The sequence below is a fragment of the Perna viridis genome, chromosome 2, assembly GCF_037379345.1.
Source record: "Perna viridis isolate PV_CMFRI_1.1 ecotype Kerala chromosome 2, ASM3737934v1, whole genome shotgun sequence".
In the NCBI taxonomy this organism is placed as follows: domain Eukaryota; kingdom Metazoa; phylum Mollusca; class Bivalvia; order Mytilida; family Mytilidae; genus Perna; species Perna viridis.
The window spans coordinates 32,930,105-33,067,391 of record NC_142446.1 but is presented as its reverse complement, the minus strand read 5'-3'; the positions used below and the strand labels follow the sequence as shown (position 1 = coordinate 33,067,391).

At 33.7% G+C, this 137,287-nt stretch overlaps 2 protein-coding genes, 2 long non-coding RNA genes and 1 pseudogene across 10 annotated transcripts; 2 read left to right on the top strand and 3 right to left on the bottom strand.

The window, feature by feature from the left end:
* The first annotated feature begins 38,523 nt into the window (after positions 1 to 38,523).
* Positions 38,524 to 101,040, top strand: LOC148624702 (uncharacterized). 6 transcript variants are annotated; one of them, XM_088567543.1, is made up of 7 exons: positions 38,524 to 38,652; positions 84,458 to 84,590; positions 86,163 to 86,319; positions 87,168 to 87,377; positions 99,331 to 99,431; positions 100,256 to 100,399; positions 100,864 to 101,040. In XM_088567543.1, exons 2-7 carry the CDS (start codon positions 84,462 to 84,464, stop codon positions 100,936 to 100,938), a joined length of 816 nt encoding a protein of 271 aa, XP_088423669.1. In that variant the 5' UTR covers positions 38,524 to 38,652; positions 84,458 to 84,461; the 3' UTR covers positions 100,939 to 101,040. The 6 variants fall into 6 exon arrangements, with proteins under 6 accessions (XP_088423669.1, XP_088423672.1, XP_088423670.1 ...); XM_088567546.1 differs by lacking the exon at positions 38,524 to 38,652 and adding an exon at positions 70,290 to 70,443; XM_088567544.1 differs by lacking the exon at positions 38,524 to 38,652 and adding an exon at positions 70,294 to 70,461.
* On the bottom strand, positions 41,402 to 45,424 carry LOC148624705 (uncharacterized; annotated as a pseudogene).
* Positions 56,596 to 75,268, bottom strand: LOC148624703 (uncharacterized). Of its 2 annotated transcripts, XR_015919739.1 has the most exons (5): positions 75,130 to 75,268; positions 67,280 to 67,332; positions 65,243 to 65,335; positions 63,015 to 63,185; positions 56,596 to 57,758 (listed from the first exon to the last, which is right to left on the bottom strand). It is a non-coding gene; the product is annotated as an uncharacterized LOC148624703 (long non-coding RNA). The 2 variants fall into 2 exon arrangements; XR_015919740.1 differs by lacking the exon at positions 63,015 to 63,185.
* Positions 73,214 to 75,116, bottom strand: LOC148624704 (uncharacterized). Its single transcript, XR_015919741.1, has 2 exons — positions 74,266 to 75,116; positions 73,214 to 73,970 (listed from the first exon to the last, which is right to left on the bottom strand). It is a non-coding gene; the product is annotated as an uncharacterized LOC148624704 (long non-coding RNA).
* A 19,310-nt stretch (positions 101,041 to 120,350) lies between the features above and the next one.
* Positions 120,351 to 131,092, top strand: LOC148624701 (uncharacterized). The gene is made up of 6 exons (XM_088567540.1): positions 120,351 to 120,710; positions 120,995 to 121,151; positions 124,747 to 124,956; positions 127,572 to 127,672; positions 128,638 to 128,781; positions 129,553 to 131,092. Exons 1-6 carry the CDS (start codon positions 120,582 to 120,584, stop codon positions 129,625 to 129,627), a joined length of 816 nt encoding a protein of 271 aa, XP_088423666.1. The 5' UTR covers positions 120,351 to 120,581; the 3' UTR covers positions 129,628 to 131,092.
* Positions 131,093 to 137,287: the final 6,195 nt, after the last annotated feature.

The following is a 137,287-nucleotide window of genomic DNA, read 5'->3' as shown; positions in this document are numbered from 1 at the left end:
TTTTTCACAGATTGATTTAGACAATGTCAAAGTTTCTCATTGTCTTTAATTTGCATTATTTCAAATTGTGTATTAATAACATATACATCAATACAACAACTGTTATTGGGTAAAAATAAAGATGGCATAAAGCATCATTAGAAGTATTGTAAAAGTGGAGTAGTGTTATGCATTATTATAAAAAAAAATGAATAAGCTATATATTTACGCATTTTTCTTTACATATAAGGAAGGTCATCGCAGAGACAAAATTGCAGTTCGAGCTATATGACGCTATTGAATGAATTAGAGAAAATTAATCGTACACAGCGTATTGGTGAATTGGTGAATATAGAATTTCTTTATTATGACGCTTCTGGCATTGATGTTTCATAGTATTTCGGACCTTCTTCGTTATTTTAGTTTTAAGACACCTTTATTGTAATAATAATTTAATAGACTATCATCATTTTACTGTGAATAAAAACTAATCTTTTTATAGGTTATATTAATACTTATGAGCAAACATTTATTACAAAAATCATTCAATTCAGGTAGAATAAAAAGTTTACAATGTGACATTTCCTTGTTTACTCTCACTTATCGAAAAGCGTTTTATAAATCCTTCTAGGATTCTTATCCATCTTTTTTTTTCTTTTAAATGAAATGATTTTTCAAAGAAATTTAAACGGATTATCGATATAGCGACCGATATTTATATATAGACAATAACAGCGTTTTAATTTTATAGGTAATCTTAATCTGGAATAGAACAATTAATCGGAGTATAAATTGTGATACATGATTTTTTAATATATATATATTTCACAAGCATGACAAATACAAAATTTGGAAACACCCCCAAAGGAATACATTATCAGTTTTTGATAGAGGGATACTGTGGAAGAAAGAACAACATCGATATTGGAAAGAAAATGAGTTACAGTAATAAAAAAACAATATAACATAAATAACAAATATTAGATAGCAACACGAAATACAAATAAGGAAGGTCCTTATTCAGGTCAACACCGAGAACTGCTTTAGGACAACTAACGAAGAACATTCTCAACAACACAAATGAACCTATAAGCAGACAAAAAGAACAAATATATAAACGAACAGCAAGAACACAACTGAAATCAAAGATGAACGCAATTTCTCCGGAAGTGTGAACAGTTCCTACTTCCTGCAAAAACCATGTAGTGTTCCTTTTTAGAAGTCGACTCCGGTAAAAAGAGAAGGGACATTTACATCAGCTGGAGGTCGTTGATCGTTATGAAAATAAACTCTCCGTATAGATTATACAGCTGACGGTGACGATGAAATAAGGCGTGGGATAGTTTGAAAACATAAAATCGGCTTTGATACCTTGTGCTAAGGAAGAGTAGGCATTTCCTCCTTCACCAGCGGCACCCGCATTATTGCAAGTGGGTGTATCTTGTTTTGTTTTTTCCTTTTGAAATTAAAAAAAAAACAGCAATGTTAAATGTGACTTCAGATGGAAGTGATATGTAATATTCGATGGGTAATTATTATTTTAATTATTATTTATGGATAGCACATATCGCAATGCACTCTGGGTGATACAAAAAGATTTTAGCATTAAACACACTTTGTTCGCAGCATTATCCACTTTTTTATGAAACATATGTATAGATCAAGAAAAAAATCCGAAATTTCCTAATTAAGCTGCTTATTATGTCAGATTGAGACATTTACTGCATAATCTTTCTTATATTTCAAAATGTGATCCCTTACATCTAAAGCTTGTTGGCGTATAAACTAATAAATTTCGTAGTAAAATTTATATCATCGAGATAATATCGTTAAACGGAAGCAGTTAAGATTAGACTAGAGACAAGATGCAGTACTTTTGTTATTATTATATTGGATTGTTACGAGTTAGGATCAGGTAATGGTTTACATTAGAGTCATTTAAATATCATTTAGATCTTCCAATTCGTATTGTTGACATAAAAGCTAGAAAAAGTGAGAAATGTATGATCACTTTTATGTATGAGTTATTATATTTTTCTCTAATGTATACCGATTTCGATTTTATATTGTCTGATGTTGATAATTAAAGTTTCCCGTATGTGCATTTGCACTTCTTGGTTTTCAACTGGCCGAAGTCGTATTTCCGTTGTTGCAATCTCGGAGAAATCCAAACAAACTAATACTATTTTTGTTACTCGTTATTTTTCTTTTTGTTGCGTGTGTGTCTCGATAGCATATATTCACTGTTTTGCCACCCAGCACGCTGTATACATAAGAATTAAAACGGCTTGGCTTTTGGTTGCAACAATTTGTCGAAGTGGTGTTACATGACGGTCTATGGCGGTTGCTTCCTTGAACAAACACAATAAAATTAAAGTTTGTTTTTGTCTGCCCCCAGTCCCGCAAACTGGATCCACTTGCAGTATCCATCGCGTCCACAGAACAGTTTCATAAACTTCTGTTGAGAGGCTACAGAGAAGTCAGGCTTACCGGTTGATTAGTTCCAGAGAATTTAAACTGACAAGGTAATTATGATAATTTTTGACAAATTTCTAAATTCAAAGAGCACGCAAATTTCTAAGTACAAAAGGTTATGACTCCCACAAAAATAGGGGATCAAAATTCCATAGTAATATGCACAATAACATATGATGTTCTTGCAACATACCACGTTTCGTTAAATTCGGTTCAAAAGTTTCAGAAAGGTTGCGCAGAAAAGGTTATTTATGAGGATTTTTGGCAAATTTTTTAAGATCAAAGAGCATTTCTCCTACAAAAATTAAGGAATCATAATTTCCTGATGATATGCACAATTACATATGATGTTCTTGCTAAATACCAAGTTTCATAAAATTCGGTTTTTTAGTTTCAGAGGAGTTGCGCTGACAAACTTTGTGACGGACAGACGGACAGGCCAAAAACAATATCTCTCTTCACTAAAGTGGGGGATACATAAATCTGACTGAAATAATAAGCTAGTACAAAGCAGGGTAAAATTCATGAAATATCAACCATGGACGACAAATGTATATTCAATCAATTAATTTGATATTGTTGATGAAAATTGCACAAGATTTTTAAGCGAATTTTAAAGGACTTATTGATAATTTGAAGTCATTAACCTCGAAAGTTTAATGGAACAATTTTCAATATCTTGCTGGCTTAAGTTCGAATAACGTACTTTAACTACCACAACTGACGAAATCCGATAAACTAATAATGCTAAATTTTTAATCGTACACATTCGTTTTGCAGCTTTTATTATAGCAGTGATAAGACCTATCCTGCTACCACACTATCCAAAGAAGAGATTGTGGAAAACCATAAATCTGTGCTATCCTCTTTTGGTCTCTCAACCAAGGAAGATGATTGTGATTTACCGTCTATGTACTAAACTCCACAAGAATCCATACAAACAACGTTAAATAGCTGGATCTGCAAAATGTACCACCAAACCTCTTTCAAAGCTTTTAACTTCTATACTCACAACTGTCAAAGAGGGTCTGCAGTCCTACCATAATACTTGTTACTTACGTATTTGTATTAATTCATTGTGGATCCTAAAAAATTCGAAAGATCTTTTGGAGACAATCAGTTCAAGACTATTATCTGAATATAATAGCATTAAACCTATAATTGTTCAATACTGTATACTTCTATTCCCCATCTTCAGTTAAACTCCCGACTTAAAAACATTATACATCGTTGTTTTTCAAAAACAAGATGGTACACCTAGATACAAATATATAGTTCTTGGTAGAGATTCCTCATACTTTGTAAGAAATAATTCCAGATCATCTTCCAAATATACAGAGAAAGATGTTTACAAAATACTGGAATTTTTAATCAAAACATATTTTTCCAGTGTGGTGGACGTGTTTTTCAACAAATGGTCGGACAGGAACAAATTGTGCTCCTTTACTTGCTGACCTTTTCCTTCACATTTATGAGGCTGACTTTATCGCTGATCTGATCCGAAAGAAAGAATATCGTTTAGCTAGATCCTTTAATCTCAGTTTCCGCTAAAGAGATGACGTATTATCTTTAAACAATCCTAATTTCGGGGATTTGATACATGGCATCTACACCAAAGAACTTGAGATAAAGGATACTACAGACACTGTGAAGTCAGCCTCATGGTCGGAGTAGACAAACGAGGAAAGGAAAAGTATGACCAGTTGAATACATCAGTTTTCATGGTGCTGATGGATACACGAAAACGATCCACAAGTTCATGATGACGACCATAAAACCTCTGTAGTGATGACTTCATTATTGTAGCAACATAACCCTGCTACAGAAGCCTGAAAATAATAAACTGATGACTTCGAATTTAATGTGACGTTTAACCTTTCTTTCACTTGATAGCTTAACAGGTCTAGCATAGTTAACAAATAAATACCACAACTTTTCTCTTTTGTGTTTTTTTATGAATATGAATAATATAAAATTATACCGTTGCTCTGAAGGGACTTTTGAACATAAATGTGGTAAATTTTTGTCATTCGTTAAGACTAAGCCGCATGCCAGACAATATATTTGGAATAAACTCCCAGAAGTCATAACAAAAATTTGTGTTCTCCATGACATTTGACAAATTCCACATTATTAAATTTGATTTTATGGTAATAACTAGACAGACAAAAAATATATTGTTTTAGTAATGGGCCAATGGAAAAAATAATCGACACGGTGAATGTCTTTGCAGTTTATAATACATTTGTCCGAAAATAAAAGCATAGAGAGGTTGCACTTTCAAGCATACATTTAAAAATAAAATGCAAGGACACCAGATTAGAACAAAAGATACGGTTATTTATAGGCGAGTGAGTTCCAAGGTAAATTGTTATTTTTAATGCACCAACATAGCATATTCCTATAGTGTACATTAATTGAAAGCTGATGAATTAAGTTTTTCGAAAATGTTGGTCGCATTAATCAATTTTACTAGGAAAAGTTCTTTATATGGGGTCAAATTTACTTAACGATAATTACGTTGAATTTTAAACTATTATGGCAGATTTCGACAAAAAGTTTTAAAATGCAAAACATTGAAACACAAAACACTTCTCGCCATTTGTGATATGAAATTTGTTTTATAGAAATGCCATTTAGTCATTGAAAATGACTATTTTATGAGAAAAAGCAAAATTTAAATGACTAAATGGTTCATATCGTTGATTTTTTTTTCTTGACAAACGAAGTAACTAACAAAAGACAAGGTGGCCCCTGCATACATGGAACATTTTTTTGTCTTGCATACATTAAGCGCTGTATGGAAACGGATGGTAATATGTCTTTTTAGCGAAGGTGTTAAATAACATCTTTGAAAAAAAAATAACAAAGAAACTTTATTTTCAATTTAAATTCCATATACTTTGCTAATGCCGTTGTACATAATATTGTAATATAGTTGATCTTTATATACATATATATAGACTGTCTGATTTATTTACCATACCTTAATAATTATGGTGTTACCACCTAATAAGAGACTTTTAAATATAATCAACAACCAACATAAAGTGATGGTTAATGTCTAAGACTGAAAGAAACTCATATTGCTGAAATGACGACATTTCAGGCCGTCATAAATATTAATGGATATCATTTCATGCGCACGTTTGATGCTAATCCTGCATTTTGTATTTGCTCATAAAATATGGCAAAATAGTTTCCTGTAACAGTCGCCAAGGCTTCAAAATCCTTCAAAATATTGTGGAAGACAAGCACGTTAAAGTGGCTACCACCTTTCTTATTTTTATAGATCCTTTTATTTCACATATCGATAGATTGACGATGTTCTCTCCGTTGATTATAAAAAAATTTGGCTACCGTTTATTTATCCACCTGAACTAGAAATTAAAAAGACTAATGACGCAGCTTCCTCCGTGTCATTAAAGACCTTAATTTCGAGTGTGACAACAATACTCACCTCCTTACAACACAAATATGACAATCAGGACGATTTTGACCTTAAACCTTAAAATTATTAGTTATTCCTTTCTTGTACTGTAATATGTCAGCCTGCATATGGCGTTAATATTTCTCTGTTGTTTAGGTATGTCAGAGCTATTAGCGACTATCGGATATTCTTACTTCTAAAACGTCTGCCTAAAACGTTTCAATTCTGATATCCATAGATAATGTTTATTTTCATAATGTCTAGTTACTAATTTTCTGTAGCTTTTACTTGTATATTAATGTATCATCTAGACGACGCATATTTCTACAAAGTTGAAGACTTTTGAAACTCGTCCCTTGGATTTATTTAATTTTTGGTTGCATGTAGTTCTTTTTTATTTTCTCTTGTTTATTGTTCTTATATTCTGTATTGTATTGATTACTGGTTTTACCAATATTTGAAATATACCGGGAGGTTTAGTGCGCGTAAAAACCTGGTTTAAGTTTAACCGAATTAACATTTTGAAATACCTGTACCAAGTCATTTGGACCGTTACTGTGGTGGTCCCACTTTCCTGTTTTTTACCCTGATATTGCTATACGGACTTTGTTTTTGGCTATTCTTTCAGTCTATTGACTAGATATAATCAGTTCGATTATTTTGTAATTATCCTTCATCAAAGTAACAGAAAAGTTTTAATATATGAAAACATATAAATGATTAATTTACATACGTAAAACTCTGTGCGGCGAATGCATAAAACTGTGTATAAATGAAGACTTTGCTTTCAAATACTTTTCAAAGCTTTTGTACTAAAATTTCAGCAATTGTTTGTCTACCGTTTTCATCTTGATGTCGTCTGTACTGTACATTTCCTAAGTTCATAATAGTACTTTATATCAGTATAAGCCTATGTATAAAAATATATAGATGAATAGCTGAAAACACAAAATCACACATTTAACGGATTTTTTGTCAAAGTAATATGATACACGTTATACATTTATTTCAGCTCTTTGGGTACAACAATAGCATTTGCCTATGAAAAGGAATAAAAACAGCTAAATAATCCGTATAGCTTAAATGTTGATAATCAAATTACGCCATCCCGAGTATTGGGGAAGCGGAAAACAGGGGAAAACACCAAGAAACTAAGCGACCCAATTTACAACAACATTATACATCGTTGTTACTCAAAAAAGATGGTACACCTAGATACAAATATATAGTTCTTGGTAAAGATTACTCATACTTTGTAAAAAATAATTCCAAATCATCTTCCAAATATACCAAAGAAGTTTCCAAATCAGTTAATATTAAATATGCATCAAAGTGTTTACTTTTGTTAACTTGTGTTCAAGTAAAATAACGTCATAAAAATGCACCATCAGGCATTTCTGTCTATGTATCGATGATTTACATGTATATCCTTTGAGGGTCATGATGATATTAAAGTGTGGCAGTAGTTGTAAATGATTAGATTCATTATCACAAAAGCTTTTTCGACAGTAGTGGAATTTTCAAAAAAACAGAATTGTCAACTTTCCTTTCATCTGTGGCAACATCCCTTCGGCCCCTGCGTATGGAGTTTTCATATCACAACTCATACATTATGCCAGACTTTTTGTATCGCGCTAGAACTCTAACAAATAGGTTTCTGGAACAGGGTTATCTTGCTACAAGATTAAAGTCATCATTACAGAAGTTTTATGGTCGTCATCATGAACTCGTGGGTCGTTACGGTGTATCCATCTGCACCATGAAAACTGACCTATTCAACTGGTCATAGTTTTCCTTTCCTCGTTTGTCTACCCCGGACTTGAATTTTTATGAGCAACTCGGTGGATGTTTCTAGACGCCTACCCTACCGGTGCACCTGGTCCATGCTCCCAGTTTTTAGTGGATTCCGAGTTGCTCATTTGCTTTTGTTACTTTGTATGTATGATTTTAGTTACTTTATGTTCTTTGTTGTGTATGTCTGTTTTCCATGTCTGGTCTTTGTCCCTGGATTACATTCTTTTGATTACCGCATAACCTTGGTTTACTTGATTACTCTTTTAAACAGTCACTTGCCTATTAAGTTTGGGGGACGAACAATAGACCATTAAAATCGACAAAACAATACAAATTAACACACACACAAATTAAAGAACTATTAAGATTCCCGAATCACACTTAAACCTATGACACCTATGCATAACGTGTCATATTCATCTTGTACTTAACTGAAAATCTACTACTAGACTTAGCAAATTCAAAACGCCAAACCTTTGACATGATGTACAACTCTACCCATTTTTATTTTATATTTTAAAATTTAATAAACAATGGAAGAGCACTTTGTGCAGAAATAGCAAACAATCAGCTGCTATATTTAAGCAAATTCTCAAATGAAACTATTTAAGAAAAACAAATTGTTTTGTTTATTTTTGGATAGTCTTATTTCGACTCTTTAGAAAATAAATTGAATGATGTTATACGATTTTCGAATTGACATTAAACGAGTTAATAAGCAATTTTGAATTACGCAATGATAAAGTTTATTTTGTCAAATTCAAACCTACCACTCATATTAATATTGCAAATTCCGATATACTATAAAGGTATTCATGAAATAACCTCTCATCAGCAGCATTTGAATCAAATACAAAGGAACAAGAAAAACTCAAAACCAAAGTTATATTGAAGTGGGAAACACAATAGTTACTCTAAATACTTTTAGATAAAGATTGCCTCCAGGAAGGCGGCACCTATTTTGTACTTTATATATAGAAGAAAAGTATTTAAGCTGTTTTGATGTACATTTGTTCAGTGCATGACACCTTTTGGTATCGAAAATGAATTGCATGTACAGATAGTATTCAACTGGTCGGAAGGTTAGAAGCAACAGGCTCAATTTGTAAATGAATATTAATATTTCACAATTGCAATTGTCCATCGCATTGCTAGACTATACTTCAGTTATTAACTAGAAGTTGTCAATTTCAACCATTACTCTAAATGTGTAATCTCAATATCTCAAAATTGATATATGGTCTTAGCATTCTTCTGGTGGAACATTTGTCATTGATTTTTTTTTTATATAAATGGAATAATGATGCGTAATTATATGTTTAAGCTTTAAAAACAAGGAGAGGAATACATTAACATTATGTTAAAAATAAACATTCTTTACTTTAAAGATAAAAAGGGTATATTATAAAACGGAAATTTGTACAATATAAATAGATTTCATAACTTTTTATGGACACTTTGTGGGAGATGAGGTCGGAGCAAACATAAAACATGCACTCAAAATCAAGAAATATTGGGTATACTATTATGTTTCCTACCATAAGACGAAAGTCTAGTTTAAGCAAGTACACCATTACTAAACATCCGTTATCCAATGACTATATGTCGCTTTTAGAAATGTCAATCACATAACGTTGTGATTTATTTCCTATCTGGTTCCCTTATCTATCGAAATTATTGCATTATTTCTAGGACACTAGACAGCTCCAATCATATTTGCACTTAATAGTTATTGACCATTTCCGGTCATTTGCAAAAAACTAGAATTAACATTTTTTCTTTGGTAAGATTTTTCCGATTTATTGTATGAGCACATACAGTGGTATCTGAAAAGTATTTACTGTTGTCATTTAGTTCGTAAATGATGTGATGAACTAGACTATGTATTTGTCTCATGATATGTATACAGTAACTTAATAACTATTATAATTAACTAAATCAATCAAATCATAAATATTTCCTCTTTATGCCATTTGTATGTGTAAAAAATACTATTTTACATTGTACAATGTTGTTCTCAGAAAGTTCGTCGTTTAATTTTTAATGTGCTTTCGTATAGTGTGTTCTTTCTATTACCTTTTTTGAGACAAAACAAAACTCAGTCTTATTTTAGACATAATTCAACCAGTCAGTCTGTCATTTTTTTTTAATCTACACTTTCATGTATATTTACATATTTTCAAACAGATAATGCTGAACCCCCGTCTGGTATTATTTGCATTCTGTGAAGAAATGGTGATGTTTATAATTGTATCTAACTCAGAGACTTTTTTAAAAACTGTAACACGTAAAAAACAACATTTAATGAATACACACTTTCTTCCAAAACTCCGATAATAAATCTTGATCCTTTTCTACTCGTAATTTTTTTTCTAAAAACACTTGATACAGATTTAAATAATAGATTAAATAACACAACCACTAAGCGCGGCTAAAGAGAGTAATATTTAGAGTCGGACCAGACGCGTTTACTATAAATCTTTACTCAATTCTTCGTTTGAAAACTTTAATTTTGCATATGACCAAAGAGATTAAAAGTACATATATCACTTCCTTCTAACAAACTAAACGATAAAAAAATAAGTAAAATCAACACAATGACAAAAAGAATGTCTTTATTCAAAACTACGGTCTAAAGGAGATTAAAAATGCATTTTTCTTCAGAGTGAGTCCCTGTAGTATTAAGTTGACTTGTCATGTCTTATAACAATTTATTGCACTGCAATTCCAGATCCTAAAATCCCATATATTTCAAAGACGGAAGTAATTGAATTGCCAAATTATACCTTTTGTTCTAAAATCAATAAATTGTCTTTCAGTACTGACGAATTTAGTAAGTATATACATAAAATTCACGACACAAAAAGGCAATAAACAGAATTTGAACAACGTTAATGATATACAGATCTAGTATCTAACGATTTACAATAATCATGAGCACAAACAAACCTTGAAATGATAAAATTATACTTAAAGAAATAAATTCCAACACAAACTTCTGTGATGGAGACACCGTATTTTCGCAAATTTGCAATATATCAAAAGTACGAAAACAATGTACGTATTATAATTGTTATTTCACGTTCTTTGTTTTGTGTGTCTATGCTCACTGTCTACTCTTTTTCCTTGAAATATATTCTGTTGATTTCCATTAGAATCTTGGTATCCTTACTATTACACAGTCGGTTTATTTTTCAAGAGAGTGTTGTTTTGTTCATGAAAAACATTTATGGGAACTTCGTCTTATTTAAACATTTTAAAGAAGTTCTATTACCACTTCTTTAACATCTAGTTACTTTGGTGATTTTTTGGTATGTGTTTTAATGTTTCAGATATATACATAGAAATCAAAAAGGTTGTGTGCCATTATTTCCAGTCCAATATATACATCTTTCCACAAGAAAGGCAGAGGCAATAAAAGTTTATTGCACCTCTCTTGAAACCAAGGTTTCGATGCATTTTGCATTTTCTATTTTGTCATACTATAGCCATGGTTAATTTATATCTCGCTTTTTATCGCACTGTAACATACTTTAGTAATTAAATCCGTCAATATCCCTAGTTTGATTGCAATCCGTGTATTTCACAAAACATGTATGTTGACCGAAAATCTTGAATCTCATTTATATAGAGATTGCTCATTTAGTGACATTCCTTTTTTTGTACGAAACGACTTTTACTAATGAATGACTAGGTATCTAATGCATTTCCCTTCTTCTTAAGAATGAATGGAGCCAACGATTCATGGTTCTCAACGTTTATTGTATCATAAGTTTAATTACGTCTCTAATGAATACGTTGAATACATCTAATCACAATTCATACTTACATTATCTATCAAAGTGGAACAAGCTCTCCAATAAGGCAATAAGGTTAGAACTTTCAATCACCCAAATAGCTTACATCTCCAGGCAACATAAGCATATATCAAAGTCTTTTTCGGAAGTATAAGTCTCTTTTCAACTAGATTTTAACAGACTAATTACAAATTGTTAAAACAAATACATGATAGACTATTCCTTCCATACGAGGAAGTAGTTAGTAAACATACATGATCTTTAGTGAGTTAAATTGCACGATAATTCAAATGAGTCAACATTAATTAAATTTGAATTCTTTACTTTAAAACTAAATGGATTTAAATACAAAAGCGTGTGTTGGAATTAGGTACTTGAAGTTCTAAGGAAAGAAATGAATTATAACATGAAATACAATAAAAATGTTCAGAATAACTTTCCGATTTTGTAATTTTGTATCGCAAACTATATGCACCAGGTAATTGTTTTTTTTCTCTTAGTTGACTCCATGAACAATCATTATATCAACTGTGAAATACGGTAAGCGAAAAGTTACCTGAAATCTGACGATTTTCTAAGTTCCATACACAAGATCTACAATGCATAGATAGACACATTCCAAAGCTTTTTTTTATAGGAAACATAAAAATACTGAATGCATTTACACTTAAAATAAGTTAACGCAAAAAGTAAGCTTATCAGAATCTAGATGATATATTTCAAAATCATAAAACTACTATGATAAATTAACGTGCTTCTTACCTTAAAGCAAACATTTGTAACGTATCAAAAGAAGGACACCGACGAGTTGAATTATCGTCATACAAAGCAGGTAAATTAAAAGTCAATTTGATTTGTGGTGATAACAAAATATGTTTCAAATGCGATATGCATTTACTAACAGTTTTCTCAACCAGTATTGTGCTTATTCTACAGATAAGTAAAACGATACAATCATCTTCCCCCAAATTAAATAATACAAAAAATAATTATATATATATGTTACAAGCCAAATTAGAATCCAGAATCTTCTTAGGGCAAATTTGAATTCTGATTTTTCATAGGACAAATCGGGATATCTGGATTTCCCTTAGAAGGATTCCTGATCCTACTGAATTGAGTAGGATCTGGAATCACACTAGATTTCATGGCCAGGGAGACTCCAGATATTACTGAATATTTTGAAAGTAAGATACACTATGCTTGTGATTTATAAAAAAAATAATAATTATGTTGGACCTAAAACATTTTGGACATATTTTATTCAATGAACTTTAATTTATTACATCAAGCTAAAATATTTTATTATGAAAATTAAAACAATAAAATAACAGAAGATTGATATCTCATTTATTACAACATTTCTTTGATAATGTGTAGAGCAGGTGTTTTTGGATCTTTTATGCAAGATCAATTTAAGATTAGACAATGTCCGTTACAGCTGTAAACAGATGCAGGCTGGCAGTCTTGGTTTAAGGACCGATTTTTCTGAATATGCGTCATTTCATCAAATGACTTTTGATCTATGTCCCAAATGTCAAAACATACAATAAGATTTAATTGGTTTAAAACCGTTCTATTTTTAAATACACAAAAATCGTCAATTTGACTCTCTAATTAATAAAATCAAGAAAAAGGAAATAAGATTTTGAATAACAGGTATTCTAATTTACCAGGAAATTGTCCTAAGCACATAAAGTACTTTGGTGTTATCAAACTTAAAATCAGAACTATTCAGAATCCCCGTAGTGTAAATTGGAATTGTAATTTTTTCCTAGGACAAATTAGAATTCTTATTTGAACTAGTTAAAATCCAAGGCAAATTGGAATTCCAAATTGTCCCATAGAAATAAGAATTCCAATTTGCCTTAGAATGATTCCGGATCGTACTGGATTCCAATCTACCCTGTAACATATATTAGTCAAACTTTTGATAGATGCTCTCTCCGTACGCACATGGAATGTTTTGAACTAAACAACGACTAACGGAATGTTTCAAAAGCTCTCTCCCATTAATGTTCATTGGATTCCGATATTTTAGAAAGGGGGGACACTGTATTTTGTGATGACATATACACAAAAATAAAACAAAAACAAGTGGTTGTTTTCGTTTTATTTATTTTTTATTTTATTTTTCGCAGTGATTTCAAATGCGACGATTCCGTTTTTGTTTAAAAGTGAATAATTGTCAAAGTATCAAATGCTATCAAATACATGAATCCAAAAAATACAGAAACATATATATAGCAACAGACGAAATAACAAATAACAATTGATTTACAGATACTTCACATTCATAAATGCAAGGCAATAGAAACCCAATATTATGACGATGGATTCAATAGTTGAATACAGAGAATAATGTCAAACTGAAGATGTTAAAACTTATTTGAAACATTCATACAACAAAAATAAAACACAAAATGTTTGTTTACAAATTTGTCCTCGCTCAATTTAATATATCATCTATAGGTATTCTTATCCAATAAAAGTTGATTATTGTCACACATTGTTGGTGAAATGGTTTTACAGCAGCGTGATGCTATACAATTATAATCGGTAGGGATGGTTTCAAGGTTTGTTTTTGTAGTAAAATTTTGTATTTAGACATGATTTCTCTGTTGGATTCTCATACAACCATAACTTTTTTATTAACGCGTGGTCCTTGTCATCTCGTCAAGCTAAATTAATGATACAATTTGACAAAAAGTACATGAGATTGTTTAAGTACGGGTTGCAGTAACGTACATTGCTTTTAAATCTTGAGAAATATCAAAGATCAACACATGCATGTACGTCAGCTAAAAATGATTTTAGTAATTTTTATGAATCTATATGTAGTGATTCATGAGTAAAAAATTACTCATTACTCTTGAAAGGATTAAACTCGAAAGGTGTGCACAGTTTCTTTTTTCCATTAGTTTGTAATGATACATCTATATAATGTTCGATGTTTGTTTGTTTGTTTGTTGGGGTTTAACGTCCGAGCAGCAATATTTCAGCTATATTCAGACGATGAACATGAAATTTATGATAAAATGAAAAAGAGATGGGACACAAGGACAATGGGGTCGACAAATTTTGATTGCCACTGGAAATAGGGAGAGTTGGGTAGGGTCGGGCAATTTAGCCTCCTGTGGCGGAGCCCTATGGTTCCTACTCCGGGAAAATACCACAGTAGGGTTCTTTAACGTGCGAGGAACGTGGCATCTTTCCCAACACGGTGCACCACTATGGTTTGCGGTCAGGTTTTCCGTATTATAGCCTGACAACCCCAGCATGTAACACGCCAGGGGTACCCCATTCCAACACCTGGGGCACACATCCCAGTTGTTCTGTGGGCAGAGCTCCCTAGCCCCCGGCTAGGGTTCTGAGCACTATTTAGTCGCCTTTTACGACAAGCTTAGGGCTGCTGCAGGCCTATTCTTTTAACACCCGGACCTGCATGAGGCTATAATGTTCGAAACTTGTTCCCCAGTGCCTTGTCCCCATTCTTTACATTAACTCATATTAGTTATGTTTCGTATACAGTGTTTGAGCTTGTATGAGATTTTCGTGTGTTATTAGTCTTCAAGTTGAAAGAAGATTATACCCGCTTGTTACTATTCAGCTTATTTTTTTTCTGTTTAAAATTAGTCTAAGCGTTGCGAAAAATGTGTTTCTCTTAATGCTCATAATTAATCATTATTATTTATTAATCAAGTTTATTCATATTAAAAAAAATATACGCATAATAAAATAGGAAATAATTTTTTTTTTAAATTGAGAATGAGAAAACCGATGTTCAACAGAAAAAGTGAAAATTCCGAAAATCTTTTTCACAGTTAACCTATTAGTGCCGTCTACTCAGATAAATACGAATAATCTGCTATTTTATTCATCATCAATTAATTTTGCAAATAAATATGCATTTTTCATTTGATCTAACAATCCAATATTCAACTTAACCTATGCACGTTTATACCCCATGGTCTTTCATAAAATGTGATGTTATTCCTTGATGTTGGCGATCAGAAAATAAATCGATTATTTTCAATAGAAGTAGGTCATGGTTTATCATCAGAATATTAATGTTATTACATGGCTTTAACTCCACCCGTAACAAAGAAAAAACTTTCTCTTGATTCCATTTTATGGACGATTGATGCTCTCACAAAAAAGCAATGTAGGGTGCATTCGTCGAGGAACGCGGTATACATTGTATTCTATACAATAATGAAATGAAATAAGGGTAATAACAAAATTACAAAACTTATAAATGGAAAGTCAAAAAAAAAATTTTAAAAAGACAGTTTGCAAAAAAATGGCAATATCACGGCAAAACACATTAATGTGGAAATAACCGGAGGGTCAAAACTTGGTACAGGCATATCCGATAGAAATGGTACACTTAACTAGGTTTTATAGCGAACTCACTACCACCTCCTCGTTTCCACTACGGTTAATTGTTTTTTGGTATAATGCAATAGAAAAAGGCAGCATAACATTTCTACCGTACTAAGAAAGTTAAATTAGTAGTACAAAAAGTACGGAAGAAAGATTTATTATCTTAGTAATATTCAAATGCGTCATCTTCAATCGTCTAAAAAGAAGTATTTTTCAAATAGATAGGGCTATAAATTTACGCGTAAACAGAGTGGTAGTGAAGTGAAATATGCCAGGTTTTGCTGTAATTTAGTTACTAATAGCTTGACAGGGAATGTTAGACCATATCCCCATAAGGAGATATTGGACCATATCCCTATAGTAGACCCGATGAGTAACATCTCGGCAGAGAGTGGAAAAGAAATGATTTTCAAACCAAAATTATGTTGAAAGTGTACGTCTATTTGAATAAGAATATGAGAATATCTAAAAAAAATAACGTTTTTCTTACATCATGTTATCTTGATACATAACGTCATATACGACATGCGTATTTGAAGTTGATGGCATGAACCGATTCGTAAGAAATACAAAAAGAATTTACTTTACATGTAAGAGATAAAACTTATTTGAAGACACACCAGTATAATATATTTTTGTTCGGGACGTTCAAAAGGATATTTGTCTCATAATTCCTGTGAAGATCATGAATAACTTATAATCTACTTATACATTGATATAAAAACAAGGATATTATACACGGGTATGATATTCACAGCTGTAGAAACTGCAATGAGATATTGCTATCCCGGAGCTATGACAATGGTAATTAGTAATTCTTCGAACATTTTAAAACATTCATGTCATGTTAATGAAAGCTAAAGAGTAATTAGAGTTCGTTCTGTTCGTTCAATTTTCATCCAAGTTCAATACAGTAATGCCAAAATTAACAATTATTGTAATTTCCTGTTTGAAGATTTATCCCTGGAAAAACAGTATAGCTCGAATGTATTGTAACAATAAGAGGGTCTTTATAATATGTTTTTTAATTAAACACAATGATTTTGTAACTTGATTGCTTGGATGCACTGTTGTTAACAGTAGGACAGGTTAAGTTATTCATAATCTTTACTTAATGAATTTTAACGAAATTTAATTTTACGTACGTTGATGGTCCATATTTATTTTCATTAAGCTTTTTTCAGTTACAAGTCAACTGTTTCCTCTACGGTAAATGTTGATATTATCTACATCACTAATGCCTACTTATACTAAACTATCTAATTGTTTAGTTTCGTGATCTTTATCTTAATCAATGCTATCATTGTCTTGAGATCCAGAACAGCATAAACATTGTACAAAAGTGATTATATTCAGATGCTATTTAAGTGAAATTTGTACCGTAAGAGTTTTAATATTTATAGACAATCGGAAGCAAAATGTTATCTTCCCGTTATTACATTCCGGAAGCAACAAGTTCCTTTTCAGTTTTATTAGTTTATACAATGTTATTATTTTAAAGTTCGGTCACGCGTGTGTTTTCATCTAAACGATTGATGGAATATTAAACGAACTATACACCAAAAAAGATATCAAATTTTGTTTTTTTTTCTAAGGCAGTAGGACAAATGGATCGAAATTCGATTTTCTCTATCAGAATCTAAACTTAATCTTGAAATGGATAGAATGAAACTATGCAAGAAATTACAATCATCAATGAGCTGATTTCTACTTAACGGTTTAACATCTTTTCTATAAAGCAGGAAAAGGTTGATTATCTTCGAGCATTGCTTCTTCGAGTCTTGTTCTTTGTATGCTAATGACAATTTACACAAGACTAGGTACAGACATTGATGTTTTGGTTAAATATAGAACGTGCATCTCATGATCTGTTTATACATGGATAAAGGTCATTCAAGGTGCGCTCGATTAATCATATCTTGTTTTCAGTATCAATTTACATGTAAGTGGTAACTGTTTTATGTTATATTTATCTGCCATTTGTTTTTTTAAATGAAATGGGTGTAACGAAAAGATAGAATTACGTAATAGTCAGATGTGCTTTATACTGCATGACATTCAGGTAAATTTGAGACACCTTATATTACACAGATCAACATATATTCACAGATTTTGAATGTTGAATACGGTTATATTGTACAAGAGCGCACTTGCGTAGTATCACAATTAAGCACAATTTTTACTGCAACAATATGTCAGTTAAAAAATTAAGATACATTTAGAATTGATGAATGAACTAAATACCTTTTTTTTTGTACTTTTGTATGAGTAAACAGGGTGCTCTTTTGAGTTTGGCCTACAGAAACAACGAGATAGGTGCAGCTTGTTGTCTTTTGTCCTATTTGTTAATGTGTTTGTATTCTGTATCTATCTTAAGGATTTAAGTCCGAATTCGATAGATATTTACTGTTGTTTTTCCCTCAGTTTTCAAGGTCAGGGAAGGGTGGAGCGTTAACAAACATGTTTAACCCAGCAATGTATTTACGTGCTTGTCACAGTCCATGAACCTGCAATCCAGTGTTTGTCGTATTTTTTTCTATGTTCATTGTTATTCTTTTTGTGTATTTTTTCTACTAGATAAGGTCGATTGTCGTCTTTTATAAATAGCTTCATATCATTGAATTTGGGGTCTTTTACAGCGTGCTTTATGGTATGGTTTTGCACGTTATTGAAGACCTTGTGCTGACGTTTTCAAGTTTGATTGTTCGTTAGCCATTTGTTGGATGACTATCTCATTGACAATCATTCCACATTTAGTCTTTTATACTTGTAGTAAGGAACTCAAAATATTCATTTTTATTTAATATATTTAAGTTCCCTGACCGTATCGTTGACGGATAACATAATATAAGGCTAAGGGCACATGTGACTGAATGAATATCCTCCTTTATTAGCCTAAATTAACAAACTGAAACGCTAAATGACATGGCTTAACCAAGTTCTCGTCACTATACGCGTTACTTAACAGCTTCTGTAAACCACAAACTGTTCATATTTTATACAAAGCTTCATATGGGTGTATTGAATCGTGAATTGCGTTTTCTTACTCGTGTAACGTCTATTTCCTGTTTCAAAGGGGAAAAAGGACTTTTTTATAGTGTCAATTTTTATCACATTTTTCTCGGCTACTTTTAAACAAAGTTGATGATATATTGAACTGAGCTTCCTTTAGGAGTTTTGTATCGTATGTTGAGTTCTTATACTCATATGCCATCTACTCTCCTCTGTTTATCAACAACAAAAAACGAATTTTCCTTATATTATAATGGATGGCGGGATGTTATGAGGGACAGCCGGGGTATCACTAGTGAGCCGTCAGTCATTGATTTCTGGTTTTATCTACGCCGTTGCAAGTAAACTTGCTTTAAAACCTGTTATATACGAAAACTATACCAGTGAGTATTTTACTTTTTATTTAAATAAAAATAATAAATATAAAGACTTACATAAATGAACCTTTTTACATAACAAAGACATTTGTGAACTCAACTGGATAACTGAACCTGTTTTCTCATCCAATTAATCACAACTGTTATTTGCCTCTCTGAGTACAGCTGCTAACTAATAAGTCATGCATTTTTATATGAAAAAAAATAAGACAATTAAAATCAGTTTGTCACAGTTTTTCGCTTCCTCGTGTATTTAATTTACTAGTAAATTAGGACATAAAATAATCTGTATAAAAGTTAAGCCATATGGTGTCGCAAAGCCTAATGCACTTATAGAAAGGTGAGATGCACTAATATTTAAAATTCTTGAAATGTGGTGAAATAATTAAGGAAATATTTTAAACATGTTTTTTTTTAATACAAATTGGTTAATAATTATGATACTTTGTCTTATCTTCGAAATCAAAGAGCAAAAATCTAGAATTAAGATTTTGAAATGACAAAAACGTTATGGTAATGAATTCTTAACTCGGAGGTAAATAGACTTTGATAAAATTAATTTTCAATGACTGAAGAACAACCCTCGAACAAACAAGCATAACAACCTACAATAAAGAAATGATACAATTCAAAGAATGAATAAATGAACTGAAATGAATAAAAATCAGAACAACCACAAAATAAATAGAAAACAATGGTTATACAATTAAAAACCTGAAATTAAAAGACAAATATTTGTGATCCAAATAAAAGGGAATCTGGAATCAAATAATTATGCTAAAGAATTACAAGAATACATCGTAGATCAAACGAAAAGTACACGAAACAAATGGCACAACAACAAAAAGGCAAACCAATAAATCCACACATACACAATTATATATAGAATTTATTCCCAGGCGCCCTGGAAGGTTAAGTAATTCTTGCGTCTTGAAACAAAAATCACCAAACTGCCCGATGAAAGTAAATATTAAAGGACTTTTACATTAATTCCAATTGAAGACCTTTTAAGGGTTTTGGCGATTTCGTCATTATCACGGCTTTACCATAATAAATTTCTCTCGCGAGAGATTGTATCAAAAATGCCGCCTTTTCATAGGCCATCTACCTATAAATAAGAACACATTCGTTTTAACGTCGTTCTTGCTATTGTAAAAAATCATCTATGACTTTTATGAAATACACATGCAAGACAAGGCCACAAAAAGCTCGTTTGATGAATTACTTGGCATGGCATGCAAATGAAACAGAAAAAAGCCACGCATTAGAAGTCTTAAGTTTACATTCTGTTAATTAAATAAAAAAAAATATGTGCACATACATTAATTTGGTTTACAATAAAATGATTTAAAAAATTTTTTTTTTCATTCTATGGTTAAAGGCGATGCGACAAGTTTCTCATAAAAAATGCGATTTTGTAATTGGCTATGGCCTACATAAACTCAACACAACTAGAAAATTATATTTGTAAAGATGATAGCGTTATTACACTAAGGCAATGGTATTGAGAGATATTTTAACTGATTATATAAAACAAATAATTGGTGGAAAATATGGTAGTGCAATCAGAGCCAGTTTTCAAATATTACTAATTCTATCTGGATTGCTTCAGATGATATTTTGCCAATTGCTATCAATATCCGTTTTTTTTTTTTTTTTGGTACTTAGTATTTTGCGCGCTGTCTTCTTCTTCTGATCATAAGTTTTTTTTATATGTAATTGCATTTCATTCTGTTATCTATAATGTGCATGAGGATAGTCTCTGTTTATTGTCTAGGTCTTTGGATTTAGTGTTTCGATATTTCCGCCGATATAATAACCGCTCAATATGCCATGCTCGATCGTCGGCAGAAATTATCAATTAATAAACATGTTAATTTTTAACTTCTGAAATATATGTATGTTAAATGAAAATACAAAATAAAAATCACTTTGTTATGGCAAACTTGGAAAGTTATTTGTCTGTTAACACAAGATGCCCTTGATATCATAAATGCACATTCCTTTTGAAATTCTAATATCTAAAATTATCAATTTATGACAGAAGTGTTATGACGAAACACAACAAAGTTATATATACAAAAAAAAACCAGTAGAATGAGTTGATTTTGTTCTCTCGGTAAATTTTATTAATCAATTTGTATAATAAAGTTGACAATGATTTATTATTACACTGAGGGAAAATTAATTTGATATGTTACTGTGTGATAAATCAATTTTGTAAGCTGAACCATGTGCGTTTTAATATGATCCCATGAAAACCAAAATAAAAATTGTGTCATGCTAAGTTTTTATCTCAAATGACGTTTTTTCTCTAGTCATAAAAGACAAGCAAGTAATTTCTCATTAAAAAGACGTTAACGATTCTTATCTTAGCTGTGCAAGTGTACGAGATTTATTATCATATTTTTGTCCACATTGGCCAGTTTTAAAAGGGGTTGTGATCACACCAAAGTACTTACAGCCTTTGTGCCTGTTCCTAGTTAGTAATTTAAAACCTCTGTATGTCTTGTTTCGTGTTCCATTTAAGTTTACCTTGATATTACTGGAGTCTATAAGGACATATTTTCACTGAACCTGTGTATAATTTCGTTTTAAGGCAAACTGTAGCCTACCCTGTGGTGTAAGGGTTTCCTTCATGGTAGACCCATGAGTCGACTTAAGCCAACATTGTGCATTCTTGGGGTTGTTGTCTTTTAACCTACCGGTGCACCTGGTCCATGCTCCCAGTTTTTAGTAGCGTCCGAGTTGTTTATTTACTTTTGTTACTTTGTATTTATTAGTTTAGTTACTTTATGTTCTTTGTTGTGTTTGTCTGTTTTCAATGTCTGGTCTTTGTCCCTGGATTACATTCTTTTGATTTCCGCTAGAATCTTGGTTTCCTTGATCCTTCTTTATCATATTTTCCATGCCCATTCACATTATAGTATAATGCTATGCCAGGCCATATATCCTTTCTCATCAACAAAGTTAGATAGAACACATGGGCTTTCGAGTACGAATACGCCAAAAACAATTAAAAGATTACAAACATATAGCAGAGTGTATGATGTATCAATATTTGGTACGAGGATAACTAGTAAATGATTCTTCTAATTTTTTTGTGCTAACAAACTGTTTCATGGTGACAAACACTCTACAGTTGGCCATGACGTGTCAAATCAATAAATTGAAATATATCACAATCAGCTGTAAATGTAAAATGATTTAAAAACTGGTTTACAGGAACGGAAAATGAAAAAAAAAACGAATTACAGATCAGGTATGCTCGAGCCATGGTGAGTGAGAACTTCATGCACCTTTGGATAAGACAACCTATTTTTTAACAATACCATTAAGTATCACTGTTGAGTATTGAGATCCGCTTTCAAAATTTCGATTTTTTTCATCAGACTTTTACACAGAGGACAGGTTTGTAATAAAGTCAACAATAATCATTTTATAGAAATATATGAAGAAAATTTGTAATCTTATCGTTGTTCATAAATACAACATACTACATGTAAACATGGTTTCCTCATATTTGTTATGTAACAAAAAGAAATAATTTGCCTGTAGAGCAAAAATATTTATCTAATAACTATAATGGTCTTGCCATTTGAAGTCAAAGTGAAAAGGGTTTAGTTTCCTGTTGCATGATAACCTGACATAACTAATAATGTGTCAGAAGTGCATGTATTCATAAGATTTCTCATCTAAATGTCTGAACTTTGTTAATTGTTATCTATCCTTGATGAGTTTTTTGCATGTTTGAAAGTTGTATATGGAATGTTTTCGAGTGATCGCCAGCCAGGTTTAAGAAGAAATGTAAAAATGTGATGTTGAATGAAATTAGGTAAATTTGAAAGATAATCATTCTGATAAAGTTTTCATTTGCTTAATCATGATAAAATTCATCCCGACATATGAAAAAAAATGACAAAAGCATGAAAGTGAATAAATTGTAGATACTGGTCTAGACAAACGTAAATGCAGATTTTTTTCTTGGACTGCAAGGCTTTTATGGTAGCATTAATATTGACTTAATTAGTACTGAATGAACAGATGACAACACAACTTAATGTTAGAATATAGGAAGTAACTAATTATTGTCTTGGTTGTAGTGTTAATCAGTTTATTTATATGTTTGTTTTTCTCCTTGTTATACTTGCGACAACCAATTTTTGTCTGCAACTTGGCTAATAAGGGCCTTATTTTTTATCAAATTTTAATCCCTTTTCACTATGATCTAATCGACGTTTCTTTGAAAGTATATGTTATTTAACAAGTTATCAAGTGCACCTGGTCCATGCTCCCAGTTTTTAGTGGAATCCGAGTTGCTCATTTGATTGTGTTACTTTGTATGTATGATTTTAGTTACTTTATGTTCTTTGTTGTGTAATTCTGGTTTAAATGTCTGGTCTTTGTCCCTGGATTACATTCTTTTGATTACCGCTATAACCTTGGTTCCCTTGATTACTCTTTTGATTACCGCTATAACCTTGGTTCCCTTTATTTCTCTTTTGATTACTGCTATAACCTTGGTTCCCTTGATTACTCTTTGATTACCGCTATAACCTTGGTTCCCTTGATTACTCTTATCAATGGACGACTTTTTATGTTTAATAGATAAATTTAATACCTTACGTGTTACAAGTCAACATAAGCGTTTTGAGGAGGGTTACATACCAGCGATACTGGGAAATATGGCCGTTTAGCACTCACTGCTGAAAAAAAATGGCGAACAGGCGTGAGCTAATATACGATTAGAAATCTCGGAACTTCTCATAAGTAAAAAAAAACAAAAAAAACAAAAAAAAACAGAATTATCTTTTGCGATTTAAGAAGTTCTAAAATAACAAACGATGTATATGGTTTCCCTTGAGATTCAATACTTTGAACATTCGTTATAAGAAATCTTCTGAATGATACTTTCTCTTTCGACAATCCAAATTATTTTGTTACACAAGGGTTGATAGTATAGTATCCAAATAGAAGTATGACATATAATTGGACATATTTCATAATACAATTTTCGACAAATTTCGTCATGATTCAGTTGTTATTTTTGTGAGTGTCCATGCTTATATAATACATTGCATAAAATAATAAATAAATATCATATTTATGGACCAAAATAGAGTTCCACCTGAATGATGTCTCAGCAATCATTTACGAAATGTCAGCTGACATTATTTCTGCATTGCAAGCACCAAGACACATTAAAACATTTAAGGTTTTTATTCCATCATCATTAAATTTTAAAGCATTGTAAAATGACAATAGTTCATGTCTGCATTGTCAAAAAGACATCTTTTAATGAGCTTTAGATATCGAATCCGCCGATTAATACGACATGTCCTCTTCTGTATATTCTTATAAGGAGACAAATGTCTGCCGTTTGTTCTAAAATAGAGAAAACTTAAGGAAACTAAATCACTTAACAATGACATTCCATTCTGGTACAATGCAGACAGCATGCATTTAAGTAAATATTTTAAGTTCATGTGAAAAAAAGTACATTTTGTCTTTTGAGAACATGTCGTCGTTGTAGATTCACGGAACGCCAATTACTGCTTTGATATTGTCATTCGTTACATAGACTTTCCTTATTTTGACTTTTCCTTTGACTACAGCCTGGAGTTTTTCCTATTATTTGGATAATTTATGGCATGTTCTTGACTTAAAAAAAAAAACATATTTGAAAAGCACTAGTTTACCGTTTTTTTAAATGAAAGTTAATTATAAGGAATCACAATTATTGTAAAGATTTGTATTACACAGACAAATGGTTTGCCAAATAATACAATTATATTATAATGCACATGATGTGACGTTAATCCGTAGTGGATTTTGAAAAATTCTAATTTTAAAATGATTTTTAAACCAAACAGATAGTCTAAGATCAAACCCACTTGCTCTAGGTAGCAGCTTAAATCATAAACATTAACCCTTCTTTTTACCACCATCCCACATCTGCAAGTTAGTTTAATTTAATATTACTTTTTATAAAGACAGGTAACGCAGATATACGTGACTTGTCATAGGCAAGGAGAAGTATTTTTGTGTAAAACAATTATAGTTTTAGCTCCGAATATACAGATGATAATACAATTAAAATGATGGCCAGTCTTGATTATCATTATATTTCAGAGTTTATAAGTGAAGTGTAAGGTTTGTATCAGGCAAAATGGACAAAACATTCACAAACCCACCGATCTGATAATATAATTGCACTCATATAATTGCTTTCTCTATTCGGAAAGACCATAATTTGATCTCTAAATCACAAGATTTACTCAATAGAATGTTAGAAAATGAGGATTTTGCCAGAGTTATCTGCTCCTGAAATATTCATTTTCAGTGCATTTAAAAAAAATTATAACTCAATTTACCAAAAGGATATATAAAAATCTTGTCTTTTTCCCTTGATTCTAATGGTGCAAATAGTCAGACTAAACTTTCAAAGTGATGAGCGTTTTCATACAATGTATTACCCACAGCCCTTTAATCAATTCTATTATAGCTACAGTTACCACGATATTCTCGGGTCCTCCTCGTGAATAAGTACAACATCTCCTATTCTCATTATCATATCCTGATCGTTCTTCCCGGCTGAGGCGGTTTTATATTCCTTCAATAACGTTAATTATTCCATCTTCCAACGCCAACATAAGTGATTCAGAATAAACTGTTGCGTGCGAAAACGTTGATTTCAGCTATGATGTGTTACGTTTTCACCATTTTTAATATTGTTCATGTTCAATGTTGGTAAAGTAAAGTTGTCAATTTCGTCCCTTGAAGTAAGTGTGATGTTGGATGTTGTCAAGGGTTCTGATTTATTTAAATTTGACATAACGAACGTAATCGGTCTACCATTTAATTTTACTCGATTTCTGTAATGATTGTTTGCAATTTATCATTGTTTATACAATTTGCATCAAACACTTCCTGAGGCATGTTTCTGTAGGATTGACTATACGTTCCCACCTTCCGCCATACCATGGCACTCTACGTGGAATAAATTTCCATTCGATTTCATAGTGTCTTGGTTTCTCCTGAATGTCCTTTGGTTTGGTTTCGTACAGCAAGAATGAATAACTCTTCTTTAAGACTCGTGATGATTTTTAAGTGGATAGCTCTAGAAGGAGCGCAGACAGGTGAATAGGCTTATGTATACTTCAGCCTTTGTAATGCCTGTTTTTAACACAAAGTGGTCCTGCAAATTCCACTCCTTTGACTGAGAACGGGACAGATTCTTGTAAAAGACCGCTAGGGAAAAAGGAGGTGATTCCGCTTGTTGGTAAGTACGCCCTGATATTTTCCGACAAGAAACACATTTACGTAGCTCAACTTTCACTCACTGACGTATCTTGTAATGATTAATCAAATACTCCACACATGAACCAGCAAGACAAAAACTATGCAGCTAATTATTAACTTGTCTGCAGTTTTTAGACTTTCCCTTTCTATAGGCAGTAACTGGAAGCGAATCAATGAATACTGACGACATGTATTTGTCTCTAAGAACTACGGAGTTAAAGTTGCGAATCCACATGTTCAGCATTGTGAGGATGATATGTTAAGACCAAAGGAACACGGTCACTTGTGTTTTTTATCCTCTTTTCCATAGACTCAGATCTTTTAACTTGGGAAACTGACATGATCACTCGATCCAGAACTTTGTTCCGATAGTCTCTCTAGAAAAAAAGATTTCATCGTATTCCATTGGGCCATAAAATATTGGTCATCGCTGCAAATACGGCGAAGTCTCAAAAATTGTGACTTGGGAATTGCATATTGGAAAGACTCAGGATGACAGAACTGATAGTTTAAGTCACAATATGCTTACCTGGGTTCGTAAAAAAAACTGAGATTAAAATTTTTCATCTTTAATTTTACAATTATACAAAAAAAGAATTTATTGCTAAAATCATGTGTACCAATGTGAATTGAAAGTTTGAAACTTTCTGGATTTTTTGTAATGGAAAACTCAAAGAAAAAATTTGTTTCCTATCTACTATCTGCTGTCAAGGAAACATATCTCATTTTTGTTGAATTCTGATGGTATTTTTTGAATTTTTAAGTAACCCATTTATAAAAATAGTTACTAAGTTTCTTGTCAATTTCTAATTTTTCTAAAATATTAGTTTTTATTTCATCAAAATTTGCCTTTCTTTGTACTAATTTTTCCCAAACTTTCTGGGATTGAGGAGATTATGCCATAATATAACTCATTCAATAAAGTTTGTTGATATACTTCTATTGGTATTGATCCGAAAACTCTTCATATGTGAGATCTGACACTGAATCTCTAATAAGATATATGTTTTTTGACAATACAGTCTTTCTCGTTGTTATTTGAATTAAACCATATAGGCTGACTCAATTCTCATTCACCTTCATCAACGTCCGAGGATTGCTGTTACATTCCCAGTACCTCTTTGAGATTTGTTTAAAACGTCCCCCCTAAAACGGTTCATTCCCCCCGAGGTGCTCTAGACCCCCGCTCGGTATTAAATAAACAATTTTGTCACCAGCATATCTTCGATATCACTTAATAATAATCCTTTCAAAATGGGTGGGGGGGGTGAATAATTGGGTTTGAAATTTTCAGAAACCAAGACATCTTCAAGGATTTAAGAAAGCAGTTTATGGAAAATTTAATCCACCATTTTCGAAATAAAAAAAATACGTTTCTCTAGATTTTATCTAGTTTTCCATCCCAAATGAATTGAAAAAAGTCTTTTATAATTTTAGGAGATGGATTTGGTAGTACAGTGAAAACTTATACTAATATTGGGAGGGTTAAAGTCTTGATGACAGGTATCCTTCCAATATTTGTAAGTTCCCTTCCACACAAACAATTCAAAATGTTTTGTACTTTTTCAATTTATCTTTAAAGTTGCGATATTCCTTGTCATCATCCATAGTGGTTAAGAAATTTCATGCATCCTTAATTTACAAGATGTATTCCAAACTAAAGGTTTCCATGTAGGAAATTTGTTTTTAACACTCCCTTTTCTTAAGTCAATCTACATTGCTTACATTTTTTTTCTCTCAGCCCAGCACAAATAGAAAAGCAATTCAATGTGTGTATTGCCCTTTCTAATGATCTATGGGTTTCATCCAAAATTAAAGTGGAGTCATCTTCATATTGACTTAGAAAATATTCAGAACCATCAATTGCAACACCAGTTACTTATGCTCCTTTTTAGGGCTAAAAGAAGTTCAAATATAAGGATGAATAAGTCAGGGGATAACGGATCTGTCACCTCCTTTCGTATTAAAAAAATGCTGATAAGTGACCATTATTTACCACAAAACAGGTATCTCTGAATAGAAACTTTTAATTCACTGACATAATATTTGACCAAAGCCATATAAATTTAGTGTCTTTTCGTTGAACGTCCAACATTGTCGAACTCTTTTTCATAGTCTAGTCTATGAATAAGAGAAGTTATGATATGCTTTCCTCCTCTAGATTGTTTACATTTTCACTAACAAGTCTGATACATTATCATATATACAATGTACCTACCTTTCAAAACAACCCTTTTGGGTTTCACAAATAATATTTTCAAGACCGGTTATGACCTATTTGCAAGGCATGTAGAAGCTTATTTATAACCCACACAAAGTAGAGTGATTGGTCGCCAGCTTTTAATGGAATGACTTTACTCACCTTCCTTGGTAAACAAGTTATCAGGCCTTGTCCTTGACTGACTGAAAACTTCTCCTGACTAAAACCTTCGTTAAGACTGTTTAGCAGTTGATGTTTTCTTTCATTCCAACTCCACAGTAACACCATGTAGTCCTGGTTACTTTTTGCATGTTTTAGGCTGTCTAACTTCACTCAATATGATTTCCCCTTCACATGAATCAACAATATCTATATCAGGTTTGTTAATGAATATATTTTCAGACAAATCTGCCATTTCTGTGTTTGAGCTCCTGTATAATTATTTGTAAAAGAATTTTTGTTCATTCAAAATAGCTTTTGTATATTGAAAAATTAGGTTGTTTTCTGTAACCAACTGTGAAATTACATATCAGTGTAGTTCTCCTTTTTCATATTGCAGGAATTTTTGTATTATGTTCACCTTCTACCTGCCATTTAGTCTTCGCTCTTGTCATCATGCAGAATACGCAATCCATTTTCATTCTTGTCAATGTTCTGTCCATTTTCTTGAGAATTCAATTTCGTGCATTTTATGATGTAGCTTTTTCAATTTTTTCAAAAACTCTTTTTCCACTTTATCTTTGGTCATCTTATTTTTGTGAGGTACAGTTTACACCAATCGTCTTACCTTAAACTTATTTGTTTTCCAAAGTAACTGTTCATCAATAGGCAACCTTTTATTTGGATTATCAAGATTCTCATTTTTATGGTCAAGTCCACCCTGCTTTTTGTAGGCCCCATACGTGAAAAAAAATGCTTCAAGTCAGGGTGTTGCACTCTCAAAATATAACAAAATATCTCAGGTATCATATCCCCCCCCCCAAAAAAAAAAAAATCAACAATTGTTGTTATTGTAGGATTACAATAATATATCTTTGAGAAATGTCATTATTGTGGAGAGAAAGCATTTTCACATGTGGATGGTTATCACACTTCCCATTTCACTTATATATATGAGTTGTTTCTTGACGTATTTTGATAAAACATTTTTTTCTGGACAGATCAGTTTTTGTTACAAATGGTGTCATATTTGTCATGACCTAATGAGATCAATACACACTACACAAATGTATCCCCTTTGATGTGGACATTGCATAAAAGGAATGAAACTGATTTCAAGAAAAAATGTTAGACATTTTTTGAAGAAAGTTGTGCAAACCGCATTTTTTGAATCGGGACTTTTATTAACTATATTGAAAATATATTACGTGTCCCCAATGACATTTTATATAAAATATTCAATCGGTCCTTTTATTAAAAGCCTCTTTGTCCGCATTTCAATTATGTCACAAATCTAATTTTTTCGACGTTGGCCATTGGCTACTTACTTGCTTACGGTTGTAGAATGTAACAACGAATCGTATTTTTAATCAAAGTGTATTCAAACCTGACGGACTGTATAGATATTCTGAATGTCACTTTTATTCTATACAATATTGAGTGTTTTTGTCTAATAGTAGATAAATAGTAGTGTAGTGAACTTTGTGAGAAGATGTTTCAGTTGTTTCGACTTTTCAGTAAATCCGCGTTTCTCTCGATCAAAAATAATATATCCGAAGACGCGTAACATATCTCGTTCTTTGCTTAGGCGATCGTTTGTGTTTTAAGTTCTACGTCTTGTGATACTGTAGTTAGTGCGTAATTCTTCCAACTCTTTTTTCTGCGACAATTACGCTGTAAAACGATTGTCATTATCGAGATAAATTTGTCTTCATAATCCTCGCAGAAATATTTTGTTTCTATGTTTTTGGCTTTATCTATCGGCTAACTTAAATCCCATTGATTCGAATTCCCAAAATCGGTCAAGCTTGTATTCCTCATCTTTATGCTGAATTAACACATTAAGCAATGACATTGAAATGTTTTTCTCGGTTGTAAAAGATGGGTGCGCTGGTCCAGAGAGCAAATATCTAAACTTGGATTTCACGGCAGTCAGTCCTTTTCCGCGAATTGTATGGTCTTATACTACGTCCCAATAATAATAATCAGCACCAATTAACATAGAAATCCGGGATTCGTTGTCGTTGCATATGGGATGTGCTAGTTTCAATTCTCTCAAGTATGAAGTGTCGAGGCTTTGAAATCGATTTAGTTACTCAGCAGTGCGGAGCAGAGATGATGCAGGAGACAAGCAATACTTCCATGGGAATTCTGAATTCTTGCGTTAGCCCTCATGAAGGAGTATATTTGAAGATGCGGAAATTCCTCCTGACCATACGGGTGAAATAGCTCTTTTCAAAAGTACGTCGATTCATGGGTACATTGATGAGAAAAATGTAGTTGTAGGCTAATCGCTTTCTATGCTTTTAACTGTATTAACGGTCGCTTTATTGACTGAGATTGTTTCTCCGTGATTTGCAGTTCCGGTTTGTCATTGTTTTTTACATTAACTAGTGTGGGGTTTTCTGTTAAATGTAAGACACAAACACTTTTATTTGCACTCTGAAACTTTATAATTCCCCAAAAGATTTGTAGCAATTTTACTTTCCCTTAATTATGGCATATCGGTTCCCACTTGTAACATTCGTTTTACAGTCAGGTGCAGACTGAAGACTCTTTGCAAAATATGCAGAAAAAAAATTGTGTCTAGCTTGGTTACCTCCCTTGTGATTTTTTTCATTGAATGTTTCAGCTTATTGTACGTTTGTTTTCTTATCTATAGCTTCTCTCAATAACTTGATGTCCCAACTATGTTGACCAATTTCTCCTGTCATATTCTGGTAGACAATTTTTTCCATTATAAGAGGAACTAGTAATGCACCAAATGTATTTTTTCTGCTTCTAAGCCTCTAATATTGGTTTCAATTTTGTCATAATAGTTTCTTAGACTTTTAGGTGAGTGCTAGGGACTTGAAGGCTCTCATAAAGTGTTAATGTATGCTTCGATTTGTTGTTCTTGCTCATTCAGTAGATATATGGCTTGGTTGTAGTGTATTAATGACAGTCCGACAATGAATTGTTCTGTTTTTTTGTGTTACATACGATTTCAAGTAAATCAATCTTTGAATGTTCGTTAATAATGAGTTGGTATGTATTGTAATTTCAAATCAGTCCCAAAATGGTTGCCATTCTGTTACGTTTCCAGGAAACGACGGTATTTCTAACCACATTCATTTTCTCCTTCTGTCTTTTCTAACTTCTGGTCATCGTGAGTCTGTAAAAAAAACTTTCTGTTTCTTGGTAAGGGTATCAATGATCGCCGGCAGTTCTGCTGTGCTAATATCATCGTTCCGAATTTTCTCTTCTGTTTTGTTGATAAGTTTAGTAACGGCACCTCTGTGGCCTCGTCTCACGTTTTTGAATTTCATTTCTCCTGGTCACGGCACCAATATCTGGGATTGGGTTGCTTAGCACTTTAGTATAATGAATCATTCGCTTGATTCCACTTGTATTCAGTTTCAACGCATGTATACAATCTGATGTTACAATAGTCAGACATTTTACAATAATTACGTTATTTAGTAACGTCGGTAACAATTGTCCATTGTGATATATTTTTGACACGTACTATAAAATTCAGTAGTAGAACAGCATTAGTACTGTATGTAACAGTACCTTTACCTTTCTGTAAATTACAGTACTGAAACGTCACTGTAAAATACAGCACTGTACTGTTTCAGTAGCCATTTCAACAGTACAGTATCCTTGATACTTAGACAGTTTGCATCATGATTGGCTACCATATGCATCTTTGTTAATCTTTCACTATACTATTATGAGACCGATTTGAACTCATTCCGGAATGTGGAACACAGGTTCAGGATAAAATTTATGCATTTTGTTAAGTATGGTGATTTGCAAGAGGCGATCGTTACGGTGTATTCATCTGCGCCATTAAAACTGATTTGTTGGACGTGTCATAGTTTTCCTTTCCTTTTTCGTCCATCATGGACTTGACTTCTTTATAAGAAACTCGGCGGGTGTTACTAGAACAGCAGAGGACGCTTACCCTACCGGTGCACCAGGTCCATGCTCCAAATCATCATTTTTAGTGGAGTCCGAGTTGTTCATTTGCTTTTGTTACTTTGTATGTATGATTTTAGTTACTTTATGTTCTTTATTGTGTGTGCCTGTTTTCCATGTCTGGTCCTTGTCCCTGGATTACATTCTTTTAATTACCACTATAACCTTGGTTCCCTTGATTACTCTTTGATATTTAGTATATGATTTAATTATTTGTATGTAGGCATTAACTTTGATTTATACAGTTATTACTCTGGATATTATCTTTGGTCTTTATTCCCTTTTAAAATATAATCAAGTGGTGGTTTTTATTTATTTTGACACATGAACGTGTTTGCTTAAATTCATTTAACAACTAGTGCATATAAGATGTAGTTCTGTGAATTTAAAAATTAAATAATCTAATGTTATAATAACACATTATATCAATTATGCACAAAAGTGGATTTTTGCTTGTATTTTTAGCAATAACACAAAGCATGTAGGAAACAATGTCACTCATATTCTATGTTTGGTCATTTTGACATTACAACTCACCAGGGTACAGAGTGTAAATAATATTTTACAAATCAGTAAGGAAAAGCTATCATAGTATAAATTTTATTCACGTCGAAAAAAGCTTCGTAAAACGAGCCTTAAGTTTGTATGACAAAAATAGAAAAAATACTGCAAACAAATAGAAATCGCAGTGATTTATGTAAATTTGATATTCTATTGCGAATCTTACGAGTCTGCATCTTACAAATATATACGAGGATTAACTGAATATTTGTTTTTGTTTTGGACGGTAGATTAAACATAAAGTTGATTCACACTCAAGAACTACTTGTAGCCTTTTTTATACAGCATGTTTAACACGTTTAATTATTAAATAATTGATATTATTGAATAACGTTCGAATATTAGCCTAAAACTGAAAACTGTCAGTAGAAAACAAACACAAAAGTGCGCCAATGCAGAATTTAGCTGTTCAATACGGATGATTTAGCTGTCCAATACGTCATATTGGCCTGGTTTAACTCCGAATTGGCCTAAGGCAATATGACGTATAAAGGTTTAATTGCGTAAAGTTTTCCATATCTGCTGGATTATTGGTCCTCGGCTGGCAATATTGAACTTCGGTTATGCCTCGGACCAATAACTAAGCCAATATGGAAAACCCTACGCAATGATACTATATAATTGTATGACCAATCAAATAGATATAATACGTGTTGAGAAAACAATGCATGATTTAGGCTATAGCATTTGTATCATGTTTTTTTTTTCGCAAACATTTGTTTACCATAAGATAGCAAGTCATTAGTAACTTTCGGAAGTCATAGAAGAATCATATGACTATCATATGTAACTTATAATATGACTATCCTATGTAACTTATAATATGACTATCATATGTAACTTATAATATGACTATCAAATGTAAATTATGACTATCAAATGGTTTTAATGCTTGTTTGATTAAGAAGAATCAAACAAACATATATAAATATCAAATATGAAATGTTTGGCTTTGTACAATTAAGCGGTACTGAGTTATCTGTGATCATTTCTCTATTGGTAAAAAGCCTGAAAATCTGAAAAAGTTCTTTAGTCTGAGAATGTTGGTTACTAGTTTAGATATCATTATACCACTATAATACACACACTTAGATTGGAGAAACCATGATGGTTAATTGTACAATAATTGCTTTGTAGATGAAATTATGACGACAATTTGACTGTCCAAAAAGGTCAGTACTAGTGGTTTTGTTTATTGTGTGAAAATTTGATAACGTCTAGAGCCATAGTCTAGGTCATTTCCGAAATGTTTCTAATTTTCGAGCAGGTTATACGAAATAACCTGGATTACCGCATTTACATTTGTATTCCGCGAATCAGTTTATTAAAAGTGTAACTTGGCATAGGTTATTCACTATAACCTGTTAAAACAGATACATGTTTTAAATTTTTATTTCTAATGAATGACAGTACAAATATTAACAATTGGTTTCTCCGTGCAGGTCCGGGTGTTAAAAGAATAGGCCTGCAGCAGCCCTAAGCTTGTTGTAAAAGGCGACTAAATAGTGCTCAGAACCCTAGCCGGGGGCTAGGGCGCTCTGCCCACAGAGCAACTGGGATGTGTGCCCCAGGCGGTGGAATGGGGTACCCCTGGCGAGTTACATGCTGGGGTTGTCAGGCTATAATACGGAAAACCTGACGGCAAACCATAGTGGTGCACCGTGTTGGGAAAGATGCCACGTGCCTCGCACGTTAAAGAACCCTACTGTGGTATTCTCCCGGAGTAGGAACCATAGGGCTCCGCTACAGGAGGCTAAATTGCCCGACCCTACCCACCTCTCCCTATTTCCAGTGGCAATCAAATTTTGTCATCCCCATTGTCCTTGTGTCCCATCCCTTTTTTATTTCATCCCCATTGTCCTTGTGTTCCATCCCTTTTTCATTTCATCATCATGTCATGTTCATTTTATCATCAATTTCATGTTCATCGTCTGAATATAGCTGAAATATTGCTGCTCGGACGTTAAATTCCACCACCTGGGGCACACAACCCAGTTGCTCCGTGGGCAGAGCGCCCTACCCCCACGCTAAGGTTCTGAGCACTATTTAGTCGCCTTTTACGACAAGCTTAGCGCTGCTGCAGGCCTATTCTTTTGACACCCGGACCTGCACGGGGCGCGTGTGCCCCAGGTAGTGAAATGGGGTGCCCCTGGCGTGTTACATGCTGGGGTTGTCAGGCTATCATACGGTATACCTGATCACAAACCCGATGTATTATAACCTTGTATTTGCTGTAAACATTTTCAGAAAAGGACCGATATACTCCGAAATTGACTCCAACAATACTTCATGGTTGTCACCTTTAAAACCAAATGGTCGTTACTGATCATGTATGTTTTCGTTTACGAAACTGCCGGATGGAAGTTACTCATATTAGATTAAAAGATTGTGAAGTCCTTATATCATCTAGTCTATCGGATTAGCCTATGACATGAGAATTACCCGGGTCTGATTTCAGCATGAGGTACAGGAAGTTATCTTTTAATTAAACAAATTCTTAAATATCACGTGGTACAAATTTTCAATTGCAATTTAAATTAATACATGAATGGTGCATTAATGTCAAACAATTACCTTATATCAAGATAAATAAGATTAATTTATATATCAATTGCATTAAATGAACGTTTAAGATAATTGGTACACGGCATACTGCATGAGACCATCAATCCAGACTTGAACAAAGAGAGATAATGAGTCTTTCTATGCACTATATTTCGATGCTGTAACAATCGTTTACTAAGTTTTAATCTTCTAATTTAAATACGAAATCAAATACAAATCATACATTTGTAAATAGTGATATTTAAGGATGCTGTACAGTCACGTGTTTGAAGGAATGACTTTTCATATGCATTTTAGAACAAATAAATATAAATCTAATATCAAGTTATGATGATGCATGATTTTCATTTCATGCATATTCTTGCTCAGTTACTGAGGGTGTAAGAGTGTCTTTTATTTGTTTTATAATTTGTCGTATGGACACAGGTTAGCAATGTAATACCGTTTATACGTGATTTAAATTCCATTTGATAATTAAAGTGAATTAAGTAGTAACAGGAAAAATAACCTTTGACCTTTAGTCGAATTATATTTTTTAATGTTTTTAGTTTACAATTTCTTGTAGCTGTGGTGTCGTATTTGTTCCTTGACTTTTAGGTCAGAATTTTATTTAACTGAGATTCATTGCTCTCATTTTTTTTGTGCTTATCAAAATGTGATATCTTATTCATTTTGTCTTCTTGGGTGTAATGTTATATTAAGTATACTTTTCAAATAAGCGAGAATTATTAAATGGTTTATACATCCTTTCAGTGGATGACCTTGAGTTTACATTATTTACCATGTTAGGGTTGTTGTCTTCTTGACATATTCACTATATCAACCTCGTTATATTACATAAAATATACATGTAGATAAAATAATAATAATGTGATAATACCATAATATGGAATTAAATTCTGATAACATTCCACATATACATTAAACAAAATATGATACTAGAAATAAAGCCTGTAAAAGAAAAAAATCAGTTTAAGAAATTTCATGCAAAAATGGTTATTACTATTATTCATGGATTTAGTGAATAGCATAAACGACAGGGAAACGCACTCAACACATGCAAATTGTGTACATATATAGCACACACTATGCAAAGAGGGCATAAGCTGTGCCATTCAAACAATAAGGTTAGAAATACCGCTTAACTTCAATGCAAAGCTCTCAGTACCGCGTTTAAGGACTTTATAATTAAGATAACCATGTAGAAAGATATATCTTGACACTATTTATTTGTTCAGTGAATATTAAATTGTTTGCGCTGTGTAAGGAATAATTTATCATTATAAGATTGAATGGGAATTTCCTGAACGAAAAATATGTATGAAAGGAGACTTGTATATTAAAATATTGTTCCAATAGATAGTATATTATATAAAATAATATTCATGTTGAAATACTATTTTATATAAAATAAATAATCATGTTGACATGTTAAATCAAAAAAACAAAAACAAAAATTCTTGTTTATATCTATAATCGAGGTCTGGTCATAGATATTAGATTTGTTGGGTTGTATCAATGGACTGAATACTGTTGTACTATTGTTTTGTATTAAGGTGTACATATGAATTATATTATATGTATTTTATGTATTTTAAATATTCAAATTCGAAACATGTTTTGTAACACATCATCAGTTTTATTTTATATCTCTAATGTGGCATTCTGAAAGAGGGCTTCAAAAAAAAAGGCACAGTCTTCTCGCATTTGAAGGTGAGGATAAAGGGTGTTAAAAGCTCTTATTGGACTAAATTACAATAAAAATAATCATGAAGTGTTAATTCTGTATGTGGTGACCTGATAAACAAATGTATTGCTTTGATCAATACCTCGATATTCTAGACCTTAATCCCTTATCAAATATTCAACCTGGTCCCACTTTCAAAGGCGTACTTCCCTCCTCCTTAAAAATTCAAACTCCTTTTTCCAAATCCGATGAATCGTCATAAAATTTAATAAAAATTTATCAGAAATAGTATGAAAGTGTATATAAAGAGTTTCATTGTTGTAGCTTTTCCAGCATTTGTGATGTCAACGTTTATACACTGCCGTCGACTGCGGTTACCCTCCTCATTTAAAATTTAAACTCCTTCTTGTAAACCCGATCTATCATCGTAAAATTTATTTCAATTTGATCAGAAACGGTCCGATGGTGTGTATAAGAAATTTGTAGCTGTAGCCTTACATTCTTGCGTGATGTTCACATTTTTATTTCACCGACTGTTGATTTATAAAAAAAATGGCGGCCGGGGTCACGCCCTCGTGAAAGGCATTTCCTCCGAAATTAAAGTTCTAACTCCTTCTTCAAAGCCCAAACGATCATCATAAATTTGGTTTTAAATTGATAAAAAAAAATGGTCTGACGGTGTATATAAGGATGTTTATAGCTGTAGCTTCCCCTGCTTTTGTGATATCAATGTTTTTTATGACCTAATGTTGACTGTATAGACAGCAAGTAGCTGTAGCTAGTATACTGAATATCTCGCCACGCGAGATATTGCGATAATTTACGCGATGCGAATCCTATATTTAAGTCCTTGTTTAAACCCTTAAAATGATATCGAAATCTATACACTGTTCGACAAACGGTTATGTGTGTCTAGATTAAATAATAACTAAACGAAAGCGACTTAAATATATTCGTACAGCAAGGTAAGTCTTGGTTCTCGTTGTGTGATAGGATATTTTCTCTACATCTGCATTTTCCTTTAAATGGGAACAGAAAAAAGAATATGCATTTCAATAATAAGTTGAAATATGCCATATTAAAAGTGATTATTTCTTTTACCAGACCAATTAATCATTTCGTTTGATATTTGTTTTGTTTTCATTTGTTTTTATTTATGATATTTTTATTGGATGTCAAAGAGACAACAATCCCACCGGCCAAACCAAAAATAAATTCAAATGAACCACACAAGAAATCATTCAAAACTAGCAAATTGTAGAGTTATTGCAATGAGTTAATTGTGATTTATTCAATGGCTCATGCCAAGGTTATTTGAGTTATTGCCATTGAAAATTTATGACAAATGAGTTCAGTACAATTTATTATCTGACCTGACCAAACAAAAATGATCTTATTTTGATGTGTAGCCTCTGTCTTAGATGTGTAAAAAGGAAGTTTTTTGTCAGGCCGGTATTAAAATCCAATATTCAAGCGGATCATTCGTGATGAAAGATCAAACTTAATTTTATGGGACTATACATGTGTTGATAGTTATCTTAGTAAATTTTAACACTTATGTTTTAATGAACTTGATGGTTATATAAAATTGAGACTTGCATATGTATACAAATGTATCTGTATGATGAGCATTCAACTGCGTAGGTCTGTTAGTCAGATCAGAGATTGACCAGATATAAAACCCTTATAAGAAATTCAACTTAAAATTTAATCATTTTCTTGAATTTTGTGCTTAAAATGTAATGCATTAAGTTAAACATTTTTAGAGTATGGTTTTTGTTCGAGAAAAAAAGTTTTGTTAAAACTGAATTGGTATGAGTTATTCAGGATTTATTTTACAGTTCTGTTATTTGTTCAAGTTTCTTGTGATCTTCCTTCGATTTTTATACGATTTATTTCTGTTGGAGTTATTAGCTCATTTGCATGCGAAATTTTTCACATGAAACACATACAGAAACCATAAGATATGATATGAGTTAATACATGATTTATATTTGTTTGGTCCGGAATGTAAAATGTCAGCTTAATATAAATCTAGCAATTACCTCACTACTAAGGGATGAGGGTAAAATTGGCTCTGTAGAGCGTACTGGAATTGAAATTATCCCCCATTTGTGTATGACAGTTACATCTTTGTTTCATGTTAGTTTTGGCTAGACACATAGATATCATATGGTGTCTTGGGAGTTCCTGTCCGTGCGAGACCCAGTTTAAAAATGTAGTCTTTGATGATTAAAAGTAATCAAGGAAACCAATGTTATAGCGGTAATCAAAAGAATGTTATCCAGGGACTGAGACTAGACATGGAAAACAGACATACACAACAAAGAACATAAAGTAACTAAAATCACACATATAAAGTAACAAAAGCAAATGAGCAACTCGGACTCCTCTAAAAACTGGGAGCATGGACCAGGTGCACCGGTAGGGTAAGCGTCCTCTGCTTTTGAAAACCTTCGTTCAGTGTCTTTGATGAACATTATTGAAATCTGATCAGATGTGCATTTTGTTTCTTTTCGTTATTTGAAAATAATTTATAATTCCAGAAGTAACACGCATGATTGGATGAAAAAATTGTCCATCACCTCGTAGGCCAAAGTTTAGAATGTGAATATAACGCCATCAATACCTTTTTTAATGATTTACACAAGCTGGATTTTGATGCTAAAATTAAATGATAACTATGTGTATTTAATTGACTATCATTATTTACACAAGATGTTTAACCCAAAACTTGTTTTGCTAAATTTGAGTTATCTTTAATTAAAAAAGAATTGTCAACGTTTACTTATTTCTTTTTCGGTTTTATGGAGGCTAGATAAAATCATAGACCTGTTATTAAAAAGATAATTTAAGCAACACATCAAAATTGCTCTTTTTCTCGCTGCTTGGGAAGATTGACACTTGATTACTTACCAGATTTGTTATGAAGAGTAATAAAATATAGATCATAATATCGCAATATCTAAGGGTCACAGACCCGTTAATAAAATATCATTTCTGTTGTTATAAAATAGTGAATTCTTCACTTCTTTCTTGAAAAAAAATATCAAATTAAGTATTTTTTTGGGAGATTAAATTTCACTTTCACAAATGTAAAGATGACACCATTTCTGTGACGACTTATGACAAACATATGAATAAATTTTAACTTCAAACCCATGATTTCCTATTTGTAAGCTTAACTGCAACATTTTTAAACCCATATATGAATGCTTCCTTGAAAGTTGTAATGGTTTATTATACGTAAGTTGATGGACAAGCGAAAAGCGGTCGGCATTTACTTGCTAATGAATGTTTTTGCCTTAAAGTTAAAGTGCAGTGAACAAAACTATCCAAATTTCGATATTTCAAAAACAGTTGCGTTGGTTGGACTATGATAATTTGAATAACTAGACTTGGAATATGAATAGGTGAAATTATTTTTCTGTACTTGTATCAGCTTCATTTTGTATGTGCACGTGTCTATTTCCCCAATCGATGTAGGTGTAGCTCAGACTTCTGCGTGATGTTTTTGTGTCTTACGTTTTTTTGTTTTTGTTTTTGTTTTTTTTGTTTCTGTCTCCGTATTTTTCTCTTCTTCCGTTTACATACATTTTATTTCTTCCTGTATATCACCCCTGTTTGTGTGAAAACAGATAATACTCAAAACTAGAATAATAAAATAGAGAGTTAATATAGATGAGTAAAAAGAAAGAAACTGCAACATCGAAATCGTGTAAATGTGTACATCTTAATATTTGAAATTAATGCAAATAGGTACATAATTAATGAACTGATGGCGTGATAGTATGAACACATATTAAATGAACACAGAGAAATTATCTTCGTGTAGTCTTATACGTGTACTTATAAACATTATCATTAATATCACTAACATTCATGACCTATCACTTGAAGCGTCTTTTAAAAGTCGTATCAGTCTGTCTTGCTTCCGGATTTTAGTCACAATACCATGTTTCCTGAACTCGAACTTCAGTTCAGCTCCTGTCATGTCGCCATAATTTAGTTGTTTTTCCTCCGATTTCTGAACCGACGACTCTGCCGCCGTTCGAATTTCCGGAGAATGTGGTCTTTTTTTCTAGACCTCACGCCACTGATAGTTTCTTCCCAGTAATCTGCATCTTTCTTTTCATGTCGTTTAGACCTAGAATGTTCGGAATTAGTTTCTAACCTCTTTTGCACTTTCAACGCATCCATCGCACAATCCGAAAAGTTAGTTTTTGTGTGATGAATTGACTTAATGTGATCATTAATTTTTTCGGTTGGCTGACTGCTAAATTGTTTTAAATTTCCGTAGTTAACTACAATGAAAGGGGCGTTGTACAACAAGCAGTGATTATAAGGCGTGATATTCTTTGCTCCATGACCCTTTCGTTTTGCACTAAAACTTAAGAACAATTCTACCCAACTCTTAATTTTAAAGAAAGTTTGTTCTGTATTTCTTTCACACTCTGGGGAACATATGTATTTGTAAATTTTATAAAACTTCTTCCAAATTTATACAGTGGCGTCGTGGGTTCCGTTATGCAATACAAACATACGCTTATCTGGCAAACACGTTATTTTCTTCATGTCACCCGCGCACAACGATGTTCAGTCTAAATCACCGCGACCCTTGGATTTCACAATGTCAAATCCGACGCCACAGTCTCTTATCATTGCGACTAGCGATTCTAAATAATCAACTTTTTGTTCTTGAATTCTTGCTTCGTCGTCTTAGTCTTTAACATCTTCTATCAAATGGCGTAAAAATACGTCAAAAATACGCATAAAGAGGTGTAGTTCATCTGGAACGCAATGATTGGGTTCGAAATTCATTAGCGGTTTGTGTTTTACACCGAACTCACTATTTTTGAGGAACGTGCAAGTTGCGTTGTTTCACTAATCGCACGTCACTTAAAATAATTCCAAATAAAAATTCCAAGGTTTGCTAATGTCACCGCCATCGCTTTCTGAAATTTTACACCACGGACAAGCAAATTCTCCGGTTGATGATCCTAGTCCTAAGCAAATCTGTAAAAACTTCATATCGCTTCCGAAGAAAAGTTCTGTATTGTATGCGATTTCGCCTATTTTTATTTGTCTCGCTGGGTAAATTTCGTTTATTTCAGTAAACACTGGATGCAGAGCTGATGACAAATTTTCATATTTTTCTGAAGATTTGATAATAGCTAGAACAGTTTGTTCGTCTGCCGACAATTTCATATCTTCAGTCAATATCGAAAATGACCACCACAAAAGTTGAAATTCTTGTCTCTTTCGTTCCATCACCAGCAATCTTGATTTGCAGTTTCACTGGAGGTCGTATATTATTTTTTACTATGAAGTGTTTAACTTAAGTCTTAAGTATGCCCCTGGAATGTTACCAAGCGTTCGAAAGATTTCGAATGAACTATTCGTCTTTTCTAGTAGCCGCACAATTTAGTTTCGGCAAATCAGCAGTATGTGTAACTATCTCGTGGTAGGCCTGGTCACTAATTTTGAATTTGTCCAATATATAAAGTATGTCTTTCATACGTTCAATGTCAGACTCTTTATCTGCGTTTTGGTTTAGATCAACAGTCACATACTCTCCAGTGGTAGACTTCAACTTGATACTGCAGGGCGCAAGTCCGTATGATTCAGTGAACCATAGAGCTTTGTCTACATGGGTTTGTAAAGTTTTTATCTTTTCGTACGGCTGTGTCCGCTTTGCGTGTTCAAAACTTTTCCCAACATTGATAAACTCGGAACATTCCGACAGAACACTTTCTCTATCTTGTTTTTTGTATTCACTAATGTCTCTCGCAAGCAACAGACATTTTTCGGTTAGTGCAACGCTTTCTTCAGAAAAAATGTATGAGCGATATACTTAGTTCATTAATCAATTTGATTTAGTTTTCAAAAACGGCTATCTTTGAAACTCGCAAATCGAGCTTTGATTTCTGTCTTCCGCCATTATTTTTTTCTGTACAAACTAATCACAGCGTTGCATATCTGTTTAAATCGCAATTCGAGTCTGTCCGATTGTTTTTAACACATAGTTTTTAACTGACAATTTATTATATACATGAATGTCAAATTCTGGTACGAATGTTTCGAAGAAGACAGTTTTCGGATAAATGGATATTTGATGACTAATGTCAATACAATCTTGTTATTTGATTTAAACGTTTTGGTAAGCTTTGTCACTCCAATGCTTACTTTTGAAATTTTGTCAAATCTGCTTAAGTCAAATGGTCAGACATTTTGTCTCAATGTACATGTAACTAATGAGCACAAAACAATCCAGATTTTACAATATGGTGCATGCTCCCAACATGCTTTTGTTGCTGAGATTATCCGAACGAACTAAAATGGTCTCTGTTTTAGTTCAATTTCATTAACAGACCGCACATATACTTTTCTCATCTGTAATTTCGGAGTTAAGCGAATTGGGAAGTTGATATAGACCGTCCGTGTACATTCCTGTCAATCTTATAAAACCAACTTTCGCTCAACGGCAGTCTGGGCAGATCTTTAATATCTGTGATTAATGTGGAACTCTCGCTGTTGAAGCAGTAACGAAATATGTCCAAATCAAAACGTATATTGTTTGTCTCATTTCTGTTGTTCTGGTTTAACCTTTGTTGTACTGCCTCATGAAAAACCCTGGCTGCACTTTGTAATCTGTCCTTGCTTATTGCTTCCGGAAAGTAAGTATTCAACGAATCCCTATTTAGATGAGACTGGTTCCGAGGTACATTCCTCGTAAGTGTAATTATTCCATTTGACGAGATATAGTGTTCCCTGAAATGACAAAAAAAAATTCACTGTCTTTTATAAAGGGACATAATTATAGCTTTTACTTAAATACAACAAAGCGCGTTATTTTTTTTAACTATATATAAGTACAATTTTACTTGACTTATAAACAAATCACAAAATGATAATAATCTCAATATCCTTTATCAAGGAACTTTGAAAAGACATATATGTGTGCATACAATAACATGGCTAAAATTATTTGCAGCCTCTACATGTATATTAAAATATTCTCAAATTATACATATAATTAACGAATAAGTTTTAAACTTACTTCTTTTTGGAAGTTTTTCCTGCCAATTATTCTTTCAATGGTGTATTCACCCTGTACAGTATTGCGTTGTGATGATTTTTCTCTATTGATATTTGGCAATGGATCGCCGTAACAAAGTTTTTTCCAGACTTGCAGACTTCGGATGAAGATTAGTAGTATACTAGGAGTTCTAGCATTAGCATTTTCAGGAAGATTAGGGGATTAGCCCCAATGCGCATGCGCATGACGTAACATCCGGTGGTCATGGACCGCAAGTGACCGGTAGTGGGAGGGAACCGGAAGTGGACCTTGGGTGACCGGAAGTGGACCAATAAAGGGAACATGGGGACCTTTTGATGTAGGAAGGGGGGCTTAAAGGTTAGGAGGGGGAAACGACCCCCATAGGTATCCTCATTAAGTGTCCTACTTAGTGTCATTATATAGTATACTATAAATAGGTAAGTATGGAACGCCTAAACTGTCTGATGAGATACACATCGAGATACTGATGTGATTACGTGTTGTCAATTTTACTTGCTTTTGTTTTATAATTACATATGGTCATTTTGTATTTACGTTATGTAGGAACATCTTTACATTATGTCGTTTTGTCTTTACGTTCTGCAATTTCGTCTTTACGTTCTGTAATTTTGTCTTAACGTTCTGTCGTTTTATGATTACGTTATGTCAGCATACATTTCCGTTATGTGGAAGAGTAATCAAGGGAACCAAGGCTATAACGGTGATCAAAAGAATGTAATCCAGGGACAAAGGCCAGATAATGGAAAACAGACATACACAACAAAGAACATACAGTAACTAAAATCATACATACAAAGTAACAAAAGCAAATGAGCAACTCGGACTCCACTAAAACCTGGGAGCATGGACCAGGTGCACCGGTAGGGTAAGCGTCCTCTGCTATTCTAGAAACACCCGCCGAATTGCTCATAAAAAGTCAAGTCCGGGGTAGACAAACGAGGATTTATCTTTACTTGCAGTGGTTTTCTTATAACGTCGTTTCAACCTTACGTTATGTCGATCTCGTAATACTTTATGTGCATTTTCTTTTCTTTACGTGCAGTGATTTCTTCTTTACGTGATGTGGTTTCTTCTTTACGTTTATTTGTTTGTTTGTTGGGGTTTAACGTCCGAGCAGCAATATTTCAGCTATATTCAGACAATGAACATGAAATGGATGATAAAATGAACATGAAATGAAAAAAAAGGATGGGTCACAAGGATAATAGGGTCGACAAATTTTGATTGCCACTGGAAAAAGGGGGATGGGTAAGGTCGGGCAATTTAGCCTCCTGTGGCGGAGCGCAAAGGTTCCTACTCCTATCGAATACCACAGCAGGGTTCTTTAACGTGCGAGGAACGTGGCATCTTTCCCAACACGGTGCACCACTATGGTTTGCGGTCAGGTTTTCCGTATTATAGCCTGACAACCCCAGCATGTAACACGCCAGGGGTACCCCATTCCACCACCTGGGGCACACATCCCAGTTGCTCTGCGGGCAAAGCGCCTAGCCCCCGGCTAGGTTTCTGAGCACTATTTAGTCGCCTTTTACGACAAGCTTAGCGCTGCTGCAGGCCTATTCTTTTAACACCCGGACCTGCACGGGGCTTCTTCTTTACGTGATGTGGACAAAAATTTTATGATGACGTGTGACCCCGGAACTTTTCGATCGTGTAAACTTCAAATCAGTCCGTAAAAGGCAAAATAGACGTCACAACGCCGATTAGAAAAATGCTGAACGACATACACTAGGTAAGTCTATCCAGTTACCCTAGAGTATTTATTCCATAGTAAAAAAAATAGTTTATTTGTTATTTACGTTCAATATTATCACAATTGATACACCTGGGACTCTGTTGATGACTTTTGGCGATTTTCGTAGTCAGAATATATTTGCATAAATTCGACTCTACAAGTTATTGCGTGACTAAATTAATTTAATTTTCTACAATAATAAATCACCAAAACTATATTTTCAAGAAAGAATTTTCAAAAAATGTTAAAAATATTACCCCTACCCCTAGAAAACTGGTCTCAGTATCAAACATAATTCTCATCACAGCATACTGACATTGTGATACTCATATTTTAGGTATTCATAATTAAGTTAATGATTTACTCAACATATCTGATCAATTCAAAACAAAAAAAACTTTTGTGTATTTTTGGCTACTTTTTATACCTCGTTGAGGCAAAAATCATTTTTAATGTTTAAATTATTTCTTTCCAAAATTTTCCCCTCTGACACTACTTGACCAATTGCAACCAAACTTAGTATGAATGTTCCTTGTGGTATCTTGTGAGGAGTTTTGATTTGTTGAAAAACATGAACGCCGTTACTAAAAATAGAGCATAGGGGTCGGACAATAGTTTTTGCATATATCTCCAAAACCGTTAGGTTTTGCCAAATTCTTTATATTGCTGAAATGATCCTTATTATAAGGCTTACTAAAGTCTCCAGGGAGAAAAAGTTGTCAGACGTTTCCTTGTAAGAGCTATTGCACTTGAAAGGTGAAAAATGATTTTTTTTTAAAGATTTTAGCAAATATCTTGAAAACTATGATATATAATATAAAACTTTAAATTGTTGAAATGATCCTTATGATACGACCTACAAATGTTTGTGGGGATCAAACTTGTTGGACAACTCCTTGTTAAATTTTTTGCCCTTGAAAGACAAAAAAATATGTTTATAGCAGTTTCCAGCCACTATCTTGAAAATTATAATAGATAGAATGAAACGTTCAATTGATAAAAGGATCCTTATGATAAGTCCTACCAAAGTGTTCATTGAGTCAAAATTGTTGGACAGCTCCTTGTTAGAGTTGTCCTTGAAAAAACAAATAACTAGGTGAGCTATTTAGGGTCATTGGAACATCTTGTGTACGTTTTTTATACTTCTAACTTCTGTTTTTTCTGCAAAACGAAGTAAATTCACACATGTATGTATTATGCTGTGAACTGGTCTTTCCAGGAGATGTAACCGATTTATCCGTGTTTGATTCTTTTCCGTTTTATTTCATTTTTGCGGGGAAACTCGCTTGATTTTAATTGTGCGATTTCTAAGGGACTCGGCGGACACACATCTTAGCGGGACCTTACAAGTAGATGCTTTCGTTTTATTTATTAAACATAGTGCAAGGACCTAAATTCAATATGATAATTTCCAATTTCAAATATAAAATAAGGAAGCTTCATCTCAAAACTTGAAAGAAAAATACTCTAAACAAAAATCTATTCTAATCGAAATCAGTCACAATTTTACAAACCTTAAAATAGACAAGGTTCAACCTATATACATTTTATTTCCACATAGTCAAGTGAGGAAAGTAAAATGTGCATGGCTTATAAAGGAACCTCATCAGGCTTGACATTTTTAATTCAATTAGCTCAAAACTACAATGTTTCCGTATGAAAAATTTCCGACAAATAAGTACCCAAGCTCGGGCGCGGGATAAGTAATCCTTTAATTGACTTTGGCGACTAATTAGACAAAGAACTTTTACCTGCAAAAGAATCATACTCGACTCAAATATGCCATATATAAATTAACAAAATTAACTTATTTACACCTTTCAATTTTTAAAATCATTTCTCTAATTTTAAATGACATTTTAAGAAGTTATTCCAATAATAAAAATGCGAATACCAAAAATAAAGACAAACCTTCCACTGAAAATGCAAACTCTAAAAATGAATTTTACGCAATTTTGCTCTTTTTTACAGCGTTATTTATGTATCAATATGCTGCCAAATGCCTCATCTTTACAATGATACCAATAAAGTTGTGGTAGCACTTTGGTTTTGTATCAAAATGAATACAATGTCTCATAGAAATCGCTTAAATTAACATATTTTAATGTCAAAAACCCAAAGAGTATTTATTCTTCAGTAAAAAAAAAGGCTTACTAGTATCTGTTATTTATGTTCGGGATATTCACAACTGATACTTATACTGATTCTGGGGTGACTTGTGGCGATTTTCGTAGTCATAATTTATAAATCAAAAAAATAATAATAATAATAAAAATAAAAAATGCAAAAAATGGGAATTTCAATTTTCTCGTAAAAACTCGCATAGCTTCGACTCTACAAGATATTACTCGACTAAAAAGTCTAAAAGTTTGAATCATTCGATAGAAATTAAATTTCCTGACTTAATAAACCAACATTAACTGATTTTCAAGAAAGATTTTTTTTAAATGTTTAAAAATTTAACCCCTTCCCCGAGGAAACTGGTCTCAGTATCAAACATAATTCTCATTCACAGCATACCGAATGTGAAACTCATATTTTAGGCATTCATAATTCAAAAGATAATTATTTACCCAAAATATATGAACCGTTCAGGCGTGTGATTTTTTATAGCGTTACAATTACTATAAAATCGTAAAAAGTGGAATTTACAGAATTTCAGAATTTCTTCTATATCATCCGTTATCATCTTTTTTTGAAAATACCGTAGTTTAAACAAGCTTTTGTGTGATACAGTAGATTTGTACAGTGTCTAAGCTTTCAAATCGGCCAGGAAATTAATATTTGAACTTTTCAAAGTCAATTTGGTGCAAAAATTACCACCCCTACCCATAGAAAAATACCTCAACATGAACCAAAATGTTATTTTTTTAATATATAAACGGTGTGCACTGGGCATGTTGCGGGCGATTGCTTTCATTATCGATGCATCCAACATATTTGCTTATTTCAGGAGCGTAGGCGACAATAATGTGTTTCTTTAAAAAAAAAAGGAAAATTCCGAAATTTCATTTTTCTTCCATTTCACCGTTAATCGGTGTATTTGTTTTCAAATACCGCAATTCAAAAGAGCTTTTGTATATTAAAATACAACTATATAGTGTAGTAGCTTTGTAATGAGCCCAAGATATATAAGTACTTGAACTTTTCCAAGTTAAGTTAGTGCAATAATTGTCCCTACCCATGATAAAAATACCTTAATACGGCCCATTGCCTATGCCTTTAGAAAGCTAAGATGCTAAATAAAGGCATGTTTGAAGTACGGTACTTAAAAAATGCACATAACGAGTTTTAAAATGAAAGAAAATATGAAATTAAAGAAAAATCCTAGTAGCCAGCATGTCTTTTTAACATCCATTCTATGCTAAAATTTCATGATGACGTGTGACCTTGGAATATGTTGATCGTGTAAACTTAAAATCAGTCCGTAAAAGGCAAAATAGACATCGCAACGCCGATTAGAAAATATGCTGAACAAACTACACTTGGGTACTCTATCCAAATTATTTTTTGTAAATTATTTGTAATTTCATTGTCTTTGTGTAATAATTGAATGGGCACTTTGAATAGATTTTAAATTTTGATTTGTTTTCCTCCTTGCGATGTTGAATTGATTGTGTAATTTGAATAAAAGTCTCACGGATTAGACAGATGTTTGAAACTTTCCATTTCACTGGTGATTTCAATAGATCATGTATTGATTTTTAACAGTTTTTATTCTGCTTTAAGAATACATTACTGGTGTAAGGACGTGTTGTGCAATGTTTACCACTAAGAAATAAATTTTTATCATTTTTTTTTTTTGTTTAGTTATGTTTAATATTTTTTGTATTCAGTTTGAATAATTAATGTTTCTATTTTGACTAACGTCTAAAGATTATACTGGCTATCGTAAGGTTTACAATTGATGTTTACAATCGGCACATTAAGAGCTTTTGAATGGTGTATTGTCTTTCATTCTTATTATAATTATATTTATATAGTCGACTTATTCATCACCTATAACAGACGAATTCTACCTTTTCATTTTTATCGGGCTCTAGTGGGTGAACTCCTTTTTTCATATTTTCAATGTTTACATGTCGCGTTTACTTGATTTGATCCGTTATGGGGTTGTTTCGGGTAAAGCATTGATTTGTTGTTGTTTAGTTCTCAATCCATATTTTCATTCGTACTTTGTTTGTCACGCCCTTTTTTTGTTTGAGACTTGTGTGCTCGTTTAATGTTTTTCTTTTTTTATTATAAGGAGATTGAACTTTTTACTGCAATAGTATATTTTCAAGTTACTTATACTTTGAACGTGTTATGGGGATCTATCGGGTAAACCGGTTTCTTTTTCATACTTTCAATGTTTACATGTCGCGTGTACTAGATTTGACCAGTCATGAGGGTAAGCCATTCACAAATTAAAATTTCTCTCCATATTTTCATTCATACTTTGTTTCTTACGCCCTTTTTTGTTTAAGTATTGTATGATGGGATCTTTTTAAGGAGAATGAACCTTTTCCTGCTAAAGTATGTTTTCAAGTTACTTACACTCAAACTTTGACCCGTGTTATGAGGCTCTGATAGTAAATATGTTTGTTATCCTGTCGCCAACGGTTTTTGTACTCCCCCACCCTCTTTATGTAAGGAGAGTTATTATCAATTTTATTTACGATTTCATCGTCCAACCTTTTTGATGTTATTCCAAGACACATAATCGGAAGTGGACCACCGACCCTTTGGACTTTGACAGTTCTAACCACTGATCTTTGACCCTTTCCACCCCTTGCTAAAGTGTATTTGTCCGACGCCGTCAAGTTCAAAATGAGATCCGCCTCCTTATTAGGTCGTCCTATGGATTCAAATGATTTTGATTGCGATCAATGAAATTCATATGTGTCAATTGCGACCAATGAAATTCAAACGTGTGAGATCCAATCGCGTGCGGTCGCGGGGAGGACATTTTCGAAATCGTCATTCTCTTGCAGACCTCCAGCAGAGAAAAGGTATGAATCTTAACCTCGAAGTTAGCTTTTGATGCATGGTTTCTTCCGGGGGTTGGGTTCGTTGTAGTATTTGTTTGTGTTGAAACCAAGCCTCGAATTAAGTTGCTTACTTCCAACCAGGGGCTCTTTTAGGTAAAGTTCGATCAATTATGCCACTGTTGTTTCTCTTTTTGTTATTTCACAAAGCCAAGTCATACCATATATTACACGATAAATCTATCTTTGGAACACTTGCTTCGGCAAACATCGGTCATTGACCTCGTAGGTAGTGATGGATATAATCGTGTATGAAACAAACATAGCATTTGTTTGAAAACAAACAGAATTTTATCCATCACCACAGAATTTTCCACGACCTTCCATCCTATTCCTGTCGTATATGCGGAATTATACACGCAATTATAACAGAACACGACATGAAGGCAAAATTCATGTGGAACGTTCAACAAGGAAATTGTGTTCAAGTGTGAATATATCCAATATGACTCTAAACCAAAGGTTTCCTTGTTCTCGCTGTTCTAAAATATTGAGTCGGAAAGACAGCTTAAAGAGGCACAACCGGTTGGTTCACGAAAACCAGAAGAATATTCATCAGAGCATCACCTTGCCATCCAGAAAAATGCAAATAAACGTAAAATCAGTACACAGAGATGCTATCATAGGGTCGATTACAAACCGTTCGTCCATATGTGAAACACAGAACACTGTTACATTACAACCGTATTTGTACTCGGTCTCCAGTTGTTGTCATGGATAAAGACCGTTTCATGAATATTTTTGTACACATATATAACTCAATTACTTCGATCAGCTATGAACATTTTAATATTTTTCTCGTATTTGATAATTGATGGATTAATTGTTGTAGGTTGATATATTGGTATTCTTTCTATATATAACTAAGGACAGTTTCCCTAATGGAATCAATCGTGCGTAATTTACATCTTGGCACCTCTACTGATATGTTCCTTTCGCCATCGGCGATAATCGTTAAATTCCACTCCATTTCTGGGCAAGTATTGCAGGATGGGAAAAAACTGTATCATTTAAAGTTATGGCACAACAATGTATCTGCCTTTTCGATACCGCATCTTCATAAGTCTTCTGTTGCATCTTCTCCCTTCATATTTACTTTAGTTTTATTTTTCACAGTTGTCACAGGGACTCTCTGGATTGCCGTCTTTCTCTTGGTATACTGTGCTAACTATTTTGTACGACACACAAGTTTGATCAATGTTCGATAGCTCCAAACGTCTTTGTAAGACAGTTATAACCATCTCCATGGGGTCGAGTCTTCTTGTATCTGTCTTCCTTTATCGGAGGAAATCCATGTTGATCAACCTTGGCTTTGGTCGTTATCAGGGAAATAAGGCTTCAGATACCAGAAAAATTAAGTGTTTTTAATAGAATTGAAAGTTTTACGATATCATCTTTTATAACTCTATTAGGGTATCTTGCACTTTATGTCCTTGTTTTCAGGTCCAGCCCTTCAATTTTGGTCCTAATTGTTTATTGAGGTCATCTTGTACAACACATTTGGTGTAGACTATACTTGTGACTATGTATATACTTTTCTTTTGTGTTGTATGTTATTTGTAATAAAAAATATGGACACATATTTCTTCTTGTTTCTTAACATCATACAAACTGATTAAGAATAACAAAGTGCAACATCATAACAAAACCCGAGAAAACAAAGGAAGCCTTTATTTTAAAGCAGGAATATCTACAACTAAGAGAAAACATTCATTTTACTTTAAAAGTTGCATGAACATCTTGATATGACACTAAATGCAGTTGAAAAACATCTCTCGAAAATACCACAAGTTACTGGAAAACCTCAATGAACCTCGCGAATAACACACAAACTTGCAGCTACAACAAAAAGCAGTAGCCTTTCGCCCATATTCGAGCAGTAGCGGATTGAAGCAGCAGCAACGATACCTCCAATATACAACCAGCAGCAGGACGGATGACCCCAAAGACGACCACCAGCAGCAGAAATACCTCATATACAAGTAGCAGCAGGAAGGATGACCCCGAATACGAGCAGAAACAGCAGCAGAAATATCCCTTAACGTATAAGCACAGCTGCTTCAGCAGCATTGAAAAGTGGCTTAACACTAGAAGGTTCTTGCTTTAACAATAACATTCATAACACAAAGCCTTAACCATTACAAAACCCGCGATAGACGCAAGTAACCCAGCACGATTCTGAAGTTCTGAAGATTCAAACCCAACTCTACCCTTAACCATTTCCTTTCAACTAACTTTATTCGACCGCAAGTGTATCTCCTTCTCCAACCGTAACCTAATCGATAAACTATTTCTCACATTTGTCGGCCATAGCCCTAAACGTAACCCTAGACAAATACCATGGCTTGACACCAACCCTAAACAGAAACCTAAGCCTAACCCGTCACTTAACCATACCCCTAAGCCTAACTTGAACCTAGATCTAACGTTTAACTCTTAACAACTTCCTTGACACTGGACCTTATCCGATACTCTAACCCTAACCCTAGTTTTTTTACCCGTACGCTAACTTTCTAACTGTTTCCCTAACACTGATCCATGTCATAAACCTGAACCTAAACAAGTAACGAGACCTGACCCTAACCCCATAACAAACTCTAGGTCTGACTTTCATAATGACCTAACTATAGACTTAACCATAACCCTAGACAAACAGCAACATCTGACCCCAACCTTAAACATAACCCAAGGCCTAACTCTACACATAACCATAAACGTAATCCTTACCATAACCGTAGATCTAACGGTTGACTCTAACAACTTTCTTGATACTAGACCTTATATGAAATTCAGTCCCTAAACCTAGCTCTAACTTTATCACTACAGTTTCTTTCACATTAAAGCAAACACTTTATCTCTATTCCGAACACTAACCTTAAACATAACCCAGAACCGAAACAAGTACCTTTATCTTACCCTTACCCCATAAATAACTCTAGATCTAACTTTAATCAAAGGCCTCAAGCTTGACAAACACCAGACACAAGACCTAACCCTAATATAACTTTAACCGAAACCTATCCTTGATCTATCTCTAGACCTAATCCTAACCCTAACCCCTGGTCCCAACCGTACACTAATCATAACCGTAGACCTAACCCTAGACTAAACTATAGATTTAACTGTAATCAAGCGAAGACCTAATCCTAGATCTAACCGTATCCAAGACGACGACTTTACCCGAAATCAAACACTAATCTTATCCTAATCCGTGACCTATAACCCTCAATATAACACTTATCCTAGCGTTTATCTTAACTCCTTTTTTTCTGTGTTTACTCAATCTTTACCGTGACCCTATCCCAACATATTATCTAATTCAAACATTGTGACTTTGTTTAGTCTGTCTTTTTAGGTCTAGTCCTTACTTTTGTTCTGACACTTTTATTCTATAATTTTCTTAAGACTTGGCTTTTTTATGTAAAACCTTACACCCCCTCAACCCTAACCCTAAGTCATGTGACTACGTATAATGTGTTCTTTAGATCTATGCTGTATAATTGTGCTGACTGTTTTCTCTTGTGTTAACTCTTACCCCAAGGCTTACCGTAACCTTACACCCGACTCCTACCCTCACCTTAATCCTTTTTCTGTTTGCTTCTTCTATCATCTAATTCTAACCCTTGACCCTAACTCTTACCCTAATCTTTGTTGTGGTTTTTTCTTCTATTGTTTTAACACTAACCCTAACCTTGATTCTTAACCTAACCCTAATTGTAACCCTAGCCCTAACCCTAACTTTAGTCCTAACCCTAGCCCTAACCCTTACCCAGACTCTAACCCTAGCCCTAAACTTATCTCTAGCCCTAATCCTAACTCTAACCCAAATCTTTGTTTTGGTAGTTTTTCTAATGTCTGAACACTAACCCTAATCCCAAGTCTATAGTCTTTTGATCCGTGTTGATATGATTCACAATGAACCTAACCCCTGGAGGAAACCATGCATCAAAAGCTAACTTCCAGGTTAAGATTCATACCTTTTCTCTTCTGGAGATCTGCAAGAGAATGACTATTTCGAAAATGTCCGGAGTGTTTATCTTCCCCGCGACCGCACGCGATTGGATCTCACACGTTTGAATTTCATTGGTCGCAATTCACATATTTTAATTTCATTGGTGGCAATCAAAATCATTTGAATCCATAGGACGACGCAAATAAGGAGGCGGATTTCATCTTGAACTCGATGGCGTCGGACAAATACACTTTAGCAATGGGTGGAAAGGGTCAAAGATCAATGGTTCGAATGGTTAAAGTCCAAAGGGTCAGTGGTCCACTTCCGATTATGAATGTCCATATCTGTCTTGGATAAACATCAAGAAGGTAGGACGATGAAATCGTAAATAAAATAGATAAAAATAGGTGTATCTAGTTGTATAGTACAACTACACTAAAGAAAAGAGAAAGAGACACCCTCCTTACAAAAAGAGGGTGGGGAGTACAAAAACTGTTAGCGACAGCATTACAAACATGTTTACTATCAGAGCCTCAAAACACGAGTCAAAGTTTGAGTGTAAGTAACTTGAAAACATATTTTAGCAGAAAAAAGTTCATTCTCCTCAGAAAGATCCCATCATACAATACTTAAACAAAAAAGGGCGTAAGAAACAAAGTACGAATGAAAATATGGAGAGAAATTTAAAATTTGTCAATGGCTTACCCTCATGACTGGTCAAATCTAGTACACGCGACATGTAAACATTGAAAGTATGAAAATAAACCGGTTTACCCGATAGAGCCCCATAACACGTTCAAAGTATAAGTAACTTGAAAATATACTATTGCAGTAAAAAGTTCAATCTCCTTATAATAACAAAAGAAAAACATTCAACGAGCACACAAGTCTCAAACAAAAAAGGGTGTGACAAACAAAGTACGAATGAAAATATGGAGAGAGAACAAAACAACAACAAATCAATGCTTTACCCAAAACAATCCCATAACGGATCAAATCAAGTAAACGCGACATGTAAACATTGAAAATATGAAAAAAGGAATTTACCCACCAGAGCCCGATAATAATGAAAAGGTAGAATTCATCTGTTATAGGTGATGAATAAGTCGACTATATAAATCTAATTATAATAAGAATGAAAGACAATACACCATTCAAAAGCTCTTAACGTTCCGATTGTAAACATCAATTGTAAACCTTACGATAGCCAGTATAATCTTTAGACGTTAGTCAAAATAGAAACATTAATTATTCAAACTGAATATAAAAAAATATTAACACATATTAGAACTACACAAAACAAATAAATAAAAAATTATTTCTTAGTGGTAAACATTGCACAACACGTCCTTACACCTGTAATGAATTCATGAAGCAGAATAAAAACGGTTAAAAATCAATACATGAGCTATTGAAATCACCAGTAAAATGGAAAGTTTCAAACATCTGTCTAATCCGTGAGACTTCTATTAAAATTACACAATCAATTCAACATCGCAAGGAGGAAAACAAATCAAAATTTAAAATCTATTCAAAGTGCCCATTCAATTATTACACAAAGACAATGAAATAACAAATAATTTACAAAAATAATTTGGATAGAGTACCCAAGTGTATTTTGTTAAAAAATAATTCAAAAAAAAATTAACGTTAATGAAAATGTAAAAATAAAAAAGCAATGTAAACAAAGAAATATAACTCTTGTCATAATACACCCCTCTTTTTATATTTACCTGTTTATAGTATACTATATAATGACACTAATTAGGACACTTAATGAGGATACCTATGGTGGTCGTTTCCCCTCCTAACCTTTAAGACCCCCCTTCCTACATCAAAAGGTCCCCATGTTCTCTTTATTGGTCCCCCATCAGTCCACTTCCGGTCACCCAGGTCCACTTCCGGTCCCCCTTCCTCTACCGGTCACTTCCGGCCCATGACCACCGGATGTGACGTCATGCGCATGCGCACTGGGGTTAATCCCCCTAATCCCCCTGAAAAATGCTATTATAAGATAATACTTGGTTTGTTGTTGGAAATGTATTTAAATTGCTTGTTTTATTGTTCTGAATTCACCGGTCGAGATACTTTCATGCTGCTATATCATTCTGTGTTAATTGTCTTTCAAGCAGGTATTGTCAATTATTCTACAACCATAATCCATCATGGGACAAAATGTAATATAGTTGCGACATTTATGGCGCCTCAACAGCGTTCTTCCTGTTTCAAGTTTCATGTAGACAATTTTACCATAATTACCGACAGTATGTTATTAACTAAAAAAAAAAACAAAAATGAAATTTATGATATTTCACTGAAACATATTTGATTGTGTTGATAAAAGCAAAATTTGTATAACACTCCAATTTAATGACAAGAATAGAACCACACTATTTTCCAAATGTGTATTGCGTTAAAAGTACGTGTAACACCAAATTATAATAAAGTTTAAAGTAACGTCTAGTTAAAAATGTGTATATGCAATGTAGATGCATAATAATACTAGTTATAGCGTAGTTTAAAGTATTTATAATCAATGAAAAACAGTTTTCTAAACTTTATTTCCAGTTATTTTGTGTATTTGATAAACATCAAATGTATTGTTTTCTTCTTTAATAGAGGCTAACAAAACTGGATTCTTTACAAGTATGAGATAAGAAATTTATTGTGCTCATGTAATATGATGAAGGTACAACCTTGAAGAAACATTATTATAACAATTTTTTTGTCAGCTCATATTTGATATGTTATACCTTCAAGTATGGTAAATTTTGTAATGATATATATCTGCCCTAACGCATTATTCTAATTGTCATGGTCTGATATGTCTATTGGCCGAAATGTCCGGCATTCATAACGACTTATTGGTTTTCGTGGTCCGAAATGTCTTTGGGTCGAATTGTCCGGCACTGGTTAACATTATGGATCTTAGAATTTGCGAAACGTCTTAAAAGATTTCTTTTATTGTATTTAGTTTTGCTGCATTCTGTTTCACTTAGTATAGTTTAATTATGTTTTTATTACGATTTGATTCATTTTATCGAATTGTTTCGTTTCAATTCTTTCTTTTATTGACTATGTTCGTTTCGTTTTGGTTCGTTTTCGTTTCGCAATTTTTATGACCCGGGAATAATGGGTAATATTGATGACATAATTTTCGTAAAAATCCGGGAGCCACACTGCAGACTATGAGGCCAACCCTATCTTGGAAAAAACTATGATTCGATTTGTATTTAATTATCGAAACTAGCAAATATTTTCCGAGACGGGTTTGGCGCTCAATCGCACATACGCAAGTATACGCAAATGAAGCTGCCATTATGATGTTTGTCAGCTCCAGAAAATGCAGGTACAAACCGGATATTGATGCTTTTTCTTGCCATAAGTATACAGAAACAAACGTATTACGTAATGACAACACGTTCCTATGTCTAAAAATAAAAATTGCAAAACTTAATGTGTTAAAAGACGGGATTTCCCATTAGCTCATTAAACAAAATTAATTAAAATCATCAATACATAAGGAATACAAATATATCCACTTTGTATCTTTCAATCATTTATAAATATTTTTTTTTACTCTTTTGTACACGCAACTTTCAGTTTTTTTTCGAAAATTTACTTACATTGTGTGAGACAATTTAGGACAAAATGGTGCCATTTTAAAACGAAAAAAGACGGATTTTCTAAATAACTTAAGTTTAATTAAAAAACTTCCTTGTATAGATAAATAATTGAACAAAATGGAAAGATGCACTTTGTAACTAAATAGTACGGGAAATGCATTTAATTGCCATTTAACAACAACAACAAAAGACCATCCCTATACAATTCATGTAAAATCTTATCGGTGAAAGCTAGCGCATGCGCGTCAGAACCGAACAGATTGTTGGACATGCATAGTCAAAATAAGGCACATCTAAAATTTAGCGATCATCGACAGTATGTTCCGATGAAACCGGAATCAATCGAGATAAGACAAATATAATATAGCATATGATATAACATATATTACCGTTGCTGCTTCAAATACAGGGTACCACAGCATGAAAGACTTTATATCTTTACAAAAAAAATCTGAAATGACTGGTTAGTGTTTTTAGCTTAGTTTACGATAAAAGAAAATTTACGTCTTTACATGCGACGAGATATTCCATAATGTCCTGAAATGTATTCATTTCCGGAAATGTCTATACCTACTTATACATAGGTTTGAACTCACCCACAACGCACGTATAGTATAAAAATCCTAGTGTGATTCAGTTTGTTAAAGCAACATAACAATACAGTATTCAAGTTATTCATGCACACAGTAAACTAGTTTAAAAACAATACTCGCCTACAGTTTTTCGGTTTGCAACTTAAGTTTTCTTGCTGATACGTTCATTTCGGTTCCAAAACCTTATCCTTAACCTTATTCTAACCCTCTTTAGACCAAAAATTACCCTTGTTTTCTCTGATATCAGAGAAAGTAATCAAGGGAACCAAGATTCTAATGGAAATCTAAAGAATGTAATCCACGGATGAAGGCCAGACGGGGAAAACAGACACGCACACATCAAAGAACATTAAATAGCCAAAAGTATGCATAAAAAACAACGAAAGTAAAAGAACAACGCGGATTTCACTAAAACCTTGGAGGATGAACCAGGTGCACCAGTAGGGTAAGCGTCCTCTGCTTTTCTGACTTAACCGAAAGAAAAAAAGAAACTCATCAATTATATGAACCAATGTCTTCAATCAGTTAAATACATGTCCAAGATCTTTAACATAATACTACTACTCAAACTAACATTCACGCACAACTTTGACCATGTTGATTTTTTTTGGTGGTACAGTCGTGTATCTCAAAGCAAAAACTTGACAAGCGCCAGATCACATGCAAAGATCTGTAAACTCACAACTTAGTAAGTTTGTGGATAACAGCGATATCGAATAAATCTCGTTTCATTTAAATTTTCGCACCGAACAAAATCAGCAAAACAACAGGATGAATATCATAGTTTCGAACTTGTATACAAAAAATGCATAAAGATGATCAGAATATGGCAGCGCGTGTTGTATCATTCTTGAGCTAATTTCTGCGGTTGAAAATTAAATGTAATGCGTACTCTCATTTCGGATTTTATCAACACATAGATCGATCAATCGAAGTGGAAAGGTCAGAAACAAAAGGTCTTTCCACTCAAATATATAATAGGATACATTACTATATTTTCAACTCAGGTTAAAAATTACTATCATATACACGTACGTGTATGTCACGTGGATATTCTTATCACATTACATGTACCTTAAATGGTTTGCGGACAGACCTTGCTAATATAACTTGACAACAAATACAGTATTTTCGCAACCTCCTGTTCACCACCCTGGACCACGCAGAACAAAAGTAGGGACATTATTGAATACAAACAAAGCAAATGGCTTTTGATTTTCCCATGTTCAAAATAGGAAATTTTTTGTCATGAAAAAGTTCTGTTTTATGAATGCAATGTAAAATATACCATTTCCGCAACTAAAAGATTCTATATATAATTTCATTTAGCGGTGTAGGAGGAGTAAATGTAAGATATGGGAATTCCTCTGCGAAACGGAAGGAGGGAAGAATCGACGGACACCTTTATCACTATAAACCTCCACCGAAATAAGAGGGTGAAATAATTCAGGATATTTGCTGTACTGTAGGTTTACATATCATAAAACCAATCATATAAATCTATACATTACATATCTTCTTTCCTGAGAATGTACTTGCACGGATGTGTTGAACGTTGATTTGTGATGTTTAGGATTGATCTCTTAATTTAGGTTAGCTTGGTAAAATTTGTTGCTCTAAATCTGGACTCTCAGTATTTTTGGAGTTTGACAGAAACCTACTGTGTGGTATCTATCAGTAACATGGAATAAGGGTATTTCGGTACTGTCGTTTTCAAGTCCCACAACTCTGAAAGGAATCTACATAGTTGTTATAAAATAAGATTAAACGAAGTTACATGTATTAGAACTTTTCTTGCATTCTTGTGTAAAAATTCTACTTCTAATATGACGTCCTTAAAGGCTTTGAGACCACTACTGTGCTTGATTTTTCGATTGCTATATGAGCAGCATGCGACTGATTAGGCGTGCTTCGTGAATGTGTAAATTACTGCCCACCGTACATGTGTAAATCATGTAAACAAACACACGAAACAATCTGATGTGTATCGGCAGTTTTCATTCATTTTAGTAGAGTGGATGAAAATTAAATTCATATTTAATTAAAATATTACACGTTATGTTCTAGAGAATTTATTTTATATTCCGTAAAAATCACTTTTACACATACACGGTAACACTCGCTACGCACACCATCATGTATAAAAAAAAACAATAGTATTCGTTAATGAATGCAACATTGTACCTGTCCATGTGTGAACAATGTGGCTTTATAAAGTAAACAACTGTTACCATATCTAACATCGTTCTACTTAATATGCTCTTTCCTTCATTATAAATAATACAAAGCACTATATAAGTCATTAGCAACCATTTCAACTTACAGTGTAAAAGTCTCAGTCTTGTATTCTTTGCCACATAGGTTTCAATATTTTATTTTAAATTTTCATGATTTTTTTCAAAAATAGAGGAGTTTCAATCTAACTTTTTACTATGTTTTTCCTTAAAGGAAATATCAAAAATAATTAGTCGAACTAAAAATAGACTTTTTGTACTTTCACTTTTATTTTGAGTTCATAAAATAGACCTCTTTTCTGAAGCATTACTTTCATGAAAATACATGTTTTTTGTGTCATAGCTTGATATTTACCTTGTACTTTTGATGAAAAATGATAATCATTTGCCAAGAAACAAAAACAGGAAAATGCAAAGAGGAAGCGCACGATATTTCAGCCTCCATGTTTTGAGCTCAGGTATATGTAATATAAGACTAATACCAGAAGTGTATACAGCCAAATAGGGGAAAATATGGCGTCGAAGATTACCGTGATAGGTCACGAAAATGTAAAAAGAATTACCGTAATTGTCTTATTAGAATCGAAATAAATCTGGAGTTTCCGTGATTTATTTCTTAAGCAATAAATTTGCACTTTCCTGACTTCTTGTATCTTTAAGAGAAGAAATACAAAGAAACACTTGTGAAGCAATAATTAATTTCAAGCAACAATATCCGGTGCATTTCATCAGTATTGGCTCTTCAGAGTCTTCAAAAATAAATATGATACATTGTTCTTAAACAAATGAAAATGCAAACTTTTGGAACATTTGTGTTATAAATTCCCCACAATATCAGTGCCTATTGGACTATCGGTAGTAATACTATGCATGGAATAAACGAAAAATATTTTGATTTATATGTGATATATAGTTAAAATTATAATTTGGATTATGTAGTTAAATTTAGTTTTAAATTTAATTCAATTCAAATGATTGAAAATATGAAGCCGTCCTGGTTTAATAAGAAACAAATCTCTGTAGGGCTATATGTCAGAATCAATTTCTATGAAGCCGCCATCGTTTACTAAGAAACAAACCTCTGTAGGGATCTATGTCAGAATCAACTTCTATGATGCCGCCCTGGTTTGATAAGGAACAAATCTCTGTAGGGCTATATGTCAGAATCAATTTCTATGAAGCCGCCATCGTTTACTAAGAAACAAACCTCTGTAGGGATCTATGTCAGAATCAACTTCTATGATGCCGCCCTGGTTTGATAAGAAACAAATCTCTGTAGGGCTATATGTCAGAAGCAATTTCTATGAAGCCGCCATCGTTTACTAAGAAACAAACCTCTGTAGGGCTCTATGTCAGAATCAACTTCTATGAAACCGCCCTGGTTTAGTAAGAAACACACCTCTGTAGGGCTATATGCCAGAATCAATTTATATGAAGCCGCCATCGTTTACTAAGAAACAAACCTCTGTAGGGCTATATATCAGAATCAATTTCTATGAAGCCGCCCTGGTTTTTTCAATAAGAAACAAACCTCTGTAGGGCTATATATCAGAATCAACTTCTATGAAGCCGTCCTGGTTTAATTAGAAACAAACCTCTGTAAGGCTATATGTCAGAATCAATTACAGACCTACTCTTACCAATGACCTGGTTACACAATGATAACCATACTATAATTCCATGCAAAAAAAAAATAAAAATAAAATAAAATAACACATCTACACAGTGTATGTCACACAGTTAAATCATTATACTTAAAATTCTAAAATGTAGAATTCCATAACCCAGTGAAATGCTTTCTCTGGGACAGCTTAATATGACTGTTGAACCTTGGAAAAGTAGGGGCAAGTATGGACAGACTATTCAAGGTTGATAGTAACTTGATAAAGATTTGAATTTTGAATGTATTTAGACAGGACGAGAACTTCACCATAATCAATGTGGCCCTTTTTGGCCGTCGTTTGGTTCAAATCAATCTAAACTTTCTTATGGAGATAAATAATTTCTCCAGAATCAATCTGGCCCATTTTTGGACCTCATTTGATTCAAATCAGTCTGAACTAAAAGGTACGTTGGTGTACAATTTTAAAGAGATCAGTTCTGTTTTACTCAATTTATAATCTCAGAGATCAAATTACTTGTTCCTGGTTCTGAACTTTTGAGAAATCAGGGCAATGCTTGTTTCTAGTCATTTTTGGCCGTTCATTCTCCTAGGGTTTAAATCTTAAACATAAATACAAGTCAAACCTTAGTGGTATAAAGAATTGTGGAGCAATATCAGAGACATTCATTTGTTTTACTTGAGTTACATGCTATGGAATGCGTTTGGCCCTTAGTTCCCTAACAGGTAAGGGTATTTCTCCTAAGATCAATACCAAACTTCCAATTTAATTAAAAACTTTAGCAACCAACTAAATACTTAATTATCGCATGAAACTAAGTGTCTATGGACATGCGTCGACAACAGGGAAGACAGTGCCAAATCATTACGTGACAGCAAATTTTCTTAATCGAACAAATACACAATTAGACAGATTTATTACAATTGGTGGAAGAGTTTTCAAACTATTGTGTGTAGTGTGAACAAAGAGTAACTCTTTAACTTTTTACCTTGAAAACCATTCATAACACATGTTAGTACATGTTTAACTGTCATAGATAGAAACCCCTTTCAATTGATATGATTCCAATGAAAGGGCAATATTGATATGGATATTATAAGAATTCTAGTGCCTATCCAACTTAAAGATAAATCATATGTCTCTTGACTACATCAACAAAAACACAAATAATATGGCATACATGTAATTGACATTATATCCTCAAGTGACCTTTAATTGTGCCCTCCTAGGAAACTAAATTGTGTAGTATAGGTACTGAAAATCAGTAAAATTTACGCTGCATAAAAAACTTACATATACATGCACATTATGTATATTATCGTAATAAAATTAACTGAGAAATGTAGATTGATAAAACTGTATTTTAAAGTCTTGAACATTCGGAGCAAGTATAGAGTAGGAATTATTGACAGTGTATCTAAACTTAATTATAACAAATCTTTTAATATGGATCATAATCGCATGTATATGTTTTAGGCAGCATAAATATCTGGCAAGTGACTTAAAACAGAAAATTAAAACTTAGATGTCTTTCGTCTACATATGCACAGAAACCCTAAAAAAATTAAAAATTAAACATTAAAAAAAAAGAAAGAAAAAAAAAACAGATTGTCAAGATTAGACTTTGTCCATGTTTATATCTTGGCGTTTTGATTAAACACTTAATAGAATAGCATAAAACATACCTGATTTAACAAAGTAAAATTAAAGTATAACAGATTATTCTCTAGCCACATAACTAAAAAATTCAGGTACTTCATCTTCTAGAGGAACCATGTCTGGAAATAAAAGACTATCAAGTGTGCATAAAAGATCTTTGTGGCGTTTTGGTTATTTTCAATTATTCTACACAGTACCAAGGTACACCATGTACATATAAAAATAACAAATTCAAAGATCAAGATGCAAGTATCATAAGATATATATACATGTATAAGAGGGTGGCTGAAATTGCATTTTCATGTGAATGTAGTGTACATATTCGAAATAAGATGCATTGAACTTTGTTGACAATTGGCAGCATACATGCATTCTAGCATATGCAAATACAGCATGAAATATAAATCTTTGGTGTTCCTTACATGTACCTCTAAATGTACATGCATATAAACCGTAGACGTACAAAAATACTCAATAACTGTTGATAACGCAGGGACTTTATATAACGTTACTGGCAGTATAGATGGGACCAGACCAACTAAAAGATAATTTCCATGAAACAAAACATAGAGTTACAATGTAGCTACATGTACAGTATACATGTATATACATGATTACAGATACTATATATTTACATTTTGCATTTGACATCAAACCGTAAGGGACAGACCCAGAGATTTATAAAAGTAGGCCCTATACATGTACATATATATCCAATGATAACAGAAGGGCCCTATACATGTACATATATATCCAATGATAAAAGTAGGGCCCTATATACATGTACATATATACCCAATGATAAAAGTAGGGTCATATTAATGTACATATATAATCCAATGATAACAGTAGGGCCCTATACATGTACATATATATCCAATGATAAAATCAGGGCCCTATATGCATGTACAAATATATCCAGTGATAAAAGCAGGGCCCTATATACATTTTCATGTATATCCAATGATATAACAGTAGGGCTCTATACATGTTCATATATATATGTGTGTGTGTGTGTGTGTGTGTGTGTGTGTGTGTGTGTGTGTGTGTGTGTGTGTGTGTTGCCATAGATGTCACAGCGGTACGAGTTCGAGTCCCGCAGAGGGAACTACCAAAAATTTGCTTCGCAAATTTGACAGTTCTAACATCGTTGGGATTTTTTCAGACCCTTCTATACGTTTACGTTATCTTCCCTGTATCAATTTGATCCGATGGAGCAGTGTAGCGAATAGAGTCGTCACGTAAACGTATAGAAAGGTCTGAAAAATTCCCAACGATGTTAGAATATATAATGATAAAAGTAGGGCCATATATACATATACAAATATATCCAATGGTAAAAGTAGGGTCCTATATACATGCACATATATATCCAATGGTAAAAGTAGGGTCCTATATACATGTACATATATATATCCAATGGTAAAAGTAGGGCCCTATATACATGTACATATATATCCAATGGTAAAAGTAGGGCCCTATATACATGTACATATATATATATATACAATGATAAAAGCAGGGCCCTATATACATGTACATATATATCCAATGATAACAGTAGGGCCCTGTATACATGTACATATATATATCCAATGGTAAAAGTAGGGCCCTATATACATGTACATATATATATCCAATGATAACAGTAGGGCCCTATATACATGTACATATATATCCAATGGTATAAGCAGGGCCCTATATACATGTACATATATATCCAATGATAACAGTAGGGCCCTATATACATGTACATATATATCCAATGACTCCAAAATCTGAAGATATGTGTTTTCACATTTTTTATAATTGTTGTTTATACTGAAATAGATTGCTTAGTGAGTTTCAATGTTATACATAGAATGTTTATCGTGTTGGGGAATAACCATTTGATTGTTATAGGGACTAGAATCAAATTCAGAATAAAAAGACAGGACAATAATGTATGGTTATAAAAAATCCAGCATGAACACATGGGTAAATCCGTGATAGGCTTGTAAAAATAAAAAGTCAGATCAGAAATTATACCCAAAAATCCAGGACAAAAAAATGATTATACCCACCTTCCCTCTTTTCATCCTTTATATTAAATGGTTGCAGCACTTTCTCCCCTAACCTGAAAAAAAAAAGATAAATACATGGCCTACATCTCCTACACAATGAATAAATTTTCTGACATCAGTCAAGATACTTCATACAGTGGAATGGAAATAAGTAATCTTGCCTTTACGTGGTTGAAAATAAATTTTCGGGCCCACCAAGTTTCAAACTTATAATAAGATAAATATTCTGACATCCGAACGGATATACATATTCAATTTGTAATATTACAAAATGTGTGATATTTTACAATATCACTAAATCAACAATTTGTAATATTACAAAATTAATTTTTAATATTAAAAAATCTGTCCTAATATTAAAAAAATGATTTTGTAATATTAAAAATTCATTTTCTAATATTACAAAATATTGATTTTTGTCCACTTTGGCTTGCCATAAAAACCAAACCATAACAATCGCCAATGAATGAAACATTGTACCTGTCCATCTGTGAACACTGTGACCTTATAATGCAAACGGGAATTGCCATATCTAATATAGATCTACTTAATTCGCCCTTTCCTTCTTTATAAAAAAGCAAAGTTTCACTAGCGACTGTTTCAACTAACATACCTAACGTAAAGTGTATTAGCCAAATATGCAAAAATATGGCGGGTCTAAGGTTGCCGTAATAGGTCACAAATGTGTAAAAAAGGACCGTTATTGTCCTGTTAGAATCCATATAAATCACAGAAACTCCATTTTATCATTGTTTTACTACAGGCTGATCATTTATGTCCACAGATTTTACCCCGAGCGATGGTCAGCCCGTGGTAAAACAATGTTACCGTACCGTAGATCTTTACGATGTAGAATTAACAACAAAAACGAAAAAAGGTAGATCATTAATGCAGTGTATAAAAATTGAACAACAATGACATAAATTCTCATTTGAACACTATTTGTTTCCAGTTCCAGCCTAAATCACTTTTTAATTTGACAAAACAATTAGAAATGTTTTGGTACAAATTCGTAGTAGATTTGGCATCATAACAACATCAAAAATAAATAATAATAATAATAATATTAATCGATGTACCTATTTTCACTGAAATCATATTAGCTTTTCACAAAGAGTAATAGAGTCAAGACCGTAAAAACTACGGGGCGCTGAATGGGACTTGATCTTTCTGTAATCAAAATCAATTTTGTGTACACAAAACTGAATTCCGTCACTTGTGACAACAAAATCATTTTTATAGTACAAAACTATGTTACACAGACTTGTTTTATGATCACTTTAATTGTGTAATGACGAAATTCATTTTTGAGACATGATAATTCACTTTGGTGAGACAAAATTTAATTCTGTGTCACAAAACTCAATTCTGCGACTCAGTGAGACAAAATTCAATTTTGTGTCACAAAAGTCAATTCTGTGTGCAAATTAGTTACAGAATCCTTTGGATATGCAAATGAATTCAAAATGTGCAGCATCATGTACACGTGTAATACAAACTTAAAGCATTCACTGCAATACTGTGGATAATGTACGATTGTGCACGGTTATAATAAAGCACATAAGTGAAAGACATATCGGATATCGTAATCGTATAACCCCCCTGCATCACTTAATCTTGAATCTAAAGAAAGATCATTTGAGCATTTGTTAACAAAAGGGAAACGAAAGTTAGACACGTACAGTACCTATGTCGGTTTTTCATCTCGCCCGGCCTGTTCCACTCAACCGAATTTCTTGTGTCATACATCAATAGAATCGGAATGAAAAAAGAAATCTATCTGTATCTAGTAAAAAATCGTGAGGGATAGTAGAAAAAAATAATCTTTCGCCGACTTTAACAAATTTCACCGCACAATATATTTCTAATATGATTTTCTTGGCTAATCTGACGATTCATTTCTTTTTCCTGCAAAACTTGGGACAAATACATTATTACAATTTATCTTGTCAAATTTAAACAAATTTGGTCGCGATTAACAGGTCGGGCAAAAGCATTTTATAGTTGAGTCGAAAGATGTCACGTGATTCACCAGAGAAAATCCCAAAAAATCGACAGAAGAAAAATCGCGTATTTTAAAACCTGTTTGATCAAACAAACCTCATAGAAAACGTATAATAGCAATTTTAGTCATTTCAAAACAGTATTACTGTAGAATGCAACTTAAAAGATTTTTTTAAAACTTTTACTTAAAACCGCCTTAACCGTCATGCGTTGCTCGAAATAATCGGAAACCTGTGTCTGCAAGACCCGCAGTTACTATATCCAATGAGAAACCTTCTTACAAAATCGTGATGAGAGAATTCATTTGCATATCCAAAGGATTCTGTAAACTAACTTGCATACAAAATCGACTTTTGTGACACCAAATTGAATTTTGTCTCATAAAAATGAATTTTGTCGTACAAAATTGAATTTTGTGAAACAAAATTTACTTTTGTGACACAAAATAGACTGTTGTCTCACAAAATTGATTTCTGTGACACAAAACTGAATTTGTCTGCACAAAATTGAATTTTGAGTACAAAACCAAGAGTCTCATTCGGCGCCCCGTAAAAACCACCAATCGAAATAAAGAAGCTATTTTAAGTTTGATTTTGAACGTTATTTTAATTAGATTTAGGCATTGCCTATTAGGCATGGAGCTATATTGTATTTGTATTGAATAATATTTGACTGTTGATAATGCATCGCTATGAAAAGAATATTGGATACTTCCTATAGCAGACGCCGTGCGTCTGCATTAGAAGTTCAAACAATTATTTCATACATTGTTACTGCATACATCATTATAGGATTGAACATCAATTTTCGGTCGTTCATGCATGTATGAACGGATCTCGTTTGGGAGTAGAGAGATCCGTTCATACATGCATGAACGACCGAAAATAGCTGTCCAAGCCTTATAATTCTATCCGACAGTCAAAGGTACCCTCTGAGAGCCTCAGTCGGTTATATAGATGTGCTTTTACGCTCCAATACACACACATTCCTTTGTACACGTATGGTAGCGGGGACGCATATTTACACATAATCGGCTACATAACGACAGTGAAGGCGACATGGACAAAGTGATAGTTGGCATTGAAAAATACGAGATATAAATAATTCAACAAGAGTATAATTATTAAGGAAATACAAGGAAGAAGGAAAATTATAACAAGGTGTTTTCAAGGGTTCAGGTAGTCCGAATTTCCTCTGACCCTGCAACCCTCCGCTTTTTTATTTTGATATTGATATGTCGGGTTGGGGTCAGAACGATGTGCCATACAAAAAGTTGGAGATTCAGCGGTACCGCGGAGTATCGCCTTTCACGCGCTTCTTACGACTTTCATGTTGAAATCGTGTAGGTGGTGCATACCTAGTTCGATTCGGGATTCATTTTTCTTTATGCTGATGTAAGTTTTATTGGCTATTTGTCATCAAATCTCGGTAAAAAGAAGTTTGAAAGCCTTAACCCAGGGTCAGCAGCCATTTACTTTCGATTTCCAACTTCGCGTGACGCAAGCGAGATTTGGTCGTATGCAAATGAGATTCCGTTAAACACAGATGGTCACGTGAGATCAACAAACACCGCCTTCTTTGTGTGTCTAAACAAGCGTGTGTACTGGAACAACATATTTTTCCTTTCCTCGTTTGTCTACCCCGGACTTGACTTTTTATGAGCAACTCGGCAGGTGTTTCTAGAAAAGCAGAGGACGCTTACCCTACCGGTGCACCTGGTCCATGCTCCCAGTTTTTAGTGGAGTCCGAGTTGCTCATTTACTTTTGTTACTTTGTATGTATGATTTTAGTTACTTTATGTTCTTTGTTGTGAATGTCTGTTTTCCATGTCTGGTCTTTGTCCCTGGATTACATTCTTTAGATTACCGCTATAACCTTGGTTCCCTTGATTACTCTTTGAAAACACCTGGTTGGATCCAACTTACCATTGTTTGGTGATCCTGCTGCAATACTTTTGGTTGAAATATGAATTTTTTAGATGTGTAAAATATTACATGTGGCACCCCATCCTTAGAATACCATAATTTAATTGTTTAAAACTCAATTTTCGAGCAGGTTATTAAAATATTTATTGGAAATGCATTGGGAGGTGTGTGGGGTGGGGGTGGGCAGAGGGCAATCATATCCATTTTCTGCTGGATTTTAAATTGTTCCATAATTTTAAATAGCAGCTTATAAATATGTTTTGCGCGTATTTTTTATCTTCAATCGCTTAGATTCTTAATATATTGAAGTATAAAATCATGTTATTTCAATGTGAGATTTTAACTGGCAGTGTAACTTGTGGTGAACTGGATGTCTATTGTCTATATAACTTTTTTTTTCTTTGGGGAAGAGAGGGCTGAGGGAACCCAATTATATCAAGCTCGTGAAATATTTTTTTTTGCTTTCACTGCCAAACATCTCTCCATGGATTTATATATAGCATATTTAAACTTTTTTTGTTTCAGTATGTTCATGTCTGACTTTCTACACTAAAATGTAGTACTTGCAACTAGCTAAAGACCATTCAAATTTCCTCTGATCCTGCAACTCATGAATATGTTGAGTTGGGATATCCAAATAAAAAGAGGGTCACAGTTTCAGAGGAAATTCGATCTAAGTTAAAGGTTAATATTATTTTCAGAAAAAAATTCAGCCATATCTCTTTGCATTTTATAAAAACTGTCAATAATACATATATGTACTACCTCATATGAATGTATGGTTGATTCTTACAACTGAATACCAGTGTGGTTCTGTTGACTACATGTAAGTCCTAACAAGGTACCATAGATGAGGACATAAATTCCAAATTATAGTCTTTGGTCATAATAAAAGATATCTACATGTATTCACAGGTCTGAGTCCAAATTATCTCAAATATTTATACAATCCCAAACATTTTTCACTCGTATATTGGTTTGGATTTGTTGTGATCATCTGGAGACACTTGGTTTTTGTGAAAATTTTAGTATTAGTTGGTTGATCTTTATAAATTTTAAAACAAGGTTGCAAACTACAACAGGAAGGTTGGTATAGAATTAGGGGCATAAATGAGTCCTAAAACAAGAAGGTCATTGAATGTAACAATACAACCCTAATAAAAGTATAGCAATGCTTATGATATTGTTTCACAATATTCTACATGTATACCACATGTATACCACAATAAACAGACTGGCATTGATTGTTTGGGTTGTGACTTAAGCCAAATAAGAATAAGGGGCCCTAAACAAGTATTTTTCAAGAAATAAAGGGGAAAAATACTTGTTTATTTCTGGTTTGGTTTTGAAAAAAAATTGTAGATGTCACATCAAAATCCTTGCCTGAATTTTTCAATTAGATTTCAAACATCTTTTACAGTTTACAAATTATAAAGAAAGCCATGCCCTAACAAATCATTTTTTTTATATTCGGTGCATTTTCAAGTTTTTTTTATAACATTCCTTATGAAAGTCCATGCCTACATGTTTCAATCAGATTTCAGATATTTCATACGTTATTTGAGTAAATAGGTGCAATTTTGAAACTTTTTTCCAATGGATGCCATTTGAAATCCAAGCCTAAATACAAGAGATTTAAGAAGTATGTCTACCAAATTAACCCTATTTTTGAGATAATGAATTACAAAGTGATCCATGAATGCACTCTAAAGCAGACCTTTATATTTATATTGAATTTCAAAATGTGCAATATTGTGTCCAAATGATTTGTTGTGTCCATAATGAACTGTAAGTCTCTATGATAAGTGTGTCAATTACTAATATTGTGTCCACACTTGCAGAGTGTAATTGTCTGTGGTTGTATCATGCTGCATTTGGCAAAGTTTTTTATTTTAAGTAAGACACATTCTTGTATTGTATGGTTTCACATTTTCTTTCAATTTGTTTAATTGCTGAGGAGTTTTCTTCACCTATGTATGTTATGGCGAAAGTTATAACATTCAAATTAGTTAATTAAAATTTTATTTGGACTTTACCTGAGTACCTACATATTTAGACAAAATGTTGCACTTGTCTCTATTACTATGTGCATGCATCACAAATAAAACGTGTTTATATACTAGTAAACTTAGTTACATCTTCCAGTGACAATATTCTTGTAGGATTTAGGGGGCAGGGATTTGATGTCAGATAAGAAATTTATGTTGCACAAGCACAAATATTTAGTTTTAATTATGAAGCAACTGAAATCAATATTTCATTTTGAAAAAAAATGCCCTGTTTAGTAATCGAGGAAACATAGAATCATTATTATTCTACTTTTCATTGGAGGAGTAAAATATTCCTTTCAGGAATTTGGAACATTTTTAAAAGATCACTCTCCCCTTGCTAATAAAATGGTTGATGCTTCATAGATTGAACAAAGACAGAATAATAAAACATAAGACATGGTCCATTTTACAAATCATTTTTGTGCATCAATGCCAAAAACATCATTCTGTACAAAAACATTGTGATTTTAGGATTTGAGTGCCAACACAAATATTAGCTGTTTCAATTTGCAGATATACAAATGTACATGTATATATAACTTTTAATTGTTTGATAAAACTGACACATCAGATGCCTCACTTAGCTCCAATACAACAGGTATATCCTTTTTTATGTCTTTGATTGAAGTTGCAGTTAGAGTGAGGATTGTGGAATCTATTATACTTTGAATAATTCCAACTTTTCTATGGTCCTCTCTAAAATCTAATCACCTGTAAAATTAACTATGGTTTTTATTGTGTAATGTAAAAGAAAAACTTAATATACAATGTGTGCCAACTCAAACAGTAACCCTTACAAAAAATGCCCCTTTTCATGTGAAACTTAAGTTAATACACAATGGGAGGCAGATACCAGTACACTGTGGGTTTGTTTTTGTTAAAATATATATTAATTTGCTAGTAATGTTACATGTTGTAAGTGCCATTTTATTTACATCTACAAGACATTCATGTAGATTTCTAACTGTACTGCATACATTTCTTTTTGTCACTATATACAACATACCATTCTGATATGCAATGTGCCTCATTATATGCAACTAAATATATTTTTTTTCAGAATGTTTCTGACAGGATGCCTCTCTAATTCTTTTTAATCACATATTCTGGTGATGCCAGGAGAATGGTAGCACAACCTTCTTTGATACCAGAAGCAAAAATCAGTTAATTGAAAAGTTGTCATTTCTAGTGATCATGCTAAATGTACACAATTAAACAAAACTGTTTATGGACTTGGATCATTCATTGATTTCACATAGCATTTCCAATACATGGATATATTGCATTTTTGACAAGACACCCCCTCACTTTTTTTTCCCATTCCTAATGCATTTGTTCATAGTTACACTGAAAAAAAAAATCAAGATTATTTTTAACTCTATGACAAATAAATACGCCATCCAATTCATTTTGTGTTCTGCCTTCATAAATTTCATATGACGAAATTTTATATTTTATGGCTCTTAGTTTCTGAACCTGTTCCTTGACAGGAGCGGATCCAGGATTGAGCTTTGGGGGGGGCGATAAATTGAATTAAATGCAGTGCAAAGCAAGGCAAAAATATTATAGGGCGAAACTTGTGGTAAAATTGGTTTTCCTACCGATTTAGGCGGGGGGGGGGCGTTCGTTCGGTACGCCAGTTCTTGGATCCGCTCCTGCTTGATAAGATATATATATATGTCCAGTGGGGGTATAAATAAGCTGGTGTAGTGCGCTATTGGAATGAACAATGTAATGACCTGAGCCGAAATTTTGCATGTCGCATAATTTCGTTCAATTTTTCAATTTTTTTGAAATAAAATTGCGGGAACTGAATTACAAAGAGCAGGGGACAAGGGATAAAAATAATGAAAAAATAAATGAAACTTACTGAAACTTCTGTTAAAAGTCATATTGAAATTTTCGTCCATCGATTCCAAATCTATCAGTGTCCCAATTCTGACTTATCGACACAATGTTGTTCCAGTACACAAGCTTGTTTAGACACACAAAGAAGGCGGTGTTTGTTGATCTCACGTGACCATCTGTGTATGACGGAATCTCATTTGCATACGACCAAATCTCGCTTGCGTCACGCAAAGTTGGAAATCGAAAGGAAATGGCTGCTGACCCTGGGTTAAGGCTTTCAAACTTCTTTTTACCGAGATTTGATGACAAATAGCCGATAAAACTTACATCAGCATAAAGAAAAATGAATTTCGAATCGAACTAGGTATGCACCACCTACACGATTTCAACATGAAAGTCGTAAGAAGCGCGTGAAGGGCGATACACCGCGGTACCGCTGGATCTCCAACTTTTTATATGGCACATCGTTCTGACCCCAACCGACATATCAATATCAAAATAAAAAAGCGGAGGGTTGGACGGTCAGAGGAAATTCGGACTAGGGTTCAGGCAGACTTAGTTATAAGTTTCTTTCCCCGAGCTGAAAATTACTCTCTGTAAACAAACTTGACTGGTAAAATCAATGTGCATGTAATAAACTATTGTTACGGCTATATTATGCCGTTCAGTTCGTTGCCACACTCTTCCGAACTACACGGCCGCTATATTGGTTTCAAGTTTACTGGCGTTCATGCATATATGAACGATCTGGCAACGACGTTCTCGTCCAATCGAAAACGGCTATAAGCATGAAGAATCTCATGATTAGAATTATATCCTAGTAACGTTACTTCCGAGAGAAAGATTTGAGCCATTCATGTTCTCAGAACATCTGCATATAATTGAAGTCGCAGACGCACCGGCCCTATGAAAGACATGGGGATCCAGAATTAACCAAAAATCACTGACAGTCTTTCTTCCGAATTAATGTTATCCCCCTTTACTAAATTATAGTAAGGTCAGTTACTAAAACGAAAGATGATTCACGTCACTACCGCATGACGCTTGTATCAACATTACAAAGATTAAAAAATAAATTGAACCGGTCAGGAAATAGGTTTAAAGTATCACATGTACATTAGTCAAGTCTTTTTATTAAACTAACTACTAAGGTATCGCCCCAAAGGTTTTTGAAATAAAGAACAGACGTAGAGGTAGGAAGTTTATATTTAGTGACGCTGTCATTATAGATCTTCTATTTGTTGAATTTTAATGATAAAGTACCTTTTGCATTCCTCTATGATTGGGTCAATTTAATATATACTTGTTGGAAGGCTGGAGATCCATGGACGATTTGATATTAACTGGTGAAATGAAACATTCGCCATTGCGATTAGTTGATGTGTGTGGTTATGTATTGCTTTCTATTAGAGAAAATCGGTCAACGGATATAACTTAACATTATTCGACATTACTTGACATTACCATTGTTTCCTTGTGTCGAAAAGTAATTTCAATTAATTTGATTTATCTCGCTTTACGCAGAAATAAAATTGTCATTTAAGCATTTTATTCCCCTTTACTTGTGTTATGCACATAAATGACTAGCGATTAGTATATACTGTTTTGATATAATTTCAATATCATATATGCATGTAACTCAATATAAGTGTAAGTGTTTGTAAGAATCAGGCAAAATTGGAAACATTTATATCAAAACCCCACCGATCTGACAATGTAAAATCACTCAAGGATACTTTCCCTATTTGAAAATACCATTACTTGATCTCTGCATCACTAGCTTTGCTCAGAATTTTTTCAATAGAATCTTAGAAAAATGAGGTTTTTGAAATAATGCTGATTTATAGAATTAAATAAAGATAAAAATTTTGAATTTACCATAAAAAATTGCAGTTTATTTGCCAAATTCACACCTAGTAAATAAAGGGAAAAAATAATAAACAATGCATTTCAAAAAAGCCATTAAGTTCATTTTGACAAACTCGTTCCATCCCTATCAAAAACAGGAAGATGATGCATTTATCAAATGCGAAATTTTATTCTGTACTGTAATCAAAGGCTAAATTATTAAAAGCAAAGTTGAGTTGTACTGTTGTAGAGAAAATGTAATTCAACGTACTCTTGTGCTGAGTCAATTTATATGGTTTGTTTGAATTTTTACGTCTCAATTAATCGGCAAAATGCCAAAACTGGGATAACTTGAATCGGAATCAACTTCAAACGTATATAAAAACAAGCTTCTTGGAAATTGCTGAAATTAAACTCTTCTATGGCAGGCGAAAGTGGACAAAAATGAGTATTTTATAATATTAAAAAAATGATTTTTTAATATTACAAATTCATTTTCTAGTATTACAAATTAGATTTCTTATATCACAAAACACTTTTTTGATATTAAAAAATCATTTTTTAATACTGAAAATTCAATTGAATTTCTAATATTAAAAAACTATTTTTTAATATTAGAAGTTGATTTTCTAATATTAGAAAATGGATTTGTTGTATTCAATTACGATTTTTTAATGTTAGAAAATCATTTTCTAATATTAAAAATTGTGACTGATTTTGCAATATTGCAAAGTGATTTTCTAATATTACAAATTCATTTTCTAATTTTACAAATTCATTTTCTAATATTGCAAATTCAATTTGTAAAATTACAAAATGTGTGATGTTTTATAATATTACTAAATCAGGAATTTGTAATATTAGAAAATGAATTTTTAATATTACAAATTGAATTTCTAATATTAAAAAATCTTTTCTAATATTAAAAAAATGATTTTGTAATATTAGAAATTCATTTTCTAATATTACAAAATATTGATTTTTTTCCACTTCGGCTTGCCATAGTCGTTGTTTTAAATTCACCATTCTGATTACGTTGCATCTTACACGGGCAATTAGCAATTTTGCGTAAGACTCATGTGTGATATCTAAGAATGCGCAACGCCTAGATGAGTGAACATAAAAATACCCCACTTCCTTCAATATAATTGAACTACAAACTACTTATTGACTTTATTTCCTGTCTCAATTTCAATTTAGCAACTGTCTGTCAAATCATTCAAACTTGAGCCACAATCGTAGACAGTGGCGGATCCAGAGAATCATCCGGGGGAGCTAAAGGCACCAAAAATCCTTGATGAATACATTTTAATGCATTCGTTCACACATAAAAATATGCTATCTTCATCTAAATTTTAAATTGATAAGTGGGGCAGGTCCCCCTTAGATCCGCCTATGGTTACAATCAATCCTACTCTTAAATAAATGTACCTTTTATCTAGCTTTGATTTATTCTCAGTTGATAAGCTACAGCTCAATTGCTACAACCTGTTGCATAGACACCTTATATAATTTATTACAAATAGCAATTACCCCAGATGGTTTTCAAAATTACTATGAGACCGTCTGAGCAAAGTTCTTCTTTTATATGTTATATTTTTCGATCCGATGTCGTAATAAAACTGTTCAGATTATGATCAGTACACAATTTGTTTACTATTAACATAGTCAGTTTGTAGTTCGTTTTTCCCTGATAAGAATGCTCTCTGTGGCCATAAATAACAGTACGTACCCATTTATAATGCAATGAAACACTCTAGTCTGTATTTTCATCAGAACAGAAAGTTGAATGGAGTGTTGTTAGATCCTATATGCAGATACAGAATAGGACAATTGATAGGTCTAATTTTAATTGATCACGCAGTCACTTCCACAAACATGTCCAATTCGATAGAAAATAAAATGTCCGATGTACAAGTATCTTACAAACTTTTTATCTTCGTTTTGTGGATTTGTTTGAAGCTTAGAGTAGACGATACTTCACCAAATATGTGTGTGACCAGTGCAATGCATGGGTCATATTCATCATTTGTATTCTAAGGGCATAAATCAACAATCATATAACATAATATTTCAAATCGTTAAAACCAATACTAATTACTCGCAATATAGTCAACAGAAACAACCATGGTGGCGATTTAGATATATTAAAAAGTGTGTCTCCGTGAGTACTTCAGTTTTGCACTAAACCTAGTTTGCTCTGTCGGTGCATGTCAGGCGCGTTGGAATCGTAAATGCCCGTTAAGACTCTGTTTTTGGTCCAATTACATATTTCAGAGGCCTTATCTGCGCCATCTCCATTTTCAAAATTATTTTAATTATGCCAGAATGGAAACTCATTTGCGCCGGTTTACCTGTATACATAGTGCAGTTTATATATACGATTTACAAAAATACATAAACAAACAGAACACAACTGCAATATACTGGTCCTGGTTGCATACAATTTCTGTTAAACTAAACCTACATATGAGAAGCTTATGACCGGAAATGAATGTTCCAACTGTTTGGCACCGCTGAATTTTGTGTCATTGTCCGGAACAATAGTCACTCCAAACTAATTAAGGGGAGTTTAACGTCCTTAACTACCCTGTCGGGTCTCGCATGGACGGCATAGTCACCCCATCTGACGTTGTCTATTTGTAGCGTAAGGATGCACTATACAGTTACATTGCCCCGTGCAGGTCCGGGTGTTAAAAGAATAGGCCTGCAGCAGCGCTAAGCTTGTCGTATAAGGCGACTAAATAGTGCTCAGAAACCTAGCCGGGGGCTAGACGCTCTGCCCACAGAGCAACTGGGATGTGTGCCCCAGGTGGTGGAATGGGGTACCCCTGGCGTGTTACATGCTGGGGTTGTCAGGCTATAATACGGAAAACCTGACCGCAAACCATAGTGGTGCACCGTGTTGGGAAAGATGCCACGTTCCTCGCACGTTAAAGAACCCTGCTGTGGTATTCGATAGGAGTAGGAACCTTTGCGCTCCGCCACAGGAGGCTAAATTGCCCGACCTTACCCATCCCCCCTTTTTCCAGTGGCAATCAAAATTTGTCGACCCTATGATCCTTGTGACCCATCCTTTCTGTTTTTCATTTCATGTTCATTTTATCATCCATTTCATGTTCATTGTCTGAATATAGCTGAAATATTGCTGCTCGGACGTTAAACCCCAACAAACAAACAAACAAACAGTTACATTAAGGCGCACTGTTTCGCACACCAAGTTACCCGGGCAAATTTTGTAAAACTTAAAATTAAAAGTTGAAATTTGGTGGATATATTGTTTAAATGTAGTTAAGCATTTATACATAGACAGATATAATATACATAATGGTAAACAGGAGTAATTTAAAGGAAGAATGGTATCCGGAACGTTTCAGTCCCCTGCCGTATTAGGTTCTCTCCTCAGCATCAGATGGCTGATTTTCAAAATACCTTATTTCGCACGAACTTTTGGAACTAAAATTGTGAGAGAATGAATCGAAAAAGGTCTTATTATTTTTACCCTTTTCCAACTACTCCATGCATGCTTTCATCCTGTGGTAGTGTCTAAGTGCCTGATATTTTATAAAACATAGTAATTGGCTGTTAGTTTTGGAAAGGCATCCCCGAGTTGTACTAAAACTCAGTAATATTTTTTTTCAGTATGTTACCATGGCTACTGGATTTTATAACAATAATCACTAAATTACTTATAAATGACTTGAACCTCGACATACCAAGGATTTAAAAATATGCACTTTTTTATGACAAAAAAACTAGAAATTTCTGTGCGAACTGCCTCAAGACAGCTTTATTTCAACAAAATGAGACCAAATATTCAGAAATGACCTAACTGTATTGTACTACCTAACTATTACATGGTCGACAATGAACTCTAATGAACTGTTAGTTTTGCGTGACGCAATATCGGACACCTTTATGAAATCGGACATGTTTGTGGAATCGGGCTCATTAATGAATTCTACACATATTTACAATGGATGGGACAAGAAACCGACAAAAACACGAATTATAATCAAATTCATGAATTGTACGAAAATATTGGTTCTCACAAAAAAGGGGGTGATCGAAACCATCTTACTAACTTTTAATGTTCGTTTTGTGGATTTTGCTTTATTACCTGTATATCGATAAATCACAAAGTTCTTTATGCATTTAATTTTGCCGTTAAACATTTGTCGTTAACCATGGTTTTACAACCTTTCAGCGTATATGTATATAGTATTCATGATTTGTGCATCTTGAATTCCTCTTACAGTTTCTAAGGATTCTTATGAATTTTTTAGAGATCAAGTTTCAAGTAATGCATTTGTACACTTGCTACTTAAGTAAGTTTCATCTGATGGAATTGTTTAAGTATCTGTTTTAAAATAAAACCATTTTGCATCTATTTGCATTTTTATAATTTGATCTGAATGATTTTTATTTCGTTAGCTTTACTAGACTTGGTATTGCACTTAGATTGGGGTACTCATCTTGGAGAAACCCAATACATGCATAAAATCATGTATATCTTGTCTGCAAACAAAAGATTTAAAGTGTACATGTACAGAGGGAAAACGAAGTATTACACATAGACATAAACAATCCCTTGGCTAAGATTTGATTGAATCTTGTCTTATAAATTAGCTTAGAAATCCAATATCACATGCCCACCCCCCCCCCTCCCCCCAAAAAAAACCAGTGGGCTGAATAAAAATGTATTTCCAAGCAGAACTATAGTGGCAATATTCCAGTATAATTTCAGTACAGTTTTTGTTCGTTTTATAGCTTAACCCCCCTTCATTAATTTTAGTATTTTGAATATAATTCTTTTGATATTCTTTAAAACATCCGAAGTGAGCAAATTCTTTTCTATTATTATAGAAGCAAAAGTCCTGTTGTGAGGCATTCAATCATTTTATTTTAAAAATGGTGTTTTGAATTGGATAAGCCTGATATATGGTCTTTGAACTCGAAAATTCGTGGCAGTCTTCGTCTTTATGCAGATATATTGCTAGCATTCTTTAGATAATTGTTTGCCTTTTGAACTAAATCTTTCAATATTTATTTTTGTTGTGATAATTCTCGAGTATTTTCCCCTGGAATTATGGATCCAATTAAAATCCGCGGTGTAGCATGTACAAATAGTAGTACGTACAATGTACAATGGGTTTAGTCTTTAAATGGTTTGGTGATGGGGTCTACAAACGAGTAATTGACAGGAAGGTGCAAATTGACTAGTTAGGAAGTATCTGAGGCGTTACTAAACAATTTCAAAACAAAATAACGAGAAGAACAATAGGTAATCAAGCAGTATAGTGGACAGTCTTATAGGGTAGAGGCAATCTAGTGGCAAAGCGTGACGTGCCGATAAAACGGGAGTGTTAAAGATGAAGATGCTGTTACATTGGTCATATTGTGACTGGATTAAGTTGGACTTAGTCATTTTTTCTGATCATAAAATTGTTGTCATTCTAAAGAATTAATTTAAAAAATTTAAAAGCTTGTAAATATAAATTGACTTTTATACATGTCTGAAAATGCATGCGGGAACATCAAATGTGTCTCTCAGACACAAAACTCTTCTCATAAATTAATTTCAACAACCAAATTCTCGTCTCGCGCCGCTTCACATGTATTACGATTCAAAATCTTTTACTTTCGAAAAATTAAGCCAAATCTAGAACCAAGAGTTCAGTATTTTATTGAGTGTCCCCAGTGTAATACATTTCGAAAATTCACAGTGTGAAATAGATTCGATAATTTCTCCCCCAGCAAAACGTCACAACTTCGATATCAATCGGCTAATCACAGAATTTAAAATTCATGTTGAAGGTATCGATAAATTATGAAGAAAATCTATATAATTAATAAGATAATCAATTGGTTATCGTGAATGACAAAAATATCACTTGTACGTATCAAGTTCCGCACACTCGTTAAATCGGCACGCGTAATCATAGTTTGGTTATTCGCTCTTCCAATTTATCATCCTATTATGATTCGTAGTCTGATAAATTTAGTTGCTAAATATCTTTGTGACCATTTGGTCAACGATGTTTGTTTGTTGGGGTTTAACGTCCGAGCAGCAATATTTCAGCTATATTCAGACGATGAACAGCCCCGTGCAGGTCCGGGTGTTAAAAGAATAGGCCTGCAGCAGCGCTAAGCTTGTCGTAAGAGGCGACTAAATAGTGCTCAGAAACCTAGCCGGGGGCTAGGCGCTCTGCCCACACAGCAACTGGGATGTGTGCCCCAGGTGGCGGAATGGGGTACCCCTGGCGTGTTACATGCTGGGGTTGTCAGGCTATAATACGGAAAACCTGACCGCAAACCATAGTGGTGCACCGTGTTGGGAAAGATGCCACGTTCCTCGCACGTTAAAGAACCCTGCTGTGGTATTCGATAGGAGTAGGAACCTTTGCGCTCCGCCACAGGAGGCTAAATTGCCCGACCTTACCCATCCCCCTTTTTCCAGTGGCAATCAAAATTTGTCGACCCTATTATCCTTGTGACCCATCCTTTTTTTTTCATTTCATGTTCATTTTATCATCCATTTCATGTTCATTGTCTGAATATAGCTGAAATATTGCTGCTCGGACGTTAAACCCCAACAAACAAACAAACAAACAGACGATGAACACGAAATTGATGAGAAATGAACATGAAATAATGATGAAATGAAAAAGGGATGGGACACAAGGACAATGGGGTCGAGAAATTTTGATTGCCACTGGAAATAGGGAGGGGTGGGTAGGGTCGGGCAATTTAGCCTCCTGTGGCGGAGCCCTATGGTTCCTACTCCGGGTGAATACCACAGTAGGGTTCTTTAACGTGCGAGGAACGTGGCATCTTTCCCAACACGATGCACCACTATGGTTTGCTGTCAGGTTTCCCGTGTTATAGCCTGACAACCCCAGCATGTAACACGCCAGGGGTACCCCATTCAACCACCTGGGGCACACATCCCAGTTGCTCTGTGGGCAGAGCGTCCTGGCCCCCGGCTAAGGTTCTGGGCACTATCTAATCGCCTTTTACGACAAGCTTAGCGCTGCTGCAGGCCTATTCATTTAACACCCGAACCTGCACGGGGATTTGGTCAACAAGCAGTGACACCGACCCAGTGGTTATTAAATATACCAAATGATTATTCCTGAGTTAAATGCATTTTTATTTAGCAATTTCATCATTTCAACATCGTATACTGACATTTATTTAAACCTTGTTCCGTCACACATGGTAGGAATGTAGAATAAGTGTGCATACATACTTTAACCTGATAAGAAAATAACAGGCGTGAAAAAATAAACCAGTCTCGAGTTCAACTAATTAAGCCAAAAATGATAGTTTACCTAAATATTCGCTATTTAGTATTGTTTTGATTTTCTCCAGAATCTTGGTTCCCGCGATTACTTTTACTTCATATTGATCTTTAGGTTAAAGTTTAAAGTTGAATTACGTTTAAAATGACTTGAATCTGAACTATTATAACATGAAACTATTTTAAAATACACCATTAGAAAAATGACGGAAATGGACAATGGCTTTGATCCAGCTTATACCAAATTAAAAGCAGTGAAAGAAGAAGCAGATTCACTTGGATTGCCTGAATCTATTAAAAAGGGATTGCAGTCAGCGATAGATCTATACCAGGTATGTATGCATGTTAAACCTGATTAATGTTCATTATAATGTAGGCACTTATCTCGAAATAGGAGCCTTTGAAATATGAATACATTACATGTTTTGTTTTTGTTTGTTTGTTGGGCTTTAACGTCCGAGCAGCAATATTTCAGCTATATTCAGACGATGAATATAAAATTGACGATAAAATGAACATGAAATGACAAAAAAAAGGATGGGTCACAAGGTTAATAGAGTCAACAAATTTTGATTGCCACTGGAAAAGGGGGGATGGGTAAGGTTGGGCAATTTAGCCTCCTGTGGCGGAGCGCAAATGTTCCTACTCCGGGAGAATACCACAGCAGGGTTCTTTCCCAACACGGTGCACCACTATGGTTTGCGGTCAAGTTTTCCGTATTATAGCCTGACAACCCCAGCATGTAACACGCCAGGGGTACCCCATTCCACCACCTGGGGCACACATCCCAGTTGCTCTGTGGGCAGAGCGCCTAGCCCCCGGCTAGGTTTTTGAGCACTATTTAGTCGCCTTATACGACAAGCTTAGCGCTGCTGCAGGCCTATTCTTTTAACACCCGGACCTGCACGGGGCCATTACATCTGAGAAGGATTTTGAAAGGTCTACATTATATCTAGACTTATTATCAACACTGATCAACACAGGAAGACTCATGATTAAATAATATGACAAATTCAATCATTTGTCATTTAAATTTTTGTATGTCCATTCCCCTGTGGTAACATTCTTAATTTTAGCCACAGCATACGTCGTTTTATAAATCTCGGCTCATACCACTGAACCTGCCATGTGATATGTACCCCACGAAGCTTCTTACACATATACAATTTTAACTTTTTCATCGTTACTGTGTGGCAATATCCGATTTAAAAACAAGGTCTGTTCACAATGCCATAGTTCGAGTTGAGCATTTACTTTTGTTACTTTGTACGTAATATTTTAGTTAATTTATGTTCTTTGTTGTGATTGTTTTCCATGTCTGGTCTTTGTCCCGTGATTACATTCTTTTGATTTCCGCTAGAATCGTGGTCCACTTGATTACTCTTTCCCTCAATATAACTCAACAACAAGTTTTGTCCCCGCCACTTCACGGAAGGGAACGAAGAAATACTGGTGTCCGTCCGTGGACCGTCCGGAAACTGCTTGATAAAATTTGTTTATGGGATGGTTAGTCACTATTAGTAGTTGTTCATATTCCGCCGCCATTTTGAGTCGACAAATTGACAGGAGTTATGGGACTTGATTGAATTTTTACGTTCTACACTATAGGAACACTTATGGTGGATGCAACTTCGCGCTTTTTGTACTTCAACTATTTTTGTGGCGGCGGAGGACATATGGCTTTGCATGGAATCCAGTTTATTAGAAAAAAATCATTTGATTTTTTTTCTTCAAGAACGTAGAAACGAATACATCATATATCACTTGTTTTACTTTTCTTTCTTTTTTATACTAAAATATTATGCAATATATCGATCATGTAATGTAAATTGATAATGCATTTTTATGATAAATATATATATTATCAGTAAGTTATGCTTGTTCCTACGAAATAATGTTTACAGAAACGAGAAAGGTTTTGCGTAAAAATGACGACTGAGCCAAGCGAAGCAGTTCAGGGAATCGTGGAATACACATTGAACCATCCATGGAAACAGGACTTTAATGAAGGGAAAACCAAAATCAATGTCAGTGCACAAATGTTGTCTGGACACTTAGAAGGTATTATAGGACTTATACAATCATTACACGAACTTTCGATCATCAAAATGGAAGCGAATGAATTTTATCAATAAACACGCACCGGCTTACATATTAACTTATATGACACCAATGACACGGTTGTCTAATTTAAGAATTCCTGTGCATTAATCTTTAGTTAGTTATTTCAACTTTTAGAAATACAGAAAACTTCAAATAATGAACACACTGAACTGCATTATGTATCAGAAAAAAAGTATCATTTATTAAGCCAAACTTCGTGTACTTAAAAAAGCCATAACATCCTAAGATATTTTTTATATATATATTTAGAACCACAATTTATAAAAAGAAAATAATACACTCAAAAAGAAGAAAATATCAATGTTTAAAGAAAAGACCTTTTTCTAATAAGCCACAAAATTCTTATTCTATGGTTGTTATCATTAACTCGTGGATCGTAATTGTTTATTCATCTGCACCGTAAGAACTGATTTGTTCACCGTTTCATAGTTTTCCTCCCTGTTACGTCTACTTCGGACGTGACATTTTTTTTAGCAATCCGTGGATGTTTCTAGGAAGGCAGAGGACGTTTACCTTTGTTCATACTCCTAGTTTTCATTGGAGTCTGTTACTCATATACTTCTGTTTCTATGTGTTTTTTAATAAGCTATGAAATTCTGAAAAACTATTTAGTATACAACTATGAATGTTATACACCATACGTTTGAATTGTGTTGAATTGTATTTATATTGTTACATCTTTAATTTCCATAACTTCATTCTCTAAGGACTAAAATTAAAAGGACAGCCAGTACTTTAACTGAAAGATAACCATATTAATATGTTTATTTCTTCTTTTTTAAAAGGTTGTTTCCTGAAGTTTTTGATAAGTTCTTCTCGTGCCAAACGAGTTTTAGAGATTGGAATGTTTACTGGTTGTGGCACCTTAGGCATGGCGGAAGTCCTACCTGAAAATGGCAAAGTATTCGCCTGTGAATTTGATCCGTATTTGATTAAGTTTGCAAGAGGTCTTGTGGACAAATCTCCCCACGGGAAAAAAATTGAAATTATCGAAGGTAAATAGTAAGCTCATTTAAATATTTATCATCAAATATTTCACAACGGACTGCACAAAGTAGTTTTTTAATTCATTTGGTATATTATACCAACTCGTAAAACAGAAGGGTGACATTTCAAATAACATAAACATCCATCAGTGCAGCGCATTAAAATTGCATGTTTGTTCCATGTAAAGACGTAGCATATGCAAAATCAAGTTAAATGATTCGAAAGAATACATGTGCACGAGCATTTTAATTTCTGTAAGCTTGCAAAATCACAAAGACATATATATTTCCCATTAACTAATAGCTTTTAAATGGTTTAAAATAAGTATTTTTGATATTAACATTTGTATTACACCACTCGGATCGTGTAAACTTACCACTTGTACGATGCACGATATGCGATATACGATACACGATTTACCATATGCGATGCATAATAGCACAAATTTGACTTTTTCGTTGGAAACGAATTTATTTTTATTAATTAGCACCCCTTTCCATATTAAATACTTTTTTATATTATTAGGTCAGTCTATCAATTGCTTTTGAATTAAATCAGAGTTTAATCGTAAAACGAACCAAAATAGTCGAAACAGAGCAATTGCGTAATCCACTAAATGCTTGAAGTATGGACCCGGTGCAACGGAAGGGTTAGCTTTCTCTACTTTTCTGTAAGTTGCTCATAAAAAGTCAAGTCCAGGATAGACGAAAGAAGAAAGAAAAACTATGACACAATGAACAAATCAGTTTTAATGGTGCAGATTGATACACCATAATGATCCACGAGTTCATGATGGCGACCATAAAACTTTTGTAGTGATAAATTCAATCTTGTAGCAACATAACCCTGTTCCAGAATCCTAACTGTAAGAGTCATAGCGCGATACAAAAAGTCTGCGTAGTTACGGCAAGCTCTGGCAAAACGTATGAGCTGTGATATGAAAACCCCATACGCAGGTGCTGAAGGGATGTTGCCACAGATGAAAGGAATGAAAAGTCATCACGTTTGTCGAAAAGTTTTCCTTTACCATCGATCCCTAAGTGTAAGTCAAGATATGAGGCTGACTAAACAGTGTCTGTAGTATCCTTTATTTCAAGTTCTTGGGGTAGATGCGACGTATCAAGTCCCCAAAACTAGGATTGTTTGACGATAGTACGTCATCTATATAAATGGGATAGGACACAAAGACAATAAGGTCGATAGGTTTCGACTGCCACTGAAAATAGGGAGAGGTTGGTAGGATTGGGCAATTTAGCCACCTGTGGCGGAGCCCAAAGGTTCTTACTCCGAGAGAATACCACAGCAGGGTTCTTTAACGTGCAAAGAACGTGGCATCTTTCCCAACACGTTGCACCACTATGGTATGCGGTCAGGTTTTCTGTATTATGGCCTGACGATCCCAGCATGTAGCATAAATGGGTCACCCCATTCCACCACCTGAGGCACCCAATCCAGTTGCTCTGTGGGAAGAGATCCCTAGCCCCCGGCTATGGTTCTGAGTTCTATTAAGTCGCCTTTTACTACAAGCTTAGCGCTGCTGCGGTCCCTATTCTTTTGACACCCGAACCCGAACGGGGTCCGGTAGCTCAAAAGACCGAAATACGCGTCATTTTATTTCGAATGAATGTAATATAATGTAAAAAATATCGTTTAAAAGAGAACTAATTTGCTTGCAATTAAAGTTGAGATGTGTTTCGGTCACTGCAGTGTATTTCGGTCTTTTGGTTCATCCCTATGAAGGCAGTGAATGCTCAAATGATTTAAAATAAAATTTTACATTTGTTTTCTTTGTGAATGTTTGGGATAACTTCTGCATCATTAAATAAAAAAATGGAAAGTGCATTATTTAGCCTGAAAATGCCAATTTTCAGTATTCATGTTGCAATGCTTACATATTAGTTCTTAGCTTATTAGCTGTAAAACATTAAATGGGAAGACCACCTTTGCATTAATTTAGGCTCTTATGAAAAATCATTGACATGTAACCAAAAATAAATAACCTTTAATACAAAATGCGCTTTTGTAAAATGCACAAGGCTATGTGCAAAATTAAAAATCGTTGAGATATATTTTAAAAGAACCTCAATTCCCGTTGTTCATACTTAAAAATAACCTGCATAGCAGCATATCATTTTTAAGTGTGCACTAAGGGATTGAGATAATTTCCTCAGAGGCCGAAAAAATAACAGTCATTCCTAAAGTAATTAGCAATTTAAAATGTTTGTTTGTTTGTTTGTTGGGGTTTAACGTCCGAGCAGCAATATTTCAGCTATATTCAGACAATGAACATGAAATGGATGATAAAATGAACATGAATTGAAAAAAAAAGGATGGGTCACAAGGATAATAGGGTCGACAAATTTTGATTGCCACTGGAAAAAGAGGCATGGGTAAGGTCGGGCAATTTAGCCTCCTGTGGCGGAGCGCAAAGGTTCCTACTCCTATCGAATACCACAGCAGGGTTCTTTAACGTGCGAGGAACGTGGCATCTTTCCCAACACGGTGCACCACTATGGTTTGCGGTCAGGTTTTCCGTATTATAGCCTGACAACCCCAGCATGTAACACGCCAGGGGTACCCCATTCCACCACCTGGGGAACACATCCCAGTTGCTCTGTGGGCAGAGCGCCTAGCCCCCGGCTAGGTTTCTGAGCACTATTTAGTCGCCTTTTACGACAAGCTTAGCGCTGCTGCAGGCCTATTCTTTTAACACCCGGACCTGCACGGGGCAATTTAAAATGTAAACAATATGGAAAATAATTGCGACACGAAATTATATATTGACCTATCAGAAACGTTCGTTATTTTTAACATTTCTCATGTACCATTTAAGATATATGATGTACGATACACGATTTATGTCATACGATGTGCGATACACGATTTACGATACGCGATGAGCGATATACGATGTAAGTTTACGCGGTTGTACGGGTATTCCCCTTGTCATATTAAATTATTATGACTGGTGACAACATCGTATCAGTCAAGCTGTTCCTTGCATCGTTTCTGCCTAAACAAATACATTTGTATGGTTGTATCATTATTATTGATTGAAATTTCATGTAAAATAAGGAAGTAGTTCATACTTATTTATTCAAATTATCACCTCGATCATCTTACCCCTTAAATCCCCTAATTTTACAAGGATATATTTATTTCACAAAAAGTACAAATGAGATCAGTTCTAACCTCTTACAAAACTGTCAAAAGAACAGTTCTGTGACAGTTCCAGAGCCAGTTCTTTTTACAGTTCTAGTCAAGCCGACTCTAAGACTTGTGAAGCTGGCTTTAATAGTAAAGCGTTCTCGCAGTGCTGGCTCTAGAAGTACTGTTCTCGTACTTGATTTGCAGAAGGGTTAGAATATAATAACCTTAATTATTATTATTATGGATTGTAGCAATATAGTTTTAATTTGATGGCGATGATTAGGGCGAAATTTAGAACAATCTAATAAATTTATTTTACTACTAGTAATCGAAATGATCACTTTACTGCACGAGACTGTTGTGAAGAAAAAACAATAATGAAAAAAAAAGAAATGCGGATTTTGTCCGAGAAATATCATCGAAAATATTTAACATTTCCTAACCAACAATGTATCAATCTCAAATTCTTTTTAGAATTAATATTAAAATTTAATCTGAGTGCATTTTATACTTAGAAAATTCAAAGTTACATATTCATATTTAGCACTTATGTTTGCTTTTCACGTCAAAAAGCATGCTACATGAAACAAACTGATACACTAACATACTAAATGAATAGATATTTACATTTTATTCTAATATTTGAGGTTTTCAAACAAGGTATGAATAATCACACTAGCAAATAGTATCAAAATAGGTCTATATTAATATAAGCATTTATTTTATAGCTTTTCATTTAATTGTGGGGTTTTTGAAGGAAAGTCATGAATGACTCAGAATTTTTCTTTTCTGATATATTTTTAAACATTTTATGTGTAATTTTGCAAATTAAAGTTTTCTACCAGCACAATTTTAACATGTATTACAGCTTTTAGCTGTAGTTTTTTTTACTTTTTATATCAAAAGTATGTTAAAAAACTGATTCACAAAAAAAACAAAAAAAAAAAAAACAAAACAAAAACAAAACAAAACAAAACAAAATCAAAAACAGTGAATATTTACTTTTTGTTCCCATATTTGAGGTTTTCAACCTCTGCTAGTTATTGCACTAGCAAAAGTTAACGAAATAGGAATGAACATTACATGTTTTTAGCTTTTTGTCCAATTTAGAGGTTAGGGAAGGAAATAAACTATTCGCAGTCATCAAAGATTGAAAGATTTGCATTATTTCTCTTTGTTAGATATTTTATTGGTAATTGTTCATTTTTACTTATTTAACCTGGAAAAAATGAAGATATTGTCAATTTGCAGAACTTTTGTTTTGCTTTTTATGTTAAAAACATATTAAAAAAACTGATGTTTGAGGTTTTCAACTAATGTTAGAGCATTAGTAAAAACTAACGAAGTAGGTTTATATGCGTTCCTTTCATAGCTTTTCATCTAATTTTAGGGTTTTGAATGGAATAAGTGTTCACTATCATCAAATATGGGTAACATCATTGTTATTGAAGAATTAAAATTATTGATTAAATTACGAATTGTTAAAGAAAGAAATCCTTGCAGTCCAACAAAAATGATGAAGTGTACTATCGCTTGTCCTACAATATTACAATGTGTGTTAATGTAAGACCGATATATCTCGCAATTGGGAAAGGTTTCGACAAAATCGAAACTTTTGAATATAATTCATTAAGTAAATAGATGAATTGATATGTATAGATCTGCGAGAACTCATCAAGAGACGGATCTAGATCTTCTTACAGTTCTAGCGACATAAAGTTTTCGTAAAGCGGGCTCTTCTGACAATTGTAGCAGAGCTGACTCTACGAGAACAGAATGAGAGCCGGTTCTGCTAGAACTGTCAGAATAACCCTAAAACTGTTCTATGACACTTTTAGAACTGTCCTATGACCGGTTTTTCTGAAATTATGGCTGAGAGATAAGAACTGATTTCATCTATGTAAAAATGTATAAGATTAAGCTTATTTTATTCTTTTATGACAGTTGGCATTAAAAATTTTCTTAGAAAGAAATTAAAGTATAAATCTAGGGTTTGAAATTGCCCATCTTATAAATGATCCTGCGACACAGGCATACTCGTTTGTTTGCATTATATTAATGGATTTAAGCCTGTATTATTCTGAACATCAGTTGACCTTAATGTTGATCGTAGTTTTTGTTTTACCTCCTATCAATTTATATCAGATTGGATTGAATCACCTCCTCAATTTTACATTCGAGGGAACTGTCAAAAGAGTTCATGTCTTTTTTTTATTCCAATACATGTATATTCATTGAACTGATGATCAAATTGAGGAATTAAGGACCACTAAGGTTAGCCTCAAAGCTCATACGACGTGTATATAGTGTAAAAACGAAACGATAAGGGCATTTACTTCATATTACCAATATGATTAACACACACAAATCTTTATGAATTCGGAAAGAAATCAATTTTACACAGTCATAAAGTAACATTGCCAATAAGTAATGAGGCTGCCATAGAATACAGAATTACGATGTGTTCAAGAACGTTGCATTTTACATTACGGATTTTACTGTGAATTTGTCTGCTAGATATAATCAAACGCTTAGAGGCTCTTTTAAGTTTTTGCCAAGGAAGTCTATTTATAGACTGAACTTGACTTAGAGATCGTCGGCAACCAAATTACGTAACCAAGATAGACATTTCAATATATATCTACCAAAATAACACTCCGCGGGTTATTCTCCTTGCAAAGTTCGCATTAAGATATCGCTCCGCCGCCGATCATACCCCATGTCAAATATGTGATGTTTACTATACGTACGACATGGGCGTGTAACGATATTAAGGCCTTAATTTATAATCATTGAAATCTCGCAGTTCTACACATATTTAATATGTGTAGAACTGCGAGATTTCAATGATTATAAATTTTGACGCAGAGAGGTGGACTATTTTGTCAAATTGTCCCGAACATTCAAAGGGAGGAAAGCTCAATCGAGATTTACTAATTTATTTCTCTCAATCTGGCCCTTTTTATGAAGATGTCAGGAGCTTCTAATGAAGGATTTTCGGAACTGCAATGTACACTTTTTGTGTAGTAAGTATAGATTACAGTGGCGAATGCAGGAGAGGATGCATGGGGTTGGCACCCCTTCTTTTTATTGGAAAATTTCATGTGTGATTAATTTGATCCCAGGAATTTAACTTTTATATATAAAATGCAAGCACTGTGTACATATATGTTAATTACTACGTGTACATGTACATAAATAATATAAAGTGGTAAACACACATGTACATACATGTAGCAAACAAAGAAGTATTTAAAATAGAAAATAAACAGAATTGTTAAATTCTTATGATTTCAAAGCAGAGACATAAACAATGTCTCTGTTTCAATGGTAAGGATGAAAGGTCATGTGGCATATTCATCACATTCAGTAGGTAATCTTGAACTATCAAAAAGAAGGGGCATCTAGTGAAATAAAGTAAAGTCCTTGGGACGCCAGTGGACACATGAGCTATGACATTACTCATACACTTGTACATGCTCCTAAAATCCAAACTTCCACACCGACCATAGACCTGTATCGCATACCCCATATCACGCCCATAGACCTTTATTGCATACCCTATATCACGCCCATAGAACTATATCGCACCATAGACCTTTATCGCATGCCGTATATCACGCCCATAGACCTATATCGCATACCCTACATCACACCCCTACACCTGTATCACATACCGTATATCACACTCCTAGATATATCACAAACTGTATATCACACCCTTGACCTATATTGCATTCTATATCACACCCCTAGACTTACATCGCATACCGTATATTACACCACTAAACCCATTTCTAGTATCCTATATATCACACCAACAGACATGTATTGCATACCTTATATCACATGCCTAGATCTATATCGCATTCTCTAAATCACACCATGGTCCTATATGGTATACCCTATATCATACCCTTAAACCCATTTCAAGTACCCTATATATCACACCCACGGACATATATTGCATACCGCATACTGTATATCACACCCATGGACCTATATTGCATTCTCTAAATCACACCCATAGACCTATATGGCATACAGTGTGGGAAACCATTTTTCCCAACTTGCCATACTGGCTAGTGGAATATTGATCTTGCTAGCCAAATAGAAATTCAACTAGCCAATTTTTTTTTAATTTTTTTTTTTTGGGGGGGGGGGTTGTCTGTACTATCATCTGTTTTCTCTCGGATTTGACTAGCTTCTACCTTTCATTTTCTTTCTTCAACTGTTTTTTTCATTTGTTTCTAAATTTATCACGAACTTTTCCATTTTCGAATATTCTCCCCTGTTGAAGTTTTTCAAGTACTTAAAGTACTCCATTTCTGAACTCATATTTTAAAAAATGAAATTATATTTCAACAGATTCATCATTGTAAAACAAAAATGTTTATTATTTGCTTCTTGTTCATTTTTATTTTGACAATAAACAACCAATTTCCAAGGTAACATTTCATAAATTACCCAGATAATTTCGTTTGACTACTAATACGAGATCGGGACTGTCTCGTAGATTTTGGCAATCAAATGACGGTCGCCAAAGAACTAACAATACTGGAATACACTCATATTCCAGTATTGTCAAATTTTAATTGAAAAAAAAACAACAATACTGGAATACAATTTTGTACCAGTATTGTGATCGCCAAGTTCAGGTGATCCGAAGTATATTTTGTATAGATATAATATAAGAAAGAATGAACATGACATGCAAAAAGCAGTTTGATATGCAGTATCAACCCTCGACCTATATCACCCTGCCGTCCATTGGCCCTTTAGTTGATATAGGAGTATCTTGTTGATACTGCAAGTGATACAGATTTTGGCATATACTATTCAGTATGGAATTTAAAGAAATAGTAATACAAAGTACATGTGTATTATATCCATGTAAGTCATAACTGATTATCAATATGGTTCTTTTTTAGTACATTGTCAAGATATACCAGATACATTTATTCAGAATGCTGAACATAGAGTAAGAAACAAGATTTTCATGACACAAGAAAGACACAGTTATGTTAGAAAGAGTAATCAAGGGAACCAAGGTTATAGCGGTAATCAAAAGAATGTAATCCAGGGACAAAGACCAGACATGGAAAACAGACATACACAACAAAGAACATAAAGTAACTACAATCATACATACAAAGTAACAAAAGTAAATGAGCAACTCGGACTCCACTAAAAAATGGAAGCATGGACCAGGTGCACCGGTAGGGTAAGCGTCCTCTGCTTTTCTAGAAACATCCGCCGAGTTGCTCATAAACGAGGGAAGGAAAACTATGACCCGTTGAATAAATCAGTTTTCATGGTGCTGATGGATACACCATAACGATCCACGAGTTCATGATAACGGCCATAAAACTTCTGTAGTGATGACTTCAATCTTGTAGCAACATAACTCTGTTCCTGAAGCCTATTTGTTATAGTTCTAGCGCGATACAAAAAGTCTGTGTAGTTTCGGCAAAATTCTGTGGCCATGAAAGTGCATTGAAAATATGTTGGATATCAAAGCTACCAAAGGTAGACCTTGTCTAAGAGCTGATTTTCATGGACATTCTGACTTGTACAATGTACTAGGTAAGTGTCGAAGGTACACATTATTTATTCCTATGCTTTGTATGTACACAGTTACTTAAAATTTTCAAAACTGGTGATAGGTATACTGTTTTTATTGCTAGTGTAGAACAGTGTAGTCACATTTCTTAGCAAAATTTGCAGTTAACATTTGTATGTCTGTGAACAAGAAATGTACACTGAAAACTAAAAAAATACATGTGCATGTACTCTAACTATGGTTACTGGCATATGCAGTACAGTATCAACTAAAGATTCCATACATGAAATTTTGATTTTTGTAATATAGTAATACATGTATCTAATTTGTTTTCTACTTTACAATGTGACATTAATTGCTCATAGATAAATTAACATTCAGGGATTAATCCAGAGATTTTGAAATGGGGGTCCATACATCATTATAAATAAGCAGGTTGTTAACATCATACATGGAAGAAGCTCTAAAGCAATATCCTTAGCAAGCTTTCCATTTTCGGTATTTAGAAGGTTTTTGTCTCATAAATGAAATGACTTTTAAACTCGTCACTTCAAACCACTGTTTATGATCTATCTGGTTATGAGGGGATGTTGTTTTAACAATGACAGGTGAAAAGTAACCTGTTCTACTCTTACTTACACGTATGTTACCTGTTGTTAATAGTTATTGAAACAAAGTTGTGCTCATGAAATATATTGTACATTTTTGTAAAGTTTGTTATGTTATTTCAGATAATTTTGGATTATTTTAGAGAAAGAAATGCTTATTTGTTCTTAATTAATACAGCTGATAGAGATATTAAAAGAATAAAGCTAAGAACACTGAAATATAGTAGATATATACTGTGTTAGCATTTTTTAATGTAGGACAAAAACTATGAATAATGACAGAAATATTGTTTGCATATTTTCTAACGACTAGTATTGATCACTGTTGGAATATTGACCTGCTGGTTTAAAAACTAGTAAAAACCTGGTACTGTGATAACCACCCAACCTTTATTTTTGCCCGAATTTATGAATGATTTGTACATATATCAATATTTCTCAACAAGAGGATGTTTCTCCATATTATATGGTTAAAATGCATATCTATTTTCATGATTTTACATTGTAACATTTTGCATATATCAGACACTGTTATGATTTTTTTCCCTTCATTTCTTTTCAGTGGTTATCACTTAGAAGTTTCACTAGATTGTTTGTTTGCTTATTTGTTGGGGTTTAACGTCCGAGCAGCAATATTTCAGACGATGAACATGAAATTGATGATAAAATGAGCATGAAATGATGATGAAATGAAAAAGGGATGGGTCACAAGGACAATAGGATCGACAAATTTTGATTGCCACTGGAAATAGGGAGAGATAGGTAGGGTCGGGCAATTCAGCCTCCTGTGGCGGAGCCCTATGGTTCCTACTCCGGGAGAATACCACAGTAGGGTTCTTTAACGTGCGAGGAACGTGGCATATTTCCCAACACGGTGCACCACTATGGTTTGCGGTCAGGTTTTCCGTATTATAGCCTGACAACCCCAGCATGTAACACGCCAGGGGTACCCCATTCCACCACCTGGGGCACACATCCCAGTTGCTCTGTGGGCAGAGCGCCTAGCCCCCGGCTAGGTTTCTGGGCACTATTTAGTCGCCTTATACGACAAGCTTAGCGCTGCTGCAGGCCTATTCTTTTAACACCCGAACCTGCACGGGGCCCAGTTGCTTTGTGGGCAGAGCGCCCTAGCCCCCGGCTAGGGTTCTGGACACTATGTAGTCGCCTTTTACGACAAGCTTAGCGCTGCTGCAGGCCTATTCTTTTAACACCCGGACATGCACGGGGCAGTTTTACTAGATGAAGTGAAAAGAAAGCAAAAGTAAAACACCATTTCTGTGTTGGAATACTATTTTAACATGAAACAAAGTTCATGATTCTCAAGTGCTGGTACATGTGTAGCATGAAGCAGCTGTAAATGTATGTGTCAACATCTCTTAATAAAAAACCATAAAAAACATGAAGATTGATTTCTTAGCACTTATGTATTTGCAAAACATAAGAGTTACTTGAATTGTAATCTTATACATATTTGTGAAACAAAAATGAAAGAAATGCACATACATTATTGAAGGCAGACAGGTATAAGACACTCAGCAAATACTGAATCATCATAAAAAAATGGTACACATGGGGTATGGGTTCACTAGTAACTTTTTGTTTGGATTTGGAGAGAAAAAAGATGGATTTAGACTCAAAGTCCATGTGTGATTAAGACATCATATTCCCTGTATTCACTACATCTCTTTATCATTGACTCTCCAACTTTAGTGTAATCTTGAATTGGTCAAATCTATGAGCTGCAAAGTTGTTTTTAGTTTAATTATCTTTAAACTGCATAGTAATTTTTACAACAAGAGTTTTTATCCTTGTTTGAATTGAAAAATCCCTAGAGAAAGGTAATCATTTATTGTACAAACGGTAGCCTAATCTAGACAAAAATGACAAGGACAAATTTAAGTTTTAATTTATTACCAAAACAAAATTCTACATCAAAGTAAGCACAAGCAAGGAAAAGTGTTTTTCTCATTTCTCCCTTGAGATTGGGCCTTTGTTCAACTTCCTCCAGTCTGCAATATTCATTTCTATTTCATGCATCTCCAAACCGAAATTTCAAGGTGTGGGTCCATTCTTACTTTGAGAATTCATCGAATATTGATAGTCAGTGATTCTCAGTGAAATTCATATTTTGTAAGAAATGCTGATTTAAGTATTAGGACACTTGAGGACATCAACGTACGTGTACAGCCAGGAATACCAAAAGCAATAATACAAAAGATAATCTAATAAAACATATTGATATACGGACTGCATAAATATACACTGCGTTAAAACAGATGGTTATTCTTTAAAAAGACTAAGTTTTGATCGGTTTATTTAGCTTACAATTTGGTTACATGAATATTTTGATTGCTTTGAGGTCTTCCGTGACTCATTGCCTCAACACTTTGATTTTAGAGACACACAGAAAGATGTCATATGTATATTTTTTAAAAGGCATTAATATCAAACTAAGCTATTTCCATTGATTTCCTCGAAGCATAAAACAAAGAACCGGTTCAGAAATACACGACGGAAGCCGTGCAATGTGGTATTGTAAGAATTGAGAAGTTTTACAACTTTATACAGGAATGTTATCGGTAAGCAATACATGTATAACTGTGTCGTTTAATTTCATGCATCCATTTTGTATTTGCGAAGGTGCAGCACTGGATAGCATGAGGGATTTGGCAAAAAAGGGGGAGAAGTTCGATTTTGTCTTTGTTGACGCTGTCAAAAAGGAATATATAGATTATGTCAAGGTATAACTATGATTATTAGATTGTTTTAAATGTTATTGTTTTGTCATATCTCTATTTTGTGAAGTATAAAGAAGGAAAGTATGTTACTATTAAAAGCATTATTAATTCAGAGGGCCGCCGTAAAATTTTACCAGTACTAATTTATTTATAGCTGTGTATCATGTTTATTCACAATGGATAAGAAGGAAGTGCTAGGAAGGAAAATGATGTAACCATATCATAGAAAAAGCGGCTTCGATAAAGCTGATCCCTTTCTGTCGCATAATTCTGAAACTAAAACTCGGAAAAATATTCAAACAGATATGGAACTTCATATCATATTGATATTTTTAAATTTGATTTAAATCCGTAAAGAAAGCTTTAGAATTATCGTTGGAAGTGTGGATGGACGAACGTCCAGACAATATTTAAAAGTCTCGTAATTTCTGAGACTAGAAATAAAACAATGCGAACCAATACAATTACACTTAACACTAATGAGTTTATGGCGAACGTACATATACTGTAAGCGTATTAATTTGCGGATTCTGTAGAGAAAAAATATTTGCGGGTACAAATTTTTGCGGTTACAAAAGTATGATTAGCGTTCAATAATGATAAAAATAAAATTCGCGTGTACTTTTTTCGCGATTTTTTTTGTCCACCGCGAAAATAGCGGACTTAGGTCGCCGCGAAAGTTTACAGTAAATTATGTTGATTTCGATATGTAATACGTTTATTACGATAACACGTCTGTCCATTGACGAACTTAATGACTGATTTTTTTTTGTAAAATACTATGATAACATGATATGCATGATAACTTACATGTTTATGTTTCACAGATATGCTTGGACGATTTATTAGCCTGTGGTGGAACCATAGCTGTAGATAATGCATTACATTTTGGTACTCCTTACGCTGGAAAACCTGATGAACCACTTGCAATGTTCAATGAATGGATTTTGACAAGGCATGACATTTGCCATGTAAGTAAATACATAATTGTACTATACAAAATAATGCTTACGTTGTACATTGTTTTCTAGGTGGCATTTTATAACACTTTAATAATAGGTTACATTTATCAATACAATGAATTGTACCACGTTTAGTGTATTCGACCCTTACATCTGTCATTGACCCTCATTAGCTTTTGACCATATACCTCTTCTGTTATACAGAAGTTCCAATTTGGTATCCATATAACTTTTCTCACTTCATTTTCATGTTGTTTTTTTTAATGATAAAACTATATAGTATAGCTATCAACTTACTTTCTTTTTGTTGATTATGGGTGCATCAATTATTACGATGTATGCTTCAGCAGAAAATTTAATTTTTATCTTCGTAACAATGTAATATTAGAATGCATGCTTCATTTACAACGACGATTTATTCATGTAACATTTTTAAAATTTATTTAAAAAAAACTACATTGATGATGTAACAGGTTATGCTGCCAGTAAGGGACGGAATCTTGCTCATCCGAAGAAAAGAAGATATGGAAGCTGTTAACGACAAGTAAACAAACTGCAACGAAAGTTCCAGGACTTAACTACAACGTTAATGCTTTGTTTTTATTTTATACAGAACAATAGCCTATAATAAAAACAGATATATATATATATATTTAAGTCATTATTCACAATATTACATGAATATTTACTCTTCTGAGAGTAGCAAATTCATGATTTGACTAAATAATAATAATTAAATGTGACATTGGTTTGCAACCAGGGGCGGATCCAGGCTTTGAGTTTAGGGAGGGGGCGTTAATTGAATTAAATACCGTGCAAAGCAAGGCTAAAAATATATTATAAGGTGAAACTTGTGAAAAAATTTTTTCTTACCGATTTAGTGGGGGGGCGTACGCCCGGCACGCCAGTCCTTGGATCCGCGCCTGGCAAAACATATATCAAAATTTTCAGTCAACAAATGACCTTCTTCAGTGCTTTAAATGGACTGAGCGTGTATGAAAGTAAATGGTCTGTAAACACAACCAAATCAATACCTAAACAGGTTAATACCTGTGACGTAAACAATTTTATTGACAGTTAACGAAGATCTTGAACATTGTGTTATAGACACATGTTGTGTGTTGATCTTGAACACTGAACTATAAAACTAAAAATATTTACAAACACTGTAATAAAAAACTACAAAATAGGAAGAACTTGATGTTTTTACACCCACACGCAATTAACAAGAAACATTAAATTTTTCCTATTTTTTAGTTTCTTGACTGAAAATTATCTCATTATATATTTTATTGTAGTGTATTAACATCTTTATCGGTATCGTTGTACAATCCTCTTTTAGACATATAATTTTTTTGTTTGTGCTGCATCGTCATGACTCGACTCAATTCGCTACACTGCTCCATTGTATCAAATTGATACAGGGAAGATAACGTAATCATAAAAGGGTCTAAAAAATTCCCAACGATGTTAGAACTTCCAAAGTTGTGAAGCAAATTTATGGTCGTTCCCTCCGCGGGACTCGAACTCGTACTGCTGTGACATCTATGGCAACACCGCTTTGCACTAAGTCCAGCTCCCTAGACCACACGGCCAGCTAGGCTATATAAAAAATGGCCGGGTCAATCTTCCTCATAGGATTTAACAACGGCATGTTAAACAAATCAGTTTTCGTTGTGCAGATGGATACACCTACCGTAACGATCCACGAGTTCATGAAGACGACCATAAAATTCTGTAGTGATGACTTCAATCGTGGAGCCACTTAACCCTGTTCCAGACGCCTAATTGTAGGAAGTTTAGCTATATATTAAGTTTGTGTAGTAATGACAAGGCTCTGGCCTTGAAGTACTCAATCTCAAGGTCCTGCAACAGCCGTTTATAACTGAAAATTTTAGATAGCATAGGTAAAGTATAGGAATATGAAATAGTGGGTATTGATTTGTCTTTGAAAAACGGGGGAATTTTGTTCGTGACATTTTTGTGATAATGTATGAAAGAGAAATTAATTGCATCTATACCTTTGTTGACAAAATGTAGTGTATGAAATGATCGTTTTTCTTTATTTTGACCTTTAACAAAAACTGGTTTAAGGAGTCTGTGGAAACCAATATCCAAAATGGCCTCAAGTCTGTATAATGATGAAATAGGTTCAGAAACAGGATTGCCAAGACTTGTTTTGTACAGGGAGTGTAGCAGAGAGAGAGGTATATAATAGAGTTTAATTCGAATGTGATGAAGTCCAAGAGGTTTTTGTATAAAAGGAAGAAGGCTATCTAAGGGGACATTATGCATCTTAGGTGATGTATAGTGGCGATGGCTATGACTTATCCGTCTTATCAAATAAATTCATCACATTTATTTTATTGTTATTTTTGCTTGAAAGGTTTCCTATACTTTTGCTGTTCTCATTGCGCCCGCAAGGTATTGCATTACCTAGTCTGTATATCCATTATTTCTCTCTCTTTCCTTCGATAGCTTTTGCTTAAGACAGGACTGTTCCTTAGATGGTAATTTTTGTGAGAATACGTTGATTACATTGATAGAATTGAATGATCCTGTTGAATAAGATGTTCATAAACTGTCGGGAATTTTGTGGTATTAATTCCCGAACGATGACCGCACATTCGTTTGTTTAATCGTTCTTGTGTTTCACCGACAAATACTACACCGTATAATTTGCATTCCAAACTGTAGATTTGCAATTTTCGTCATCATGACCTCTTGTGTGATACATTGTTTTCGTAAGGGTACTTGTGAATAAAGAGACGGTTATTAGAATGTTGTATATTCTTCAATTTCCAATTCAACTCTTTGATGTGGTACAATGTGGTTCGTCATCGTTGCAGTCATATACATCATTTAAAATGATAGAGCATTATTTAATTAGTTTGAAAAAGTCAGAATTTTTGTACTGCAATAGATGGTCAGCAGACTGAACGTGCGATTCGGTGCACTTTGTTTGGAATTGTCGGGGCAATATCCAAACCAGAAGTGAGCGTGTTAGGATTCCCATCCATCATGGGACACTATAGTCTTACAAGACAAGTGTGTCCAGTCTGTTGTCAGGTCCGAACCTCTTTAGGCTGGGCGACGTCCTAGCCAGTTTTTCATTTTTCCTCTTATTAAAACAATAAATTTTATTACAGGGTTGATGATAACCTCTTGGACAAAATCCACCAGCAGAAGTATCGACTTTGTTGTGTGAAATATTAATCGAGGGAACCAAGATTCTAGCGGAAATCAAAAGAATGTATTGCAGGAACAAAGACCAGACAGGGAAAAATAGACACACACAAAAAATTGGTACCAACTATAATCATTTAAATCTAAGGGAACTTATATTACAAGTCCAAAGGGTGTTTCAAACTTACTTATTTATAAAATATCACTATAGGTTAACACAGGTAAATGTAATAAAAGGATTACTTTGTACTTGCTTGTAAGGAGATAAAGCTAGTGATGCATTTCCGTATCCAAAAGGACATGCTTTTAAATTCACAAAATAGGCAGATGATTAAATATTTAACATGCTTTTTAATTTGATATTTTGCTGAAAAAAGACGGGTAGCAAAAAAAACAAATAAGAGATTTAGTTTTAACAGCAAAAGTATTTATGGCCTTTTAAGGCTTTACCATAACTCAGTTGGTTCTATTGTGAGGCTGATCGGTAAGATCACTCTAGTGATCAAATGCGTCTTTATATCTGTAATTAAATTTACTAGTATTTTCAATTATTGCTTCAAAAACTAAAAAATACAAATCCAAAATCACATTTTGCCGTTCACGCATTTCATTTGTTGCATTTCCATCTATCACAAGTTAAATGCTGAAAACCACAAAACTACAGAAGGAAATTCGCATTTACATTTTCAGCATCTCTTATAATTTTTAGGTAAATGTAGTCGTTAAATACTTGGTCCTTTTTGAAATTAGCAATACCTGCCATGTTATATGCTTGACCTATTTAATCGACACCATTTAAAAGTACACCCCAGGAATACTGGTGCCTAAATTTGGTAAAAATCTATGTAGCGATATTAGAGGTTTTTCAAGTTAACAATAAACGCGACAATCGACGAAGACGGACACAAATTGATGACTAAAGCTCTTATAGACCTTATATCCAGGTCAATAAAATGACTAGTAATGAATGAAAAAAATAACTTAAGATACGTTTTTAAAAAAAAAATGGAAAATACGATTTCTTGTCAATGATGAAATGCAATTGCTTCTATAAAATAGTCAGGTGTTTTGCTGTCTTTTACGGGTCGGCCGGTTTCTAAGACATTATTTTGAATCTATATTGAAGATTATATATTTACATGCCTTTACTTGTATTTAATACTGTATGCACTGATAAAAAGTTGATGTATGGTATTTCCATATAATTTTTGAACATATAATAATGAACAATGACAACAACATACCATTATATGATCACCATTGTTTTTTTGCAGTCTCATAAAAAGGGTTTGCAGAGGTCAATTTCAGAACACTTCATGCATTTAAGTACACAACATTTAAACTTGATACAATCTCTGCTTTTCTAGAAACACCCGCTGAGTTGCTCATATACAAATCAAGTCCTATAGACACAGACAACCGCAGAAATGGATCAGTGTAATGAATTCAAAGTGAAGAAGCATTTCAATTAAAATCAAAATATAGATTTCATTAACAAAGAAAAAAATCATCACGAATTATTTACAGTATCGTTGATAGATAGCACAAGGTTCTTATTAGAAAAGGAAAATTGTAAAAGAACTTCAAAAAATTACAATAGGGAAATACAATAAGAACAGAACTTAAAAGAAAGACAATACAATAAGATAAAAATGACAGCAATAAACAATTTTGGGGTATGGCACTTAGTGGTACAATTTCAAAGAGATCCATTTATTTATAATAAGTTTAGTGTCTGAATTTCTGGAAAATACTTGCTTCCTGTCTAGTTTTGTTGCCTCATTCCTAAATGGTTAAAGTCTTAACCCAGGTATAAAATATTGTGGTACAGCATCAGACATCCATATGCGTCCATTGGAGTTAAGTACATGTAGTAAAATTATATTAAATGCTTTAATTTTTAGCCGTTTTTGTACCATAATTCCTAAACAGTTCGGCAATTATATCCATTTTAGTGGTCATGTAAAAATTTCAATTATTAAAAAAATTAAGATTGCTTCACATTGCAACATGTCCCTCCTCACCAAAGAGAGTTCAAGGTCATACACCCCATAACTCATGTAAAATTACTCAAATCACAATTGCGTACAAATATGATCAACAAAACATAGTGACTAACACACGAATAAAATTTGAACAAAACCTGTACAGCTGTCTTCCGACGACTTACAACGACAAAGTGTACCTATAGTGTAGCATGTACAATTTCAAGAAAGTCCCATAACTTCTGTAAAATTTGTCATACCAAAATGGCGGCCAAATATGATAAACGAAATATGATAACTAACAATCAACTAAAATTTGAACAAAATCTATACAGCTGTGTCCGAGAAAATGCATCCACTTAAGTTCTCCTATAATGTAGCATGTACGATTTTAACAAAGTCCCAAAACTCCTGTAATATTGGTTAAATTAATATGGCAGCCAAATATGATCAACTATTGACTAATGTTCAAATATTAGCTTAAATATAATCAAAACTGCCTACACATACAAAAAGCCCCGTGCAGGTCCGGGTGTTAAAAGAATAGGCCTGCAGCAGCGCTGAGCTTGTATAAGGCGACTAAATAGTGCTCAGAAACCTAGCCGGGGGCTAGGCGCTCTGCCCACAGAGCAACTGGGATGTGTGCCCCAGGTGGTGGAATGGGGTACCCCTGGCGTGTTACATGCTGGGGTTGTCAGGCTATAATACGGAAAACCTGACCGCAAACCATAGTGGTGCACCGTGTTGGGAAAGATGCCACGTTCCTCGCACGTTAAAGAACCCTGCTGTGGTATTCGATAGGAGTAGGAACCTTTGCGCTCCGCCACAGGAGGCTAAATTGCCCGACCTTACCCATCCCCCCTTTTTCCAGTGGCAATCAGAATTTGTCGACCCTATTGTCCTTGTGTCCCATCCTTTTTTTTCCATTTCATGTTCATTTTATCATCCATTTCATGTTCATCGTCTGAATATAGCTGAAATATTGCTGCTCGGACGTTAAACCCCAACAAACAAACAAACAATACACATACAAAGAACAAAAGTGCGCTAATATGGTATTTAGCCGTCTAAAACATCATAATGGCATGGTAAAAATCCATATTTCCATAGGCCAATATGATGTTTTAGACTTGTGAGTCAATAAAGGTATAACTGGGTTAAGGTTTTCCATACTGGCTGAATTATTGGTCCTCGGGAGGACATATTGGACCAATATGAAAACCTTACATAATAATAATATACATGTATATTAAATATGATGACTAACAATCCGATATAATTTGAACAAAATCTGTACAGCTGTCCCTGGGAAGTTGCATCCACAACGTGTTCTATAATATAGCATGTACAATTCAGCAAAGTCCAAAAACTCCTGTAAAACTTGTTTAATCGAAATGGTTGCCCAATGTGATCAATTACATATAGTGACTAACAGTCCTACATAATTTGAACAAAATCCCTCTACTATGTCGAATGTGATGGTATTTCTGTACATGTATGTTCTTCCATGTAGCAGCAGTGAACAAAAAACAAGACTTTTAGTTTAAAAAATGTATTCCCTCATACAGTTGTAGCAAAAACTTTTGCACAGTTTGAAGTAAATTCAGGATGCATTTTCCAAAATACTGTAAAATCTTGACCCTCCACCTTTGTTTAGAGAAAGTCTCATAACAGAAACTAAAACTAGAATTTTCTCTTTAAAGTATACAGACAATAAAACCATGATAAAGAATTTTATAAAGTACTATTCAAAGGATTAACATGTTACATGTTAACACAGACAGATGGATGGATATATATACGTGTAGCATAATTCCCATCTCTAATTGATAGCCATACATGTATATTTTTTTCCCTTTTATCTTCATTATAATATAGTTTCTTCAATATTGCACTCTAATTTCATTCGTTTCGTTCACAATGTAGGCTTTACAACCAACCTAACATATAAAAAGTCTAAAATATTGTAAATGCTTCATAGTATCAGAAAAATTGTACAGCATCATATACATGTACCATGCAGTACGTATAAAAAAATAATATTACTTATAAAACATAACTAGACATTGACCCTAATAGGACTAATACATCTCACAGTCTGTTGAATCCTGTACATTTGAGGACGATTCCGCCGTAACATTATAACATTGCAAATTTTTGCAGTGGTAAAAAAATTGAAGAAGAGTAATCAAGGGAACCAAGGTTATAGCGGTAATCAAAAGAATGTAATCCAGGCACAAATACCAGACATGGAAAACAGACATACACAATAAAGAACATAAAGTAACTAAAATCATACATACAAAGTAACAAAAGCAAATGAGCAACTCGGACCACTAAAAACTGGGAGCGTGGACCAGGTGCACCGGTAGGGTAAGCGTCCTCTGCTTTCCTAGAAACACCCGCCGAGTTGCTCATAAAAAGTCAACACATTGACAACAAAATCATAAAAAAATATGATTAACAGTAACTTATTTTCCCTCTTATAGCCCCTTTTTTCAAAGATGGTGGTGCAAAATTCTTCAAAAACTGAAAGGCCTTCCTTTGTGTCTATAAGAAAGAGTAATCAAGGGAACCAAGATTCTAGCAGAAACCAAAATAATATAATCCATGGATAAAGACCAGGCATGGGAAACAGAACCACACAACAAATAAAACAACCAAAATAATATGTACAAAGCAACAAAAGTAAATGAGAAACTCGGACTCTACTAAAAAGCATGGACCAGGTGCACGTATAGGGTAAGAGCCCACTGCTTTTCTAGAAACATCCATTGAGTTGCCAATAAAAAGTGAAGTCCAAGAACATTAGAACACTTGTTTTTAAATATGATAAATTTTACTAAAGGTGTATCCTAAATAAATGCAAATTGAAGGACATCAACAACAATAAGGACACTGAGGGTAATACAATATAACTGCAAACATTTCTTGTGGTGGTGTAAGAAACAAGAGTCCCTAAGGAGCCTGAATCACCCACCTGCTTAAACGTTTGTCTTCCAATGAGAATAACTCTTAACAGGGAGTTGTCCATCGAATTTACTCTATTAGAACTTCTGTAGTAGGCCTTATCATAAGGATTATTTCAGCAATTGAAAGTTTTTTTTCTATCTATTATAGTTTTCAAGATATTGACTGGAAACTTGATAGACCCTCTCCCCATTTGATAACATGCACTTTCTGACCTCCAAATTAAATCTAAAATAAAAGGTACACAATGGAAACATGTAGTAAAAATTTGATGAAAGTTTCATTCAATTCCATAGAAGGAGTAACAAATAAAAGATGGGCCCCCTTCTTGAGCAACGGAAGGAAGGTAGAAAGGACAGAAGGATACCCCTAATACTACAAAATGTATCTACATTTGTACTCCCCACTTGAAAAGTGTGTGTGTGTGTGTCAGGGGTAAAATATCAAAAATATGTAAGTTTTCCAACCTTATATAAAGGACATGTTAAACGATTTTTCTCTACCTTAAAGGAAAATAATCTTGACATTCAGATAAGGTTTAAGTATCCACAAATTTGCAAATAACTACGTAGTTAATAAAGGTGTAAAACCACTATTAAAAGTCCCATTACTTTCTATGTTGAATTAAGCAATTTTCAAGGTCCAAATCTTATTTAAAGTTTCTTAAAATGAACTTTAACAAGTTGTATCGTAGAGGGGACCCTTTAAAAACTCTCTCATAAAATTTGCAGCATATCTTTAATGGGTTCTAAGAAAGAACGGTGAAGTGGAAATAGACAGGTACTAAAAATACTACTTTCCTTTTTGAAATTTGACAAATCTAAATCTAGACTCTGACATATTATTCTCTACATCAGAGTTCAAAACTGTTGTATTCAGTGTGTACCTGACATGTTAAGCTTTCAGATGATACCCAGTTTGTATATACTGGCTAAATCACAAAAATATATTCAATGCATCCTAAGAACTACTTTGTTTTTTACGGACTACTTTCTGGTATGTGCAGGCGACTGGTTCCCCTTAATAGTGGTATTATACCTACTGGTATCAGGAATATGAGCGGGTGTACGTCAAAACATGGAGGCTAAAAATATAGTGCGCTTGTTACCTTTTCCTATTTTTGTTTCTTGACAAATGGCTATCATTTTTCATCAAAAGTACATTGTAAATATCAAGCTATGACACAATAAACTTGTTTTTGAGGAAAAAACAACAGTATTTTCATGAAAAATAATGCTTCAGAAAAGGGGTCTATTTTATGAACTCAAAATAAAAGTGAAAGTAGAAAGTCTATTCTTAGTTTGACCTGTCCTAGTGTACCAAAGTTCGTGCCTTTTTTTCTAAAATGGACCTAACAATTATTTTTGACTGAATTGAAAAACATGGTTAAAAGTTAGATTGAAACTCCATGTGTATTTTTTTTAAAAATCATGAAAATTTAAGGTATACTATAGAAGCCTATGGGGCAAAGAATATAAGACTAGACCTATTAGAAATCCAGGGGTATTATAATGTAGGGGAGAGAAACCCATTACAAAAGGTGTGGAAGATTTGTTTTGGTATATGTTATACCATTTCTGAAATGGACCATTTTTACTTCATTTTGACTTAAGTATCTGACGGGGTAGTACAGACAAAATTCGTCGTTCTAACAGCCCGTGACAGAGACTCGTTATAAATATAGATTTCATGCTTCTTTACCTGAATTAAGATTTTAATCACAGTTGTGCATCCAGGATTTGAGTTTAGGGGGGAGTTAATTGAATTAAATGCCAAGCAAAGCCAGGCAAAAAGTAATATGGTGTGAAAATTATGAAATTTTTTTTCTTACCGATTTAGTTAGGGGGCGTACGCCCGGTACGCCAGTCCTTGGATCCACGCCTGAATCAATACATATGACAAATGTTTCTTAAAGAAAGCTGTCAATATTCCTATTTTGCATGCCTGGTTGTTCAAATATTTGATTTTTTTCATTTACTTTGCAAAGTGGTTTTGTTCTTTCAGTTGTTACAGTCTGGTGTTGATTTAAAACTTGGATGTTTATATGCGTAAACTAAATGAATGAAATGTATTAGGATGCAGGTGTTCTGAAACGCCCCTGCATCATGTTCAACACATCTCATTTACTTATTTTGTGCATATAAACATCAAATTAATTCAGTTTGTTTGTTTGTTTGTTGGGGTTTAACGTCCGAGCAGCAATATTTCAGCTATATTCAGACAATGAACATGAAATGGATGATAAAATGAACATGAAATGAAAAACAGAAAGGATGGGTCACAAGGATCATAGGGTCGACAAATTTTGATTGCCACTGGAAAAAGGGGGGATGGGTAAGGTCGGGCAATTTAGCCTCCTGTGGCGGAGCGCAAAGGTTCCTACTCCGGGAGAATACCACAGCAGGGTTCTTTAACGTGCGAGGAACGTGGCATCTTTCCCAATACGGTGCACCACTATGGTTTGCGGTCAGGTTTTCCGTATTATAGCCTGACAACCCCAGCATGTAAGACGCCAGGGGTACCCCATTCCACCACCTGGGGCACACATCCCAGTTGCTCTGTGGGCAGAGCGCCTAGCCCCCGGCTAGGTTTCTGAGCACTATTTAGTCGCCTTATACGACAAGCTTAGCGCTGCTGCAGGCCTATTCTTTCAACACCCGAACCTGCACGGGGATCAAATTAATTCAGATTCAGGGTTTTTTTTAAATTAAATTAATTTGACCATGTAACTTTTACACTTATTTTGCAACTTGATTAACCCAGTAAGACATTTTTTTGTGTGAGCACGTTTTGTTTTTGTTTCGGTTTATTTAGTATAACTTGCTCTTTTCCTTTGTTATTCGTTCGTGTCTTTATTTCCTCTTTAAGAGATATAATGACAATACCTTTAAACAATTGAATATATGTATATAAACGTCTCAGAATGTGACGACTCTATTCGCTACACTGCTCCATCAGAGCAAATTGATACAGGGAAGATATGTAAACGTATCGAAAGGTCTGGAAAATTCCAAACTATGTTAGAACTGTCAAATTTGCGATGCATTATTTTGATCGTTCCCTCAGCGGGACTTGAATTCGTACCGCTGTGACATCTACAAATATGTCCACAGGATGGCGAATTTACTCCAAAATTTATCTTCCTAAACGTTTGACATGAAACACAGAAAATATGTTTAATCAATAGTGATTCAGAAAAAAACATTAAAACATGGGAAAATAATTTAACGACCAGATACGTAAGAGGCATCAGTCTGCATTATGTACATCAGTCCAAATTAATTATTGATTTTTACCATGATTCATAGTATATTTATTTTGTTCAACCAATTGGGTTTATTCACAATACCTTTAAACTCAATGTGAACACATCAAATGGTATTATGCAATATTTTGATATGCGAAATTATCAGTAGTATTACATGATTTGACACTTATAACATTTTACTGAAAATCCAAAAAAAAATACATTATCCATATAAATGTAAATTATATAATTATAACATCATGATTTTTACATTAATTGTTCAAAATAATTCATTAACGACCACAAAGACAGATAACTCTGTCTGAGCTGAAGGCATTAATTGCCACATAAACAAAGGGGGACAATTTGTAAACAAACACAAAATATATTGATCTTTACTGATGGTTTTAAAACGACCAACTTTAGTAGTAGTTTTACAACATAAAATCACGCATGAAAATATCCGATGAAAACATGAAAGATAAACATAAAATGCGTGGTTTTATGTTATAAAACTACTTTAGTAGTAACACATTTCTATACAGTTAAGAAACCATAGATATTGTCACGAAAATGAAATTATATGAATATATGCAATGTTATTCCGAAATTTCTTTTCCAACAAAATTTGTCGTTGGAACTCTCCGTTACTCCCCACTATAACCAAAATTTCAACTGTTGATTTCGGTAATATACTTCATTGTACAGCTATAAAAAAAATAGGTAGTCAAAATCAGTAGGCACATATAAATTTCCATTCCCAAAATCAGCCTGATATATGCATGGAGTTAGGAGAAATCACACTTTTACCTCGCAATTCTACACCTACTCAGGGGAGTTCATAGGTAGGGGAACCTAAGTCGCCTCAGTTGTTAATGAAATATGGCGTACATCATCTGAACCTCTCTAATTCTTGCCATCTGCCATCTATTTCAGAGAAATATTAAGTGAACAAGAACAGTTCCGGATTTTTTTATTGGTTCAGGTAACTTACTACGATAGATAATTTGCATACTGACTGATTGAATATTCAAAGGTAAAGTTCACTTCTTTGTTATTCAAATAGACATATAATGTACACACATGCTTTAAATAAGTGCCAACGCATAGACTACGTGTATTTGTGTGTGGACTTGGAAGCTGTATGTCACTCCTGTTACACTAAAGTCACAAGCGCAGGCGATACTGATACCAAAATTAGCCTCTGTTGACTGAATGGCCTCCTGGACTTTTGTTATTATCAACTTAAAATGTCAAACTTTTTCATTTTCTATTTTTTAAACTGCTGACCAGATATATTATTCCTATAAATGTCCAGTGTTCTAGGATTTTTCAAAAATTGAAGTTTTCTCGGGAAAAATCCATATAAAATCAACATCCCCACAGTCAATGACTGCTTTCTCAACAAAACAAATCCTTACAGCATATGAAGTTTTCAACTTGCCACCAGAAAGTGTAACTAAGTACCTAACTTCCCCTGACCCAAATTTCACTTGCCCCGGGCAACGGGAATAGGAATCCTAGAAGACTGCTTTAAGTAATAAATTGGTTGGTTATGCAAAATTAGTGTTCACAGCACAGAGTTATATACAAATCCTTGTTCACAGTAATGGTTAAGTTTAAATTTAAAAGTATGGTTTAATTGGACTGTCCATTGTGTTGGCTTAATGTGTAAACACAAGTGGAAAAAAGAGATGAACACCTTAATGCATGCTGTATATGCATGTACAAATGTATATAGTAAATGTACCCGATATCAGAATTATGAAATTTCTAATGGGCTTTGCCACATATAAGAAACAAGAACATACTTAAAGTTTTCAATTTTCTTTTATTATATATGTACAATGTATCACACTTTCCCACAATATGTTTTATAGCAGATACTGAAAACTTTTACAACTGTATTGTTTTACATTTTTATACTAAGTGTCAGTCTTGGACAGATACTTTCCCCTGGAAATAGGTAAATACATATAATATTTAATCTGCGCCTTCCACATGTTCAAAATATAATGTGTTGATTCTCCCATACTAAACATTTACTGAATTTAAGTCATTGTGTGTCCAATATGCTGTTGAAATAGGTCGAATTAGTTGCATAATTGACATGCAAGTCATGTTTCCTTCTGCTTCATGTACACGTGCATTGTCTATTAATTCAATTCACACTGATTAGGATACTGAAAATTAAACAAAACAGTATCAATATACATGTAATACATATATAAATTGACAACTTTTGATAATTGTAATCTTATAATATCTATATAAGAGTAATCAAGGGAACCAAGGTTATAGCGGTTATCAAAAGAATGTAATCCAGGCACAAAGACCAGACATGGAAAACATACATACACAATAAAGAACATAAAGTAACTAAAATCATACATACAAAGTAACAAAAGCAAATGAGCAACTCGGACTCCACTAAAAACTGGGAGCATGGACCAGGTGCACCGGTAGGGAAAGCGTCCTCTGCTTTTCTAGAAACACCCGCCGAGTTGCTCATAAAAAAGGCAAGTCCGGGGTAGTCAAACGAGGAAAGGAAAACTATGATTCGTTGAATGAATCAGTTTTCATGGTGCTGATGGATACACCATAACGATCCACGAGTTCATAATGACGACCATAATACTTCTGTAGTGATGACTTCAATCTTGTAGAAACATAACCGTGTTCCAGAAGCCTATTTGTTAGAGTTCTAGCGCGATACAAAAAGTCTGTAGTTTCGGCAAGCTCTGGCATAACGTATGAGTTGTGATATGAACACTCCATACGCAGGAGCGGAAGGGATGTTGCCACCGATGGAAGGAAATTTCAATTCTGAATGAAAAGTCATCACGTTTGTCGTAAAGTTTTGTCAACAGTTTTCCTCTACCATCGATTTCTAAGTCTAAGCTCTTTTGGGTAGATGCGATATATCAAATTCCCGAATTTAACGAAGTTGAAATCTGACAACACGAGTTTAATTATTCAAAGATTTTATTTATTTAGTTATCGTAAATCAGTTATTCGTACCGAAAAAAGACAGAAAACCACAGTACTGAAAAAATGACTGAAATTTACAGTACTGACAAATGACTGAAATTTTCAGTACTAAAAATTGAATGAAATTTTCAGTACTGAAAAATGACTGAAATTCAAAGTACTGAAAATTACTGAAATTCATAGTACTGTAAAATGGAAGAAAAGGTAAGTACTGAAATTACCGAAAGAAATTCCTTACGGAAATGTTTTGTGAAAGAAAAGAATTGATTTTATATCGGCATTAAAAGTAAATAAAATCTGTAGTTAAATTCCTGGTAGTGTGGATACTGTAATGTCAAAGGGGATAGTCTGTAAACCAATATATAAGGGGATTGTGGTTAATTTTGTGTGCCATGAATGTATAAACAAAGAAAATAGGTCAGGACAAGACAGAAGGTTAAAATTATTGTGATTAATCACTGGAACATCAGTCACAGTTTTTTTTATAAAACAAACGACTAACTTTTTGTTTCAAATGTTGAATTAATAACAAATATATTTGAAGGTAAGAATATTTAAAAATTTTTTAAGTTGATTATGCATGCTGTTGATTATCTAAGAATGAAGTAATACACGTGTTTCGATTTTAGCTCTTAGCTTGTTCAACCATTTTCCGTTGAATGCGCTGTCAATAACACATCTACAAAATGTAACTCCAAACAACTTTTTGTTTGAAGGAAATATTTACGATGTTTATCTTTAATAGTATCATTCATTAGGTCACTACACTACATGTCTTTAAGATCAATTTATCCCACTTGAATTAGCAAATAACGCAAAATTACCCATTAAACTGTGCCATTTAAAGCCCAGATGAAACTATAATATGACACGCCTAGCTGGGGGTCCGATGACTGATTGCAAAATTCTGAAGCATTTTTTCATCTTACGAAGGCACAGAGTATTCATGTATTTTAATTCTTCAAGTCATTATTTTCAGCGTTCAAATAGGTAGTTTTGTCAGCTGAACATTTTTATTGTCTATCAGACACTCTCCCTCTCAAACAGATGTTTGTTCAGAAACTTTAAATGCGTTTTCGCGTCTAATTGACAGTTTTGCCCCAACGAAATTCATCTAGGCAGGGCAAAAATTAGTCATTATTGGACTTCCCTAAAAATAGTGTATGACTGTAAGAAGTATTCAACCATAACATAGCTAGCCTAAGCCGTCTCCCACTCCATTGAAAGACATCATAATAATATATCGAAAGAAATCAAATTCATTAGGAGCAAGTATCATAAGGCAGAAGCCCCTTCAACAAATAAGAGGCGGTCTCTTGTTAATGGTAAAAAGGGGGGTATGATATAGAATCTTTTTACCAGAATTGGAAAACTACCGGTGCGCCTAGTCGATGCTCCCAGTTTTTAGTGGAGTCCGAGTTGGTCATTTGCTTTTGTTACTTTGTTTGTATGAGTTTAGTTACTTTATATTCTTTGTTGTGTATGTCTGTTTTTCATGTGTCTGTCCCTGGATTACATTCTTTTGATTCCGCTATAAACTTGGTTTCCTTGATTACTCTTTATGCATTTAGTAAATGATTTAGAGTTAGCTGAAAGTGGATGTTTTATTTTGTCATTCTCGTACATATATGTAATTAAGCTAATATGAATCATGAATTCTAAACAGGCTGCTTGTGTTACCTACCGTTTGTCATAGGGTGATTTCCATTTCATTTTGTGTATCTATACGGATATTTGCAGTTTTTGCCATATATATAGCTGCAAAAGAAACATCTGCTAAAAAGACCACAATGTAGACCAATTGTAATGTTTTGACCTATTTAAGTTACTGCGAGAATTCATGATGTTGATATCTCATTTTGTCTTATACTCGGCGTCACATGAATAACATACTGTTAAAATTTGAATAAAAATATTTTCTACGACTTTATTGACACCAACCGTCGTTTAAATTGTCTTAAATGACTTGCTCATTCGTTTAGCCAAACAGCTTCTCAAAAACAAGTCGCTTATTAGCTTAAATCATGCGTAACAAATCCTTACGGGAAAATCCCATACTAATATCCGCCATGTTGGTTTTTACGGGACGATTTGTTTACAAACGAAGTGCGTAAGTTCCCGTCGAACTCCGGTGACAATCGTCTGCTTGATCAACTTCTCGGTATTATACGTTGTTCGCGTAAAATAAATCCGAGATATCCGAAATAACGCCGAATTGCATTCTGGGTTCTTCGGTTTTTGGACAAACCATTTAAACGTAAACAACATCTCCTAGCAACCCGATCACTGTAAACATGGCCGACTTTTTACAATGTAAATATTGCCACCTAGAATTAAAATCTGACCGGAATTTAACGATTCAATGTTTAGGGAAAAGCCGTTTGGCTAAACGAATGAGCAAGTCATTTAAGACAATTTAAACGACGGTAGGTGTCAATAAAGTCGTAGAAAATATTTTTATTCAAATTTTAACAGTATGTTATTTATGTGACGCCGACTATAGGTATGTTGAGGTATTCCATGGATAGAATTATATGTATTATTGAGTAGTAAATGTTATGACATGTCTGTGTTGATATTTCAGTGCGGTTCCTTTTATTAAAGAGGGATGGTTTGCTCTAATTCATTTATCGCAGACATGCATAAGTTTTTAGTTTATTATGGTTTTCTTTAATTTCGTCGAAATCAGTTTTCGTGGTTAGAGAAAAAAGACATTTTGTTGGATATTTGAATCGTAGTTGGTAGGTCTATAATTTTTAAATCGAGTATTTTTCTGCCATTCCGGTAAAAAGTAGGACAATATTTTTTTTCTGGATATTAAAATACTTTTTGGAAACATTTATTTTTTTTTCAGTGTGGTAATGTATTGTACAACACTATGATTGAGACAAAAGTAATTTAAACGACAAATGAAAGATGTGTTTATGTCTCATCCGCATAAAATTACTTCTATTATCAGTTCCTTGTTAACGTTAGAAGTTCTGATAAGTTTGCTAGAATAATGCTATTTTCTTAATTGAGTCTACCCAGAAAGCTTCATAATTTGGCAATACACACAGAGAGCAACTATTATTCCTACAGAAGAATTGCAACATACAAGAGATATCAAACCAGCTATTAAATCAATACCGTTTGCTATGATAAACAGTCCTATGAATCATTGCATCCATAATAGCACCAAAGAGTAATTAAGGGAACCAAGGTTATAGTGGTAATCAAAAGAATGCAATCCAGGGACAAAGACCAGGCATGGAAAACAGACATAAACAACAAAGAACACAAAGTAACTAAAATCATATAGACAAAGCAACAAAGAACAAATGAGCAACTTGGACTCCACTAAAATTTTAGAGCATGGACCAGGTACAACGGTAGGATAAGCGTCCTCTGCTTTTCTAGAATCACCCACCGAGTTGCTCATAAGAAGTCAAGTCCGGGATAGACGAAAGAGGAAAGGGAAAGTATGACACGTTGAACAAATCAATTTTTATGGCGCAGATGGATACACCGTAACGATCCACGAGTTCATGAGTACGACCATAAAACACCTGTAGTGATGACTTCAATCTTTTAGCAACATAACCCTGCTCCAGAGCCTATTTGTTAGAATTCTAGAAGCCTACAAAAAGTCTGCGTACTTTCGGCAAGCTCTGGCATAACGTATGATATGAACACTACATACCCAAGTGCTTAAAATATTTTTCCATGTACAACGATCTCCGAAATAAAAAATATCTCATTCTTGAATCAACAATTGCTAACGTCGCAAGATTTATTTTGAAGGAAGAATTTCTAGTTCGTTAATATGGAGATAAAAGATAAAACATGCGAACACATTCATTAAGGTAATTCAATAACATATAGATTGTGAGATTCCTTTCCAATGAATGCATCGATGAATTTCAATTCAATTTCAAATTCTATATACTGTGCTAAATGCCCTTTGAGCCAGGAATTTTACATTGGTCAGACCGGTGACCATCTTTTTGACAGAGAAGTGGTCAAAAAACAACAAATAGAGTATCCTTTCGTCCGAAACTCACCCTGCAGTGAAAGTTATGACGATTTTTGAATACGATAATTTCTTTTTAAATTCTTTTTAAATAGTACAGGAAAGCAAGCCGCTGCGCAGCGTCTAGCAAAATAAGACCGCTTTATTATAAAGTGCAAGCCGTCATGAAAGAAGAAAATACCCTGCTGCCGTTAACTACTGACATTGCTTAAACATTTCCAAAGGGCGCTGCGTTCTTATGGATGTTGTGGAGGACTGTTTTCGGAAATGGATTACACGATAACAAGAAGACTTTGAACCACTGATAGTGTGGTTATTAGCTGTGAGGTTTTTAATCTTGAAGAGTATGAGAGTTATAATTAGGACAATGATTGTCAAAGATCAGTTTTCAAAGATTCCGAGATATTCAAAACATTGTTTATTATAAAAGACATGATGTTGCACCAGCAGACAAAGGTTTTACTTACAATACGCAGAATATATCTAATGTTTATTGTCAAATGTATATGAAGAAAATTGTAATAACAGTAATAAGACCTATTCTGCTCCCGCACTTACTACAGAAGACATTGTTAAAAACCATAAATCCGTTCTATCCTCTTTTGGTCTCTCTATGTAAAACTATGATTGTGATTTTCTGTTCATACATTGGATTCAAAACCCAAAATTTTCATACAAACAACGTTTCATAGCTGGATCAGAAAACAATGTACTTCCATACTGACAGCTGTTAAAGTGGGTCTTCAGTCTTACTACGAAACTTGTCATTCCAATTGTGGTATCAGTTCAATACGATTCCTAAAATACCGAAAGATTTTCTAGAAACCTTCGTGCTACGTAATAGCATCAAGACCTTCAAAGGTTGGAACGGCCAAATACAAATACTTTGTAAATAACGTTTAAAAACGGACATCATGTAGACAGCTTCATATTGTGACATATTCTTACGGATCGTTGCAAAAAGAAACTTGCAATTTTTGCAGTTTGATCAATTGTCTATGGATCTCCATCTGTAAATTTTGTTTTCCTAATTGTGTCACATAATTTTAATCTTAATGAAGTGATTCGCGCTATTTAATCTATTAATGACTGCTCTTGTTGTCATAATCTCCTGTCTCTAGACAACATTTGACTACTTCTAAAAATTATAAACGACTACTAATGTCGACTAAAGCTTGTTGAAAAAAAATATTTAATAGAAATAAAAAGAAGCAAATGTTTGCATTACTTTGCAGACATGTCTGAAAAGTTTGCTACACATGTACTAGAAAATAAATATATATCATATTATAAAGTCTTGATTCCTGAGTTTATCGAATGAATTTTAGCTATTCAGTTTACCACTAAACCTCATCATTTCAATTTCTTATATTGGTCTTGTCTTAAAACTCTTTTCATCACGCATGATAGGAAATCAGAAAACTTATGTACATGTACTTAAAATTAGTGAAATCTGATATGGTAGCTAAACTCCTGAATAATTTGAAAGTAAACTAATCTCGAGTTTTCTAAACCAAAACTCCATTCACCTAAGTATTCGCTTTTTATCATATTGATCTATAAGTCTATATGTAAAGTTTAAAGTACAAGATATACTAAGTTTATATATTGCAAATTTTGATATGCTGTACACGTGTTTCATTTAGTAACCTCTCATTAGCAGCACTAAAATCAAATATGTAGGAAGATCATAATCAAAATATAAGTTGTAAAAATCAGTTACATTTCTAGTGTTCTTGAACTTGGTTTAACATGCAACTAACATTTTAAAATATATCATTCAATATACGACCAATAGAAATGACGCAGTGTGAGTATGGATATGATCCGGCTTATGTCAAATTAAAAGCAGTGAAGGAAGATGCTGATTCACTTGGATTGCCTGTTTCTATTACAAAAGGTTTGCAGTCTGTGATAGATTTATACCAGGTGAGTGCACAAGTTTTACATGAAATATGTGCGTGAATAATATTCACGAAAAGGTAGCCATCTATATTGAAAAGAACCGTTGCAATCTGAATACATAGCTCCGAACGTACATACTTAGAATAGCGTGTGTCTTCAATAATAGCCCGTTTGGTTTAACTTTTCTTCATTATATTTGTTACACCCTATGCAATTTGTCAATCATATAAATTGGCAATGCACTTTGTTTTATGATAAATACATTTTTCATCAAAGCTATTCCTCTTCTTACAAATTAATGTTTACAGAAACGAGAAAGGTTCTGCGTTAAAATGACAACTGAGCCAAGTGAAGTAGTCAAGGGAATAGTGGAAGACACATTGAACCATCCATGGGAAAAGGTCTTTAATGAAGGGAAAACCAAATGGAATATTAACGTAAACATGTTGTCTGGACATTTAGAGGGTATAGCACATATTGCTACACTTATCATTTTCAATCACCAAAATGTAACCAAATTGATTGTATCGGTATATATGTCACCGTTCTACATACATGTATTAACTTGTTGCTTGATTAAAGAATTCCTGTGTGCACATACTTAATCATTCCAACTAGAAAAAAAACACACACACAAATTTGCTAAACCTCTATCTTAATAATTTGGAGGTAATCCCCAGCCCGGCCCTTAGGGTAAGATTACCTTAGACGGGAGTTAATATCAAGGAGAATGCTATGCTTAACGTTCCTTATAGTGTAGTCCGAGTAACTCATTTAATTTTGTTACTTCATATGTTGTATTATTTTGGTTATTTTACTTTAGTTGTTTTGTGTGTCTGTTTTCCATGTCTGGTCTTTGTCCCTGGCGTATATATATTTTTTTATTTCCGTTGCGAATCTTTGTTCCTTGATATCTCTTTTACACCGCTGGGTCGGTACCACCGAATCTTAGATCGGTCACATCTGGTATGGATAATGCCCCGACAAATTACAACAAATATACCCAATCGCACGTTCAGTTTGCTGACCATCTATTCCGGTACAAAAATTCTGATTATTTTAACTAATCAAACCATGCTCTGTCACTTTATACGATATATTTGACTACAACGATGACGAACCACATTGTACCATATCAAAATGTGGAATGAAAAATTGCAAAAATGCATTATTCTAGTAAGAGTAATTAAGGAAACCAAGGTTATAGCGGTATTCAAAAGAATGTAATCCAGGGACAAAGACCAGACATGGAAAACAGACCTTCACAACAAAGAACATAAAGTAACTAAAATCATACATACAAAGTAACAAAAGTAAATGAGCAACTCGGACTCCACTAAAAACTGGTAGAATGGACCAGATGCACCGGTAGGGTAAGCGTCCTCTGCTTTTCTAGAAACACCCGCCGAGTTGCTCATAAAAAGTCAAGTCCGGGATAGACAAACGAGGAAAGGAAAACTATGACCCGTTGAATACATCAGTTTTCATGGTGCTGATGGATACACCATAACGATCCACGAGTTCATGATGACGACCATAAAACTTCTGTAGTGATGACTTCAATTTTGTAGCAACATAACCCTGTTCCAGAAGCCTATTTGTTAGAGTTCTACAAAAAGTCTGCGTAGTTTCGGCAAGCTCTGGCATAACGTATGAGTTGTGATATGAACACTCCATACGCATGAGCCGAAGGGATGTTGCCACAGATGAAAGGAAAGTTAACAATTCTGAATGAAAAGTCATCACGTTTGTCATCGCCTTTGAAGTAACCTACTCTTTCTTCACTAGTACCCTTACAAACAAAGCCTTTCATACAAGAAGTCATGATGACTTAAGTTGCAAACCGATTAAGTTAATCTACGGATTAGAATGCAACTTACGCGTTATAGTATATGTCGGTGAAACACATGAACGATTGAACAAACTAATGTCCGGTCATCGTTCGCGAATTATTACCACCAAATTACCGACAGTTTATCATCATTTTATTTAACAGGATCATTCAATCCTCTCTATGAAAGTTTGCATTCTTTAAAAAAAATACAACCCAACGAACAGTCCTGTCCTAAGTAAAACTATCGTAGGGAAAGAGAGAAATGCTGGATACGAAAACTGGGTACTGCTTTATATTTTACCAGTGCAATAAAACACTTTTTAGTCAAAATAACAAGAACATAAATGTGATGATTTTTTAACAAAACTCCAAGACGGACAAGGAGTCATGGCCATAGCCTTTATATATCATCTAGATGCATTATATATCCATAGATAGTCGTCTTCCTTTCATACAAAAACCTTTTGGACTTCATTATATTCGAACTAAACTCCATTATATACCTCTCTCTCTCTTTACTATACTCCCTTTCCAAAACGAGTCTTAACACTCCTCATAAGAGTGAAGGAATAGGTCAGCAAGTAAAGGAGCACAATTTATTCCCATTGGAATGCCGACCGTTTGTTCAAAAACACGTTCACCGCACTGGATAAATATGTTGGCGATTCTGAATCATCATGATATAGACTTGAGGCCAACATTTTGGATATATGTAGGTTTCCACTTTTAAACAGCTTGTGTAGAAGGTCAAGATGTAGAAAACGATCACTTCTTCTACTATACCGTCTGTCAAGAATGTTATAGAAACAATGATATGGCTAACATCCTCCATCACAACAACCTCACGAACAAAACTCCCCCGTATTTCAAAGACAAATCAATATTATTTTATATTCCTATCCTTAACCTATTGACTTTATAGCTGATCTGATTCAAAACGAGGAACAGCGTTTAGCTAGATCCTTTAATCTCAGTTTAGATGCCGTCTTATCGTTAAACAATCCTTGTTGCGATGGTTTTATACATCGAATCTACACCTAAGAACTTGAGATAAAGGATACTACAGACACTGTGAAGTCAGCCTCATATCTTGACCTACACTTAGAAATCGGTGGTAAAGGAGAACTATTGACCAAACTTTACGACAAACGAGAGGGATGTTGCCACAGATGGAAGAAAAGTTGACAATACGGAATGAAAAGTCATCGGGTTTGTCGTCTAATTTCATAATCGATCTCTAAGTGAAGTCAAGATATAGGACTGACTTCAGAATATTATATTTTTAATTGTTTTTTTTTTTCTTTAGCAAAAGTATTTTTTCAGTGCATTTCGGCTTTTCAGACAATTAATGGCTTACTAGTATTTATATAATGAACATGAATATTATTATCTGAATTTCATTATTTATGAGAAACATATCATTTTATAAGCAAGACTCGTATTCTGAATTAGAAGCCATAACATTACTTCGATATTTTCATATATTTAGAAGCACTATTGAAAAAAAAAAGAAAATAATTCATATTTACAAAAAGAAAATATTAAGGTTTAAAGAAGTGACCTTTTTCGAATAAGTAATTAAATTCTTATTTGAAGGTCGTCGTCATTAAATGGTTGATCGTTGTTGTGTATCCATCTACGCTACGAGAACTGATTTGTTGATAGTTTACTTTCGTGTATCATGGACGTGATATTATATTGGCAACTTGACGTTTGTTTCGTGAAAAACAGAGGACGCGTATCCTACATGTACACCTAGATCATACTCCTGTTTTAAAGTGGATTCCGGGTTGCTCATATATTTTGTCTCTTTATGCCTGTTTTTATTTATTTCATGTTCTTTGTTATGTATTTTTTATGTCATGTCTCTATCAATGCACTAGTTGATTACCATACGAATCCTAGATCCTTTGATTTACCTTTGCATAATTTTATTTTCAAAATGAGCCATGAAATTTTAAATATCGATTTTGTATACAACCATGAATGTATTGTATCATCTGTGTTTGTATATACAAGGAATGTAATGTATCATCTGTGTTTGTATATATCCAGGAATGTAATGAATCATCTGTGTTTGTATATAACCAGGAATGTAATGTGTCATCTGTGGTTATATATAACAAGGAATGTAATGTATCATCTGTGTTAATTGGACAGTGAGTGAGTGGAAAGAATTAAATTGTGTAAAATGTAACCATAGTAACGTGTTAATTTTTTTAACAGGTAGTTTTCTCAAATTTTTGATAAGTTCTTCTCGTGCCAAACGGGTTTTGGAGATTGGCATGTTTACTGGCTGTGCCACCTTAGGCATGGCGGAAGTCCTACCTGAAAATGGCGAAGTATTCGCCTGTGAACTTGATCCGTATTTGATTAAGTTGGCAAGAAGGCTCATGGACAAATCTCCCCACGGGAAGAAAGTTAAAATTATTGAAGGTAATAATGAAGTCATTTCAATATTTATCATTAAAGTTAAAAACTGCATAATGTAGACTTTAAACCAATTGAAATTATACCAAATCCTAAAACTGGAGGATGAATTTTCTAATAGTTTGAATATCCATTAATGCAGTTCATTAAATTGGCATGTTCGTTAAATTCAAAGACGAAGTACATTCGAAATAAAGATAAAATTACGTCAATTGATATGATATGAATGGGCTATAACCCACAGTTCACCAACTTAAAACAGCCAATATTGGTCAATAGTTGACTCATAGAGCTAAAGAGTAAACATTATGTTCAATAATATTCCTTTAAAGTAAGTATAGTTGAAGCGTGCTTGGAAAGGAGAAGAGGCTTCATTTAAAACAAAATCGTTTTCGGAAATGCTTCGAGGATGTCAGTAACTGATTTTTTCAATATTTAAGTGCTTGTGGTGTAAGATATTCCTTTAAGAAACCGTTGTCTTGACAAACTAGATAACTAACTGTTAGATGCACCTTTAATAAAGATAAATAAACAAACTCACATTTACTATTGCATCTTTATTTTAGTGTGAGTAAGACTTATGTTAATGTAAATGATGTTTTATGGGTGATGTTTTATGGGTACTTTCTTTGTTTATTATAATAATTATGACTGGTGACCACAGATCTAACATTTTATCCACTTACTATACATGGGAATATATATGACATTTTACTATTTAACAAAATAAATAAGGTTTAGCTGTTATTGACTTTTTATGACAGTTGGCATTCAGAATTTTCTTTACTCAAATCTAGGTTCGGAAATCACCCATCTCATCAACGTTTTTTTTTATGGAAGCATCATCATTTATTTGTTTGCAGCAAATTAATGGATTTAAGTACGTTGTATAGTGAATATCAGTTGACCCCAATGTTGACCTAGTTTGTGTTTTACCTCCTTACAATTTATATCAGATTAATTTGAATTACGTCCTCAAATTAAACAATGAAGTGGACTTGCCAAAGAGTTCATGTGTTTTTTTTGTTTCGTTTTGTTTTGTTTTTCATATTCCAATATATTCTTTGAACTGGGGATCGGATCGAGGACCACCAAAGTTAACATAAAATTCAATGCTAATACTATAGTGTAGATGTTGCATACATAGATGGTGTTGATGGTGTATATGGTGTTTATGGTGTAGATGATGTATATGGTGAAGATGGCGTTTATGGAGTAGATTGTGTATTTGGTTTTTATGGTTTAGATGGAGTATATGGTGTTTATGGTATAGATGATGCATAGTGTAGATGATGTATATAGCGTACACGGTGTAGATGGTGGATATGGTGTAGGTGGTGTATATGGTGAAAATGATGTTTATGGTGTTGATGATGTATATGGTGTATTTGGAGTATATGGTGTAGATTCGATGTATATAGTGTAGATGGTATAGATGATGTATATGGTGAAGATGGTGTCTATAGTGTAGATGGTGTATATGGTATGGATGTTGCATATGGTGTATATGGTGTAGATGATGCATAGTGTAGATGATGGATATGTTGTAGGTGAAGTATATGGTGTAGGTGGCGTAAATGGTGTAGAAGGTTTAGATCGTGTACAGGTTGTAGATGGTGTAGATTGTGAATATGTTGTATATGAACTAGATAGATGGTGTTTGTAGTGTAGATGGTTATATGGTGTATATGGTTTGGATGGTGTGGATGTTGGATATGGTTTATATGGTGTAGATGATGCATACAATATAGATGATGTATATAGCATATAAAGTGTAGATGGCGGATATGTTGTAGTTGGAGTATATGGTGTATATGATATATATTAGTGTAGAAGGTGTATATAGTGTATATGATCTATATGGTGTAGGTGGTGTAAATAATGCAAATGATGTGTATGGTTTATATGGTGTATATGGTGTATATTGTGTATATAGTGGTTATGGTGTAGATAGTGTAAATTGTGTAGATATTTTAGATGGTGTATAAAGTTTAGATTGCGTAGATGGTGTATATTGTGTACATGGTGCAGATGGTTTTATGGTTTTGATAGTGTATATGGTGTATTTGGTGCATGTAGTGTAGATGGTGCATATGGTGTATTTGGTGTAGATGATGTTTATAGCGTATAAGGTGTAGATGGTGAATATGGTGTAGTACTTAATGTAATCAATATGATACAAATCCAAAAAACTTAAGAAAAATGAGGAATCGGGTTGTAAGTGTAAAACTGATCAATAGTAATGAAGCTGCCAGAACTACGATGTCATCAATTATAATGGATTTCACACTACAGATTATGGTGAAACTGCCTGCTGTACATAACATAACAACTCGAAGCATGTACAAACACAAACTTTCGACTTTCAAGTTTCAAGAAAAAACTTGTTGATGTAATATTTATATAGAAAGTATCGAAATCAAACTATGCCACTATCTATTTCTCCAATAACATAACAAACATAACCGGCCAAGAAATATACAGAGGAAGCTTTGCAATGCATCATTTTAAGAATGGTGAGCTATTACGATTTTATAAAAAAAATGTTACAGGTTCGCAATATGGCTTTGAGTTAATCAAATGTTCGTTTAATTTTATGCAACAACTTTGTATTTTCAAAGGTCTAGCACTGGATAACATGAAAGACTTTGCAAAAAAGGGGGAAAAGTTCGATTTTATCTTTGTGGATGCTGTCAAAAAGGAATACATAGATTACTTGATGGTATATTTATCATTTCTGTAACTTTTTCTCATATCATTGCATTGTAAGTCTTTGCTGTTTGTTGTTGGGGTTTAACGTCCGAGCAGCAATGTTTCAGCTATATTCAGACAATGAACATGAAATGGATGATAAAATGAACATGAAATGAAAACAAAGGATGGGTCACAAGGATAATAGGATCGACAAATTTTGATTGCCACTGGAAAAAGGGGGATGGGTAAGGCCGGGCAATTTAGCCTCCTGTGGCGGAGCGCAAAGGTTCTTACTCCTATCGAATACCACAGCAGGGTTCTTTAACGTGCGAGGAACGTGGCATCTTTCCCAACACGGTGCACCACTATGGTTTGCGGTCAGGTTTTCCGTATTATAGCCTGACAACCCCAGCATGTAACACGCCAGGGGTACCCCATTCCACCACCTGGGGCACACATCCCAGTTGCTCTGTGGGCAGAGCGCCTAGCCCCCGGCTAGGTTTCTGAGCACTATTTAGTCGCCTTTTACGACAAGCTTAGCGCTGTTGCAGGCCCATTCTTTTTAACACCAGGACCTGCACGGGGCGTAAGTCTTTGCTCCGATAGAGTTCATGATACCCCTTATCCCTTTTTGCCTCATAACTCTGAAATGGAAAATTAAAAAAAAACGATTTAAACAGATATAAATCTGTATGTCATATTGAACATTTGCATATTTAAGCAAATCTGTAAAGACCCTCAGAATTATCGTTAGAGGCATCGACGCATAGACGTACAGACAGCAGTTAAAAGTCTCAAATTCCTAAAAATAAAAATCGAAAAACAATGCAAACGAATAAAATAAAACTGTAAACCAATTTGAATTTGTGGCTTATTTCTTGTAAATTACACTGATTCTGATGTTTCATATATTCATCACAACAACGTCAATCGACGAATAAAATAATTGACTTTGTTTCTGTAAAATACTGAATGAAAACTTATATATTTCAGATATGCATAGACAATTTATTAGCCTCTGGTGGAACCATAGCGGTAGATAATGCATTATATTTTGGTAGTCCTTACGCTGGAAAACCTGATGAACCACTTGCAATGTTCAATGAATGGATTCTGACAAGGAATGATATTTGCCATGTAAGTTACTGCCTTAAATTTTATATGCTTCTTTAGATCACATTTTATTAAGTCTTATTAACACTTTTGTAATAGGTTACATTCGACAATAAACCAAATTGCACCACGTTTAGTGTATTTGACACTTGCATCTATCATTGACCTTTATTAGCCATTTACCCACAAATCTATGTCGCTATTAAGAAGTTCCATTTTGATGATCGTTAACTTTAGTCGCTGCATTTTTACGGTTTTTTTTTATAATAAAACAATGCAGTATAAGTATGAAGCATTTGATGACTTAAAATCCCTTTTGTGGCATACGGGCTGCAACCATAATTCATACCATTAATGAAGTGTTTTGTTCATCTCCAGTAAGGTACTAATTCCTGAGTATTCGGGCTTTTCTATACAAACGTGATTACAACATTAAAGATCTTATTGCTACCAGAGAGATTTCATTTAGTCAAAAAACAAAAACTGATTTGGTTCTCGTGATTGTTTATTTTTAATCAGGTAAATAATCTTCAATCTTGATATTTTCGCCTCTGACATTCCATAAACCTTCAGATTTTGTATTTTAAAGATACAACGTACTGTGGAGTGAAATAACTGATTAAAAGGGGAAAATTATTTTACACTGAAAAGAAACTTGCACCGCGATTGATATACTTCAGCAGAAATTGTTTTAATTAACATAGCAATATAATCATGTTTGCCGAATTAACTATATTCATGCATGTAACAATTTAAATTATTTATAAAAAAAAAAACCTATTGATGATGTAACAGGTTTTGCTGCCAATAAGAGATGGGATCATGCTCATCCGACGGAAAGAAGATATGGTAGCTGTTAACAATCAGTAAACAAAATCTGCAGAATCTACAGAGAAAATTAGAGTTAACTATAATTTTAATATTATGTACATGATAACGTTTTTGTTTTATGATGGTATAGCATGTACATGTAGTATATCAAGTTAAAATGTAGAATTTTTATTATAATCAAGTGCTTATAAACAATATCATAATAATTATAGTTACTTTTATGAGAAAGGAAAATTAATGACTGGCTAAATAAAAACAAGTTACGTTGTTGGCAATATATCTTTATTAATGATTTACTTTATGGAGACATGTTTTCTCTATGGTGTTCTGCAGAATCAGTATACCTAAAGAATATTTATTTTACGAATTGGCCTACTTTATTTTTATCTTGATGTGTTTCTATAACAAATGGAATGCTTTTTTGTTTTTACTACATTAGCGAACAACGTCATAATGTTGTAAACAAATCAGGATGTTGGAAAGGTCTAATATCTGAAATCAAGAATTTGCACACAGTTATAACCATTTTCCTTCGGGACACATATTTGGTTTTTTTGCGCATCCATGGTTCAGTTTCCTAAAATACAAAAAAAATAAGTAAACATGAAAAAAATATATTTATGCACGGTTTCGGAAGTTGCAAGTATTGTGTGTACATGGCAGTTAAAGAATTAAAGATAGTGAAGCATTTATGTTATCAGAAGGAATCCTGCTTGTAAGTTTAAATTTAATATAATTTAATATTTTTAATTCTTTAATTCTAAATAAAGCATTTACAATTAATAATCTAAATAAAAAAAGATGTAGATTATTAATTACAAATGTTTTTATTCCAATAAGTTGCTTAAAAAATGACAGTTTGCAGAATTGACGAACGCAAAAAATAGTTTGGTTAGCAGAAGTTTTTAATACTTCTTTTAAAGGCATTTACTCCTAATTTGAGTCAGTCCTTACCATAAATCAGTTTATCTTAAGTAGGGGGAATCTTAAGGATCTCGCTTCATCGATTGGAGATTTCTTTCTAAACTTAATTATCTTTGTTGGCCAAAACACCTTACAAACGACGCTTACCAGATTGTACACACTTGCAATGTGAAAAGTTCCGCTGGCGGAGTAAGACTTGTTAACCATCGGAGTACCCAACGTCACACACGTTTTTTTTTTCTGGTGGTTCATATTAAAACTACTTTATATTTTATATTTTTTGCGTGTCGCCTGTGTTTTATCTTCAGTTTTTTTAAATGTTATTATAATGTTTTATGCTGCTAACATTGTGTACATGTATGTAAATTATAAATCTTTCTTCTTTTCACATTTTGGCCTAGTCTGTGGACTCTGATGTCTCTGGATTGTCAATCTCTCTTTGTGTCTGGGTAATTTAGGCGATGTTAATATTTTGCAAAAAGTATTTTTTGACATACGTGCTGGATTTATTAATAAAAGAAGAAATCCTCATGAAATTGTTTTTTGTTTTTTTTTTTTTTCGGACTGATTTTTTTTTTTTTTTTTTTTTGGGGGGGGGGGAAAAAAAACACTTTATTGCATTTTGCTGTTAACAATCATCATAGAGGTACAGCATTCTCTCTATAAGCCCTATAGAAAGTAGTACTTCTAAGTTATAGGGAAACTTATAAGCCTAAAAAATATCTCTTAATGTTAGTTTTACAAAGACTATAGTTTTACAATATGATATGTAGATGACATATTAAAGTTATATGGTATCATAGGCTAATAAGTTATCAATTCTCTCTAATATTTTATCTATAATTATTTTGCTAGACTTAAACTCTTTTTTGAAGATGTTAAACACATTAACTTCTTTTGTTTTTTGTTCAGATATATAATATGCTTTATAAATAGAGTATATCCAACCAAAGTAGTTAAATAGTTAAAAGGAAAATAGCTTTTATCGGAAATTTTATGTCCAAAAACTAAATGTGTAATACTAATTTGCATATCTAATTTTACAAGTTTGAGTTTTTTAGATATCTTTTCCCAAAAGCAGCATAAATATGGACAAGATATGAAATAATGCAAGTAGTCTTCTTCTTGTCCACAAAAGTTACAGTTGACATTTTCGACCATTCTCCATTGTCTGAGAAGTGTCTTTGTTGGAATAATATATTGCAGTAACTTCCACCTAACAGATTTTAACTTATTCTCTTTCAAAAAGTAAAATATAAATTCAAACAAGTTATTTTTGTCTAATGATGACATGTTTAACAATTTCATCCATTTCATAATTCCAATGGATGTTTCAAACTTTTTTGCTATTAATATATTATATATAGCTTTTTGTTTGACAATACAGAAAATTCAATAAAATCATTACTCAACAATGTCTTATCTTTACAAACATTTACAATATTTTTTTTGACTCATCAGAACGAAGCAATATTAACCATTCTTTGAGTATCGCTTTTTTCATAATCATATGCTCAGAATCCAATTTTTTTTTTTGTTTTTAATTTACCTATAATTTCATATTGTGAAATATTACAATTCTCGTTGATAATGTCATTTATGTAGATAAGGCCACTTTCAATCCATTTATTGAATATTAAAGTTTTCCCGTTATATTGAATAAATTTATTGTTCCAAATTATTTGCATTAGAATTTCTCTAAAAGTTGTAGGTTTTTTACATTGTCCCCCGCCGGTAAAGTTCCAACATTTTAAGATTTCTTTGTAAAATTCTGGTATATGACTTAACTGATTGTTAATTTTGTTTCCTTCGCTGTTTGTTTCAAATATCAACCAGTTTTTACCTAATGCATTGAAATATTTTCTAGAAATCAGTTTCCAGTTGGCGTCTGAGTCATTTTTGAATCTGGTCACCCAACTAGCTTTAAGGGCATCAAAGTAACTTTTGACGTCGATCATTTTTAGTCACCCTTGTTCATAGTTTCCAATAATAAGATTTCGTTTAACTCTGTCTGGTTTTCCATCCGATATGAAATTAAAGCATTTTTTTTCAAGTTCTTTGCTATATTTTTCTGGGACTACACAACAAGTAACAACGAATGTAAAGATTGGTAGGACTAGCGTTTTTACAATTAATATTTTACCTAATATTGTAAGTTTTCTCTTTTTCCAAGACTGTGTTAATTTTTCTACTTTTTCGAGTTTTGTCTCCAAATTTAGTTTTTCATATTTGGATTTGTTATGTCCAAAATATATACCTAATACTCTTACCGGTTCTTCGGTCCATTTAATACCTGCGATCTTATCTTTACAAGATTTCAATTTTCCCATCCATATGCCCTTTGTTTTGTTTCTATTTAATTTCAACCCTGAAAAAGTCCCAAATATTTCAATTTCATCCATCGCTGAGATAACCTCATTTTTCGAACTGCAAAACAAAGTTGTATCATCTGCTAGTTGTGAAATTCTAATTTTATGATCTTTACCATCAATTTTTATATTTATACCTATAATATCATTATTGTTCCTTAGACGTTGTGCCATGATTTCCACAGATAAAACAAATAGTAAAGCGGATAAAGGACACCCTTGCTTTATGCCTCTCATATTTTTGAAAATCTCGGATATCCAGCCATTATTGATTACACAAGTCTGAATATCTGTATAAAGTACTTTGACCCATTTTGTAAATGATTCGTTAAACCCATAATGTTTTAGTACAGTAAACATAAAATTCCATTCGATGGAGTCAAATGCTTTGTGAAGTCTACGAATACCATAGCTCCTTCAACTTTGTATGAGTCGCAATAATCTATAATATCCTGAATTTGTCGCAGGTTGAAGCCAATAAATCTATTTTAACATATCCTGTTTGATCTTCATTAATCAATTTTGGAAGAATTTGCTAAAGTCTCTGTGCTAGTATATATGACAAGAGCTTTAAGTCTACATTTAAAAGTGAAATCGGTCGATAATTATTTAATGTTAAAGGATCACCTTTTTTATATAACAATGTTAATACACTTGTCCGTTGTGAGAATGAAAGGTGATCATTTTCGAACCCATTATTTAATACTTCAACAACAATGTGCTTCAATCTATTCCAGTATTTTCTATAGAATTCAACCGTAAGTGCGTCTAATCCTGGTGTGCGGTTAAGTTTCATTTTAAACATTGCATCTGTACATTCCTAAATTGTAATTTTACCATCACATTTTGATATGTCTTTATCTGATGCCTTTTTATCTAATCTTGTATTTGATACATATTGTTCGACTTAATTATCATTTACTGAGGATGAAGTATACAGGTTTTCAAAAAAAGTTTGAATTGTTTTTAATATTTGTCCCTGTTCCGTTATTATTTCGCCATTTTCTATTTGCAGTTTGTTGATTGACTTTTTGACTTGTCTTTGTTTTTCAAGTTCTAAAAAATAAGAGTTATTTCTTTCTTCAAGTTCAACCCATTTTTCCCATGAAATTGTTAATACATGTAATAAGGATGTACCCAGATACATCAAATACATGTAAGTTGTTATTGATAATTTACACCCTATTTTTACATTTAAACTGCATCCAATATACTTATTATTATAATCATTAATCATCCTTGCTTGATGATGTAATTTAGTTGTTCAGTTCATGCCCCTTCGGTAAAAAGTATGTAATTTTATTTTGAAGCAAACCATAAAAGAACATGTAAAAAATCAGGCTAAGGAAATAAAATATATTTTTAGGTGAATGGGAGTTTTCAAAACGCTCAGTGTAAGACGAAGTCATGAAACATTCTAACAAACTATGGACATTAGCGAATTGTGATTCGTCAAGATAACGTCAAAATGACAATTTTTTGAAAATTATAGTGTTATTCTCCAGACTACAGATAATTAGCCTATTAAATGCAAAAAATTTATAAGTACCTTTACATATCCATATAAAACGTTGAGATTTCTAACTCTTTTGAGAAAAGTTTTTAAACCGTTCATTTGTGGTTTGTTCGCGCAAGAGACATGTAAGTCTGACATAGTGACTTTCTATTTTTACATACTTAACGGCGATACATCCCCTTTTTTCAATATACAAGTTGTCCTCATGTATATAAGTGTTCCGAGTCGAAGTAATGCCTATTTCTGAAGCACTGTTGCTGTACATATAAGAAAGGTTGTCGGCTTAAAACTCCAATGATTGACACATTGTACTTTCATGCATAGCAGAGTACATTGAACATACGTGTATGTCTTACGTGTCAAAATTGTTGAACCTGAAAATTCCACATTCTTGTGAATATTTCTAATTGTAGCCAACTCTCATGTTTTGTTGAGTACGCTAGTTACGATGTCTGTCGTAATGAATGTGTGATGCGGACAGTGTGTGTGTTGTAGTGCTTGTTCTTGTCACTTCGCTTTCAGCTACACCATTGGATAGCAGCTTGCTGGGAGAAAAAAAGCCGAAAGCGTCAGATTTCTCTACCAATTATAGTCTCTCATACAGTAAGACCGATGTGGTATCCTCCCCAAGGTGACAGCCGGTAACTGGTTCCTCACGGTGCCAGGCCGAACCTCGGGGTCTCGGAGGAGACTAGGCCTCTAGATGCACGGCAAGCTAGGCCCACCGCATGTGGATATGCCCTGATGCCTGCAAATCTAGCCTAGGGTTACAGCCTTGAATGGCAACTCATCTAAGAGAAGACACACTCTGATATAAAAAACCGGGTAGATTCGACGCGTCATTTCTGAATCGGCAACCAATTTAAAGTATGGAAATCTTGATCACAAGTTCCCTGGTTCTCATGGTTGGTGATTTAGTACAGGGCCAACAACCCTATATTGTAAACGAGTAATCAATGGAACCAAGGTTATAGCGGTAATCAAAAGAATTTAATCCAGGGACAAAGACCAGACATGGAAAACAGACATACACAACAAAGAACATAAAGTTACTAAAATCATACATACAAAGTAACAAAAGCAAATGAGCAACTCAGACTCCACTAAAAACAGTGCATGGACCAGGTGCACCGGTAGGGTAAGCGTCCTCTGCGTTTCTAGAAACACCCGCCGAGTTGCTTATAAAAAGTCAAGTCCGGGGTAGACAAACGAGGAAAGAAAAAGTATGACCCGTTGAATAAATCAGTTTTCATGGTGCGGATGGATACACCATTACGATCCACAAGGTCATGATGACGACCATAAAACTTCTGTAGTGATGACTTCAATCATGTAGCAACATAACCCTGTTCCAGAAGCTATTTGTTACAGTTCTAACGCGATACAAAACGTCTGCATAGTTTCGGGAAGCTCTGGCATAACGTATGAGTTATGATATGAACACTCCATACGCAGATGCTGAAGGGATGTTGCCACCGATGAAAGGAAAGTTGACAATGCTGAATGAAAAGTCATCACGTTTGTCGTAAAGTTTGGTCAAAAGTTTTCCTTTACCATCGATTTCTAAGTGTAGGTCAAGATATGAGGCTGACTTCACAGTGTCTGTAGTATCCTTTATCTCAAGTTCGCTGGGGTAGATGCGATATATCAAATCCCCGAAATTAGGATTGTTAAAAGATAATACGTCATCTATATAGCGGAAAATGAGATCAAAGGATCTAGCAAAACGGTATTCTTTCTTTCCGATCAGGTCAGCTATAAAGTCAACCTCATAAGAATGAAGGAATAGGTCAGCAAGTAAAGGAGCACAATTTGTTCCCATTTGAATGCCGACCGTTTGTTGAAAAACATGTCCACCACAATGAACAAATATGTTGTCCAGCATTTTGTAAACATCTTCCTCTGTATATTTGGTAGAAGATTTGGAATTATTTCTTACAAAGTATGAGGATCTCTACCAAGAACTATATATTTGTATCAAGGTGTGCCTTCTTTTTTTTGGAAAAACAACGATGCATAATGTTTTTAAGTCGGGAATTTAACTGAGTATGGGAAATAGAAGTATACAGTGTTGAAAAATCATAGGTTTTAATGCTATTATATTCAAGTAATAGTCTTGAATTGATTGTCTCCAAAAGATCTTTCGAATTTTTCAGGACCCACATTGAATTAATACCACTACAGGAGTAACAAGTGTTGTGGTAGGACTGCAGACCCTCTTTGACAGTTGTAAGTATAGAAGTTATAAGTTTTGAAAGAGGTTTGGTGGTACATTTTGCAAATCCAGCTATGAAACGTTGTTTGTATAGATAATTGTGGACTTTAGGAATCTTGTACATAGACGGTAAATCACCATCATCGTCCTTGGTAGAGAGACCAAAAGATGACAGCACAGATTTATGGTTTTCCACAATCTCTTCTTTGGAGAGTGTGGGAGCAGTATAGGTCTTATCACTGCTATCATTTTCTACGTCTACCTTTGAAACTAAACATTGGCTGTAAAACGCTTTGCAGACAAAAACAGTGTTGTTTTGAGCTTTGTCTGCTGGTACGACAACATACTTTCCATTGTTTGTTTGTTTGTTTGTTGGGGTTTAACATCCGAGCAGCAATATTTCAGCTATATTCAGACAATGAACATGAAATGGATGATTAAATGAAAATGAAATGAAAAAAAAGGATGGGTCATAAGGATAATAGGATCGATCAATTTTAAATGCCACTGGAAAAAGGAGGGATGGGCAAGGTCGGGCAATTTAGCCTCCTGTGGCGGAGCGCAAAGGTTCCTACTCCTATCGAATACCACAGCAGGATTCTTTAACGTGCGAGGGGTCGTGGTATCTTTCCCAACACGGTGCACCACTATGGTTTGCGGTCAGGTTTTCCGTAT

Excerpts from the sequence above, each read along its gene's own strand:
- LOC148624701 (XM_088567540.1), top strand. The coding sequence starts at position 120,582 with ATGACGCAGTGTGAGTATGGATATGATCCGGCTTATGTCAAATTAAAA. Across the intron at positions 120,711-120,994 it reads CTGTGATAGATTTATACCAG|AAACGAGAAAGGTTCTGCGT; the intron begins GTGAGTGCACAA and ends TAATGTTTACAG. Across the intron at positions 128,782-129,552 it reads CAAGGAATGATATTTGCCAT|GTTTTGCTGCCAATAAGAGA; the intron begins GTAAGTTACTGC and ends ATGATGTAACAG.
- LOC148624702 (XM_088567541.1), top strand. Across the intron at positions 84,591-86,162 it reads CAGCGATAGATCTATACCAG|AAACGAGAAAGGTTTTGCGT; the intron begins GTATGTATGCAT and ends TAATGTTTACAG. Across the intron at positions 100,400-100,863 it reads CAAGGCATGACATTTGCCAT|GTTATGCTGCCAGTAAGGGA; the intron begins GTAAGTAAATAC and ends ATGATGTAACAG.